At 41.8% G+C, this 143061-nt stretch overlaps 9 protein-coding genes and 2 long non-coding RNA genes across 16 annotated transcripts in view; 5 read left to right on the plus strand and 6 right to left on the minus strand.

Moving 5' to 3' along the window:
- Nucleotides 1-200: 200 nt before the first annotated feature.
- Nucleotides 201-24837, minus strand: LOC115011760 (hemicentin-2-like). The gene is made up of 24 exons (XM_029436986.1): nucleotides 24686-24837; nucleotides 23349-23630; nucleotides 22932-23258; nucleotides 22242-22478; nucleotides 21520-21747; nucleotides 21167-21430; nucleotides 18588-18854; nucleotides 18335-18487; nucleotides 17882-18100; nucleotides 17090-17332; nucleotides 16167-16368; nucleotides 14403-14422; nucleotides 13536-13817; nucleotides 13088-13411; nucleotides 12700-12963; nucleotides 12289-12429; nucleotides 9349-9492; nucleotides 8763-9086; nucleotides 8375-8638; nucleotides 8079-8104; nucleotides 1827-2094; nucleotides 1409-1741; nucleotides 813-1067; nucleotides 201-733 (listed from the first exon to the last, which is right to left on the minus strand). Exons 1-24 carry the CDS (start codon nucleotides 24741-24743, stop codon nucleotides 726-728), a joined length of 5133 nt encoding a protein of 1710 aa, XP_029292846.1. The 5' UTR covers nucleotides 24744-24837; the 3' UTR covers nucleotides 201-725.
- LOC115011724 (uncharacterized) lies at nucleotides 6562-8503 on the minus strand. Its single transcript, XR_003832608.1, has 2 exons — nucleotides 8375-8503; nucleotides 6562-8104 (listed from the first exon to the last, which is right to left on the minus strand). It is a non-coding gene; the product is annotated as an uncharacterized LOC115011724 (long non-coding RNA).
- Nucleotides 8501-10227, minus strand: LOC115011723 (uncharacterized). Its single transcript, XR_003832607.1, has 5 exons — nucleotides 10078-10227; nucleotides 9349-9492; nucleotides 9211-9241; nucleotides 8763-9086; nucleotides 8501-8638 (listed from the first exon to the last, which is right to left on the minus strand). It is a non-coding gene; the product is annotated as an uncharacterized LOC115011723 (long non-coding RNA).
- A 25088-nt stretch (nucleotides 24838-49925) lies between the features above and the next one.
- Nucleotides 49926-65295, plus strand: s1pr2 (sphingosine-1-phosphate receptor 2). Its single transcript, XM_029438561.1, has 2 exons — nucleotides 49926-50446; nucleotides 62200-65295. The coding sequence occupies exon 2, from the start codon at nucleotides 62332-62334 to the stop codon at nucleotides 63445-63447; it is 1116 nt and encodes a 371-aa protein (XP_029294421.1). The 5' UTR covers nucleotides 49926-50446; nucleotides 62200-62331; the 3' UTR covers nucleotides 63448-65295.
- A 2005-nt stretch (nucleotides 65296-67300) lies between these two features.
- Nucleotides 67301-79511, plus strand: dnmt1 (DNA (cytosine-5-)-methyltransferase 1). The gene is made up of 34 exons (XM_029438312.1): nucleotides 67301-67476; nucleotides 67915-67951; nucleotides 68523-68630; nucleotides 68724-68964; nucleotides 69045-69117; nucleotides 69235-69319; nucleotides 69414-69454; nucleotides 69536-69590; nucleotides 69687-69770; nucleotides 69968-70077; nucleotides 70215-70333; nucleotides 70439-70531; nucleotides 70612-70763; nucleotides 71224-71411; nucleotides 72676-72859; nucleotides 72971-73068; nucleotides 73318-73462; nucleotides 73568-73683; nucleotides 73757-73958; nucleotides 74043-74176; nucleotides 74273-74452; nucleotides 74547-74771; nucleotides 74862-75054; nucleotides 75431-75521; nucleotides 75602-75733; nucleotides 75869-76151; nucleotides 76242-76383; nucleotides 77440-77606; nucleotides 77723-77900; nucleotides 78043-78238; nucleotides 78319-78482; nucleotides 78598-78714; nucleotides 79063-79156; nucleotides 79232-79511. The coding sequence occupies exons 1-34, from the start codon at nucleotides 67430-67432 to the stop codon at nucleotides 79267-79269; spliced, it is 4512 nt and encodes a 1503-aa protein (XP_029294172.1). The 5' UTR covers nucleotides 67301-67429; the 3' UTR covers nucleotides 79270-79511.
- Nucleotides 79512-80173: 662 nt separating this feature from the next.
- eif3g (eukaryotic translation initiation factor 3, subunit G) lies at nucleotides 80174-83635 on the minus strand. Its single transcript, XM_029437909.1, has 10 exons — nucleotides 83526-83635; nucleotides 83390-83436; nucleotides 82722-82810; nucleotides 81857-81916; nucleotides 81654-81758; nucleotides 81330-81525; nucleotides 81089-81205; nucleotides 80851-80987; nucleotides 80358-80464; nucleotides 80174-80281 (listed from the first exon to the last, which is right to left on the minus strand). Exons 1-10 carry the CDS (start codon nucleotides 83546-83548, stop codon nucleotides 80266-80268), a joined length of 897 nt encoding a protein of 298 aa, XP_029293769.1. The 5' UTR covers nucleotides 83549-83635; the 3' UTR covers nucleotides 80174-80265.
- Nucleotides 83636-84307: 672 nt separating this feature from the next.
- On the minus strand, nucleotides 84308-91220 carry LOC115011761 (suppressor of SWI4 1 homolog). The gene is given in 14 exon segments (XM_029436987.1): nucleotides 84308-85405; nucleotides 87383-87871; nucleotides 87956-88119; nucleotides 88210-88339; nucleotides 88530-88581; nucleotides 88583-88609; nucleotides 88700-88823; nucleotides 88979-89086; nucleotides 89327-89403; nucleotides 89620-89790; nucleotides 89983-90033; nucleotides 90142-90243; nucleotides 90502-90672; nucleotides 90973-91220. Coding segments are annotated over 14 exon segments (2631 nt in total). The 5' UTR covers nucleotides 90988-91220; the 3' UTR covers nucleotides 84308-84455.
- A 4654-nt stretch (nucleotides 91221-95874) lies between these two features.
- angptl6 (angiopoietin-like 6) lies at nucleotides 95875-99256 on the plus strand. The gene is made up of 6 exons (XM_029438218.1): nucleotides 95875-96345; nucleotides 96447-96584; nucleotides 96675-96876; nucleotides 97688-97881; nucleotides 98577-98847; nucleotides 98935-99256. The coding sequence occupies exons 1-6, from the start codon at nucleotides 95875-95877 to the stop codon at nucleotides 99117-99119; spliced, it is 1461 nt and encodes a 486-aa protein (XP_029294078.1). The 3' UTR covers nucleotides 99120-99256.
- A 358-nt stretch (nucleotides 99257-99614) lies between these two features.
- Nucleotides 99615-104398, plus strand: LOC115012460 (cell adhesion molecule 2). Of its 3 annotated transcripts, none has more exons than XM_029438083.1 (8): nucleotides 99615-99786; nucleotides 100911-101192; nucleotides 101281-101598; nucleotides 101680-101979; nucleotides 102084-102344; nucleotides 102906-103232; nucleotides 103355-103618; nucleotides 103788-104398. In XM_029438083.1, the coding sequence occupies exons 1-8, from the start codon at nucleotides 99735-99737 to the stop codon at nucleotides 103979-103981; spliced, it is 1998 nt and encodes a 665-aa protein (XP_029293943.1). In that variant the 5' UTR covers nucleotides 99615-99734; the 3' UTR covers nucleotides 103982-104398. The 3 variants fall into 3 exon arrangements, with proteins under 3 accessions (XP_029293943.1, XP_029293944.1, XP_029293945.1); XM_029438084.1 differs by having other exon boundaries at nucleotides 101281-101520; XM_029438085.1 differs by lacking the exon at nucleotides 102084-102344.
- A 481-nt stretch (nucleotides 104399-104879) lies between these two features.
- Nucleotides 104880-120491, plus strand: trip10a (thyroid hormone receptor interactor 10a). 2 transcript variants are annotated; one of them, XM_029438025.1, is made up of 15 exons: nucleotides 104880-105136; nucleotides 110887-111002; nucleotides 111540-111596; nucleotides 112030-112177; nucleotides 113028-113090; nucleotides 113367-113471; nucleotides 113581-113709; nucleotides 113914-114060; nucleotides 114154-114342; nucleotides 116772-116936; nucleotides 117789-117898; nucleotides 118131-118263; nucleotides 118451-118539; nucleotides 118627-118760; nucleotides 119031-120491. In XM_029438025.1, the coding sequence occupies exons 1-15, from the start codon at nucleotides 105113-105115 to the stop codon at nucleotides 119180-119182; spliced, it is 1761 nt and encodes a 586-aa protein (XP_029293885.1). In that variant the 5' UTR covers nucleotides 104880-105112; the 3' UTR covers nucleotides 119183-120491. The 2 variants fall into 2 exon arrangements, with proteins under 2 accessions (XP_029293885.1, XP_029293886.1); XM_029438026.1 differs by lacking the exon at nucleotides 116772-116936.
- Nucleotides 120492-132494: 12003 nt separating this feature from the next.
- olfm2a (olfactomedin 2a) overlaps nucleotides 132495-143061 on the minus strand; it is a 41323-nt gene continuing 30756 nt past the window's right edge. For all 3 annotated transcript variants that reach the window (XM_029438585.1, XM_029438584.1, XM_029438583.1), the window contains exons 3-6: nucleotides 138249-138404; nucleotides 136424-136643; nucleotides 135317-135423; nucleotides 132495-133480 (exon numbers count right to left, since the gene is read on the minus strand). In XM_029438585.1, the coding sequence (XP_029294445.1) occupies nucleotides 132806-133480; nucleotides 135317-135423; nucleotides 136424-136643; nucleotides 138249-138404 (1158 nt within the window). In that variant the 3' untranslated portion in view covers nucleotides 132495-132805. The remainder of the gene's footprint in view (nucleotides 133481-135316; nucleotides 135424-136423; nucleotides 136644-138248; nucleotides 138405-143061) is intronic.

The raw sequence follows: 143061 nt of genomic DNA on the forward strand, positions 1-143061 counted from the left end.
CAAATTAATAAAAATGTTGCTTTAGTCTTACAGAACTTTTTAAAGGTAGTTTTTAATTCAAAACTTACTGTGTAAGCAACATTTTAGCATTGCAGTGCTCATACTTTTATGACACTTTAAAAATGAATTTAGCCCTCACACCCAGCAGTAACATATTACTAACTATAATACATAATCCAACTATAATAGGTATAATATAAATAAGTGAAAAATAACGTTTTTTCATTTGACTTTTATTCATAAAGATAAGAAAATTAAGAAACCGTTCTTATTTACAGTAATAGACTGCTGATCTTTAACATTCGGTATTAAATTTCCAGCATACATTAATAATAATGTGGTCATCATTGCTATATCAAGAGTAGCTACACATTGGTAATGTTACAAGATCATTTCATTAATACGAAAATAAGTCAGCAAAAATATAAATTAGAGACAGGGTATCACATGGAAAGCATAAAAAGTGAACTATGTCCTAAAACCACCGATCTATCTCACAGAATACATTCATGTTAAAATACTGACAAATTAAACGACAGTTACCAAACATAGTATATTCAAAACAATTTTTATAAATGAGATCTAATTCTGCCTGATAGCAAGATCCTCATAAATATCTGTCGAGTCATGAATGTAATTTCCATCTCCAAACAGCAGCAGTAAAATCCCCATGGTTGGATTCTCCTTGTATGTCCAATGTGGATCCCATCTCAAGATCTCTAGTTTCAAACACCTGAGTGAAAGCAAGAGAAGATGCTGATTAGGACGCCGTGTATAGAGACTGCACATGCACTTCAGTGTCCCCATCATACCTTTGGTCTTGGCCTTGACAATGAACTGCTTGCTCTTCTTCTCCAGCGTATTGGAGGCAGTGCAGGTGTAGGTCCCTGGCAGCAGTGAGGAGGAGGTAAGACCTGCTTCATCCTCCATCCCCTCCTGAATGGGATTGGAGGATTGCCAGCTGTACACCGGTGTGGGGTTTCCTGTGGCACTGCAGTTCAAGGTCATTTCAGCACCCACGATAAGGTCCAAAACCTCTGGTTCTGGACTGAGGAACGTTGGTGGAACTAGAGCAAAGATCACAATAACTTAGGAGTAAGTAGTAATACCACAGTGGAGAAATACTCTGTTAGTCCTGCATTCTAAAATATACTTCAAGTACAAAAAGTAATAGTACTCATTCTGTACAATGGCCCATTTCAGATGTTGTATTATTGAAATATCACTTTAATGTTGCAGCTGGTAAAGGAGGAGTTTGTGCATTTCACCATGGGATCAATAAAGTAATAATATATGATACCTTTTTTGTTAATTATATTTTGCATTATTTATCTGTATCTTCAACGCTGTCAGATAAATGTAGTGGAGTAAAAAGTACAACTTTTTCTAGTTTAGCTTTGTGACTTACAGTACACAGAGGCATTAAGAGGCTCCGAGGTCACAGTAGGAGGTGGTTGTGGTCCCTCTGGTCCGAGCTCCAGCTCTGCTACGCACCTGTACTGCGCTCCATTCTCAGCTTTGGTTGGTGTGACCATGAGGATAGAGGACACTTGGACAGGCGAGGAAGATGTGAGTTCGGAGAAGGAGTGGTTGTACACCTCAGTCTGCCCCTTGTACCACCTCAGGGTGAGGTACTGAACAGGAGCGATATTCTGAACCTCGCAGAGCAGCTGGTACTCTTTCCCTTCCACCATGGAGCCAGAGTGGTTCACAGGCCTGATGGAGACGCTATCTGGGGTTTCTAAATGAATTAAAAAGTTCAAGTCAGACAGGTTTAAGTGAGCTATCAAGTTCTACACTGTGTATTAAAACAAGAGTTGACTCACTGTAGAGGACGAGGTTGAGTTTCTCCTCACACTGTCTGGGAGCTGTGAAAAACACACCATAACAGATAGGCTCCTCTATCCAGTCAATGAGGCTGTCGACCTTCCACTGGACAGACAGGTCCTGTTGAGTGTGTGCAGCACTGATGACCGACTCCCAGCCCAGGACACGTACCGGGCGAGTGGCCTCACAGCGGACTGACAACCGGCTCCCCAAAGCCCACCACGACCCTGGAGGGCTTGAGGACGAGGGAGCAACCTTCACCTGACACTGAGACACACACCGTGGTGGAAGAAGCATTCAGAGACTTCACTTAAACAAAAAGGGGGAAATACCACAGTGTGGAAATACTCTGTAATATGTAATGCATTAAGTATTAGCATCAAAAATTAAAAGTGCCAACAGTTGAAGCATGTATTATGCAGGATAGCCCATTCCAGATTAATATTCCATTATTGAGTATAAATAATATAATATGCATTAATGTGCAGCTGGTAAAGGTAGCTAAACTATAATAATAATAATACATCATAAATTATTAGTTGATTCATATTTTGTATAAATAATCTGAATCTGCAAAGTTACTAATGTTGACAAGCACATGTAGTGGAGTAAAAGGTTCAATATTTCTCTCTGAGATGTAGTGAAGTAGAAAGTAGCAGAACACGGAAATACTCAAGTAAAGTACATGTACCTCAAAGTTGTACTCAAGTACAGTACTTAGTTACTTTCCACCACTTGACACATAGCAGCATCATTGTAGTCAGTGTCATCACCACCTTCTTTCACTTGTAGCACTTTCATATTGTGTGTACAAGCAGGCTTTAGCTATTATATAACGCGGTTACAACACACAGGAAAAGCGACAGCCTCCATCCATTGGCTATTATTTCTAAAATACGCCTGTGTATAATAATTCATGTATAGCTTATCTTGCGCATCATTTATGTATATGCCATGTCAACAAAATGTGTACTTAATAGGCCTACACAGAATTAGATTAATTCCAAAAACCTGCAGCCCGTCATAATTTTAGTTTTGGAATAGTGCACTTACAGATCTATTATGCACGCGATACTAATCACAACGGTATGCTTCCGCGAGGACTGTCTTTAAAAGGGAAAATATAGCAACGCTTTAACGCTTTAACGTTATTACTCTGATGGTCGTTCTTATAATTATATTATCACCGACTAGATAGTTTGCCAGACAATTACCGCACCAAACATCCTCTATAACCCCAACAAGTGAGAAAATAACATGTTGACAACAACATCTTACCTGAGTAAAACATGCAAAGCGTCAGAATCCATTTGAGAAAGTTGTTTCCCATGTTATTTGTTGCACTGAGCCGTCGATTAAGGGGCGAGAGAGAGAGAAAATTCCAACTTGAACAAGCTTGGCAACTCTGCAGGGAACTATGTTGGAACAAAAGGGCCCCCTTCATCCCAGCTGACTTTGGGGGGTGGGGGGGAGTGAAAGGGAAAGAGGGAAATTTAACAGGTGGCAGGCCTCTGAAAAACACAGCCCAATCCTTTGTACTGCACTGATCTTATATAAAATGCATTATAAGCAGGAAATGACAGCCTACAAATACCACAGCAAATGTCCCACCAGCAATAATGCAGACATACAATAACACAGGAGCAGTGTGGGAATAGTGTTGTGCTTAAGATACAAGATGAATACATACATTTTCTATTTTTCAATATCCTCTTTATTATAGTCTAAGCAGAGCAAGATGTGGATGACAAAATAGAAAAGTTGTCATTTTTAAAGTATACCAATACATTTATAAAGATTGAGATGTCTTACAATGTATATCATAGTCAAGTTCAAATGATGAAACTACTTCTGTAACCAAGCTTTACTTTCTTATATAGAAATATAGACATACATCTGAACGTTTTTATATTGAGTCAATTGATGTTTTTATCATTTCTACATTCCTGTCTTAGGTGTGTCCATGTTATGCTTTAAAATCAACGCTTCAATCTGTTGTTTCGTCCGTCATGGCTGTGAACAAAAGCCTGCTTTTAGTTCTGCTTGCATACTTCTGAACTCCATGCTTTGTGAAATCCCAGCAGGCAGCAGTATTGGTACAGCATGTAGCTTGTAAGCCTCACACTGTGATCAGAATGCTACACAGCGTATCCGCTCTGACCGCAACTGCAGTACAAGTGAGCAAGTAATCGGATGCTTTTCGGTGCATTCGTGGAGAGCACAGCTGGGAATCTCAATGTACAGATTAAAGTTCATTCGCTTCACTTTCAATATGCTGCTCTCGCTTCAAGTTCTCTAGAGAATTATGTTAAGCTTGTGTGTCTATAATAAACTTTTTTTACTCCATAACAAATTGAGCAATATCCACTCTGCCAGGTTGTTATAGCAACACAGTCAGAGCATACACAGTGCTTTCTCGCAAAACCCTTTAGTGAGAATGATAGGGACTTAACATAAAGAACATGGCTGCAGAAACAAATAGGTTTGTATTGGCAACCGTAGGCAGGATAACAAATGCTCTCCTTTACATTCACATTGTGCAGTACTAATTAGTATGGCAGCCTCAGCACTGTATAATGTAAGCCAGAGAGAGAGACAGAGACACAGAGAGAGAGAGAGAGAGAGAGAGAGAGAGAGAGAGAGAGAGAGAGAGAGTGAGAGAGACAGAGACACAGAGAGAGTGAGACAGAGCGAGAGAGAGAGAGAGAGAGAGAGAGAGAGAGAGAGAGAGAGAGAGAGAGCGAGAGACAGAGACACAGAGAGAGTGAGACAGAGCGAGAGAGAGAGACAACAGAGAGACAGAGACACAGAGAGAGAGAGAGAGAGAGAGAGAGAGAGAGAGAGAGCGAGAGAGAGACAGAGCAAGAGAGAGACAGAGCGAGAGAGAGACAGAGACACAGAGACAGTGAGACAGAGCGAGAGAGAGAGAGAGAGAGACAGAGACACAGAGAGAGAGAGAGAGAGAGAGAGAGAAGCGAGAGAGACAGAGACACAGAGAGAGTGAGACAGAGCGAGAGAGAGAGAGAGAGAGACAACAGAGAGAGTGAGACAGAGCGAGAGAGAGAGAGAGAGAGACACACAGAGAGTGAGACAGAGCGAGAGAGAGAGAGAGAGAGACACAGAGAGAGAGAAAGAGTGAGAGAGACAGAGACACAGAGAGAGAGAGAGACAGAGAGAGAGAGAGACAGAGCGAGAGAGAGACAGAGCGAGAGAGAGACAGAGCGAGAGAGAGAGAGAGCGAGAGAGAGACAGAGCGAGAGTGAGAGAAAAAGTGAGAGAGAGACACACACAGAGTGAGACAGAGCGAGAGAGAGAGAGAGACAGAGCGAGAGAGAGAGACAGAGCGAGTGAGAGAGAAAGTGAGAGAGAGAGAAAGAGAGACAGACAGATAGAGACAGACAGATAGAGACAGACAGACAGATAGAGACAGACACACAGATAGAGACAGACAGACAGACAGATAAAGACAGACACACAGAGAGAGAGAGAGAGAGAGAGAGAGAGAGACAGAGCAAGAGAGAGACAGAGAGAGAGAGACAGAGAGAGTGAGAGAGCGAGAGAGAGAGAGAGAGAGAGAGACAGAGACACAGAGAGAGAGAGAGAGAGAGAGAGAGAGAGAGAGAGAGCGAGAGAGACAGAGACACAGAGAGAGTGAGACAGAGCGAGAGAGAGAGAGACACAGAGAGAGTGAGACAGAGCGAGAGAGAGAGAGAGAGACACACAGAGAGAGAGACAGAGCGAGAGAGAGAGAGAGAGAGAGACACAGAGAGAGAGAAAGAGTGAGAGAGACAGAGACACAGAGAGAGTGAGACAGAGCGAGAGAGAGACAGAGCGAGAGAGAGAGACAGAGCGAGAGAGAGACAGAGCGAGAGAGAGACAGAGAGAGAGAGAGAGAGAGCGAGAGAGAGACAGAGCGAGAGTGAGAGAAAAAGTGAGAGAGAGAGACACACACAGAGTGAGACAGAGCGAGAGAGAGAGAGAGACAGAGCGAGAGAGAGAGACAGAGCGAGTGAGAGAGAAAGTGAGAGAGAGAGAAAGAGAGACAGACAGATAGAGACAGACAGACAGATAGAGACAGACAGACAGATAGAGACAGACACACAGATAGAGACAGACAGAGACAGACAGATAAAGACAGACACACAGATAGAGACAGACAGACAGAGACAGACAGACAGATAGAGAGACAGACAGACAGACAGAGAGACAGACAGATAGAGACAGACAGACAGATAGAGAGACAGACAGACAGAGAGTGAATAAGATATCCAAGGGGTTGACTGCCAGGTGGCAGTGAAACAGTAATGAAAGACTAAACGCTTTGACTTGACCTCCATCAGAATTCTGCCTACAGGAGAACATTTTAGATGTAATCATCAATATATTGATGTTGTTGATGTGACACTGTGTTTACGTTGTAAGGAAGTCACACCTGGCAGTCAACCGAGGGGTAACATTAGAAAGGATAAGGTGAACGACTGATTGAATCACCCTTGTCATGAGATTAGAATTCTTTAACTGATATTGTATATATATATATTATCTATCTAAGAATACCATATACAGTAGGTCTTCTCTCCACGCTGCATGAAGTGAAGATTCATCATCACTCACTGAGTCTGTCATTTCCCCTTTTCAATTACTTCAGCTTTAATAACAAATTACAATTGAAAGCAGCATTTTGTATTCATTCTTTTACTGGTACATCAGACAAAATGCATGTTTGACACAGGATTTAGTGGTTCATATTCATTTTAATTAAGCAACTGATTGTAAATTGTAGGCACATGACAGAAATGGCACGGTCACTCTTTTCAGTGCAAAAATAACATTACCACGCTGTACCGGGACATATTTAAAAACAGAATCATTTTACAGTACATGAAATCAGCACAATTTATTCATACAATAATAATAATAATAATTAAAAAAACATTGTGCCCCCATTGCAGTGATTAAGACGCTCTTAAGTATCGTAGTGTGTGGAAAGTATGTAGTGATAAATATCAACACATTATACCTGAGTGGAGAAAAACATCATGTGGAGAAAAACCCGGTTTTACCTTAAAATGTGGTCTCGTATGGCTTGTAGAATAAAACAAAAAAAAGGATAAGTAATAAGGCCACAATGGCTGTAATCAGTATAAACATTTATATATCTGTTATGACTTGTCATCAGTTTGCTTAAGTAATAAAAATACTTTTTTCACACCCAAAGCAGCCACATGGAGGCAGGAGAACTCTACAACAAGCTGGAAACCCACCGTCCAGACCCGTTCTGGCATCATTACTATTATTATTATTATGTCTACTGTTTCCAATATATATTCTTCTATCAGTTCTGTGTAAGTAGAAAATTAAGCGTCTTTCCATGTTCAAATTACATCCCCATGTTTTGCATCATATGGTGGGTTTGTCAGAGCTGTTGCAGGAAACACCTTCCTGTTGATACAAGGTTGATGAGAGCAGCTCAGACGGAAACATACGGCAAATGTGCGGGCCACAAAACCAAAACAAGGAGCAAAAAGAAGCTAAAAAAGCGATTTAGAGCTGCAGAGTTGGGGTGTTACTGCTCCTAGGTTAAACAGCCATTTGATTGAGTCAGTGCGTTGGCATGCACCTAAGTACCTCGGCAGAGCGACAGGATGAAAGGGGAGATGTGTAGCGATGACATACAAAATAATTAGATGCAAATTCATACCAAAAGTGAAACTACCAAAACAGCAAGAATGAGCTGGTCAGTTAGAAAGACTTCTAAAATAAGGTCAGGCGTAGTCGAAGGAATCTGATTACTGACCTGCTGCATGTGTACCCAGATTTACAGTAACCAGGTTCCCGGTTGCCTGGTTCCTCCAACTAACCTGATTTCTTGAAGGCATGTACCCTTTGTTAATATAACAATATTGATTAGTTGAGCTCGGAAGACAGCTGATGCAATTATGCATTGTTAAAAAGCAACAGCGGCCAAGCATGAGCAGAAGTCCACAAACTGAGCATGCAAAACTGATCGTGCCTCTAGGCCTTAAAGAGGCATGACACTGTATCACTCCAAGCACCAAGAACATAAAAACAAATACCCATTTTCATTGTAAAAACATGCACATTTTAAAAAGTCGGCCTCACACAGGTCCTGATCAGGCAGGCTTTCCTTTGAGATAGCCGCCTTTGCTGAAAGAAAATGTTCCTTCAGGTGTCAATAAAAGAAGACCGCCAATGAAGAGCACGGCTCCCAGGACCACAAATACTCCAACCAAGACTGCAAAGGTTGTGCGATTCCCTGTGGGAGACGGGAGGTTTCGTTACATTCTCTGTCTAAGCTCATCCGTTCAGACCTTCTGGTCCTGCAACAGATGAGTTTCTCTGTTTGTGATAAACCACACATCCCAAAATAAAAATTAAAACTAAGAACAGAGCCATTAAAATGCCAGCAGTGGTCCCAGGGTGACTACCTGATGAAAAACAATAGCATGAAGGAATTATAGAATAATTACCATAAATGGAGTAGAACAAGCGGAGAAAGGTTATGATGTTTGTAACAATATCTTACTTGTAGCTTCGATGACAGTGAAGTACTTGGTGTTGCTGCCCTGGGTGTTAGACGCTGTGCAGTTGTAGGTCCCCGGAAACCCAAAGGGTGGGGTCAAAATGAGCTGATTGCCATTTTGATTCTTCTTCACCTTTTGGATAAGATGTGGGAAATTCCAGCTGTACACTGGCGTCGGGTTTCCTGTAGCAGTGCAATCTAAAATGGTTTCATTACCAGCTGAGATTTCCAGCGTCTCATTTCCGGGCTTGGTGAAGGTTGGCGAGTCTGAGGAAATCCGTGAATTTAAATTTAAATATAGAAATTCAGAGAAAGGAAAAACAAGCCCAATATTCTCTGACAAATCCAACAACTGTGATGGTTAAATCAAGATGGCAGTACAAAAACTTACACAGTACAATCACTTTAAGTGAGTCTGATAGGATTGATAGATTTGGTACAGGTGGTGAAAAGTCCAGCTGTGCTTCACACCACATCTCAGTTCCATTATCGCCTATTTGGGCGGTCAGATCGAAGACAGAGGACGTGTTGACTGGAGATTCACTGGACTCGTCAAATGTCTGCGTATAGATGATCTTATCTCCTCTGTGCCAGTGCACAGACAGGTTTCTTAGGGGTGCAACATTAACAATGTCACACTGCATGCGATACTTTTCGCCCTCTACCATGGGGCCCATTTGACTTGGCTGAGAGATGGAAATACTGTCCGGCATTTCTGTATTGAAAAAAAAAGTGACAACGTGCCAAATTGTAACAAAAATCATCCAGCATAAGAAGTATTGAATGATCAAAAACTACAAGGGGTCTGCTTGATTTAGACAAAGCTACGGGCTACTTACTGTAAACGGTGACGGGTAGTGTTTCCATACACTGAAACCCATCAAGAAGATTAATGAAGCAGATTGGTTTGATGTTCCAGTTCTTCACGGAGTCTATTTTTAAAGTAATGGAAGAGACCCCATGTTTTAGTCCTGTACCTGTACCGACCATAGCCTCCCAGCCCAAGGACTGTCTCTGGTCGGATGGTGAGCTGCAGTTGACAGAGAAGGGGTCGCCAAATCTCACCAGAACACTTGGAGGGCTCATCTCGACTGGACAGCCTACAGAATGCACAGGCTTCCCTAGAAGTACACAGTGTGTATTATAGCTCACAGAGCAATCAGCCATACACAGAACAAGATTTTGACCCAGCACAGGACACTATGAATGGGTTACAGATTGGTCATCAGTTTAAAAAAAAGCAGTATTTATGATCTAGCAGATATTAATAGATTATATCAAACTAACCGTGGGAACAATTAAAATGCATGTACACTAACAAAACATTTTCCTTCTGGAAAAAGTTTGACTTTTTACAATAAATACAGTAATAATATTCAAAACAAAAAAATAGGTCGTATCTTGTTGACTTCAAATCCATGTCTTGTGTGTTTCTCGTTTCTTGTCCATAAATGGGATTTAGGATAATGATCTAATAGTTTCCACGTAAATTAAAGTTATGTAAATAATTAACAAGTTGCCCAAACACTGGACTAAGAAAACATTGTTGAATGTTGATCCCCGCGGATAAAAAGCAAACAGATATGATCATTATGTGTTAACAGACTGAAACGAACAATGGGCGGAGGTCAGCCTGAGCAGTCGACGCTGTAAAATTCAGGCTATCGAGACACAATGGTACTAGGACCACGACAGAAAATAGTTACCTGTACACAGTATAAAGACGCTTAAAACGAAGAAGAACTTCATGATTAAAAACGAAACAAAAGGGGCCTAGTTGACAAACTTATATCCAAATCCGTGACCCTCGAAGCTACGTGCTGTACTTTCGCTTTCACCTGGAGATCGTCTGAGATCGTCCCAAAGGGTTGTAACTGTGTGATGCATTCATGTACTCCTCGTAAATTCCTCAAGTGAGCCTCAGTTAGTCGAAAGTAGGCAAAACAGTGTGGTAAAGTAGGGACTGAAAGGTTGGATTCAAAGGAATAGTTCGACATTTTGGTAAATGGTGTTACTCCTCTATCGCTCCTCTTTCCCAAGGAAGAAGTAGGTCTTGTAACTTCTGTAATTGTAATATTTCCGACAGCACTGGAAAGCAGCAATCAAGCAGCTTGTGAACCATGCCGGATGCAGGGGTAAAATGTATTTTAGTTCACCCCTCTCCTTTCCTCCACTCTGTATCTGACTGTTTACGTTGTAAGGAAGTCACACCTGGCAGTCAACCGAGGGGTAACATTAGAAGGGATAAGGTGAACGACTGATTGAATCACCCTTGTCATGAGATTAGAATTCTTTAACTGATATTGTATATATATATATATTATCTATCTAAGAATACCATATACAGTAGGTCTTCTCTCCACGCTGCATGAAGTGAAGATTCATCATCACTCACTGAGTCTGTCATTTCCCCTTTTCAATTACTTCAGCTTTAATAACAAATTACAATTGAAAGCAGCATTTTGTATTCATTCTTTTACTGGTACATCAGACAAAATGCATGTTTGACACAGGATTTAGTGGTTCATATTCATTTTAATTAAGCAACTGATTGTAAATTGTAGGCACATGACAGAAATGGCACGGTCACTCTTTTCAGTGCAAAAATAACATTACCACGCTGTACCGGGACATATTTAAAAACAGAATCATTTTACAGTACATGAAATCAGCACAATTTATTCATACAATAATAATAATAATAATTAAAAAAACATTGTGCCCCCATTGCAGTGATTAAGACGCTCTTAAGTATCGTAGTGTGTGGAAAGTATGTAGTGATAAATATCAACACATTATACCTGAGTGGAGAAAAACATCATGTGGAGAAAAACCCGGTTTTACCTTAAAATGTGGTCTCGTATGGCTTGTAGAATAAAACAAAAAAAAGGATAAGTAATAAGGCCACAATGGCTGTAATCAGTATAAACATTTATATATCTGTTATGACTTGTCATCAGTTTGCTTAAGTAATAAAAATACTTTTTTCACACCCAAAGCAGCCACATGGAGGCAGGAGAACTCTACAACAAGCTGGAAACCCACCGTCCAGACCCGTTCTGGCATCATTACTATTATTATTATTATGTCTACTGTTTCCAATATATATTCTTCTATCAGTTCTGTGTAAGTAGAAAATTAAGCGTCTTTCCATGTTCAAATTACATCCCCATGTTTTGCATCATATGGTGGGTTTGTCAGAGCTGTTGCAGGAAACACCTTCCTGTTGATACAAGGTTGATGAGAGCAGCTCAGACGGAAACATACGGCAAATGTGCGGGCCACAAAACCAAAACAAGGAGCAAAAAGAAGCTAAAAAAGCGATTTAGAGCTGCAGAGTTGGGGTGTTACTGCTCCTAGGTTAAACAGCCATTTGATTGAGTCAGTGCGTTGGCATGCACCTAAGTACCTCGGCAGAGCGACAGGATGAAAGGGGAGATGTGTAGCGATGACATACAAAATAATTAGATGCAAATTCATACCAAAAGTGAAACTACCAAAACAGCAAGAATGAGCTGGTCAGTTAGAAAGACTTCTAAAATAAGGTCAGGCGTAGTCGAAGGAATCTGATTACTGACCTGCTGCATGTGTACCCAGATTTACAGTAACCAGGTTCCCGGTTGCCTGGTTTCTCCAACTAACCTGATTTCTTGAAGGCATGTACCCTTTGTTAATATAACAATATTGATTAGTTGAGCTCGGAAGACAGCTGATGCAATTATGCATTGTTAAAAAGCAACAGCGGCCAAGCATGAGCAGAAGTCCACAAACTGAGCATGCAAAACTGATCGTGCCTCTAGGCCTTAAAGAGGCATGACACTGTATCACTCCAAGCACCAAGAACATAAAAACAAATACCCATTTTCATTGTAAAAACATGCACATTTTAAAAAGTCGGCCTCACACAGGTCCTGATCAGGCAGGCTTTCCTTTGAGATAGCCGCCTTTGCTGAAAGAAAATGTTCCTTCAGGTGTCAATAAAAGAAGACCGCCAATGAAGAGCACGGCTCCCAGGACCACAAATACTCCAACCAAGACTGCAAAGGTTGTGCGATTCCCTGTGGGAGACGGGAGGTTTCGTTACATTCTCTGTCTAAGCTCATCCGTTCAGACCTTCTGGTCCTGCAACAGATGAGTTTCTCTGTTTGTGATAAACCACACATCCCAAAATAAAAATTAAAACTAAGAACAGAGCCATTAAAATGCCAGCAGTGGTCCCAGGGTGACTACCTGATGAAAAACAATAGCATGAAGGAATTATAGAATAATTACCATAAATGGAGTAGAACAAGCGGAGAAAGGTTATGATGTTTGTAACAATATCTTACTTGTAGCTTCGATGACAGTGAAGTACTTGGTGTTGCTGCCCTGGGTGTTAGACGCTGTGCAGTTGTAGGTCCCCGGAAACCCAAAGGGTGGGGTCAAAATGAGCTGATTGCCATTTTGATTCTTCTTCATCTTTTGGATAAGATGTGGGAAATTCCAGCTGTACACTGGCGTCGGGTTTCCTGTAGCAGTGCAATCTAAAATGGTTTCATTACCAGCTGAGATTTCCAGCGTCTCATTTCCGGGCTTGGTGAAGGTTGGCGAGTCTGAGGAAATCCGTGAATTTAAATTTAAATATAGAAATTCAGAGAAAGGAAAAACAAGCCCAATATTCTCTGACAAATCCAACAACTGTGATGGTTAAATCAAGATGGCAGTACAAAAACTTACACAGTACAATCACTTTAAGTGAGTCTGATAGGATTGATAGATTTGGTACAGGTGGTGAAAAGTCCAGCTGTGCTTCACACCACATCTCAGTTCCATTATCGCCTATTTGGGCGGTCAGATCGAAGACAGAGGACGTGTTGACTGGAGATTCACTGGACTCGTCAAATGTCTGCGTATAGATGATCTTATCTCCTCTGTGCCAGTGCACAGACAGGTTTCTTAGGGGTGCAACATTAACAATGTCACACTGCATGCGATACTTTTCGCCCTCTACCATGGGGCCCATTTGACTTGGCTGAGAGATGGAAATACTGTCCGGCATTTCTGTATTGAAAAAAAAAGTGACAACGTGCCAAATTGTAACAAAAATCATCCAGCATAAGAAGTATTGAATGATCAAAAACTACAAGGGGTCTGCTTGATTTAGACAAAGCTACGGGCTACTTACTGTAAACGGTGACGGGTAGTGTTTCCATACACTGAAACCCATCAAGAAGATTAATGAAGCAGATTGGTTTGATGTTCCAGTTCTTCACGGAGTCTATTTTTAAAGTAATGGAAGAGACCCCATGTTTTAGTCCTGTACCTGTACCGACCATAGCCTCCCAGCCCAAGGACTGTCTCTGGTCGGATGGTGAGCTGCAGTTGACAGAGAAGGGGTCGCCAAATCTCACCAGAACACTTGGAGGGCTCATCTCGACTGGACAGCCTACAGAATGCACAGGCTTCCCTAGAAGTACACAGTGTGTATTATAGCTCACAGAGCAATCAGCCATACACAGAACAAGATTTTGACCCAGCACAGGACACTATGAATGGGTTACAGATTGGTCATCAGTTTAAAAAAAAGCAGTATTTATGATCTAGCAGATATTAATAGATTATATCAAACTAACCGTGGGAACAATTAAAATGCATGTACACTAACAAAACATTTTCCTTCTGGAAAAAGTTTGACTTTTTACAATAAATACAGTAATAATATTCAAAACAAAAAAATAGGTCGTATCTTGTTGACTTCAAATCCATGTCTTGTGTGTTTCTCGTTTCTTGTCCATAAATGGGATTTAGGATAATGATCTAATAGTTTCCACGTAAATTAAAGTTATGTAAATAATTAACAAGTTGCCCAAACACTGGACTAAGAAAACATTGTTGAATGTTGATCCCCGCGGATAAAAAGCAAACAGATATGATCATTATGTGTTAACAGACTGAAACGAACAATGGGCGGAGGTCAGCCTGAGCAGTCGACGCTGTAAAATTCAGGCTATCGAGACACAATGGTACTAGGACCACGACAGAAAATAGTTACCTGTACACAGTATAAAGACGCTTAAAACGAAGAAGAACTTCATGATTAAAAACGAAACAAAAGGGGCCTAGTTGACAAACTTATATCCAAATCCGTGACCCTCGAAGCTACGTGCTGTACTTTCGCTTTCACCTGGAGATCGTCTGAGATCGTCCCAAAGGGTTGTAACTATGTGATGCATTCATGTACTCCTCGTAAATTCCTCAAGTGAGCCTCAGTTAGTCGAAAGTAGGCAAAACAGTGTGGTAAAGTAGGGACTGAAAGGTTGGATTCAAAGGAATAGTTCGACATTTTGGTAAATGGTGTTACTCCTCTATCGCTCCTCTTTCCCAAGGAAGAAGTAGGTCTTGTAACTTCTGTAATTGTAATATTTCCGACAGCACTGGAAAGCAGCAATCAAGCAGCTTGTGAACCATGCCGGATGCAGGGGTAAAATGTATTTTAGTTCACCCCTCTCCTTTCCTCCACTCTGTATCTGACTAGGTGTGTGTCGCTGCCCTTCGCGAAGTACAGCGGAGGAGGGAATGTGAATGGCAAAGCAAATTCACCCAATATTTTGTATTGCTTTATCTACAAACAATTTTGCGACCCCCTGTTGAAGACCTATGATTTAGATGTTAAACCTGTGATCTCTGGGCTTTGTGAGGGGTCTGTGCTCTCAGGTGGATTTACCAGGCAAGAATAAATTGGTAACTTTTGATTTAAACATCAATATTGCACATTATCAATAGCGAAACAGTATGTTTGAAAAGCTATTTTTATTATTAAAATACAGTTTTACATCAGTCACAAATATTTACAGCTTTATTCACAATTGTGTTACAATGTCTTCATGTCCCTAACATCGCAGATACTTCCACTCTTCTAACACTTACACATCTGTCTGCAGTCCATTTCCAAATCTAAATTGTTCCATCTTTGCTGTTTCTTATAAATAAATATATTTTCATTTACATAAAATATCCTGAATATACAGTTCTGAGAGGCATTATATGCCTGCAGTCATTCATAAAATAGCATACAACTGTGGAACAAGACAACGTGTCCCATAAGACCAGAGGCAGACACAGTAAGGCACAACAAAGCACCAGGCACGGAGAAGGCTACAAACTCAGAGAGAAGGGCAGAGTGGCTGACAAAGACTAGTGAAGAGACAATGGGATCAATGAAAAGGATGCACGAGCAACAGCGTCTACAAATTGAGCAGGGCAGGGCAGGTGTTATGTTTTCACAGACGCAATATCACACCTTCAGAGAGGCCGGACGTGGTGCACTTTCTGTTAGTGTAACTGTCAAAACTACAGCAGTAGTACAGTTTCGTAATAAAAAAATTAAAAAAGCAAGCATTAGTGAAGCCGAGGTGAACAAAAAACACTCATAATCATATTCAATTCAATTTGTGCTGGAGAAAAAACTGTTTCTCTGGCAAGACGGAGCCACATTTTGAGCCCTTGATCCTCTTCTTTCTGTCCAGTGGAAACCAGTCAAACCCAGTAGTAAATATAAAATTGTACATCTCAAGCCAAGGTTGCTAGTTTTTATAATTAGATTGTTTCACAAAAGGGTAAAATACTATTTTATGTGGGAAAATAGATGCGAGGAAGTTTGGAAAGAGATTTCCAAACAGTCCCGTGTGAGCCTGAAGGCTGAGTGGTATTCAGGCTCACACACACACACACACACACACACACACACACTTCGGTTTCTGGTGGCAGAGAGACGCAGCTCACTCAGAGTGGTCAGCCATCTACGCAGATGTACTGCTAAGACAGTTTGGTCATAGGAAACTGCATGTCCCAGCCGTTGTGGGCTACGTTGCTACTGTGGGTGTCCAGTTTGGCATTTTTAAGACTGTAGCGGCGCATCCTGGTGTTCTTGTAGTAGATTGAGTAGATGAAGAGGAAGACGAGGGAGACGGCAACTACTGTGACGGCCACAAATCCAGCTATGAGGGGAAGGTAGTCCTCTGTAATGAAATCAAACAGGCAACATATTAATGTTTAAGAATTTCAAAATAAAGTGTCTCAGTTTCTATCTTTACTACACGCTCACTACATTTGTGAACTTTTATTCTTGGTTGTTTTTTTATACTGCAGGATCGATGCAGATGCACAAATAGAAATTGAAAGCTAATTATCTTACTTACTAATTTAACATGTGACTCATGCTCAGACAGAAAGATAGGCTTATTGTATTTAAATAATGAAAATAAGGAAGCGCTTATGATTATAAAAGCAACTCATTTCATAAAAAGAAACGTAACATTTTCAACAAAACTTACCTAAACCTCCAATCATTCCTCTGGCCTTCTGACTTTTTGTTTGTGTCTTTGTACGCAAAAGGCTCGAAGAAATCACACGCCGCCATTTTTAAATGAATTTATAAGGCTACATAAAATCCTCCTTGAGGCGGCATGTCTTTTGCTACGCCACTTAAGGTTAATTTCGACTCATAAAATTGTAAGTTGCATAAATATAGGCTGTCGGGAACACGAGATATCTATGTTTTGAGCAACTCTTTGTATACAGTTGTTATTTAATGGCTTCAACCCCCTGCAAGATATCTGTTTTCACTACTGGGGCACTTAATGCATTTAGCAAAGAGATCTATTGTACATTTGAATTGGAAGACATGCATATTTTATTCCCAAAAATATAAAATGGAGTTTAGATTAAGAGTGTTGTTACCTTTAAAAATCACTTTGACCTCATGGGAGATGGAATCCACTTCATTGATGGCGCTGCAGCTGTAGACGCCGGCTTCAGACACGGTGAGTGTGGCTCCAGACTCGTGGGGGTCTTTGTCTGAGCTGTAGAGCCACTTGATCTCTGGAGGTGGGTGACCGTCAGCTTCGCATACAAGTTCCTCAGGATAACCCCTGAACACTGGGATCGTGTCCGGAAGCTTTGTGGTATTAATGACGGGCTTAACTGTTGAGATAATGAAGGACAATAGAACAGTATGAATACTTACTTTTACAATTACAATTTACTATTAAATTGAAAAAAGGTATTTGGAAAGCACCTTTTCATACAAGAAATGCAACAAAAAGTGCTTTACAATAAAGGTAAATAAACATAGAATTAATATTTAAAACCGTGATGTTATATGTTATGTTGTTGTTATAATTAATGGAATGTAAAATATATAGTACACTTGATAATAATAATAATAATAATAGTAAAAATTAGATGAAATATATGACATGAGATGGAAAATAAAACTAAAACCTTAAAATCAGTGGCCATATTTGCAGCATGCACATGTACATCAACAAACACTGCAGCAGCAGCATCAACAGATCTGTTACCTTCTTCTCTCTTCTTATATTTTCCTTAAAGACAAAAAACTGGGAAAGTGTTTCGCCACTCTAACAATCTCTCTAAACGAGGGAGAGCACGTGATTGCCATTAAATGTCCATCATCACTTGATGTTACAGTGTTGTCTACTGAGCAGCAAATGTGAAGTGTGATCTCACAGTAGACGGTGAAGTTGAGAGGACTGGACATCATGGTCGGAGGAGGCTGCGGTCCCTCAGGTCCAAGATCCAACTCAGCCCCACATCTGAACTCTGCTGCGTTGTCGTTTCTGTTCAGAGTGATGCTGATGGTGGACGACACGTTCAGCGGGGATCGGACAACACTGATGTTACAGTTTGTGTCGTTGTCAGGCAGGCAGTCTGACACTCGCAGTGAGCCTGAACGTTGGGGGGGGGGGGGGGGGAATATAATGTAAGAAAAGAGTTTCATTTATTCTGCCTAAAGTTTGATTCTCTAATTCTCTATATTCTCTAGATGCACACTTTCAGTAGAAAGACATAGTTCCTATACAAAACTGCTCACAACAAGGCCTGTGGATTATCTTGAGTAACCAGGTCATGATTTCAGGATTTGATTTGGGGTGAACGGTCATTTTAAGAAAGATCCCTCACCTTTTGATAAGGTTTCATTCCCTAGGTACCACTGCACAACGAGGTTCCCTGCAGGAGCAACGTTGGTGATGTCACACTGCAGCTGGAACTCTCTGTCCTCCACCACTGCGCTCAAGTTATTCGCAAGACGGATGGAGACGCTGTCTGGTGTTTCTGAAGAGATGACAACAACAAAAAAGGATAGTTCCAAAAACTTTAGAAAACACGTTTAAAAGTTGAAGACAGTGAAAGTACATAAGTTAGAAACACATACTGTAGAGGGTGAAGTCTAAATGTTTCTGGCATGTTCCTTTGACGTTAAACGACGCAGTGCAAACAGGCCTTGGGTCCCAGTCTTTATTGGTGTCAGCAGACCAACTTGAGCTGTTAGTTATAACGCCCTCGAGAACCTGCCAGTAGATTTCCTTCACATGTACGGAGTCGGCGGATGATGGCTTGCATGTCGCATGCTGGTCACTGCCTTGGTATCGTACTACCATCCTGCCTGGCGTTATTTCGATGGGGCATTCTCCTTTGTCACCTGTGGAACGTAGAGTAGGGGGCGAGAAATGTTATTCCACGTCTACACACACCCATTATCTTAACATAACAGTTCTACATCCAGGGCTGTGGTGAAATGGTGTGGAGCAGACTGTAGAACAAAAGCAACAGGAAAAGGCTCAGGAAAGAAATACACCCTCCCTTAGGAAATGCCTGCACTTGCCTTCCTGCATTCTTTGTGCCGGACTATACTGTATTATCAATATCTCAAGTTAAATGCGTCACATTGCACCCAGCCCATTAACAACTAACCGTAATCCTAACTTGATCAAATGCTATTTTATCAACTAACTTGATAATACACAGTATGCGAGAGGAAGCTTGAAACATTAGATTAGATAGACACACACAAAAACCCGCTCCTTACCAATAATCACACAACCAAAGCAGTTGATTTTCCACTAGCATTCACACACATTAAAAGAAAGTATCATGTGTGCCCATTCAAAGCATATGTAGCTAATACAGTACAACACTTTCTGAATTCCCAGTGTCCTCTGAACTTTTTAAAACTTCACTGTTGCTTTAAATTAGCTCCTCATCACTCAGCACTCTACATAAATAGACCAATACAATCCCGTGTTTTGTTCCTTTTAAATCGATTAGCCCAAACGAGACATTTCAAGCTCGACACAAAAGAAAACATGAGGTCTATAATTTCGCTTTCAACTCACTCGGTCCTGTCCCGTTAGAAAGCGACATCAGCTCTAAAGCCAAAAGGACTGAAAGTAGACGGATAGCGTTGAAAACATCCATTGGAGTAAAGTTTGTCCAGCAGCTGTCGACCCTCTTCTGTTCCACTGAGCGCCTCTGAGGTTTCTCCTGCTTCCCCTCAGCTACATGGGACGAGCCAGCGGCGACTTGTTGACTTTTTGGGAGAAAGCTAAGCTAAGCTATGTCTGCAGACACCGCACAACTTCCAGCTCTACATCACCGTAGAGGAAACTGGGAAGCAGCCCTCCCTCCCCCAACACTGGGCACACACACACACACACACACACACACACGCGCACACACTCCCACTGAGGCTATAAATGTAACTGTGAGTTGTGCCAGTTGGCTACAGTGAGACGTTACGCCAGGGCACCAATGGTTGTAGCATTATGATAAATAAATTGCATATAAATGTATCCAAATAGAGACTTCAGAATTAAACTTCAAAAGGTTAATAAAAACTCAGAAAAAAACCAATAATTGGGTTATTGTGGCGTTAAGTCATACAGAAACAGTAGCTTTAAAATAAGATAGTTAATATTACACCATGAGTGTACATGCTAGCTGCTCTGTGTGGCTGTACTTTAGGCCTACATGCTAATGTGCTGACTTGTTGATAACATTAACGATGCTCACAGTAAACTATTCCAGTGAGTGAGCCAGCATGCACAACACCAGGCCCCCCTAACTGTAACACAACTATCATTAATGTAATTAAATACACCTGTGCTTTTCCTACTATGACATGTCAACATGTGCCAGTGTCGGTTACATGTTACTAACTTAGTTTAGTAGTGTGTGAAAATGCTAAAATTGAAGTGCAAAGATAGAACTGTCATAAATGTTGGTAGTTTAGTTATAATCTAAAGTGTTGAGAACTTTTGAACTGATCAGGGGAGTTAGGGGATCACCAAAGTTCACCGACAATTATCCTCAGCCCAAAGTTCATGGCTTTTCAATACGTCAACAGTGCCTGCATGTGCAAAGGAGCGCTTGCTCAGTTCTCTCTTAGCTCGCTGTGTTCAGTGGAAGATTCAGGAAATAGATTTGTGTTCCCTGCTGTTCTTCTGTATATATTGAGTGCAACACTGTTTCCTTTGTGTGTTCGACACACAGCATGCTGAGCAATACAGCCAGCTTCAGATAGGCAACACGTCCTCCTTGCCTTTGAAAAGTAATGGAGATAGGAGGATAAGCACGGTTGCATTGTGACAGCAGGACAAGCTGATAATGGAGTGCCTTCCTCTGGGGAGTCTGAAGTCTACCTGGGAATGCCCCAATGACTTATGTTCTTTGTTTTGTATACAGTGTTTCCCCTAACATTGTCTTGGCAGGGCGCTGCCTGAAATTCAAGGTGGTTTTCCTTTCTTTTTCGAATAAAAAAAAACAACATCATTTTTTTTTATTCACACACTGACACACACACACATGCGCACCTACAGAGCGGTGTACACACCTAAATAGAAACCGCGCCTCGTGCCCCAAATGTTCTAAAGATCATTATCGTGAATTATTTTGGCCATGATAATCATGTAGGGAAAATCTTACATCGTGACAGCCTAGTAAACATGAGCCTACCTTTTACCGTCACTCTGGCTGTTGTAGACACATTTCCTCTCTCATTCCCGGCGTGACATGTGTAGGAGCCCATGTTGTATCCAGTAGCGTTGTGGATGTGCAGACGGGACACTCCATCTTCATTTATCTCCATCACATTGGCGGTCCGGTAATAATCCCAGAAATACTTTGGTCGCGGGTTGCCCGTTGAGGAGCACTTCAACCACACAGTGGAACCAACGTCAACTTCAGCATCCTCAAGCTCAACTATCTCTGAGGGGGGGTCTACAGACAGCAAGGGAGAATATATAAGTCACAGTAAAAGCAAATCATATTAAGAGTAGATATTGAGGATTGTCATCACATGAACTTACACATGACATTAATGTCCACTGTGAGGTCGACACTTGACAGAGGGCTTGAAGCTGTGATCAGATACTGTCCCGTGTCACTTCTGGTGAGGTTCTCTGGAAGTTCCACCTCGTCTCCATCTTTGAACCAGGTGGTCACAGGTTTAGGAAAGCCCTCCACGGTGCAGGTGAGGTTGTTAGGAGCGCCCTCCACTGCAGTGTAATTGCTTGGACACATCAACTCTGGTCCATCTAGAAGCAAAAACACTTTGTACTTCAGACCTACAGTGGAGTGACGATACATTACCTAATATAACATTATATAAAAAATATTGCTGCTTTGTAAACATTGTTTTTTGAAAAGTGCTATACAAATAAAGGTAATATTATTTGTATTGTTATTATATATATATATATATATATATATATATATATATATATATAAAGTTATTAAAATTAGCTTCACCCCAACCAACTACAACCGTATAACTCTACACATTAATGGATAAGTAATAATAGTTTGTAGTATTTTAATACTTTGATTATATTTTTGCTGAAAATACGTCTGTACTGTAAGACAGGACATTTACTTGAAATGGAGTCATTTTATTTTACTCCTGGTGATATGAAAACAATGAAAAGCATATGCGCAAAGTGTTAGAAATATACAGTAATTCCAAAAACAAAATATTTTACTCTTCATGCTCATGTTGCTTTTTGTTCTGATGGCTGGTTGAGATACTCACACATTACACGAACCCTGAATATCTTTTGGACGGGGAAAACTTTGCCTTCAGCTGTAATGGAGTACCGGCCTTCGTTCTCCCTGCTCAGAGGGGCGGCCGGGTCTGTGGGACGTCCGTCTTTCAGCCACGTCACCGTGGATACAGGATTTCCTGTCACATTACATATTCTCTCCAGTGTTTCTCCTTCCAGTAAATGCACTTCTTCTCCAGAAGAAAAACATTCTAGCTCTGGTCCAACTATACAGAAGCAAACACAGCAACAATTTATAAAAGTTTTACTTTTACTTAATGGATGAAAAGCATGCTGAGACATAAATGAGGCACGAGAACTCATGTTTTTATCCTTTTAGGCGTGTATATGTAGGATAATTAAGAGCTGCACGACCTTAAAAACATCACAGTATAGTGAAAATCCCGATTGGAGAGCGCAGACATCCACCAATGCCATTTAAGTAAGTGAAAAGATATGATAATGTAACGTGTTCATGCGACACCCTTCCACCAAGTTTCATGAAAATCGGGCCGGCAGTTTTTCGTAATCCTGATGAAGTAACCAAAAACATAATCTCTTTGGTGGAGATAAAAATGTAAATCCAAACGCCAACATATCAGATATTAATGACCTAAAGGAATAAAATATGGCTTTAGGGGCATTTCAGATTGGTGAGTGAGTACACACGATATACTTACAGTGAACGCTGACATTAAACTCTTGTGAAGATGCATTAAGTTGTGGACCGTCTGGCCACAGGTCCAAATGTGCCTCGCACCTGATGGTGACTCCGTCGTCCTCTCTGCTCGGTGTAAAGCTGAATACAGACGATCTGTCCACTGGAACCTTACTGGGATCGTCAGAAGTGTCTGTATAGACCACTGCATCTCCTTTGTACCACTTTACAGTGAGATTTTGAACAGGTGCTATATTATTGATGCCACATGTGAAGTTATACATCTCCAGTTCATTCATCACACCGTCTGGGCCACCACTGGAGTTGATACTGATGGTGTCTGGGAATGCTGCGGGGGGGGGGGGGAAGTATAGCGATTACCAGACGCAGTTTTAGAAAGAGTGTCATTCTGAGTGTGTGCAGAATAAGCTAGACTTACTGTAAAGCACAAGTTTTAGTTTCTGCCTGCACTGTTTAAACAGACTGTCCTGGGATGGGTTGATGTAGCACATGGGAGTGCTGGTCCATTCAGTGAGATGCTCCACAGTCCAGACAAGATGGTTGGGCTTCTTCGTACGTTCTTCTATGCCTCCTTGTGAAGCCTCCCAGCCTATGTTATAAAACAGGCTCTCCGATGTGCTGCAGTTGACTGAGACCGAGGCTCCATGTTTCACCACAACACTGGGGGGGCTCAACTCAACGGGACAGGAGGCATGTGCACCTACAGCGTGGGATGTGACATGTAATGTTTGCATAATTGCCACAGGAGAAACATTTAATTGCCTTTTAATGTGTGGTAAGAAAGGAAATGAACTGCCTCCCTATACTTTAGGTTTACATTATAAAATGTATGTTCCTGTCGTGGTTAACTGACCCTGAGCTTTCCCTTAACTGTGTCAGCAAATTAATCCAAATGTTGTTGGATCGTCTAATCAGAAAGGTTATAAGAGGTTGTGTCTCAGCTTGTGTTGTTTGGATTAGATAACTAAGAAGAGGTACACACTTCCGTCTGTGACCTTGTTTCTTCTGTGTAATTGAAGTTGGAAGTAAGTGGTATGAACACACACTTTCACTTTTGATTTGGGAAACATGTGCACAGAAGAAGCCAAAGCTGGTCAGCAAAGAGGAACAGGACTTCATGACCTGCCAAAGAATGCTTTCCCCCCTAACCTTCTCAATTAGCCTTTACAAACGACTTCATCACTTTAACACGCAAGTATATAATTACACTAAAATAACCCCCAAATGTTGGAAGATTAAAAAAAACCATTACATAATAATAATAATAAATAATAATCTTGAAATGACTAAAAACTATTTACTCGAGGGAATGAAGTAAGGGGTCTGATTTAATATTTGTAGTGTAGAAACTTGTTTTTCCCTGCTGGTCAAAGGTTCGTATTGTTCTCTTGAGGTTTGTTACGGGATTATTCTGTGGCTTTATAAAAGAGTTACACATTTTCTAATAACCTTATGTGAAGCTGCTTTGTTTGCACTCGGTGAACAATGAGCTGGCAGTCCGTGTCTTTTCATATCATACCGCTCTCTTCTGGTTAAAGCTCAGTTGTGCACCCATCACTCCCCCCCGACACTTTAACCTGCAGCTGTATATCGTTAATGGCTCTTAAAGCAGAAGCTCATACAACGTTTTCACATTTCAGTGTCGGTCTATTTCATATAGGCTAGAGATCATGGCTTCTCATTAAATATACATTCTGTTAAATAACAAGACACAAATGTAAGCTACCTTATAAAGCTTATTGAGCAAAGACCTACCTGTCGCACTGAGCAGGAACCCCACGAAGAGTCGAACAAATGATGTACTGTCACTCATTGGATTTGAACAACGTCTCTTCTGTCGTTTCTTCCTCTGCTCGGCTTCTCTCCTTACTGCACCGTCCGATGTGTAATGAAGCACTGAAGCACTTCAGAGGAGAAGCGGAGAAACACAGCAGCACACTGGCAGGCTCTGCTCTTCTTCGGAAGCTCTAATCGAGAGAGAGAAGGGTATGAGCGCTGATCTAGAGGAGAGAGTCTTGAGATAATATATCTCTCTCTATGATTCTGGAGGGGAGAGAGCGAGAGAGTGGTCTAGAAAGAGGAGATGGGAGCGAGAGAGAGAGGGGGTATAGGAGAGTAGGAGGAAGAAGGAGAGAGAGAATTAGAGTAGAGATGGATAGATCTAAGATATCTCTCTCTCTGATAGTAGATTAGATATATCTCTCTCTCTCTAGAGATCTCTGGATATATAGATATATATATAGTATAGTCTATATATACTAGAAAGAATCTATCTATATATAGATCTCTATCTCTGTCTATCTCTCTCTCCTATCTATCTCTCTAGTATCTATCTATATCTCTATCTCTATCTCTTCTCTCTATCTCTTCTATCTTTCTCTATCCTCTATTATATCTTCTATCTCTCTCTTTGTATATATCTATATATCTATCTCTCTCTATCTCTATCTTATATAGTCTGTATCTCTCTCTAGGTATCTATCTATATACTCTCATATAGACTCGCTAGAATATAGTTATATAGTGAGAATATAGAATGCGTCTAGATCTCTATCTATCTCTCTCTCTTCTATCTTCTATATATCTCTATGGGTTTATCTATGTCTCTCTGCCTAGATCTATCTCTCCTATATGTCTATCTATTAACATCTCTAAAATCTCCTTCTGTTAATCTCTCTAAGAGCGTCTATCTATCTGTCTATATATAATGTATATATATATCGATCTATCTATCTGTCTCTCTCTATATATATATAGTATATCTATAATCTCTACTATAGCTCTCTCTATCTTCTATATATTATCAATATCTATATATATATATCTATATTATAGAGTATATGATGTATATAGATATAGATTATCTATATATATATATATTAGATGATATAGAGATCTATATAGGATATCTATATATATATATATATATATATAATATATTATATGAGGTTTTTTTGTATATATATTCTATAGTAACACTACCTGTACTATATAGGTATATTGTACTATATAGCTCTCTATATTGTATCTATCTATAGTATTTGTAGATCTATGAATTAGTATATAATATTATATATATTCTATAGTCTATATATAATGCTAAATATAGAGATATATCTATATATATCTATATAAGATCTATAATATATGATATATGTATATATGTTATATCTATATATCTGTATAATATAGTTGGAGATAGTATGTAGTCGAAGATACTATCTGTATGTCTCTTCATTATATTAAAAACGCCACTCTCTCTCTCGCTCTAAATCCTCTCTTCTCGATCTAGTCTATCAGATCTCGTTCTCGAATCCTCTCTCTCTATCTATGTATATCTGTATGTCTATATGTCTTGTCGCTATCTTAGGTCCCTGGTCTCTCTCTCTCTCTCTCTCTCTCTCTCACCTCTCTCTCTCCTCTCTTGTGTGTGGGATTATCTTTCTTATTCATGAAATCAGGCGTTGTTTCAACTGGTAGTTCTCCTGCTGTGATGTTTTTCAATGTAATTCAAAGTGCATGAAACATATTAGGCCACAACAGATATAGATATATTCATTATGCCCACACTTCTTAAGGTCACCAGCGCAGAGATTCACACCCACCCACACATCCACATTCAAGACACATTTGCTCTACCAGTATTGCAACTTCCACTTTCATAGAAAACAAATACAATCTGTGGAATTTCCCCACTACACAGCATGCATGCAGTCACATCCTGGAGTACGGGATGAGTATGAGTTCCTTGAAATGGGGAAAATTTTGCCCCTGACACGCTGATGGGATGAATGAATGATGTATACTGAATACTGAGAATAAACAGCTGCACACAGTGAGACGTCTTTAATCTCGCTAGGGTCAACGCTGGTTTGAGCAGTTCATCCGATGGGAGCAGAAAGGGATGATGGAAGAAGATATTCAACAGGGGAGGCCATGAAAGACAAACAGGAGGCTTCAGTTAAGAAAACAAGCATTGAGATTCCAGTCGAGTAGCTGAAACACTCCCTGATCCCAAAAACTAAACACAGGCATTACATGCACTATTCTGCACTCGCACTCCAGGAGGTTTATGCACTAAACCACACTCACAAAGGTTGGTATTAGAATTTAAACAAATTGTAATTGGACACATGACAATAGTGAGCTTTAATCTCTTGACAAGGGATTGTTGTTTCCCTGTAAGGAACTGAAAACCAAACAAAGAGTGCTGCCAAACAGAACCAACATATTGAAAAGTGTCTTTACCTCTTCTAATAAATGTTATCAAGCCTGAAATGTGATCTCTATCAGTTTCGTGTTCCTGTTCATGTCCGAAGTCGCGCAGGGAGCGACCTCAGAGAGCCTCTGAAGCGTTTGCAGCTCATTTGGATTAACGGTGCTCAGATATTTACAGTGAGTCACACAATAGTTAATGGTGGGAGAAATGGCAGCTCGAGTACAGGATTTGTTTTCTCACGATAAAGGGTTTCTATTTATACGTGGTAATAATGTGACAATGTTTCCAGCCGTGTTTGAGTTGTTTGTACAGCTTTATACAAACACAGATAAATCTAAAAGACGACAGATTGTAAACACATGACTCCATTCACCTTTTATATAAATGTCTCCATCCATTAGATAAAAAAGAAGTTATCATGTTTGTGTTTTGTCTCAAGTCTGTCTTCTTACTACGAAACAGAGAAGTCGCATAAAAAGGGGCATCCCCTGCAAATATGATAAGACAACAGGAAGTAAAGGAATAAAAGGAAGAGGAAAAGAATCACGTGGTTCTCATAAAAGAAAAGACAATTTAATTTAATTTACACTTGGTAAACTGTGTTGGTTACTGATCTAAAGGCTCTTTGTGAACATGCCAAGTGCAATAAGAGTGAGCGGGGGGGGGGAAAGTTAAAGGAATGAGCTGTGAGGATATACAAGCACATTAAATAAAGGATCTAAGGGACTCCAGGAGACAACGTTACCTCTGTACACTTTTTCCTGTGACAAAGAGGAAATAGCTGTAAATATATGACAATGAAAAGGACAAGGAAAGACACTACATGTAAAAGAATGAATGCACATCCACAGACTAATCACTCGTCGGGACACTGATAAGGTAACCTTGTTGGTGACCAGATGCTTTTTTCTCACCCTCTCTTTATCTGTGTTTTTAAACTGAGTAGCTATTTAATATTCAACCAGTAGATTTGTGAAAACAGAGAATAACACCAGAGACATTCACCATGCAACAATATGAGTGTTGTCCATTTACTCACTGCAGCAAAGCTTACTGTAATGTGATCATGGAAAATGCATGAGTCTAACAGAGGTCCCTCTGTCCTCCTCAGATTCCTTGTGTCTCTGCTGGCATTTTGCAGCTATTTTCTTTATCTTGTGCAAGAGAAAGGATGCCAGCGTCAGCGTTGCTGGACACACTGTGGAGACAGGATTTCCTCAAATTACTTTTTTACTCCAGGAAATCCAAGATAATGCTCTGTCCTCCACACAGCGTAATTGTATCTTACCTGCTGGGAAAACTGCATGTTATGTCAAACAGCACAGGATCAGTTTACTCATCCAAAGAACATCTCTCGACTCATCCGATAAAGAAAATACACCTCCCACCTCTGTCAGAAGCTCAAGGGAATTTCCTGCAAATGTTATACCTGATCCAAAACGCTGTTACGCAATTGAAGTAATTTAACATTCAACTTCAGTTCGAATTTAGATTCAACTTGATTTCTGTGCAGACCTCACACTACTTAAATAACAAGACGCAGTTAAGACTCTACATACCACATTGGGTAACATCAATTCCCCTGCCAAGGAATGCATTCTTCCCTTGGTCATTAAACTGAGCAGAGGTCATTTCTGGAATGCATGTGTGCTTTTGGGAAAGGGTCTGCAAACATGTACAGTACAGCTGATCTCATGCAAACTCTCCAGATTCACAGAGGTTGTAAAATATTCCAGATGCGAGCCTCCTTCATCACTCCTATCTGCATTTAAAACTTGATGTGTGAATGTACCATGGGGCTGGTAGCTATATGCATACTTCTCACAGTTGTGTGACAATGTTGGCCTCAGAGAACACTAATAATAATAATAATAATAATAATAATAATAATAATAATAATAATAATAATAATAATAATAATAATAATAATAATAATAATAAGCTTTATTTGTATAGCACCTTTCATACAAGAATTGCACAGCAAAAACATAGTACAAGATTAGACAGAGCATTTACAGTACAATAATCACAGTATTGATTGATTAAAAAAGCAGAATTAAAATAATATAAAAAAGCAGAATTAAAATAGTATAAAATAGCAGAATTAAAATAGTATAAAATAGCAGAATTAAAATAGTATAAAATAGCAGAATTAAAATAGTATAAAATAGCAGAATTAAAATAGTATAAAATAGCAGATTTAAAATAGTATAAAATAGCAGAATTAAAATAGTATAAAATAGCAGATTTAAAATAGTATAAAATAGCATTGGAATCATGCCTAGTTTCCCTATCTGTGCCGTACTTAACGACCCTCCTGCCGGGATATATATTCATCACACCATTGGGGTAAATGTTTTAAACTATCAGAGCCATATTTTGAACGTAATAACAAGAGTCTGCAGCCATGCTAGCACTCAACAAGGCTGTGAAATCATGCTAACATGCTCAAAATGTGATTGCTAACACAGGAACAAATGCAGGTGACAAATTAAAATGTTGACCTGATGATGTGCTACATTGAAAGTCGGGGATCAGCAAAGGGATTATAATTTACTCTGAAGGGGAGATGAATGTTTGTAACTAATTGTAAGGCAATCCATTACATAGTTTCACTCAAAACCACAAATGTAAACCTCATGGCAGCAGTAGAGGGAATGTCAGGAGATAACCAAAGTCACTAAGATTTATAACAAACCCGTTAAGTGCATGCTGAGATATTTCACATGTTATGTAACAACTTTGAGCTACAGGACAAAATCTGTAGGATTCTTAATTGTCGGTACAAGATGTTGTGCCAACAGCAGATTTGCAGGACTCCTACATCAACTTAAATGACTCAGTATGATGTGCTGGCCTTCTCTTGACACATAATTAAATAGTTAGCGGTGGAAATAGAAAGGGTAAGTCTATTGTATGCAGGAACCAGATACAAAGCAGGAAATATCCAATTTACTGCAGACAATTCAAAGGAGTCTGCAAAAGACAGGAAGAGTGTTTAAAATCAGTGTAAGACGTGAAGCCGGAATACTCTCTTCCTGATCTTATTCTTATCAGATGACCTCCTGTTCTGCTTATTCTTCAGATCCTCTGCCACTTCCTGGTTGCATTATATTAATTCACTTAACATAGTCAAACTGTGAGCCTTTCCAGTATTTCACCCTACAGTTTGAGCGTGCACTGAGTAGACTTGGGTCTCTGCCAGCTGATGTGGAGTGAGCTTACAGTTGCAGGTCTAAATGTAATTTTCTCTTATGTACCCCACCTCTTCCTCTCCACAGCGTTACTTTCTGTGCGCTCTTTTCCCCCTGTCTCCTGTTAAATGCAACAGCTCTCTTCAGTTGGAAATGAAGCAGTGTTAGTCTGGATGGCTGTTGGGACTGAAAAGCTCCTTTCATGGTAATTCCATTGTTTCGTTATAATGTTTCATAAAGAGAGGCTCACTCCTGTCCAGCTGAGTCATAGGAGAAGGCCTCTCCAAGAACAATCTGCCCCTTTCCTTCTCAACTGTGTGCTGACAACAATATGATTCACTAACAAACTCCAAGTTGGCGGGGGATGAGGAGTCAGAGGATCTGCCAAGTGGCCCCCTGATTATAACTGTAAAAGAGAAAATAAATCAAAACACATTTTAGATTTGTACAATGCTGCACAGATTCCAGAGTCACCTGATTCATTTGTGTAAGGAAACGATAATTTTTTTCCTCTCTTGGTCCTTTACAGTGATTTCAGAGAAGCTTAAAAAAACACCCGTGAATCTGTCCTGCGGAAGATCACGTCAGCAGGACAGATTCTTGCTGACAGCAGGGTTTCAGGTCCTCTGGCTGAGGGAGGGTCTGACTGTCCAAAGAGGGGATCATTGCTCTGCACCATAAAGCTTGACATCATAGCCATATGGGAATGTTTAGGGGCTGCGTGATGGGGGAACAGACAAAGAGCTCAGACAGAAGCTGGTTCAGTTTCTCTTAACTCATCATTTCTTTTATTTTCAAAGATTACTAATATATATATATATGTATATATATATATATATATATATATATATATATATATATAAATGATGATTTGGATTTTCAACAGCCTCAGTTCTGCTTCATCAGCAGAAAAATGGGTTCACGAGGTGCATGTGCTGAGTAAAAGGACCGTGAACGATGATGTCATGCATTTTGTGAGCCATAAACTGTAAATATTTTTCCAGTTGAACGGCAAAGACCCTCCTAACATCATCTGGGTGAGATTGTTCCGAGGAGTCCTCCGACCCCTTTGCATGATATCCTCCAAACCTACCAACGACATCTGCTCATGACGTTAAATGCTTCCAGAGGGAGGAAGAGAAAACATGAATGTTAAATCTGATAGCTCTTTGTTCTGACCAGGGGGTTACATTTGTACTTACACAGCAGAAGCCACCGCGTGGGCGTCACTGATCTCTGGCTCCACCACGTGTTGGGTCCAACAAAGTGATCCTAAAGTAAATCCCAGTGCACACATGTCTTCACTTTGAGGTAAACATTTAAGAAGTTGTTGTTCTGTCAAGTTAATGCATGCAAAACGAAGAAGTTTTCAAGTTGCAAGAGATTTACAGTGTTTTCTTTTGCAAGCACAAAAGACCAAGGCTGCACCTGATTACTGTCAGTCACCACTAGATGGCAGCATGGTGTCAAATCAAATGTCAAAACTCCCCCACACTCTCTTTAACCTTCATACGAATTTGATCTCCTCTGCCTGTGCACAGATTAGTGGGGCAGACGAGGCTTTTAGTAGAGGTGGAGGAGGGGGGCTGCTGCAAACAGTTGGAAATCATATGGATTTGGGAAACCTCAGCAGTGGCAACCACAGCGACCACATACACTCACACTGAAGCCATAACAAAGCTGCTGGGGAAACCTAATTAGCAAGGTCAAAACCAATGAAGTTGAAAAGTGGGTCTCCTGTTAGCCAGATTTAATTAGAATTAATCATTATTTGTGACGGGTAGGAGAGGCTCAGAGGCCTCCATGTTGTATTTATCTTAAAGCAAAGAGAACGTCCATTTTTCTTTTTGTCAACAAAAACTGCTTAGTTACAGGTCAACCTTTAACCACACATTTGGCAGGAAATGTAACTCAAAGGCTGATTTTATACCGTGTGACGTCTCTAAGTGCATTCAGGTCAAGATTCTGCACTTCTGTAGTTTGACTTCTTGTCTGTCTTGTCTTGTTTTTAAGTACTTTGTTGCACTGAGCGTATTGCCACACGAGTTGTTACGGTAAGTGCTGTTGATCTCACCATAAAGTGTGTTATTAGAATTGGAACACATCACCTTGTAAAATACATTAGAAGTTGAATGTCACACACACACACACACACACACACACACACACAACATGGACAATGGATGGATACAACTTTGCAACAAAAGTTTTACAAAAAACGAAACATAGAAAGTGCTCCGTCAGATATCATGACGTACAGATATGGAACCCCAAACTACAATTTATCAAGATCTCTTTGTCCTTACAAAATGTTAAAAGGACATTGCCATCGGAGGTCTGCCGTATAAACCTGTGGCTTCTTGACATCTCCTGTCACATTTCTCATCTTGTCATTATCTAGATTGTATGCAGTCCTATGTGTGTGCGAATAAAATAAAACAAAAGCGGTTTTATAATGTCACGCATAAAGTCATGCATACCATTGCATTCACTTTAGTGTGGCGATGAGTAATGTTGTTGCTTTAAGGAAGTTATTTAACATCCTACACTATAACTATCCTACAACTAACACAACTCTCTTCATGGCACCTGCAAGAATTATCTTTCAAACCTTTATGTAGGATCTTCATTCATACTGTGTGACCAGCTGTGCCTCAGCCAGTGGTGGAGCTGTCACAGAAAGTATTGGTTGTATTGTGGTGGGATAAACCACAAAACTGACAATTTCAGAGACCTTTGAAATGGTAACACGGTAATCCTCTGTTTGCGAGAACTTTAAACACGGAGATTGGCCGTCTTTCTGTGGTTTAATTTTAACTTGTTTGTTTTGGGCCGTGTCCAACATGTGCTGCAGATGGACACTTTCTCACAGAGCTCTTCAGCCTGCAGCTTTTTCCTCTCTCCAGCTCACTCTCTCTCTCTCCTTTGGCTTTGAGTCTGGGGCTCATGGCCTCAGAGGATCCATTGGCCAGACAAAATGTTATTGTGTTGTTTTGCTTCTTGTCCCGTTGCCCCAGCCATGCTAGTATGTATGTATGCATATGTCGAATATTCTGTCTTCGCTGAGCCAAAAAAACACAAACATTACAGGTCATTTAGCAGACGCTGTTATTCAGAGCAACTTTACAGTGAACTAGCTACAGGGACAGTCCCAGGGTTAAGTACATTGCTCAGGGGCACAATCGGAAGTCGTACCCCTACACCACTAGGCCATCACCACCCCAAAGCCATCTGTGGAATCTGTGCCACTGACGGTTGCATATCATTCCGCCACAAAACTCTTTATAAACTCCAAATAAATAGCCAGATGAGCTCCATCGGCTACTTTAAAGAGGAGATTAGCATTTTTTAAAACATGGCCTGAGGGACTTTGTCTGTTTCAATACTGAGAAACACATATGGCCCTAATGATTGTCCTTTTACACATTAATAGAGCTAAGCCTGGAACATGAACATAAATCTCAGACTGTGACACATGATCATTTGCTGAGGGTCATTAGGAGGGGAGATGGTAACACAAGCTAGCTCTTGAGAGTAGCCATTGATTTCTTTTTACGCTTGAAGCTAATAGGCCTCGACTGAGATAAGGAAATAAGAGAAACGTCGGCAGGATTGTAATAAGTTGACGAGGAGCAGCTGACACATGATACCCAAAGCCCCACCCGTGGATGCAGACAAATGAAACCTAATAGTATTTACCGCCACTACCCATCTGGACAGAGAACAGCTGCAGAGCACTTTGATATCCTGTTTGTAAGCAAACCTTCTTTTCTCAAACCTTACTGGGAACCTTACTTTTCAAACCACACCTAAGTTCCTCATGCATTGAAGCCCCGCTGATCAGCGCAAAGAGAAGATAGATAAGCGATTACCCTGTGAAAGAGAAAGGATGCAGTGGTCCTTTTGTGGGCTCGGTAGGAGCTTGAAAGGTCTTGTGACCCCCCCGCCCCCATACACACACACACACAGACACACACGTACACACACACACACACACACACACACACACACACACACACACACACACACACACACACACCACCCTCCCCCATTCAGACGCCTCCTGGGCACCATTAACACCATGAGAGAGGGGCACTGACTTCCAAGGTTTGGTAGGGCTGGAGAGTACATCAACATCTGGAAGGCATTACACCGCCCAAGGGTGAAACGCAGGGAGACGATGACGGGGGAGTGAGTGTGTTTTGATCAAGCTGTGTGTGTTTTACAGAGAATGACTTAATTGCATTGTTTTGTGAGAGTTAGGGTATGAAACCGTGACCTCTTGAGAAATACTCAGACGTGAATGAGGGTGGTATCGGGAAGTCAAAACAGAGATGAAGGGAGATAGTGAAATACTATTGCTGTGTGTGTTGGAGGGGTGATGTATCGGTGCTCATGCACACAGCCTGTATGGCTCTTTGTTCATGCAACTTGTTTGAAGACTGGGTCTTTCACTGGGAGGCAGGATGTAGAGCTCTGGACCCTCTTGGCAACAGAGCAGCTCCATCTGAGCCTGGCCTAAAACAAGATGGCTTTGTATGTGCGATCACCATCCTCCTCCTCCCTTCCTTCCCCTAACTAACCCCTACCTATAGGGCCGCAGCCTCAGGCACCGTGCACCAGGTGCTCCCCCTCATTAGCCTCACAGCGGCGCAGGTCCTGCAGAAGTTACCTCATGGTAACCTGACCTTCACTTGGACCAAAGGCAGTCCACTCTTTAATCAAAAGAGCTCTGACATCATCGGGGAGCAAGCGAGAGGCAGACCATCTGACAGCAGCATGTGATATACCACATAGATGTTTCCTAATACCGTATATAATGTAACACACTTCCCTTTTTGTGCAATAGTGCTTTGTTGTGACAACATGATAGTTGTAAATGCTCAATCATCTGGTTTGGGCCTCATTTTGTTGGTCATACATGAAGCCAGCCTGAGGGAGCGCTGATCCCGATCTGAACCCACACATTAATACATGAAGTCAGATTGTAGGTCCATGCACTGCCCCGGTATAGCAATTACTGATTAATGAAAAACAGAACGTTTTGTCAGACGGGAACATTCTCAGCCATTTTGTGAGACTTTCCTGGCTGTGTAGCTTTAAACACCCCCACCCCTTTTGTCAATTTTTTTAAAGAGAAAACTGATTCCTCTCTAAAACATGAACACATGCTGTGCTCTGCCAAGTGCCTGAGGCTCACTAGAGACAGTCACTGTGAGGTCTTTTTCACCCTCCTCCGCTCCCACCCCCACATCAACCTGTCATTTACCCCCCCCGATCCCCGCTACACGTCCTTCTCCCGCCGTGCCCTGCTGTCAGTCGTCTGTTATTGAGCATGCATTTCACAGACACTCCCACTGAGACCAGTGACCTCATCAGCAAGCAGGAAGTCAGAGGGTTCAAGTTCCTCCTGTGAGAGTTATCCCACACATCTCTGCGTATTGGATTCAGGAGAGTGTGTGTGTGTGTGGGGGGGGGTACGGGGGTGTGGAGTCCCCACGCTTACGAGTTTCTCACTATCAGACCATGCCACATCATCATTCTCATCACATGACCGTAGACTTTGGCTTAAGCTCATCTGGAAGGAGAACAATCTCAGTGGAAAAGTAGCTGGATCCAGGTGCCTCTACTTTCCCGGCTCCAACGTGGCAGTGGAACAATGTGGAGGAAGAGATCCGATTCGAAAAGAAAGGAGCAAAGAGGAAGGAGCTTTTAACAAATGACGAAAGCCGTTTTGTATGTGTGTGTATATGTGACCATTAATAGACAAAGACTGCTCTGTTCCTCCATGCATCGGGGAATAATCCGTCATTTGAAACATCAGGGACAAACAAACTGATTGGTGGATTTTTCCCTGTGGTGGGTCAATGACCTTGGCTGTTTGTGAATCCCTTCCTGTCAAACGTCTGTTGCCTCAACAAATGACATCAGTGGGAATATAAACCAACCAACTCCTGGCTGGACACACCCACCTGGCCTCATCAAGGCCACTGTACATGTTATTTCTTTGTTATGTTGCAAGGTTTGAGTGTGTTTTGAAGCCACGTTTTTATTACAGTATAATAACATGTGAAGACATATAATCTCAGAGCAGTTGTTCTCAGTAATGTCATCTTTCTGTCAAACTGCTGGATGTTTTGTTCAGGGAGTTGTTTTGTGCTCCAGTATTGATCCACTTCCAATTGCATCCAACTGTGACGTGTGACTACATGTTTGAAATGGATCAATGTAGCACCAGTTATATGTATCCTGGAGCTATGTCACGCAAACACGCAGGCAGACAAACGCACGCTCACTAAAGCACAAGCAGATTATGTATGCAGTGCATAAATCCGCATCTGAGCAAACATTTAAAGTTGTAAACAACACTTTCTGACTCATTTCTTTCACATCCCTAACACACCTCCCACTCCTAACCTCTTTCAGGGAGTGAGTTAAGTGAGTGAGTTGCAACACGTTTGTTACCGGCAGGTCTCCATTTGTGCTGACTCTGCAGTAAAACACTTTAGCTTCAGAGCTCGGCCACTCCCAGCGTGCACGGCACAAAGACACAAGCGAATAGTCCACAGCCAAGTAATACAGGGAACCCCTGAGAAGGACACAAGGCCTGGCAAAAATATAATGTGTGTGTGTGTGTGTTGGGGGGGGGGGGGGGGGGGGCATCACAGATCTTTGCCCACGGGAACATTGACGGGTTTGTGCCCAGATGTGTGGGAGGGAGACATAGCTGAACAGTCAAATACAGTGTTTGTTCCAACTCTTCAGACACGGTCCATTCTCCTCAGCAAATCTGCCGTACTTCCAGGCACTTGGCGTCAGTGATTGGAGCACTGATTCCAGCACGCACAGATAATGAGCTTTTCTGGCCTTGAAAACAGTTTCCGTGCACTTCTCACACACCAGGGTTGTAGAGTAAAAAGAAGAGTAACAGAAGGAAGCGTTAACACGTGTTTTTATTTTTATTATCAGGAAAAAGAATGCAGCGATAAAGTGACGCAATTTAAACAGCAACACATGTCTGTGAGGCCCGCTGTCACCAGGCCGTATCACAATCAGCCCTCTCTGCATCAGACGGGCAGTCAACATGGAGGCTTTGTGTGTTTTAAGAGCCTTTTCTCCCCTTCGCCTGACTCTGTGCCAATATTCATACTTTAGTGAAACAACATTCAGATAGAGACGGCAGTGAGACTGGGAGGACATTCACTGATAAACTCTGAACCCTCACAATGAGAACATTCAGACTTTGTAGCGAGGGATGAGCTGCTCTCTCTCAGTGATCTGCAGCTCCTCGCGATGCCTCCAGGCCTGAAGCACAGATTTAGTCATTTGCTGGAGATCTAATTGTGCTGTGTGGAAAATGTATCTTACTGTCATATAAAACTGGGTGAAAATAGGTTGTAAGTATCGATGTGAGTCAATGGAAAGCTTTGAGTGCCATGTGTGATGTATAGATGAAGGTAAAGTGAGACAGAGAGAGGGAGGAGTGATAGAGAAAGCATGTGAAAGTGAGAGAAAGTGTGGCTGTGGAGATAAGTGCGGGTCGCTGGAGTCTGGCTGCTCGAGGGTCAAGAAGGTCAGCGCTGATGTAGGAACGTCATGAACCGTTGCTGTGTGGGAAAACTGGGGAATATTTTCAGGTCTGTTTGGAATAATTCAAGTGCGTCCTTCAGCTGGAGTGTGTGTGTGTGTCGGCGGAGTGCTGGTCATACAGAGAGGGAGGGGAGAAGAAGAGAGGGGAAAGGGATTTGGTTCGTGAGCAGGTCTGGTTCCCATTAGACCAGAGGCCTGGGGTCGGTTTGTTAGTACAGGCAGAACGTCCCAAAGGAGAACAGCCTGATGTTGCTCCTCCCAACCAGGCCGCCATAGAGGGAGTATCAGCTGCAGTGCTTCACTCTCTCGCCCCTCCTGTCCCCGTCCCCTTTTCTGCGTCCCTTCTTCTTCCCACCCAACCAACCACCCTTCTGGAACAAAGTCCAAACGGGTCTTCTAAACTGTTTACGGATGTTCTCTATTTACGTGCGATTCACGAGAGCTCTTTCGAGAGTTCCTGTCAGAGCCCACGGCCCTACTGTCCCAGAAACCGAGCCATGTGATGGATATGTCTTTTGTGAACCTAACCCTGTGTATTAATCGGCTCGCCTGCGTTTAATGGGCATGCAGAGACAGGTCTACCACTCACATGGGTTGGGCTGCAGCACTGCAGTCGCACGCTCTTTTTAGACATAAGCACAGGCCAATCAATACAACTTTTCCCTGAGTAGTGTAACACAAGAGTGTATTGTGTCATGGAACAATTTCCCATGCACAATTATTGCAGCTCTGTTCATGTAAGTTTTATGTATGACTTTTGCCATGTGAACTTCCCTCCAGCAAATCCCCCAGCAGGGACTGTTTGTTGTTTGTTGCCGCTGTGCTCACTATAAAAGCACAGTTAAGAGACAGGAGTCAGTCAGACCTGACTGGCACCGTTGTAGATTGCTGGCAATAAAGGTCTAACGACACCATGACCACATGCAGAAACACTAACAGGTAAATAAAGCAAGGAGACTGATTGAAGCAACATGACTTCGACGCGGCCGTGGTGTGACAGACGAGGTCGTAAAGATCTGAGCGCAGAGTGAGTGACTCAAAGTGAAACACAGACCTGTTGATGTTGTTAATGTTGAGGAGGTTCTCATCTGCTCCTTTACGCAGCATTAAAAGTCAGAGAAGGGGGGTTTGAGCTGAAGGGGTTCGAGGGAAAAGGAAGGGGATGATGTTTCTCCCTCGGTGCTCCGCGGGGAGCGGCTGGGGAGGGGAGCTGTGATTTATGGAAGCCAGAACTTCACTGCAACTTTTCCTGGAATTTGAGGCTGTTTTGAGGGGGCGGGGGGTCGACTGAGGAAGGGGTTAGGGGGCAAGAGTGGTCCAAGGCCAGGATGAGAGCAATATTTCACTTTCAGCCGTTAAATCAATTCACCTCCAGAAGGAGCCGAGCTGGGGAGCAAAGGAACATTCTGTCTTTTCCTTTCACAAGTTGCTTTGACTTCCAGCCTCTCCAGCTCCCTGGAGGTGGAAGGACTGTTTCTCCAAGTTGCGGAGCGACAATTTAGCCTTGTTATTGAAACTGGTTGAGGTCAGTGGCGCGAGTCATTACGTGACAAGCGTTCACCCCGTGTTGAAGAGGAACTGAAGGAGTTTTCCAAAACAGCATTGAAAGTCCCACAGTTAGTGCAAGGAGTTTCAAATGTGACACTTCTACTATAAATGAAAACACATGTCAGTGTTTTTAAAGGATTATGAATAACAAAATGGACTGGATTAGCGATCCAAAAATATGACAATGATCATGTGGGTGTGTGTGTGTGTGTGTGTGTGTGTGTGTGTGGTTACAACATCAGAGAACAATCTTGGGTCAGGATTAGTAACACCATTCAAATCTACTAAAAACTGTGGTCCTGTTGCAGCGTTACCATAAAGAAGAATGTCTAATTCAATCTGCTTTAGATTAGTGAGATTACTGCCAGTCATAGTACAATTCGTGTGAGCTGTTAATTAAAGCCACGTTTCTTTTTTCTTATCCAGCAGCCATATTCATCAGTTTTATGGAGAATTCTCTGTGGCAGCTGTAACGTTGCCAAATTCTGCATTTTAGTGTAGAACACTTGACACTCAGTCACGCACACATGCACACATACATGCACACCTACATGCACACATACATGCACACCTCTGGCTTTATGTTTCCTCTCCTCAACCCCCAACTGTCTGAAGGAATGATTCCTTATATATTCTTCACACTATCTGCTAGATAATGATGCAGCAGTCTTACTGTTCCACCGTGCAGACTGTTAGCGCTAATGGCGTGACTCACACATCTACAAGCACAACCAACCCAGCAGGCAAGCAGCAGCATGAGCTAACAGTCGTCATCATGTGAAAACCTCACTCGCAGATGTGTGTGTATCCAGGGCCGACAGATCCACTGACGTTAGAGCTCCTCCGAATGCATTCAGCGAGAGATCTAATAGAGGGCGGCACGCTTTAGTCATCGTGGCTCATCGTGGACTCATCGAAGCAGGGAAAAAGTGATGGCTGGATGTCATTAGCAAAGCGTAGCGATTATTTAGTGATTGGGATATTGCATGTGGGTTGCCAGCTCTTGAGCAAGTCTGTGGAATCTGTAGCTGCAGTTAATTATCCTTTAAAGTATTGTTTATATTGTGCTTGTATGGCGGCGCTCTTAATGTGTATAAAAGGATTAACTTGTCATTTGGTTCCTTCTTCATGGTATCTGGGAACTTTTCTTTAATTGTCGAGGTTATTACAGATTTGGCTGTGGGTGATGAACTTGATTGGATGTTGCCAGTGAGGTCATCATGCAAGTAGAGTACAGCTGTATCAATATTAGCAGTCTTTCATGGCCAGGATGTCGTTTTCCTTCTCCACCTTCTGTCCTGACCCCCCCCCCCCCCCCCTTAGAGAAAGCATTGGGAATGTTGCATCTTTTCTTTTGTGACTTGCAATAAAAAGCAGCTTTATAGCGATGTTCAAACCTCGACTGTATGCAGGACTTTTAACTTGACAGGGCCGTTCTGTAACATAGGATTGCTAACGGCTAAAAGAAAAAGCTCAAGGCTTAAAACGTAGAAGAGACGTGAGATGACTCAGATAAAGTGACTGTCAACAAACACATGCCTGTTTGTTTTTGTTCTACTGTACTATTGTTCCTGTAGAGAACCTGTAATAGTGAATGCTTTGATGACGGTGTAAAGCTGCTTTCTTCGCTTTCTCTTTCTTTCTTTCTTTCTTTCTTTCTTTCATTGCACCATGAAATCAACCATGTGATGCATAGATAACTTTAATGTTGTGCCTCGTCACCAGAGGACTCCAGTCAGACTCCAGTCAGACTCCAGTCAGACTCCAGTCACACATTTGATGACTTTAGACTCAACTTTAACGCCAATGACTTCACTTGGACTTGATACCAGAGCCACAAATCAATTAATTCCCAGCAAGTCACAGATCCTAAATCCACTCTGCTCGAAGCAATGTGACAGCATCCAATCAAGTTGCAGTAGCAAAGTCACGACACATTGGGTCTAAAGCTGTGCAGAAACGTTTCTTCATGCTGCTACAATGCTTACTTGAGTTAAAGTCTTAGCACAGAGGTGGGCTGTCCCTGCTTTGTGTAGTGGGATTTTGTCAGCTCCACCTTGGTGGAGTGAGGTCTGAGCGACTGGAAGTGTTCCAGATGCAGCCAATAATAAACACCGGGGAGGGAAGTGAGATGATGAGGGGAAGAATGTGTGCAGTGTGCTGATCAAAGCATCCCTTCCCGGGTGGCGTGTGGAGCTTGACCACAGGGGAGGCAACGACACTGTGCAGTCAATAAAAGTGGACATGTTTGGCTCCAGTTCAAAGGCGATGGAGAGTGAAAGAATTACATACACTATAAAACACAATCAAAATAATACTGGACTTCATTTTTATTATTTTATTTATTAACATAAATATCCTATTTTATCTATCTGTTACACTTTATAATGACCACCATTAATTAATGCTAATGTATAGTTTATTTAAGTTAGTCAATTTAAAAGTGTTTATTAATTGATGGTCATTTTATAATTTATGTTATTTTAACAGTTTATTGTTGCACATATTAGAACATTTAATATGTTATATTACACTTTGTTGTAAAGAATCTATAAACATTATGTAGATAGATGATCAGGTATTTTATTTTACTTCATATTACCTTGTTAAATGTTAAATAAATAAACATTATGTAGATAGATAGTTAATACTTTGTCAATGGTTAATATTTTTTCTGTGTATTTATGGATGATTTACAAACGATTTCTTAAAGGTTTACAAATGATTTGTTAATTATTAACAAATACCTAATATAACATAAAACGCTGTAATGTGTGCAACAATAAATTATTTATAAATAATTTACTTATGTAATCACAATGTAATTGTTATCATCTATTATCAACTATGATACAATATATAATTTATTAACTAATTATCACACAAACAAAATAAATTACAGCACTACTAATTATTAGTAAACATTATTCATTTTAATTTTTAATTCTTTGTTTACAGTAAAAAAAACTCTTAACGTGAGTTTAATAGTTTAATTAACTATAGATTCACCATTTATTAGTGATGGTTATTATAAAGTTTTACCAAATAATCTCATAAAACATCACTGTAATATTTATTTTTGTCATTCTGGCAGGAAATTAAATTAGATTAGCTGATTTCAATAATCATGGTTTGGACCATGTGACTGTCTGGACCACATCCAAACAGACAGACATGCTTCCGGCTGTATCAGGAGAGTGTGAGATTTAGAACCCTGCTGCCTTCCTGCCTTCTCTCCTCACACTCTTTGTCTTGTCTTTTTTTTACTATACTTTTTACCACTTTGACGACATAACTTGGCTCTGTGAACGGTCAGCTTTAACTGAGGGCATGCAGAGCAGAGCGGGTCATGAGAGAGGCCGGTACGAGCAGCTGGATTAAAGTAATGGTCTGACCCTGATCCTTCTTATCTGATGACCCCCAGCATTGACCCCGGCAGTCAAGTGCCAGCTTCCCCTTTGGGACACAGAAGATAAGTTCTGCTCGAGGAGAGAAATGTGCACCTTTTGACGCATGTGTTTGCACAAACACTCTTCTGTAGACACACCTTTGCAAACAAATAATACACGTTCTGCCTCAAGCAAAAATACACAGAGATCAACCCATTGAGCCCGGCTTCCCTGTCTCAGCCGTACAACATGAAAACTTCTCCAGGCAAGACTGCAATAGGTGCACGCTTGACCTGGTTACTGAAAGCTTATTTTACCCTCTATTGACCAACTTCACTTCGCTTCCTTCCCTCCTCTGCTTACACACATTCATCCCTTTTCTATTTCCTTCTTTAACTCCTTTACCACGCCGCTCCGTCGGCTCCTTCTTTCCCCCGTAAAATCTTCAGAAACGTTCCACATGAGTGGACAGAGAAGGACATGTTTGTTTTCTCTGTTGTGCTGAGTGATTACTGAGTAACATCTGCGCACTAAACTTCTCCCTCTTACCTCGACAGGCCTGCTGTAGCGCTGTCGGAAAATCAACAGCACTGAGGTCAAAGAATGAGAGCAGATGTTATATAGCTATTAAAGATGAGAAAGAATAGCAAACAGCATCACATGACCATCTCTGTGTCAATGTAAACTGGAAAAACATGACTGATTATGCACGCACGCACGCACGCACACACGCACACACATACACACATACACTCACACATGTGCACATGCAAACCTATGACTAACCTTTTGAACTTACTTTCTGGTCAATGAATTAGCAAGACATGTGAGGGTTAGGTTTCTTTAACCAATGTGAGAGGAGCCTCTGATGGCTGCCATATGGTTTCAGGTCAAAACAACCGTGCCCTTTGTGATTCCTCTGAAGATTAAATGACAGGGATCTGTAGCTCTGCTAAATGCTGCATTTATTTGCATGTATCTGCACACCTCTCCAAACACCAAATGACTGTTTGACCACAGAGCTGACAGGTGTTGCATCACTTCTCCTGTAACTGCTCCTGCTGCAAAATAAAAGACACGCACACGCGCTCAGTTATAATGTTAATGGAAAATACTCTAATAATGGGTATGTGGATTTGTATGTGTTTTGTTAGGGGTATTTCAGCAAGGCTTTATAAACATTGCCTTAATCTGCAGGAAGCCACACAAGTCATGACTCCCCCCCCCCCACATAACCATGTAGGCCCCCACATACTCTTCTCCTCATTGGACCAGAGGACAGTGAACACAACAGACACCCAATACTAATACTCCAGCATGGTAACCAGTACACAGACCGGTACAGAAGTGGACCATGGGAATGGTCTTTTCAGGCCTGACTGTAAAAATAAGGTAACTCTATACTCCTGTGAGACGCCACAGTGGAGGGGTGGAGCGCTGAAAAATTATAAAAGCACCAAGAAATATATATATGTTTTGTTTCAGGATAAAATGCAACTCCAAAGAACACAAATAATAATATATAAGCTATCATCACTGACACATGAGGCCTATAGTTCCTTTGTGTGAGTCGATAAAGTGACCTGAATGTGGACAGAGATTCAGGATTTATACCTAAACAGTAAGCAGATCAAATGTAAAAAGAATTTCTTTTGTTTTCTTTTGTTTTCTTTTGTGCGGGAATAAAAGGAAGCTGCTAGATGCTCGAGAGATAAGCGGTAAGATAACACTGCAGGTCTCGGGGGAGTGAATGAAGGGTGGACGGATTTCTTCTAAACCTGTGAACAGCAGAGACATGTGGCACAGCCAGCACTTAAGCCCACTGTTTGGAGTGCAGAGAGAGATAAGCCACCCTGACTCCAGGCAGCACTCGAGCAGTTCGCTGTTGAGAGGGGAAACCAAACCTCCACTGCCACCAGCACTGTCTGTGTCTATTAACTGGATGCACAGTGGCCTAGATTAAACATATTAATGATTCTCACAACGCAACGCAGAGCTTTTGTTTTGTCAGCAAAGCAGATCCGGTTTATGAACTACTTTTACTTACTGTTTTACACCTGTTTACATGTATGTATAGTTATGTATGTATGTATGTATGTATGTATGTATGTATGTATGTATGTATGTATGTATGTATGTATGTATGTATGTATGTATGTATGTATGTATGTATGTATGTATGTATGTATGTATGTATGTATGTATGTATGTATGCATGCATGCATGTATGTATGTATGTATGTATGTATGTATGTATGTATGTATGTGTGTATATATGTATGCATGTATGTATGTATGTATGTATGTATGTATGTATGTATGTATGTATGTATGTATGTATGTATGTATGTATGTATGTATGTATGTATGTATGTATGTATGTATGTATGTATGTGTGTATGTATGTATGCATGTATGTATGTATGTATGTATGTATGTATGTATGTGTGTATGTATGTATGCATGTATGTATGTATGTATGTATGCATGTATGTATGTATGTATGTGTGTATGTATGTATGTATGTGTGTATGCATGTATGTATGTATTTCTCATTATGAATATACATTAACTACATGCTTCTTTACATTACAGGTTATTAATTTGCAATTACTGTCTAACACAAACACATATTCTTTTATTTTATATTATATATATTTTTTATTGCTATACTTCTGCACAATTTCAAGTTGCAGATTTTATTTTATTTTTTTACTTGAGTGACTTTCTTTTTATACCTATTTAATGAGCATTGTTGGAGGGAAACTGAGATATAAGATGTGTATTGCCAACGACTACTTCTCTGTAATTTGTTGTGACAATAAGTAACCTCATTAACCCGAGTGTGACAATAAATACCTTGAACTAAAGATGTATTTTCATGACGTGTCGACTAAAGTTCAGATTTACGTGCAAATACAGAAGAGCAAGTGAAGCAGTTCACACCTGGTGCTGGGGTGAGTGTAATTTGTGCAGAGAAGATCTGTTACCCGAATGCATCTGGTCACGTTGCACAGAATAGAGGTGACAACAGCTTCTCACATGCAAACTGGACACATTTCCTTCCCTTTTGATGTGAGATGTAATCCTCCGAGAGTCATGTCACTTTAGTCCTGACAACGTTGATGCACATCACCCGAAGAACATTCTGAGTGCTAAAAATACACTTCTAACTTCATAGCATCTGTGCTGAAAAGAGGAAGACTTTATGTCTGGAAAGCTTTTTTCTTTGGAAGAGGAAGCGATCTTTTTGTTACGGCTCATTTTCTATGTGTAGTTTGAAACAGTTTGTTATCATCAGACTTGTTTTTAAATGTATTACTCATTACATGGAATAGATAACGTGGACACAGTGGCGTGTTTGGGCCTATAGTGATTTCCGGTATTTATGCATGTATATTGACCTATCGCTGCATCTGTGGTTCAGCTTTATGTGTTATAAAAACGTGAATAAACAAGGGATGGAAAGTCCCCCATCCAACACACACCACAGAGCCTGAGAACAGTTTACTGTTAATGATATCCCCAGTGTAATCCTGTATCTAAAAGTAGGAACGTAGAATATTTAGCTGATCTTCTAAGATAACTTTGCCTTTTTTGGGTCTACAGAGATGAGTAATACAAACAATACTGCGTCTTGTCTTTGTAGGTCTGATCTACTTTCTGTTGCTCAATCTCTTCAAACCTGCTTACTGTCCCATTTCCGATAAGTTCAAACCTAGGTCAGGGGACTGCAGCGTGTCTGAATGCTCCAGTAAATGAGGCAGATTTGCAGACTTTCATTTGTAAAGATGATGATGCTAACTGAGAGTTAGATGAAACGCTATCGTGCAACTCTGTCAACCGCAAAGTGAGGACCCAATAGCACGACTCAAGACAAAGAGCAAAAGTTTGCTCTTGACTTTTAATCAGGCAGAGGTTGGTACACGGGTAATTTGTCAGTGAGGCCAAAATATCCAAAATGGTTCAACTGAGAGGCGATAAAACAGATGGATGGTCACGTTTATTTTAAGGATTATTACGAAGAGACAAGAGATAGGACACTGACAGAAACTGACAAGACAAACTGGCACAGACAAAGGGGAGCACAGAGACCAAACACACCAGGGAGGAAGGGTAATGAGGGACAGGTGAAACTAACCAGGGCGGGGCGGGCAGCACACGAGGGCAGTTAGTGGAGAATCTGAAACGTGAGACAAGGTGAGTGCCAAAATAAAACAGGAAATAACAACAGAAACAACTGAGGACAATAAAAACATAACCTGACATGACATGGCAGACACCGCTGTCATGTTTGTATAAATGTAACAGCCGCTTAGCTTAGCTTAGCACTAAGATTGGAAACTTAGGAAACAGCTGGAATTGCTTTTTTCCCATGGTAAACACTCGGCCTACCAGAAACTCTAAATCGTTTTTAATCGATTTAATAAATGCTGATATCACAAAGTCTGCCACAATTTCGATTTAATTCAATTCAGGAGCCTGCGATCAACACAATCAGTTACATTTACATCAACTCACAAAAAGCATCTTAAATAGGATTTGACAATGTTTTTGCTGAGCTCTGTAGTGAGGACGTGCGCTTTGACGGAAATGGTCACACTGATGTGCTATGGGAATTTCAAAATAAAGGCGTATCTTAAAGATGATGATATGTATATGTGTCGCTGATTTCACTTTGCATCGATGATATTGCATCGTTGATCGTTTAATCGACACATCGATCCAGATCAATGGGTCATTACACCCCTAGTTATCTGGCAACCAGTGGAGACCAAGAAATACTACGCCATACACAAAATACTAACAAAATCATTTTCACACAGAATGAACAGATGAGATATAATGTGCTCATCAGAGAGAGGTACCGTATATATAGCATATTTCCCCAAAATGTCTAATTATTGCTTTAACATTGCATCTTGTTGTTGTAAAACTTCTAAATGTAATTTAAAGACTGGCAGGCAGATAAAAATACATTTCTATTTGGTTCATTCCTGTGACAAACACAGCCATGGCTTATGAAACAATACGAGAGTTTATTTTGAGGCGTATTTTGGGGCGCACATCCACCAGCACATGAAGTAATCTTCCTTGGGGGGGTGGGGGGGGTGGGGGGGTAGGCGGGTACAGGAGGTTGCTAATAACAGCTGCCAGATGTGCGGAGTCCCCCGAGCCCATGCACATTCTCACAGACAATGGAATGCTTGTGAGGAGCCCCGACAGGAAGTGAGGTCAGGGCTCTTGACCCCTCCCCTAAAAGCTTAGTGAGAGACACAGCAGTGGGGCAGCTTTTAAAAGTGTCCCATCATAAACCCAGTGAGAGTCCATAAAGCCTTTCTACCAACACATCCATGACACACTGCACATTCAACCTGCCAGCTCTTCAGCAGTGAATACAGAAAGTGAACCACAAAAGCTTTGAAGTTGCGCCGTTAAACTGTTAAAAGTGTCGACATCGCCAACAGAATTATTGCAAAGTTGATCATTTTATCACAAGTTCTTTTTCTTTTTGTTTTTTTTTTCTTTAAAGTGAGAACTTTCCACATACCAGCTGCTGTGTGGGCGGCAGGGATCAGTGCGGTGAGAGTGGATTGCACAATCATGATCGTTTTCCTCCCAGTAAAACATCAGCAGACACTACATGAGTCAAAGTTGTTGAAACTGTACGGTGGAGACCAGACCAAGACTCATTTGCTGTTTTATTTCCATTGGACATGTTTGATTCACCCTCGTAGGTAGACAGTATGATGAGCAGTGAGGTGCTCGCCCTCTGTAATTTCCTCTGATGTCATTCAGCCAAGTCGGCCCGCCATGCGTGAGTCTGAAGAAGTACCACCTGCTTCCTGGTCTTTGAACTGTGGTCACTTTATGAGGAAAAACCTTATGAATAATAAAAGGGGAGACACCTCACGTCAATAGGGTAAAACAAATTACTAGTAGATGTCGTCATGAAACTTCCTCACACCCTAAAAACGAGTGCTTTGACTCAACAAACAAAAACAAAAACAAAAACAGTCTGAATCCATTTTTGAGTTCTAATGAAATTATTATGACTAACAAACTACATTGAGTTAGCGGAATTAGCTTTTCCTCTACAATCAAATGTATTTTAACACAAGTTTTTAAGTTGATTAATACTTCCAACTAGTTTTAACACAATATTTAATAGTAATTTGTAAGTGTTATGTACTTAATTACCATAATTGTGAACACAAGTTTTTAAATTGACTGTTGTTTTGAACTAGCTTCTCAACTAAAGTGTATTATTGTCCTTTTCCATTTGCTTCCTATCTCTCAAGCAGTTACTCTACATTTCTCAAATGTACCTTAATGGTGCACCTACAATACCTGAAGCAAATCCAAATGTCTTCAGCACAGAAGCCGGGGGGCTCACAGATGTTTTGTAAGCTATCTAATAAATTCAATAACCACATTACACAGCTCCGTCTTCTTATCACAGACACATGACATCATAGCCACTTGGGATGACTTTGGCTTTCAGGATAATGACTGTGAAGACATTATTACCTCCTCTGGGGTTGGATAGAGGCTCTTTCACTGGAGCCAGGCAGCACCTGCCCCACTGGGTGTCTATGTGCTGCCCTGATGACTAACAAGAACCTGACTTACCTTCACCTCACCCTCCTCATTACACCTTTACTCAGACCTTAGGGATAAATGTGATAATCATGGCAATGACTCATCAGAAACAACAAATGCATTCGTGCGACAGAAGCAGGTCAACGCTTATTTATTTATTTATTTATTTATCATGCTCCTTTAACACTGGAGAATGTGTTCATTCCATTAAACTGTCAAAGAGTTGTATATGCATTTGCAGCTGGCCAATGCTCTCAGGGGAAACTGAGCCAGGATGAGTTGAAAAGTGTGGGCTTTGGTTCACGCTGGGATCTGCGAGGAGAGAGGAAGTGAAGGGGTGGAACATCTGGACTTCATTATTGTGCTCCAGAGTAGGAAAAGGTCCAGAAATAGGCTTAAAAAGCATTTTCCGTATTAATTGCTGTCCACAAACCATCGTTATATTTCGACATAGAGACTCAAGACTCTTTATGGGCATATGACGTTTCCATACAGTCTCTCGTGTGAGTGTGGGTGTGTGTTTGTGTGTGAGTGAGCGCGTATTGTGCGCGCGCCTCCCTGACGCTTCACAGCCCCGTGGAGCTGTTGTTTCCAGAGAGCAGGAGGACAATCAGACGCTGGACTGCTGGATTAGAGTGACAAAAGAGAAAGTGCTATTTAAAAAAAGGTCTTCTTTGGCTTTCATCGCTCCACGTTTTATTTTTTGGAATCGTTACGCTTTCGAGAGGTCTTTTGTACAGTTTCCGCGGCGGCGCACAGACCGGTATGGATTTACCAAAGACTAGACGAGACACGCCGTCTAGTCCTCCACCAAAGTTTTGATTGTCATCGCCGCCTCTCGATCCCGGAGCTGTGGAAAGCGCTGAACTTTGACGCAGCATTTGTGGAAAGTGGTGACCACATGTGAGGACATTTGGAGACAAATATTTTGTCGGAGCGTCTTTTCGCTGCTCTCTACTATATCTCTCATGGGGTAAGTAAAATATAGTTAGAGTGACAGTCAGTGTGCATGTGCTGCAAAAGCCTAACAAAAGGATCTGATGTGTCTCTCGTAGCCTACTACTGTACAATGCTTTGCTGTTTTACGAAATGAGTTCATTTAAATCCCAAGTAAAGGCAAGTAAACTCCAAGATGTTTTCGTTATTACTTCAACGATCACTCGTGGGCGTTTGTAATGAAGTGAAAGTCTCCTAAAACTCTCAAAGTCTCCAAATGTGTCGTTGACTCCGAAAACCTCGATGACAGCAGAATGTACAACATTAAGCAACACGCCACTTCAAGCATCGCTGCCTGCAGCACACATTGAATATGCGGCTTCAGTCAGTTTGTTAAACACAGTGTGAGATTTAATGAATAACATTGTGTGGTGTAAAATATTAACAGGCAGGGCTACAGCGGTCGATCATACGTAAGGGGGGGTGGGGGGTCAGTGCAGTATGCAGTATGCTGCATCATGTGCTGTCTGTATAGTATAGCTGTTGTTGGAGGCTGAGATGGGCTGCGTGCACCCCGGGCGCGCGTCCTCGCAGGGGCCTCCACACACACATTTCCTTGGAGCCGTTGCGAGCCTGCTGTGCATACCCCCCACCCCCCACCCCCGCTCTGACCCCTCCGATGTTGTTGAGGCTTGTTCATCCGTCACTCTAAAGAAGGCATTGTTTTGAAAGGATGTATTAATAAGACAAAAGCCCCCATTATCCCCATGTACCGGAGTTAATCTCATGGGGCTGGAGATGTGCTCCCCAGAGGAAGGCAGCCCAGAGCTCTAACAAGCAAGCTCTTAACAGACTGCAGTGCATTGTTGAGGGATATTTAAAATGAACAAAAATAAATAAATAAAATGCATTTGTATTATTACAGTGGATTTGAATTGTGTGCCATCTTTTGTAGGCCCTGTGGTTACATCTCCATATCAACACTAAAGGTCGGACTGACCAAACAGAACGTTTCCTTGTGTCCGAAAGAGTAAACCCTGCAGGGAGGGATACATAGGTGTCAGCGGTCCAGCCATGAGGCATCCTGTTGTGGGAGAATCCTCAAATCACAGTGAGATAAGGTGATAAGTAGGAGGAACTAATGTTTATTGCCCAGATAAAAGCCCACATCCATCATCCTTGACCCTGTGGACGGTCTGGTTCAGTCTGCACGGTGTTGTGCTCGTTAGCATGCAGTCTGAAACAAACAATAAGGCTTGTGGCGGCATTATCTTGAGCCCTAGTTGAGGTTACAGTGTGAGAAACCAAAGTCTCTAATGCACAGGGATGCTCCAAAGCCTGTTGAATTAAGACTAGCAAACATCTTACTGTGATAACATCAGGAGTAGGGGGTGAAGAGGAAGCACGCTCAGCAGCATTAGAGAGGACTGTCAAGTGTTGAAGGCCCTGTCAGCAGGTTTATTGATGCTGGTGTTGTGTGTGGGAGCAGCTTGGTTTGTTTGGGGGGTGCACAGCCCCTTATGAACTCAGGTGCTTCTCCCAGCATGCTTTGGACCGGTTGAAGACGGGGCATGATACAGCCGGCCGACCGTCTGTGTTTGGCCAATGTGACCACATGGCTCATTGCACCAGAACAAAACCCGCCACCCCACCAGGCCTGACCGCTGCCAGGCTTCTTCACACACTTCACTATCCTTGGCCTGGACAAGAGTAACCCCAGGGTGCTGTGAGCGGCGTCAACCTATTGACCAGACACTCCACAGCTCCGGGCGCATGCAGCCTTTCACAGACGCGGAGCACACATGGTATTAGTCTTACCAGTCTATACTTTAAAATATTTTATGTTAGAGCGCAGGCAGACTGGCTCAATCCAGCAGCCCATGACATCATGAGTTGTGTGTCGCTGACCCAGCTCACTGTGCTCAGTCGCCCCCTGTTTTCCTCTACAAGATGACGGCTGTAATCGGACCCTTCTCAATGGGGACTGCCTGGGATAGCGTGAGAATTGAAGACAAATAGATGAGTAGAATAAATAAATAGATGTATAAGTTCATGGACGGATAAATAAATGAATGGCAAGTCAGCGGTGGGAACTGGATTTGCAGGACTTTTTTTATTTTCATGGAGCAGGTCACTAGGGGGTTTGAAGGCGGGGATGGGTGGTGGGTGGGTGGTGTCGATGCCTGAAGGATGCTCGGGTTTCAGCTCAGGCCTGAGAGCGGCCCGCTAATAGGAAGCAGCAAGAAGGGTTTTCCTTCGGGAGACTGACTTGTCTTTTGTTGTTTACACTCACTACTTTATTCAGCCAGGTTGGAGAAGTGACAACACTGGGAGATCAGAGGAGCGCCCTGCCGGAGGCACCCTGGCTTTCACCTGTTTAAATGAAACCAGTCAGAGGATACATACTTTTTAAAATTAAAAAAAAAAAAGAATAGGAACCTTGGCAGATCACAGCAGACAATGCATGTGTTTTTATTGCTGTTTGTCTTTTCTCTGTGATAGTAATAGTGTTCTGCAGAGAGCCATCTGGGTTCTGCAGGCTTCAGAGTTCTAGCTGGTACTCCCCCTTTAGCTGGAAAAACACTTTCTTTGGGTGTGGCAGCTGGAGCAAAATAAACGCCTTCTGTTCGCAAGCTGCCGAAGTGCAAGTCACAACACACAGCTGACAGCATGTAGCTTTCACAGCCAAGAGCTGGGAGTGTCACAGATCAGAGAAATAAATATGGCGTCCTCTGCTTTTTACTCATTTTGTAAACACAATTGCGAATAGGACGTCTCTAAAGGTCACTAAACGGTGTGTTTGCACTTCGCTGGCAGGTAGAGAAATACACATGCACACTTACTTGCACTATCCATCTCTCCTTTTCAAAACAACTTTTCTCAGTTGCTGTCAGTGCCGTTCTGATGATCACATAAACATTTACATTAGCTGATACTTGGTGGAGACTATTTTAGCAAGGAGTTTTGCCCAATGAAAGAATCCATTAGCTTTAAAGTCTCCTGTTACATTCCTTTTCCACTTGAAGGACGTTGGACAAACTATGAGACCCCCCATGGCCAGGCGCTGATGCTTGTAGCAGCACGCCAGGATTTCCTGACGCTTCTGGGGTGGGGATAAGTCCGTTCTTCTGAATAATTATTTTTCAGAGCTCTGACAGGCATTTCTCATTGTGCAACATTGCTGTACTGCAGGAACATTATACATCTTTCAGAAACAATGAAAGTAGATTGAAGAAAAGGTTTGTGGGTACTGCCAGGACTTTGGATGGAGTCGGTACCACTTTGCAACCTCCTGTGATTTATGAACTGGATGGTAATGGCTTAATCCGTGTGGTCATGTTGCGGTTTTCCTGCTTTCTGGTCATTCTCAGCGCTCACTCTAGAGCCATCTTGGAGCAGGTACACATGAAGATGCTGTGGTTTGTGGAGACCTCCTCCTCCTCCTCCTCTTTCTTCTTCTCTCTTGGAAGCCTTTGTTATCCAGGCAGCTTTGTTTGTGCAGCTGGAAAACTCAACAGGATTACTTCAACACACCCCACCTCCCCAGATCCAGAAGTAAGCTGGAGACTTGGATTTTGAATTTCCCCATGCAGCCAGTGAGAGCCTGTTTAAGCCATTCAAGTTAACTTGATCACCTCCCGATGAGCTCTTTCAGATATTCAACTGTGAAGGCCTGTTTTGTTAGAAATAGCTATTAAGATTGTTTATCCTGTGAAGGCCTCAGCCTCAGTCTTTCCAGGCTTAAAGACACGATGGAATTAACTTCCAGCCAAACACAAGTCGGGTCATGACAAAGGCCAGACTGCTCCATTGCAACAGACAGATTGAGTGGAAGTGGAATCTGTTTACTTAAAACTAATGTGACAACTCCTCACACATGTCCATTTCAGATGAGTGCTGTCAAAGTCAAGTAGCTGTTGTGTCGCATACACTGAAAAGCTACACCGCAGCAATACTTACTGACCTGTTTGTTATTTTTGCTAAATATCCCTTGGCAAGCCACTCTACCCAAGCCAAGTTATTTACAGTGGGGCCTTTACTTTTAAAATATTTCACTCGTGTAACGTTGCCAGGATGTAAAACAGACATAGTATCCCTCCTTAACTCTGTAAGGTGAAATACCCTCGGGTCTCTTTCCATGCACACATTCACTGGTCTTTAAATGCAAGTTGTATTGGCCCTGCACACTCATTTTAAGATGCAATGTCTTCAGGCCAAGAGAGGCCAATTTATGTAGAGTTTTTCAAGAAATAAATTTGCTCTTGGAAGCAAGACATTCTTAAATTGTATAAAATATCGAGGAACAACTGCGGATGTGTGGACATAACAATGTTCCCTCTCCAGGCAACCATGCTTTTCTCCAAAAACAGAGCTGTGTTTAATGGCTGTGTGTTTGCCAGAGGAGTCTGGAGTTGTTTTTCCTATGCTGGACCATGAGGAGAGATGGAGGGCCTCCATCAATCCATCATCTTATCAGCGGGCACTAGGCAATCAGGGCGGCTTTGTGCCCCTGTGCAGATGGTATCATTTTCCGTTGTGCAGTGCTCAGCTTGGCCTCCAGCATATTCTCTTCTCTCCTCTGCTGAGTCTTTGATTTTAGCAAACTGTCCCGTGACCGTCTGTGATGATGCTCACTGGAACATCAGGGGAACAAACATGAGCGTTACAGTCACGACAAACCCTCCACACATACGTTGTCAAGTGTCATGTTTGTTGGCACGCCATGCAACAAATAATCACAAGCTCTCACACGGCAACCTCGCTGTTTCCCAACGAAGCAACAGAACATGAGAAGGGGTGGAGTTCAAGGTGTAGCGATGGTGTAGAATAGGAGAAGGGAGACGGGACAAAAGGGATCTAAAAGAGGGTTCAAAGTCTTTCATTAGGGGAAACTTCATTGTAGAGACAAGGACATAGGAAGGTGTGGGAGTAACTGAAAGTGTAATCACGCTCGCTCCGTGTCTGTAACAAGGACGCCATGTGGTTAACACCTATCCAACCTATATTAGCACATATTCTCAGCAGAGCGTTTTCATGTGTGGTTTACTGCTGTTCCACGTAAAGCGTTGATTCTGAGAACGGTGCGTTACTCTGGATAGTTTGCACATGCATGCTGCCAAAATGCAATGAGAAGGATGATAATCGTACAATTTAAATTGTTTTCATATTATCAGTAAAGCTACATCACGCACGTTTCTGCCCTGACGACACATCCACAGTTCTGAGAAAACAGTTTCTTGGTGCAGAGCTCCAGAGTTGTTTGAATGGAGAGCTGATTGCACGGTATGTGCTGTAATGAACTCTTTAATAGGGGACTATAAGAACATGTCTGCCCCAGATGTGTGCTAAATAAATCCCTCTTGATGTGCATTTAATCACCTCTTTGTGGCCTTGTCTTTTGATCTCTGTGGTGAAGTTTAAAATATATGAGAGGAGGAAGGGGTGTTGGAGTGAGGATGATGTGGCTCTGCAAATCAGGGAGCAGCATAAAAGGGAAATATGCAAAATAGAGCGATATAAAAATATGAATAATTTTGAAGACGGTGACTTAAGTTGACAGGATTGGTCCGAGGGTGAAGGTATTACAGTAATTGCCTCTCAGGCGCCACCCTTGGAGATCCCCCACCCCCAAATGGAGCAGACTTATGGGGGGGTGGGGGGGGCTGCTGGTCATGCGGGTGATGGCTCCTGAGGGTGTATGATCCCCTTTTTTTTTTACTCGGCTCTTTGTCTCCAGCTCCTCTCATTGCCACTCTAAGAGTCCCAGCACACAAACAGCTGCCATAAATAAAACACTGCGAAGTTGTAAGAGATGAAGTGACTGAGGAGAGGAACAGAAAACAAGTCCATTTGAAACACGCAGAAACAAAAAAGGAAATGCTTTTTGTTCCTGACTGAAATGTGTTGACAGACTGGACCCCTCAGAAGAGGCTGTACCCAAACTGTCACACAGTTTGACGAGCGAAAGGGTAATCCCTAATTAAACGATGTGTCCCCATGTATTGGGGACACCCACTCCCCTAATATCTGGCAGATTATACACAGTTTTAATGACTTGTGTTAGCATAATAACGGACAAAGGGAGAAGAAGGTTTTCTTTAGCAACACCTCGAACACAGAGTGAAAACACAAGAGGGAACTGTTTCATCTACCTTTTAAAAGGGAAGTTTGTGATTTGCCTCTCCTCTTATGACTTGTAATACTTCTCTATGTTTTTTCAGTCATGAAAAAAGAAGTAATTTATGTCTGCTTTGGCATTTACAGACATTTCTTTTCCAAGTTTTTTTTCTCTGTTAAATCTGTTGTTCCCCAGTTGAGTTCCTCTCCATGCTAGATAATGTGAGATAATGCAGGCCCCCCCATCTCATATCTCAGTCTGCTCTTCCTCTAGACCGTGCAAGTTACAGCGCGACACTGAAACATGCTCTCTTCTTTCTTGTTTTTACTTCCCCTTCAAACCCCTAATGTTCATTTGTCTGGTGAGTTCATGAGACGCTGGTGTCTCAAAACAACAGATCCTGCCCGTCATCCTCAGCCCACGCGTTTGTCCCTTGAGTACGAGGTTACGGCGTCAAATCACTGTCAGAATGGGTCAGACTCTCGGTTTCTGGAGATTTCTACAACCTTGATTTCCTGCGTTTATGAAATACGAGTAAGCATCTGTAAATATCCATACAAATATATAAGAAAGTACAGAAGGGGATGCATGCTTAGCCCTCTGAATTTAAATATAAACTGCCAATTGCTCAAGGAGACTGCTGGTAGTGGCATTCAGTCCTGTGGTCTTACAGTGACAGCATTTCTAATTTAGGTAGCAGTTACTTTGTGCCACAGTTGAGGTTGCTGATGTTTTGGTGTTTGACCTCAAACATGTATGTTTTTGAATGTTCTCTCCATGCCAGCTGTGCATCCTCACTTCCCTGTTTTGGGCATCAGTGTTATCAGTGAGCTTGTCGGCAGCGTGGCATGTAACAGAGATAACGGCGCAGCTTAAGATAAGATCAGGCAGAAGGCTTTCAACTAGAAAGGTTCACTGTGTGTGTGACTATTTAGTCTGTGCTGTGACCAAGGTCGTTGGAACAACCAATCATGTCACAGCGGCAAAATGAATCCTCTCTATCTCAGTTAGAGTGATACTGGAAACATTAACGCTTTTTCCTGGAAATTGACTGCAGACAATCAATAGTGTTGCTGTGCTGATGTGTAAAGATTTCACACAAAGAGCCGCGGGGCTCAATGATGGATAGAGCAGCGGAGAGAAGCTGCAGCCACCTGCCATCACAGTCCATCCCTGTGTGTTCTGTGGTCGCACAGCGTTACTGCACATGCAACAACATAAAAATAAAAAGGGAAGGCCTGTCATAACGAGCCCATGTGGCTTGTGACGGCTTAGAGGGGAACCGAGCTGGCAGTGTAACGTGAACGTCATCGCCGATTTTGTTTAATAAACGGAAAAGTGTAGAGAACGACACTTTCAGTTTAGTCATTTCCTTGAAGCTTCTGTGGTAAGCGTTGAAACTTTGTGGTGGTAATGGTTTTCTCCCGTGTGCGTGTGTGTGTGGCATGTCAACACTTATGGAATTTTCCTCCGAGCAGCCACAGCTCTTCTGCTGTACAGTCACATTCACACCTTTTTGATTTACTTCAGTTGAAATACTGGAAAAAGACATCCTGTTTGAGTGTAAAGACTCGAGGGTTTTTCCTTGAAACATGATTTGTTTTAGCAGTTTATCTCCATCGGTCCTGTGTCAAACACCGAGCTGCTGTCCTTTGGTCACTAGGTCGGTAAGAAGATGCTGGACACAAGGAGCAGAGGGGAAAAGAAAGGTGTAGACTAATTCTGCTTACAGTTCTAGCAAAGCACTCTCAGAGATACATATACACCGATACTATCAGCGGCTGTGAAACTGAGCAGAAGAGAACCGATGCTCTCTGTGTACGCATGATGGATCTCCTTGTGACTGTATAGCAGGAGGACAGGAAGTCAATAAATCTCCTTAAAATGGAAAAATGTTCATGATTAACTTTTTCCTTTTATTTTTCCAAACAAAAAACGTTTTTAAAATGTTTATAATCTCATGCTGCTGGCTTTTTAGAGCAGATCCTGTTCAGGCTGGATTGGTGCTAAATTACCACTACGGCGGCTTGTGGGCAGTGAGTTTTGAAGGACAGATGTGTTACAGGATGTTTCAGACCACAAACGGCTCAACAGAGAAACACGCTGAGTGATTCGTCTAGGTAAACAAACAGTCAACACATTTCAGTGCAAACAAGCTAAGCTGTGAATGTAAACTGTCCAAACACAAGATCAGTCACCGCTCTTATGGACATATATATTTATGCTGTGTCAGGGTTAAGGAGCCCCCCCCACCCCTCAGAGAAAGTAGAGCCAGGTTTAAGTAGAGTGTGACAGGTAGCAGGTGGTGTAATGGGGCGGCGTGATCTTGTTTTTTTGTGAGCAGACGCTCTGCTAATTGGGGCTTATCAGGTGTTTCTGGGGAAAACACCTGAGGCTTTTGTGCAGCTGTCAGTCGCTTGATGGAGAGGGGAACTCTGTCTCTTGTTAGGATTAGCAGAAAACAAGAGTCAGCTTTCAGCAGCCTCCTTTTTAAACCATCTTTTGGAAGTTAGAAAACTCTATGCAACTGTTTGCAACTGTGGTTCTGTGGTGCATTAAATACAAGGTTTCATGTATGTGTAGTTGTGAAAAGTAGGCATATCTCTGAAAACCCAAACAGCACTTTGGTAGCGTGTGTTAATGTAAACGTGCAAAACACAAGAGCATTTTTGCATTACTTATTTTTATTTTTATTATTTGGTGATGATAAGGCTCACATAATCTTCCTGATAGGATATCCTGTCTCAAGTGTCAGTCTCTTGTTTGACTTGCTTTGTCTCTCTGGTGCTCGTTATTACCCTCCTCTCTACAGTTGTTTCTTCATCACCTAGTTCTAACCGTGTCTGCGCTTCACTGTGAAAGCCAGACAGGATATAATGCTATTTGTCTTTCTGTAGCCTCTTCACACCTTCACCTACATCATACTACTTTGAGAGTTGTTTATGAAAGCACGGTAACTCAAGATGTTCCATCATATAAGTTCTCATGAAAGAAGTCTACAATTAAAAAGTACTTTACATACATGTACATACTTATTTGTATGCATTACTTTGGAACAACTGAATACAACTTCAGTGTATTTACATTAAGTCATAATGGAAGAATTTGAGAACAAGTTCCAAATTAATTCCACTTTAAGTTGCACTTAAGTACTAAAATGTTACTAAAGTATCAGCTCAAAGAATACTAGGTATATATATAAAAACTTTACTTATTATTCTGTTGATATACTGAAATATAGTTTTTTGGGGTTTGTGCAGCAATTGGTTGAAATGGCGTGACAACGTGTCTATTGTGAAAGTGTGACAGGGATGTCTGGGTCGAAGAAAGGCCACGACTTTGACGACTTGTCAGTCGGGAACGAGGGGTTTACATAGCAGGAAGTTTGCACACCTGTCGACCAATCGCCGTGCAAACCTCTGAATGGCACAGAGAGGGGCGGGGTGGGGCGGTGCTGTGGGCAAACCAGCCTGTCAGGTTTCTCACACACAGTGAAATCCCTCTGATGACAGACGCCAAGCACTGGAGGTGACATGGGGACCCCGGGCTGTCTACGCATCACATGTGAGAACTGTCCAGAGCGAACCTGTCACAGCTGACAGAAAAACCCAAGGTGCGCTTTTGTCTGAGCAGAACGGAGACCGTGGAGACACAGAGCCGGTCTATATCGGCTGGCTTTTCCATTAATAAAATCATTATAGGCTGCAATAATAAAACCCAATGTAATTACACTAGTGCAGCTGGCACATGTGCCCAGCCTCAAGCTTCGTATTTGTGTCAATTTATGGAGCTGAAATGGATGGGGAGGGGGAGCCGAGCTGCACAGCAGTTCTAATAAAGAAGTGCTTTACTGTAAATACATTTCTACTATAATACAGTTGCAGCAGCCAAATGGATGTGTGCTGTCCCATTATTAAGGCTGAAGGGCAATGCGATCCAAACTGAAGGAGACTATAGTTCTTTGTTCCTGCTTTAGGAAACAGTGTGCTGGTTATTACTGGCAACCAATAGCAGCTGTGTGTCAAACTTGCCTGTATGCAGGGCAATGATTTGCTGCACTGCTCTATCACAATTAGCCGTGTGTGTGTGTGTATGTATGTGTGTGTGTGTAGAGAAAGATATCTGCGCACGTGTAGAGCAAAGTTGTGCACGGTGCAACACGTCACATGTATGAGTTTGTGTGTGTGTGTGTGTGTGTGTATGTGTGTGTGTGTGTGTGTGGACGTCACAGTGATGTCTCAGATTCCAGCCTTTGTGTCCAGATGCCGTTCCACATGCATGCTCTCTGTCTGGCTTTGTGTCGCTCCCTCTCCATCTTTCAGTCTCTCGGGTGTTGAATCGAAGGCCAGCAGAACAGAGACGAGGTTCATTCTCAGTTTCCACTAAAAGTTTCCAATTAAGAGCTAGCTGCAGAAGACACCCAGTGGAAGCATCAGTGTAGCATTACCTCTGGAGCTGCTGGCCTGCAGAGGGATCCTGTTGCTTTTGACAGGTTTAAGACCGCAGGTCCACTTCTAATTAGTTTTCCAGAACCTCAAACTTTCCTTTGTTTTCAACCCGGGAGCTGCAGCCCATTTTATTTAGTTTCAGTGGTAGGTTGCAGGTTCTCCGCATTGGTTTCAGACTATAACAACATATGCCAGGAAAGCACCATAAGACTTAACGCCGTAGTGTGAAAATCTTTAGTGTATTGAATAATTAAAATTGTGATCTCCAATATGTCATATGCAAATGGTGTATGGTTTGCTTTTGATGCCCCGCACTCAAGTCTGACCAAGCTTTGTCTCATGAAGTCAGGGAAAGTCCCACCTTTTCTTCTCGGGAATCTATTTGATTTGGTGTTAGCTTGTGTGAACTGGTTGGAAGGGGAGGGTTGGGATGAAGAGGTCTGGCTGATCCACAAGCTATGCTGAAGTTTCAAGAGGTAGCTCACTGGAGTGGAATGGTTCGCGCCGCACAACAATGCCATGTGTTGACAGCAGAGTGCTCGGACAGGGTTAGTGGAATGTCCCCCTATCACACTGCGAGCCCTTTGTCTAAGCACCAGCACTCACAGAGTATTTATTCCTCTACCTGAAGATGCCTGCCTGCACAGGTTCACCAGCCAACAAACGGGAAGATGTGTGTATGTTAATATTCTTTTAGAGTGTGGGAAATCTACGTTTCCCCACAAAGTAATTATTTATGACGAGACACAACTCCCTTGTGAACCACTGGATTATTACTTTCCATTCCTTTTAGACCGCAACTGTTGCCTATGTGGGTACAGTTTGAGATTAAATGAACTCTGTGAGAGCAGTGTGTTCACTTTGTGCCGTTAGTTTGTCGTGTTATTGTTGGTCTTTACTTTAAAAGTAAACGCCAGCTCCCTTATTTTGAATATGTATATCTGTTAGATCCCCTCAGGGATATTTGATATAAGGAGTGTTCAATGTGAAGTACTACTCTAGTGCTGTTTCTCTCCTCTTGGACTTGAAGTGTTTAGTTTCCACTGTGCGGTGTAACAGGTTGTTGCCTGGCTACTTTGTTTTTGCTAGAGGACTTTGACTTTGGCGAGTGCATTGCTTTGCTAAACATATATGTGTTTGCTTTGTCACAGTTTATTTCATGTGTGCAACTGAATTTCCCTCATCAGTAACCCAGGCCTTCTCTGCCTTTCTGTGTGTCTGCAGGTGACCCACATAGAGGTCCTTAGACGTGACGGTGGGTCGGGCGGTCTCCCTCCCAGCCTGGGCCCTCTTCCTGTCCTTTTCTTAAAGGCAATGATTATCGGCTTAGACACTCTGCACCACTCCACTGTGTGAATGAATCTTTGCCGTAAAGCCGCTGTGCTCTGCCACCCTGTCACCATGAAGAGCAAGTATTCCCAATACTACAATCAGAGCCTGATCCACTCCTACTATGCCTTTGCTAAGAACATGACCACCCAGGAGCTAGCAAAACGTATTGAGAATAAAAAGCAGCTCACCAACCTCAACATTGCCATCGTGGTCCTCTGCACCATCATCATCCTGGAGAATCTGCTGGTACTCATTGCCGTCTGCCGCAACAAGAAGTTCCACTCTGCCATGTTTTTCTTCATCGGAAACCTGGCGTTCTCTGACCTGCTGGCAGGCTCGGCCTACATAGCCAACATTTTCCTATCAGGGTCCAGGACCTTTGACCTGATGCCTGTGCAGTGGTTCATCCGGGAGGGTACGGCGTTCATCGCTCTGGCAGCTTCGGTCTTCAGTTTGCTGGCGATAGCTACGGAGCGATATATTGCCATCACCAAGGTCAAGGTGTACGGCTCCAGCAAAACGTGCCGCATGTTCCTCCTGATAGGAGCTTGTTGGGTCACCTCCATCCTGCTCGGAGGACTTCCCATCATCGGCTGGAACTGCATTAACGATCTCCCTGAATGCTCAGCCGTATTGCCTCTCTACTCAAAGAAATACATCCTCTTTGTTGTCACCATTTTCAGCCTCATACTTCTCTCTATTGTCATCCTCTATGTGAGGATCTATTTGATTGTACGCTCCAGCCACCATGAAGCAACCAACTCACCGGCCTATGCCCTTTTGAAAACTGTCACAATAGTGCTGGGTGTCTTCATCATGTGCTGGCTGCCCGCGTTCATCATCCTCCTCCTAGATTCATCCTGCACGATACAATTCTGCCCTATTCTCTCCAAAGCAGACATCTTTTTTGGCTTTGCCACTCTGAACTCAGCGCTTAACCCAGTGATCTACACACTGCGCAGCAAGGACATGAGAAAAGAGTTTCTGCGCGTGTTGTGCTGCTGGGGGGTGCTGCAAAGCGGGCGGCCAGCTGATCGTTGTCTGGTCCCTCTAAAGAGCTCCAGCTCTCTGGAACACTGCACCAACAAACACGAACACCAGACCATAACAATGTTGCAAGATTGTACCACCTGTGTCTGAAACGGTGCTTACATGTCTGAGTGCTTGTGTGAGTGTGAGTGTGAGTGCGAGTGTGAGAAAGCATGTGTGTGTATATGAGATCAAGAGAAGAGGCTGTGATGTGACGAAGAGATGTTAATAAAGAAGTGAGCAAACCCTGTACTGAGATGCCTGGCAAGGCTACAATGCAGACTTTTTCCTTTTACAATCAAAATTGTGTGAAATCACAATCAGCATTCACTCGATTGCAGCAGGTGTAAAAACACAAAGTTTCAAGATGGAAGCAATTTAGCGGTGAGAACTTTCAGAAATGTGAAAATAGCTTTTTTTCTTGGGTACTCTCATTAATTAAAATGGAGTTGCAAACCATGTTCATGTATATTGCCTGTCAACTTGTCGTTGTTTTATTCTAAACATGTAAACCCCTATTAAAAGCCAAAAATAGAAATATAACATGCATAATATCATAGTTATGGTGAGTTGTTTTGGTCCTTTCAAGAAGTGCATGATTACTTCAGAGATTGTCCTTAGTAAGGTTTGACCACGTTACTCTCCTTTACTGATATATGTAAATATTAGGCCCACAGATCCATCACACGTTCTTTACAGAGCAGGAGACGGTGATCAACTTCACTCCACAGAAGCCAAATTACCACCAGTGCTCCCTCAACAAAGCCAGGGCTAAATAATCCCTATATAATCTTGCTTAAAAACATTTCATTAACTACAAAAAACTTACATAATCTGCTTACATTTAATGCATGAAATTCTAACTTATTTGTAAGTGCTAATGTATGTATGATATATGCCAGCTCCAGCTTCCATCACTAACACCCCTTCCCCTCATTTGTCCTCATAATCTGTCCCTTTTGCTTTGACTGTTGTCTTTTGTATCTTAACAGTTTCCGTTGAGGAAGGCCTAATCAGAAAGCACATTTCCTGAAGTGAGTTGGCACTGATGGATTTTACTCAACAACAGCTGTCCAGCAGCTTTGACTAATGGACCGATGTCCTGACAGTGTTGGAGCAACGTAGCAGAAATGTGCCGTCTCTGTTTGTGCCTTCCTCTTAGGGAATTAGGCTGAATGTATGTATGAAGTGTTTGGGGCAGGCGCTCCGTTGTTGACAGTATTATTGATCATTATTTTTTTAATTACCAAGTCATTGACGAGCACAGAGTGAGATGAACAGGGTCGGTCACTCTCACTGTGAGGTCTTTAAATAGCACCATGAACAAAACATTTGTTGTGAACATCCTGGTTTAATTTGCTAGCCATATGCCTTGTGCAGCTAAAGATGTAAACGCGTCTCATCTTTCCAAAGACCCTTCGCCTCCCCTACAAAATAGGAGAAGATCCGGTTTCAAATGCACAGAGGGGGATCTGCCCTCCTGGGAGGTCACCTTCATCCTCATTCTCTGACATCCTACAACATGTAACTTCCTTCAACCACAGGAAGTCCCGTTTTTCATTGTCCGGTTCCTGTTGTTCAGGGTTACACTAACCTTCCTGTAGACACGCATTTAAAACTCTTCTCTCCCTCAGTGTTTTTTATTTTGACTTTTACATTTAGATGACCAAGTAGAAATGGTGAAAAGCACTTTGGCAGCTTCAGTGATGTTTGCTTTCCCCCAGTTTTTTTTCAGATGGAGAGGTTTTTGAATCTGTGTACCTCTGTGTAAGTATGTATGTATTTTTGTACAGTATGTATGATTTGTGTTGTATGAAATGTCTCGTGTGCAATAGCCTTTTGTGTCCAGTAGCACGCTGCCTGTGTTAAATCGGTACAATCTGAAACACTAATGTAGGTACATAAACTTTTTGTTAATTGCATTCCCTTTTTTATAAAATAAATGAAATATTGAAAGAATCCATTTTGTGTGTGTGAGTTTAATTCCGAGCTGTAAACAATTTAATTGCAGCTGTAGCGTTTCTGCAGGTCCTGAGACGCCTCCCTATTGTGCCTTCATCTGAGACTTATTCAAAATACAGCATTTAATCCAAACATGCTCTGACAAGGTCGGAAAAACACTAGCTTCAACATGAAAGCTCGAAATGCTGCTTGGCCATTAATCATGGCTCTCCTACCAAATAAAATGGTTCAATTGCTTAAAGGCTAATGCAAGACAGGGCTACGATGGGAAGCTGTGCAGAGGGCAGGGAGGGTGAAAATGGGGTGTGGTGAAGAAGAATATCTATTTGTAAGATAGGTTGTCTGAGAGAAGCATAAAGAAAGGCCCCGGGAGAGGTTTTCGGGGTAAGGGGGAGACTTTTGGTGAGGGGAGAGGCTGACTTATAGTGGCCTTGGGAGAGTTGCGCTTGTTTCCTGTCAGACGTCCAGGATTCCTGGGTGGGAACTTTGGCTGAATTAGCCCCAGGAGGCTGCACGGCTGGGAAGTCAGCCAAGTCTTTCCAGTGCCCTGCAGGATATGACATCAGACTCAGAAACCTGTACGTGAAGTTGTATACACAAAAACATTTAAGTCAGCAGCACACAAGACAGATGTGGGTTTGTCCGTGCAAAATAGAAAGGTTTGGAATACTTAACATGGACAAAAGAAAACCACACGTATTTATCATCTCCAGTAGATTATGTATATACAGTACACACATGCAACTGCGTGGAAATGAAAATTGAATTTAATTAACATAGGTCTTTAGATTGAATTTATCTAAGAAAACTAAATGTGGCAAGTTTGGTTTGCATGTATAGTATGATAGGGAGAGGATTCACAATGATTTGACAACATGAAAAATAAATCTGACTCCTATTTCCAGACTATCAAGGACATAGTGCCACCTAGTGGTACAATGAGCATACAGCTAGTCATAATGAAGGACATTTTCTCTATTTACTTTTGAACTTCAAGTCTACCTAATAAAATAATAATTCACATCTGTATCTACATATAAAAGAGAGACAACGAGAGCCCCAGCCTGGATCAGAATCATAAACACACATTACAGCAGGAAAGTGATCTTTTTCATATTTATTTTATATAGATAATTTAAACTCATCTATTTCATTATGACATGATTTATATGATCTTTCTTGTGAGTTAATATCATATCCATTGAAGCAAGTGGAGAAATAGTAAGCCCTCCTTTGTTTGGTTTATAAATTATTTCAAATTTAGTTTCTCTTCACTTTAAAAAATGTACTCTAGGAAAATAGCTAAACAGATTTGTGGGAACTATTGATTTCACTTTATTCCCCTTATTTTTGAAGTAATTTCTCCTCTTTTTTTTTGTTCTTATCTATCATAGAATGAAATTCCTGTTTAGTTATATATTTCTGGATATTACTTTATGTAAATACTCCTTGTTTTGTGACGTTTATATGGTATTATATTGTATGTATTATAGGCGAAATCTTGTTCTTTAATATGTGCACAATAAAAAATAAATAAAACATCTACAGCTGTTAACCTGCCTTTAGACGACTACTCTAGCCTATAATTCACTGCATGCACAATGTCATCTTCATTCAAAAGTACAGACACATACTCATCTCAAATGCTCATTATGCATTGCTAATATAGTTCATTCATGGGTGTATAAAGAGAACGAGCTCATTAGTAAACAACATTCAGATTGCTTCCGCAATAGAGGTAAATCGAATTATGTGTTAATCTCAAGACAATTCTATGTTTCATAAATAAAACCACGTGACAATCATAATTGTGTTTTATAAGTTATATTTGATAAGAAAATGTGTTTCTAATTGAAACGATGCATTCAGCAGGGAAATGTTACGTCCCATATTGAAAGTGTTTTACCCATAGACCCTGGCAGTGGTACAGTCCACAATACCCTGGTTTCCCCGCGAAAAGACGGCCCGCGCGCCCGAATTGCTTTATAGCATCCATTGCAAGAGACAGCAAGCGAGAGGCAGTCACTGTGGAGACGCGCTGTAGTTACCAACGGCGGGTTTAAACATTATTTTAACCGATTTTAAAGCAGTTTTATAGTTTTTATCTCACACGTTGAGCTAGCTGTGTACCATGCCATCCAGGACTTCCCTGTCTCTGCCAGAGGATGTCAGGAAAAGGTACGTTAATGTTTGTAACCTCATTGCTAATAATGTCTTGATGATGTAGCATGCATGCAGCTTGTTGTTGTGTCCAAACGCCACGACAACAACAATGAAACCAGTGTAACTAGCTGCTCTGGACTTGCACTCTCTGTTTATGAGCGGGGCTGCTTCTTTACCTTTTTTCTTTTACTACCAGCTGCAGCTAGCGTTAGCTTGTTGTCAATTGACAGTCGCGGCTGATGCCGCATACAGTGTTAGCCTCCTGTTAACGTTAGCAAATTAGCATCTTTAATGGATGAGCAGCGTGTGAGATTTGGCGCCACTCAGGAAGTTTTACTACCTATATTTCTGCTAGCTTGCTGTCACACTGGGTTTATTGCCACAACCATGTCAGTAAATGTGCTTCAAAATGAACTTGACGTAGCTTTGATTTTACATGTTCGTTGTGCACAGGCTGCAGGTCCTGGGCGAGGATGGATCTTCAGACGAGGTGGGTTCAGTCTGTCTAACGTTACTTTATGTTCTTTAAGTGTTACTCTAGCTGCTCACTATTGTTCTTGCTAATGACTGTTCAATTTGGGGCTCCAAAGAAAATTGGAGAAGATTGTAGGTTCACAGTATTCTGTTGCCTGTTTCACTATCTAAACACTACAATATTGTCTAATTCAATTATGTATGAATTTGTACACTTAAAATAAATGAATTGCACAGATAATGCCTTCTAGATGCCCTACATGTTATAAAATGAGTTTAGATTTAATATCTCAAACATCACGCCACAAAGTGTCATGAAGATGTCATCAGTTAGATTCATCACGTTGAGCCTGCGCTGACAGACATCAATAATGCGGTGATTAAGTGATCTAGTAGTATCAAGTAACCCTTTTTAAAAATGTTTTCTTACGGTTTTGTTCCACGATACATTTTAGCATTGGTGTCAGTCAACACACTTAAAAATCAAGCCTCATGAATCTAATTTACTTCAACACTGCATATGTTACACTGTCTTTAAAAATGTTTGTTTTTAAAATCTTTTAATTATTATTATGATCCCATCCCAGGATCATGTTAAAGAGAAACTAAAGTTGGTTCAGGACTTCCTGCATGTCGATGCGCAAGACCAGCTGACCAGTCTGGAGGACCAGATGAAGAAATCAGAGATCTCAATGGTTAGTTTCTCCTAAAGATTTCAGAATCATCACTAATTCACTGCACATTATTTCTTCTGTGACGTGTGATGTATTGCCATGTACCATCCTCAGGAGGTCTACATCTCTAAAGTAAAGGCCTTGCTGGGAAAAGAGCTTCATCTTGAAAATGGCTCTCATACTGATGAGGTGGAGCAGAATGGAAAGGCGAATGGCTTCACAAATGGTTCCCAAAAAGATGAGAACAGTGAAGATGTAACTATGAATGTAAAGGACGAAGAGGAGGCTGTCAAGTCACCAACTGCTTCCAAACGGAAGGGAGGCCAGAAGAGAAAGGCAAATTCTGACACCAAAAGTAAGTGTTTGTATTCTCGTTAATATTTGTCATGCAACGGCTGCGTTTCAAAAAACGTAATCTTGTTTTTTCTTTTAAAGAGTCTCCTGCAAGTTCCAGGGTGACGAGAAACGCTGGAAAACAACCAACCATCATGTCAATGTTCTCTAAAGTGTGCGTTTATGAGTTTTATATTGTGTCTTCATACTTTTTTTCAACAAGTGCAAAAAAAAAAAATAAGTCTTTGATGTCAAAGTAATCTGTTTTTTAAAAAGTAAATGTCTCTTGCAGTCAAAAGCGCAAGTCTGAAGACTTGAATGTAGAAGCTACTAATGGACAAAATGAAGTGACGAATGAGGAAGATGATGTTGAGGAGGTGAAACATTTTTATGTACTTGTGATGTGTCTGCATGCGATTCTGAATGTCGTGTGTGTGTGTATATAACACTGCCCTTACTCATCTGTTGTAGGTTCAGGAGGAGAAGCGTCTCAAAGTAGAATCGGATGAAAAGCAAGTATTTTGCGCTCTAAAACTTAAAGATGGTGACGGACCTCACACAGGTGAAAAATACTAATGCTTTTCTTTATGCAGAGCTGCTCCAGGAAAATCGGCGAGTGAAATTACTAAACCAGTTTCTACTGCAAAGGTAGTTTGCAATTATTCTGCTCAGTCATAACTTACTTTTTTTTGTACGCATTAATCCTTGGGACTAACGCAACATGTGTAATTTTGTTTTTTCCAGACACCACCCCCCAAATGTACAGACTGCAAACAATACCTGGATGACTCTGATCTCAAGTTCTTTCAAGGCGATCCTGATACTGCGGTAAGTCATTCAACCTTTACTGTGTTCTGTGTAAAAACCTCAATACATTTTGAACTAAACATTTTGCATGCCGTTAAAAACATAAATAAGAAACCTAAATGTTCAATAGTTATGTGTTTTTGTAATTATTGTTTTGACATTGAAGTTTTTCTTAGTTTTTAAATTCATCAGAAGAATGTCTGCTCTTTCATCTTCAGCTGGATGAACCAGAAATGTTAACAGATGAACGTCTCTCCCTGTTTGACTCAAATGAGGATGGATTTGAGAGCTATGATGATCTGCCACAGCACAAGATTACCAACTTCAGGTAAGTGATGCTCCTTTAGTCTTTAGTGTTATAGGAACATGCATACTAATTATGTAGGGTTACCAGCTTTTGTTTTGCAGCCTCTGAGTAGGTTGTAGTATAACTTTTACTTTTTTTTATTATTAAATGTCTTTCAGTGTGTATGACAAGCGAGGCCACCTTTGTCCATTTGACTCTGGACTGATTGAGAAGAATATTGAGCTCTACTTCAGCTGTGTTGTCAAACCCATCTATGATGACAACCCTTGCCTGGATGGTATGAAATCCCATATTTCAAGAATGGAAACGTGATCTTGTTTCTTTTTCTCTCCGGTTAACATCTGCTTGTTTATACTGGCTGTATTTTTGTTTGTTTTCTCAGGTGGTGTTCCTGCCAAGAAGCTTGGACCCATCAATGCCTGGTGGATCACTGGTTTTGATGGTGGAGAAAAAGCTTTGATTGGTTTCACTACAGGTACCAAAGTTTCCTGCCCCAACCTTTAATAACTGTAACGCTGTATGACGTACTAATGGTTATCCATCTTAATTATCCAGCTTTTGCTGATTACATCCTGATGCAGTCCAGTGAGGAGTATGCACCCATTTTTGCTGTGATGCAGGAGAAGATCTATATGAGCAAGATTGTGGTTGAATTCCTCCAGAAGAATCCTGATGCTAGTTATGAGGACCTTCTCAACAAGATTGAGGTGAAGACTTATCTACTTTGTTAGTTAATCACAACTGTTTCCTACAAAGTTGTGCATTTGGGAATTAAGAAAAATCTGCCTGCCTATCTGTATAGATGGATGGTCATCACGTGACATCAGGCGCATGTTGGTTAGTTTATTTTATTTAATAAACAGTGTTCAATGTTTCAATTAAATGTGGACCATTTGCTGGTTAGAGCCTCGGACCTGTGAGTGGACAATTTGCAGAGGCTCTGCAAATTGTCCACTATCTCTCATTAACTTTTACACTCAACAGTAATACTCAAACAAAAACTTGTTGCCATATCAGGGCACTATGAATAACATTTCTTAGGTGACAGAAAAACATGATCCCTGGGTGCAGGTCTTTGGTGTGACCCCAAAGAGATGGTGAAGGCAATGTACTGTAGCTATCGTCACTGCCAGAACACCGACCAACTTTGGTTTCTCCTGCCCTCAGACCACCGTGCCTCCTGCAGGACTAAACTTCAACTGTTTCACTGAGGACACACTGCTGCGCCACGCCCAGTTTGTTGTGGAGCAGGTGGAGAGCTACGATGAGGCCGGCGACCAGGATGAGCAGCCCATCATTGTTACTCCCTGCATGAGAGACCTGATCAAGCTCGCAGGAGTCACTCTAGGGAAGAGGTACGGCTGAAAGATTATGATTTGGTTCCTTTTTACTGTACCATTCATAAAAGTAAGCTTTCCGCACTACTTTAGGTCAAAGTGAAAACAAACATGAGCCGTGCACGTGCAACATTTGACTTGTATACAACTCTTCAGCTTTACCCAGTTTCTCTAGCGGAAGATCTTTTGCAACACAAATGCTTCAGGATTTCTTTGATTCTGCTCCTCGCTCCTTGTTATCCCTAATGTCTAACATTCCTTTGACATTTCCTAATGCAGCATGCTGCTGTACTGGTAGGTAGGCCTTCTGAATGCATCTTAGCTTGTATGGTGGTGTGTTAGTGTGACTCATTTAAAAGCTATATGGAAAAACATAACTCCAGAGTTCGCGCTAGAATTTAGTTTTATCTTTTGGCTTCACATTGTGGTTAATTTTTAGTTTAACTGCCATATTTGAATTCTGGCCACATGATCAGTGTCCAGAAGTTATCTTGACTTTGTCCCAACTGATTGTTCTTAAAAGAAAAAATCTGTTTTATACGATTTTGAAGATTTTTTTTGTCTTTTTTAATTGTCATGTAATTTTGTTATAGATAAAAAATATCCAATTGGCTGAGTGCCCATTAAAGTTAATTGTTAGACTATGAAAGTAGTTTCAGTTTAAACTTCTCTTTTTTTAATCGGTCGAAGCCTGGAACTTCAGCGTTCAGGGTTTTTCTCGCTGCCCTTAATCCACACTATTCTTTTACATTTGCAAATTTGAATGAGATGGTTAAAACTCATTAACTCAAACGATGCTGTATGGATGTTTTCCCTAGTTAATGAGTATTCTCTGATTTGCTGACCCTTAACCTTGGGTTTAAGGGATTATGCCCTCGCTTAATTGCAGTAATACAAAATATAAAACAAAGTTAAACTACACCTGGGCTTTCTGTAGGCTAGGGATCGCCTCGGTGTCATTTAGGGAGACCAAACCAAACATTTTGCAGGGATAACATTGGTTGCCAGATGAGATCAAGACGCTCTCTAAACCTTATAATCGTAACGCTTTGTGGTAGTGTTTTCTGTGCAGGCTGAGGCCAGTTGCATCTAACGGGAACTCTGCATTGTACATCTTTTTACTGTGTGGTTTTGTTTGCTTGTTTCTTATGTTGCATGGCCTGATGCTGTGGTGTGTTGACAGCCAGTGGCTCCATAATGCCATTGCTCCACATATCATCAGGTGTTTACGCCAAGCCAAATGGACTTCTTCCTCTGAACACAAACTTTATTCTTTTGACAGGAGAGCTGCCAGAAGACAAGCCATTCGTCACCCAACAAAGATCGAGAAGGACAATAAGGGGCCGACTAAAGCAACCACTACCACGCTGGTGTACCAGATCTTTGATACCTTCTTCTCTGATCAGATAGAGCAGAATGATAAAGACAGTGGTGCGATCAAAAGACAGCGCTGTGGTGTCTGTGAGGTGAGTGTTGGATTAGTGTTTTAACAATGGGCTGTAACCAGTGTCTGATGAGAGCTGTGTCCTCTATAATACTGGACAGTTAAAATTCATACCATTTCTTTTTGACTTCAGGTTTGCCAATCTCCTGATTGTGGGAAGTGTCCAGCTTGCAAGGACATGATCAAATTTGGGGGAAGTGGCAAAAGCAGGCAGGCTTGTAAGCAGAGAAGGTAAGCGTATCTTCTGAGTCGTTTAGTCCATCGATGTCTTAAATCGGCAACCTTCTGAATGTGTTCACTAGCGTTCTTTAGTCCGAGGCTCTACTATAGTTGCTCGATGTGTAATTAACACTGTACCTTGCAAACTCCTTTTTTTTTTTTTTTAAAGATGAAGACACTCGAGAATGCTTTCATGCACTATGACAAGGACATTGTGCACTATAGTCTTTAATTCCTCTTTTTCCGACATCCTTCTGTTAGATGCCCAAACCTCGCAGTAAAGGAGGCTGAAGATGATGAGAACGTTGAAGAGGAAGATGTTCCGGTGAAGCCCAAAAAAGTTTCTAATGCTAAGAGGAAGAAGCAGACTCAGTGCAAACTGACATGGATTGGAGAGAATGTTCAGGTGTTTGTTTCCCCCTCCTTGGTTTTTGCTATGAAGTATCTATTCATGTATAAGGACCCAGAAGTTTGTATTTGTATAAAATGTATTTCTCTCAACCCCCTTCAGACTGAGGGAAAGAAGCGGTACTACAGGAAGGTCTCTGTGAATGATGAAGAGCTGGAAGTGGGCGACTGTGTCTCCGTGTCATCGGAGGATCCAACCATGCCTCTGTATCTGGCAAAGTATGACATTTTTAGACTATGATGACATTTGTCACTGTGGCTTGTATGAATCTAATGACATTGTAATTTTCAGGATCGCATCACTGTGGGAGGACAACAATGGAAAAATGTTCCATGCCCACTGGTTCCTTCGTGGGACTAACACGGTGCTGGGAGAGTCTTCTGACCCTCTGGAGCTCGTCCTAGTGGATGAGTGTGAAGACATGCAGCTCAATTATGTGCAAGGCAAAGTTAACGTCATGTATAAGGCCCCTTCTGACAACTGGTTTATGGAGGCAAGTTAACGTGACAGCAGGAACATTTGTATTTCCTTGTACCTTTTTTCTTTTTTCCTCATGGTTAAATTTTTTTCTTTTTAGGGTGGCATGGACAAGGAAATCAAGGTGATTGAGGACGACGGGAAGAGTTTCTTCTATCAGTTCTGGTATGACACAGACTATGCCCGCTTTGAGACTCCTCCCAAGACCACTCAATCAGAAGACAGCAAGTTCAAGTAAGCAGCAGTCACGCATGTATTTGCACTTGAGATCTTTTCTTTGAGTCTTGTGTTTTTTTTAAACCTTGTTGTGGATAATTCTCTTGCTTTCAGATTCTGTTGCAGTTGTGCTAGAGTTAAAGAGAGAGAGGAACAGGAAACTCCTCGTGTATTTGAACCCCTGCTGGACAAAGACTATGACTCCAAGGCGCTGTATGCTCTGGCCAGCTTTCGGGGGGATCAGTTCAAGGTGGGAAACGGTGTCTACCTGCGTCCTGACTGTTTTAATTTCAGGTGAGTGAAGTGATTTTAAAATGTTTAATTTACTTTAAGTTGTACAATGAGGAACCTGTATATGAGACGTGCTGCGTCTGTTCCTTGCTGTCAGTGTGAAGCCAGCTAGTCCAGTGAAGCGCTCCCATAGGAAAGAGGATGTGGATGAGGACGTGTATCCAGAATATTACAGGAAGTCCTCAGACTACATCAAGGGATCTAACCAGGACGCTCCAGAGCCCTTCCGCATCGGTCGCATCAAGGAGATCCTCTGTCACAGACGTAGCAACGGGAAACCCGACACCTCACAGGTCAAACTGCGACTCTACAAGTTCTACAGGTAAAATAAATGACCATTTTTAAATTGGCTGTCATTCAGGGTTTAGTCTGTAACAAATGATCAAATGAACTGTCTTGTCTGATCTCCCAGGCCTGAGAACACTCACAAAGGTGTCAAAGCCAGTTACCACACAGACGTCAATCAGCTATACTGGAGTGATGAAGAAGTGACCGTCAGTATGACTGAGGTGCTCGGCCGCTGTCAAGTAGAGTATGCAGAAGACCTGAATGAATCTGTCCAGGACTATTCCAGCGGTGGACCTGACCGCTTCTATTTCCTGGAGGTGCAGTTGTTAATACTTTGTATCTGCAGTCATTTCAGATTTGGTAATTAAGAGGACTTAATTTATCCCGAGGGAAATTGTTGTGCAGTTAATTGGCAAAATGATATCTTTAAAGTGCTTTCCCACTGCTAGCATGTTAGTTGTGCGTAACACTGCAAAGGAAGGAAAATAAAGCCACAAAACACAATCGACAGTGCGTGCATTCAGTGTATATGCTACACAACATTTACATGTTGCATGCGAACTGTCAACAAGAGTCTCAAATGTTGAGCTCAACTGGAAAGACTTGAAAAATGATTGAACACAAGTCTAATACTTGAACATATCTTCACTACAATGTGCATGTTTTTTTCTTATACATGTTCCTCTCTCGCAGGCCTATAATGCAAAATCAAAAGGCTTTGAAGACCCACCAAATCATGTTCGCTCTGCTGTCAATAAAGGCAAAGGAAAGGGCAAGGGCAAAGGTGAAAATGCAGACACACAATATACATTTTCCTTGATCTAAAATTGCTTAGAAGTTTACTGATATCCTATTCTCTACAAGGTAAAGGCAAAGGAAAGGCTGCACAGGAACAGCAAGACTCTCAGAATGAACAGACACTTAAAGTGCCCAAATATCGCACACTGGATGTCTTCTCTGGCTGCGGTGGACTCTCTGAAGGCTTCCACCAGGCTGGTAAATGCTTGTTCTGTGCCACTCGTGAATTATGTTCCCAGATCCTCAAGTGTTGACGTGCATAGAATTATGGGAAACTGCAGTTTTACTTTTCAATGTAGTGCTGAAAACATGACTGCTGGTTTCCTTTTTTAGGTATGAATGAGACTCTGTGGGCCATAGAGATGTGGGAGCCTGCAGCACAGGCTTTCAGGCTCAACAACCCTGGCACCACGGTGTTCACTGAGGACTGCAACGTCTTGCTGAAGTTAGTCATGTCTGGAGAGAAAACTAATTCTCTTGGCCAGAAACTGCCTCAGAAGGGTGACGTGGAGATGATGTGTGGAGGTCCTCCCTGCCAAGGGTTCAGTGGGATGAACCGCTTCAACTCTCGCACTTATTCAAAGTTCAAGAACTCCCTCGTGGTCTCCTACCTCAGGTCAGTGTCGGATCAGATTCTCATTAACCTTCCAAGAATTATTGTAAATGGTTGGTAAGTGCACATTTAAAATAAGTTTTCCTCTTGCAGCTACTGTGACTACTACAGACCCAAGTTCTTCCTGCTTGAGAATGTGAGGAACTTCGTCTCATTTAAAAGCTCCATGGTTCTGAAGCTGACTCTACGCTGTCTTGTGCGCATGGGCTACCAGTGTACTTTTGGTGTCCTTCAGGTGGGTCTGACTATAGTGGTGGGCTTTCCATTCTGGGCTTTATGTAGTGGGCAAAATGTGCATCTACCTCTTGGCTTCTGTGGGGAAGTCATTAACCTCTTCATGTGAAACTCTCCTGGTAAAGCTCATCTCAAAGGGAGCTCACATTTGGAGAAGTTCTTCAAATTTGGCACAAACTTCCACTTTGACCACCAAATTATGATCTGTTCATCCTTTTAGATTAACGTCACCATAACCCCACAAAACGTGTCTAACTCAAGAAGTCTTATGACAATTTTACACCAACGTCTATCGGGATAAAATGATGACATTACGTACAGACATGGATGTAAACTGCAACATGACTGCAAGCTGTACTTCTAGTTATTTAGATCATACAATCAAACTTTTGACCCCTATACAACAAACTAATGCAACCCTTTGTCTGAGTTTGTATTTTATCCCCCCAGATTATTTTGGGAAAAGATGATGTGTGTATATATATATATATAATATATATATATAATATATATATATATATATATATATATATATATATATATATATTATATATATATATATATATATATATATATATACTATATATATACACACACACATATACATATATATACACACACACACATATACATATATAGTATACACACACACATATACAGATAATATATACATATATATGTGTGTGTATATATATGTAGATGTGTGTGTGTGTATATATATGTATATGTGTGTGTGTGTATATATCTATGTGTGTATATATATATCTATATCATATATATATCTATCTCTCTATGTGTGTGGTGTGTGTGTGTGTGTATATCTCTGTGTGTGTGTGTGTGTCATCTCTGTCTCTGTCTATGTCTCTACTCATCTCATCTGTGTGTGTGTCTCTCTCTGTCTCTGTGTGTGTGTGTGTCTCTCTGTCTCTCTCTCTCTCTCTCTGTCTCTGTCTCTGTCTCTCTCTCTGTGTCTCTCTCTCTCTCTCTAATGGCAATGTTTTTATGACTGAAGTCAGTTTAGCTTGACCACTAACCTGCTCAATGCTGCCCTCATCAGGCTGGTCAGTACGGTGTTGCCCAGACCCGCCGCAGAGCAATCATCCTGGCTGCTGCTCCTGGAGAGAAGCTGCCTCGCTATCCTGAGCCTCTGCATGTTTTTGCGCCCAGAGCTTGCTCTCTGAGCGTGGCGGTGGACGAAAAGAAATACGTCAGCAATGTCACACGGTAATGTAAACCCCTATTGATCATTTATAGATCACAAACGTGTACAGCTCTTTGAATGGATCAGAGCAATGCCTCAGTGTGACTGTACACTAGATTTAATTTTCTGTCTTCAACAGAGGTAATGGTGGAATCTACAGGACCATCACTGTCCGAGACACCATGTCCGACCTGCCAGAGATTCGCAATGGTGCCGCTTCATTGGAGATTTCCTACAACGGAGAGCCTCAGTCTTGGTTCCAGAGGCAGATCAGAGGCACACAGTATCAGCCAATCCTCAGAGATCATATCTGCAAGGTGAGCGGTCTCACTCTTGCATTTTATATCAATATTAACGTGTTTTCGATGTACTGGCTGTTAATGTAGGATTGTAACGGGATCACTACTTCTGTAAATGATGGTAAAAAGCTGTTTTATAACAAAAGATTTTTGTCCTCAGGACATGAGCGCTCTGGTTGAAGGTCGGATGCGTCGCATCCCCTTGGCTCCAGGCTCCGACTGGAGGGATCTGCCCAACATCGAGGTTCGGCTGAGAGATGGCACCATGACAAAGAAACTGCGTTTCTCACACGCTGATAAAAAGAATGGACGCAGCGGCACCGGTGCACTCAGAGGGGTTTGCACTTGTTCAGCAGGTATGTAGGTCTAGTTTTCTACTTAAACAATGATTACATTTCCAGTGTGGAGGCATCTCTGATTATCATTGTGGTTTTAGGGAACCCCTGCGACCCTGCAGACAGGCAGTTTAACACCCTGGTCCCCTGGTGTCTGCCCCACACTGGGAACCGCCACAATCACTGGGCCGGACTCTACGGCAGATTGGAGTGGGACGGCTTCTTCAGCACAACTGTCACCAACCCTGAACCCATGGGCAAGCAGGTACATCAACCTTTTAGAAATTGGGTTTGATGTTTTATACCACTAGACATCAATACATTCGGTGCCTTTTCAAGGCCTGTAACTGGTTTCCTGCCTTTGAATCTTCACCCATCAGGGCCGTGTTCTGCATCCTGAGCAGCACAGAGTTGTCAGTGTGAGAGAGTGTGCACGCTCTCAGGGATTCCCTGACACCTACCGCTTCTTTGGAAACATCCTGGACAAACACAGACAGGTAAAATCCTGCCTTCATTTAAAGCTTACTTGAAAAGCAAGCAGTGGGGGTGCGTCTTGTTTTATCCTTTGGTTCCAAATAACACTGACAGCGTTGTTGTTTTGTTGGCTGGTTAAAAGAGCGGAAAATATTAATCTGTCCTGTTTTTTCTTAAGTGGCACTAACTGAGATTTTATAACAATTTATCAAATGTAATATGAAAGGAGAAACCACAAAGCGTTATCACCCAACTTCATTTTCCCTCAGGAGTTTGTGTAGACTAAAGGCAGACTTTATTCATTAAGTGGCACAAAAACATTTAAAGTAACTAAATTGTCACAATATGTAATTGATTCTTGTTTCTACCAGGTTGGAAATGCAGTGCCTCCTCCCCTCTCCAGGGCCATCGGCCTGGAGCTTAAGAAGTGTGTCATGCAGCGATTGAAGGAAGAACAAGAATCAGGTGACTCATCTTTCTGATTTCTACTTTTCCTGATTGACCATGCAGAAATCATTATACCCTTTTCCCCCTCCACAGAGACCGTCAAGCAAGAAAAGATGGAGGTCACTGATTAGTCCCTGGTTCACTTCCAAGAAAGAATCTGTTCCACAAATGCCCAACGTCGGGCAATCGTTTCTTTTAAATAAGCTTCAACTGTGTCACTAAGTGGCTGCTATGGACATTCTGTGCAGTGCCATTCCATGTTTGTTTTTAACTGTGCTTTTAATCATCATGTTGAAATGTTCACCTCATGTGGGATAACTTGTATGTAGTTTTTATATGTGTAATATTTCAAATAAAGCTCTTATGAAATCAAGACTGAGCAGTACCCTGAGACCCGTACTCCTACTGTCATTTTTAAAGCTAAGAGTTGAGATGCTGATGTCATGCTAGCATATCGGGAAGGAGGCTAAATAACACTCCAGTTGTTTTCATGAGACGTTAGTCCCATAGCCATTTCATTGTAAATGGTCCCTCTACAATGAAATGGCATCTTTACAACTAGTCTGTAATCATTGCATGGATTTGTTTCTCCAGGTCTTACTATCTTAATGTGGTTTGACCCTTCACTCTAGAGTTTAGAGATTTATGGCAACAATTTATTCATATTCCCAGCTTTCACTTGTGACCTGTTGACCATCTAGCTCGACTTGAAGACCCAAGTGTTCACACCTAAAGTTTTACATAACGTCGTGACTACATATTCATTAGGCTGCTTATCAGTTGCAACTCATACCTTTTCTACAGTGAGATTTTCACTGAGCAAAACATGTTTCTGAATCTCCATTATACAGATTTATAAAGTAGTTGTACTGAGGTGTAAGTACATGCACAATGCAGGCAAAGAAGCATTTGTACACATTTGAGTAATCAGAATTTAGTGAGCCCTTCACTGCTTTTGATCCGTTGGTAGTTTTAAGAAGTGGCGGTTCAGTCAGAATAAAAGCAGCCCAGAAATGTAAAAGAATACAATAACAGTGAGATTGTGATTTTTTTTTTAATTTAGGTAACAGCCGTGTTTTACTACTACAATAAAATCTGGTGTCCTCAAATATTTTCTGATGGATTCCTCAGTTGTTCGAAGGTCTGCAGAGAATTAAATGAGGGTGTCAGCAAGAATAAACACACTAACACTTAATTGACAAAACTGATAATTACTTACTTGGCCCATTCAACATTGAGAATAAGATGATCATATCCAAATCCTGAAACGCCTGCGATGGCTCTCGCTGCATCCTCCCGGCGGTGGAAACTGATGAAGGCAAATCCCTGCAGGCAACACGGTAAGTGTTAATGGATGGTACAACTGTCACCTTGTTGAGTTTCTGGCCATTTGTATTTAATTATTGTACAATGTTAAGGCCATACAATTATGCACAAACATAAGTATAACATTTGACAAAGCTATATACATTAAAGGCTCTTTGAAGTAGTATTTTCAATATAAAAGAGGTTCAGAATTGTCATTGTCTAATGGAAAAAACATTTACAGTCAGTTATCTACAGCTTACTACACTTGTGTAAGAATTACAAATGTTACAATCTATAAACTGAAACACCATATTTAATAATTCCTTCTTTCCTTTGATTTTTTTTAAATACCTTAAATAAACATTAAATCTGGAGGTCTTTGTATTGTTCATTTGAGCACTGACCTTAGACTGTCCAGTATTCTTGTCCTTGGCCAGATAGATCCTCGAGATGGAGCCAAAGGGTCTGAAGAGCTCCTGCAAATCTGTCTCGCGGGTGTCCTCAGACAGATTGGTCACACGAATAGTGGCATTGTCATCAGCTGTCGGGTGCAAAAATACACTGTTAATATTGGGCAACGCTCTTGCTGCTGAACGACTGAAGTGTAATAAAAAATAGAATAGAAAGGGGTGTTTAACTTACATCCACCTCTCCGGTTGGGCTGCATGGACTCCCCTCTTCGCGTGCTTCCATCCCTCAGGCTAGGCGGCACATACTTCCCAGTCTTACTCTGCGCAGGCTGTGCAGGCTCTGGCTCCGCTGTTGAAAGAAGAAAAGCAGGCCACGTCAGTCTTATCTTTAGAAACGGCCATCCAACAAGTCTAAGAGTGGTTTACGAAAAACAAATCAAAATCTGATGATGTGAATAGAGTGTGGGTGGTACCAGAGCCGGCAGGCTTGTCCTTGTCTCCAGTGGAAAGCCCAAGCTGTTCAGCCAGCTCCTTCTGCATGGGGCCCAGAGTGTCCTTGTATGGACAGCGGGTGGTCCAATGGTCGCCTTTGCAAATACGGCAAGACACAATCTTCTGTCCTTTCAGTTTGTTCATGGGATCCTCATCCTGGTCTTGGGCGTTCAAGTCCTGCAACAGTTAAGATGAGGTACTCAGTCACAAGCTAAACCGAGGAAATTGCATTTGCATGTATTATGTGGACTGTTACACATCAGTGAGCAGCAGCACAACATCTCAAAGTCAAAATGGATCCTCACCTCTTTGCTGGAGATGAAAGTCATGAAGACATCATCACTGACTGTGGTGGTGGCAACATTAGGACCTGCTGCATCAAACTCAGAGTTGCCAAATTTCTTCCAGTTCTGAAACGAGAGATCAATATAATACATGACACCCGACTGTACCCCAAATCTTGTTCATTTCAAAAGTGAACGCAACTAAATTCAGTTTAAAACCAAACCTTTCTCCTGGCAACAGCTTTTGAGGCTTTTCTCGTCTCAATCTTGAAGGTCCGCACAATCTGGGGGACAAAAAGGCAGAAAATGCACAACTCATTTATATTTCACAGAAGCAACATCTTACTTCCCGTATGCAAAATGCCCAACACTTACTGTACTGTGCATAATTCAAATGCACTATATTACAGTACCCTAATGTATATAAATAGTTACTATACGAGTTCAAATAACTGGCTATTAATGCCTAATGTAAAAACATAATTATTTCTATATGAAAAGCCCCAAAATTAATGGTTTGCTGACGACTTGATTACTACAGTATGAGCATATTATTTAAACAGCATTTGTATAGGAATGATTCTGTCCATAGCTTTTTTTTTATTCATATAAAAGCAGTTGGTCTCTGTAACTGTTCACTATAAGCGGTTCCCACTGTACAGAACATTTATCATATCTGCCATGAAGCTTACACGTTTAGTCAAAGATCTAGTGAGTGTTGGTGCCGCGACCTTTCTTAGCATTAAAGTTGTCAAGGACAATTAAGTTCAAGAGTAGCAGAGAACCTATGATATACATACCAATGAATGACCTGTGTTGCTTCTGCAGTTTTACAAGCCGAGTGACCAAAAAAAGGACTACTACTACTACTACTACTACTACTACTACAGTCCACGTTTGAAAGATGAACACATGAATGGCCCCTGTACCATAATGTTGATCTTAAAGCAAAGGTTATAATACACTAAATATGCAAGATCATTTCTAAGCCTGTGAAAGAGCTGCCTCCATGAAATGCAGCCATATACAAAGCAGCACTGTCAACAATCTTGACAGATTCAACATACACTTTTGTAAAGCTCAACTTACCTTGAACTTCTTTCCATCATCATCTATTTTATATTCCGTGATAGTTTTTATATTTCCTTTGAGGGTTTCCTTGGGAGGTGGTAGTGTGCCTGAAAATGAAAATGCAGACAAGTCAGAGCGGAACATACCTTTTCTTGCCCCCTTGTTAGAGGCTTTTGGTTGTGTTGGTCTGATACATATCACTATCCTATGCTGTCAACATCTCTTGATCACATCTCCAGTTCTGAATTCATACATGGCTTCACTTAACACCCAAATGAAAATGTGTACATTTGTAAAGACATATTCAATTTCTGACTTATTTCATAGTTAGCCACCGATTACTTTTACGTCCAACTAAAGGAAGTAACGTAGCTAGCTTGCTAACTTTTAGCTATCTTACCGTCACCAGTGAATGACACTGCCTACGCCACTGTCCACAGCATATGTCGACTAGCCACATATTTAATCAATAAATCGTTACTTTATGTCAGTGAGACACACGTATTACCAAGCCGTTTGCACATTAGATATCCAAACAAAACACAGGTAAGTATATGTATCTCCAGTATAACGCCCGACAACCACGTGTAAGTGGAAGCCGCCTTGCCGGCCTCCTCCTCCGGACACCAGACTACAAGAGATGTGCTAGCATTAGCTAACTACGCTAACAAACGTTAGCTCTTTACCTTCATCTACTTCCTCCTCGACTTGGTCTGCCCAGCTGGGCTTGGAGCTGGAAGGGGAAGATTTATGAGCAATATTAGAAGGATAAAATACCTCTATCATAAGCAGAAAGTATTAAATGTTTACAACAAAACTCACTCGTCGTATTCAATCGACGGCATCCTTTTAGCTAGCTTAGCTTCGGGACCGTAAAGATCGGAGGAGCGCGAGCCGAGTCGAGTCGCCAATGTACACACTTCCGGTAATTTCACTTCGCAATAAAAGTACCACGTTTGTTTAACTTGAAGTTTCACAATAAGAGTCGTCTATTCTGTTTTTACCATTGATATCAAACTAAATAGTACTGGTGGCAAGGTGAAATTAAAGATTAAAATGTTCGACATTGTAAAGATGTTTGTAAGGACGATAGAGAGGAAAAGTGACAGGGGGGGGGGGGGGGGGTAAAAATAATAAAAAATAAATGTACTTTTCAGGGAGATAAAGACTATTTTAGCTGCACACAGTTGTTTTATTTTCTTGTCTTTCAGTAATTTATGTTTTTGTTGTTGTGGATAGCTGAATACTTTCAACATTCATCTTTCATTTAAATCTTTAAAAAAATGAGAATTGCTCATGTCCGCACACAATCTTTGATTAGGATATCATAAGTCAACATTGCTTCATTTAAAATCTGGAAAACCACTTACTCATAATGAAAACTGTATCTTTTTTTAAATTAAAAATGTCACTGTTCAATCATGTAAGAGTGAGCAGTTTGTCTATTCCTCTGCAATGAGGCCAACTGCTGACAACAATGTTGGGGTGGAGTTGAGATCATAATCAGAACTTGCTCAGCGGATATTTCCATCCTGATATCAGGCGGACTGGTTAAAAAGTTAATCAGAAGGATGAATCAAATTCTTTAAATAAAAACAGGCACGTCAGAGCAACAAATAAATCTTTATTACAGATGGTTGTGTTTCAAAGTTAGTAGAACAATAACTTTCAGCAATACCAAGTCAAGATATATTATTACAGCATGAAATTATATAAACTGATAAAACACAGAAAATCTGTCAAACATCAGCTCTACTTCCTCCTCATCTCCAGGCTGTCGTCGTCTGGGCTCTTCCCACAACAAACTACTCTTATACTGTCAAACAAAGCCATGTAAAGGATTGGATGGAGACACATGTTCAGAGTTGCCAGTCCCTTGGTCAGCTGATACGTTTTGTAGACCCAACCACCAGAAGGGTTGAACTTATGGCTTTTCTGATAGAAGTGATAGAGCTGGAAGACATGGTAAGGCACAAAGGAAATGGCATACAGCACAATCACAGCTGTGATCAACAGGCCTACTTTGCGTTTCTCCAGTTTGGTTATACTGACATTTTTCCACACCACCGATATCACCAAACAGTAGGAAGTGACAGTAACAATGAAGGGAACAAGACACCCAAACACAGAAAGGAAGATCGTGTAATTGAAGTGAGGGCTTGCATCCATCTTCTCTTTGTTACAGTAGGACACACACTGTGTATTGTTATTGTATGCATTATGGCAGACTGAGGAAAATGTCAACGCAGGGAAGGAAAAGACTCCTACAACGATCCAGATGATGACGCTGATGGCTTTTGCGTGGAAAGGCTCTACATAGGATCGGCTGAAGAAGGGACACACGAGGGCCACGCATCGGTTCACACTTATCGCCATGATGAAGAAGATGCTCACATACAGGTTGCAGGTGAAAAGAAACCTCTCGATTTTACACACAGCATTACTAAACACCCAGTGTTTTTCCAGGGCGTAGTAGACTATCAGCAAAGGCAAGGTCAAGACATACAGCAGGTCACTGATCACCAGGTTACACGACAGCACAACTCCAGTGTGCCAGTTCCTTCTCTCTCGGACCACCAGCAGCCACAGGGCAAACAGGTTTCCTGTCAGGGCCACCACGAACTCAACCCCGTACATTGAGGGCAGCAGGGCTATTTGAAACTTGTCATAGTTAATTAAGTTTTGCTCCATCTTGATTTCAGCTGACGGTTATTTTGCTATCAAGCTTCTTTCACACAGTTGGTACCATCCAATATCTGTAAATTAAAGTATGTTAACTCATTGTAATAAAAGTCATATTAACTTCATATTTGCATTCTGTAGTTAGGAAACCTATTCACATAGAACAACCAATGCAGTTTACAGTATTAAAAGTTAGAAAATGTTACATTTAAACAGACTTGATGTGATACTAGGAAGAGCAGATATGTAAACGTTAACTTCCACTTACCGAAAGCCGGTTTTTAGCGTGCACTGTGCTGCGAAGTGAGTTACAACCTGAGAAATCATTTCCTGTGTAGAAGCGAGATAAAGCCTGAAACCATTATGATCTTAGACAAGAAATGTGAGCGAGACATGAGGGATAGTACAAACCTTAAGGCCACTTCCTCTCCCCCTCTGTCTGAGTCATTACGCAATTTGAAGCAAAACTATGATGACACTCCTGACATGCATATGCAAAACAAATTGGCCATAAATAGCCTGCAGTTTTAATGTTAGTCAGAGAAGTAATTAAGTGCTTCTTTATCAAGCAGGTTCATATTTTACACATCATATCAAGACTTCTGGAGCTGCGAGGGTCTGAGGACAGTAAAGCCCACCGAGACTAATGAGTCATTTGTGATACTGGGCTATATCAATACATTTGATTTGATTCGCCTGAAGCTTATTAATATTATTATTATTACGTTCTTTCAGTCACTGATATTCAAACGTACTCTTGAAAATCAATTCACTATGTAATACAAACCTGTGAAACAGCACTCCTAGAGAGAAACCATGGAAAGACGAGGGGCAATTGTAACAATTAAGTTTGACGTCTTTACGAAACAATCTCCAACTATTAGGATATTTAATGTAACTTTTAGGTAGCTAACTTCTTTCTGAGTTCTACTTGCAAAACCGTCAAAAGTCACAATATTGGTTGAAACACTAGAAGTCAAATGTTTTACTACAAGTCTCCCTTTGTGTGTGTTTGTAACAGTTTCATTATTTGTGCTGCAGCCCGTCTTGGTCAGGTCTCCTTTGAAGAAGAGAAAGTTAAAATTGAGCTCTCAAAAAAAGTATTGGCAGAAAAACCGACAGTCAAAAACCACAAACATTTGCACGAGTGTCACGGTTGTATCTCATGCAGTTTGAGATGTTCTAACTTTAATCTCATCTGTTCCTCAACCACATTTTATGCTTCCGGCTTTTGGCCATTTCCCCAAAACGTAGCAGATCTTTCTGTCTGACATCCTGATTGAATACTAACCCGTACATGCATTTGTTCTGTAAATACTAGAACGTTTACTCAAAATTTGTGCAAAATAAAGTTACAGGTCAGATCACATTTCGGGGTTTGATTATAGACTTTGATTTTGGTCAAACTGACATTTTGCATGCAGACAAAACACAAACTGCTTAATATGCCCGTGGCATTTAATGCATGAATGATCCCCGTAGAAACTAACTACACCAGAGCAATTACAAAAAGATCGACACCTGGAGTATTTGCATTTTTCAATACAGTCACCCAATACATAATCCGACATCATACTTGGAGCTACTTACAATCAATCCTTCCTTGAAGACATGGTGGAACAGCTCAGGAGCATCAGCAAGTTAAATTAAATGCCATTGTCCCAACTAAATCAATTGTGCAGTGCTAATCACGCCGACTGAGCACATTAACATTCTCAAACGTGTTTCTACAATGAACTTCAGTTTAATTAGAAAAAACAAAACGTCAGGAATGTGTGTGTTCCTGTTAAATTACAAATAGACGAGTTACAGAAATGAAAAACACTTAACACTTTATTGAACAAGTACAATTTCGATTCATATAGTGTGGAAAATATAGCACTTCTCTCTTCTGTCCTGCTGATTTTCAGCAATAAACAAGTGTGACAACCATCAGTCAGCGCCACCTGGTGGTCATAACAAAACATTCAATGTCCAGAAAGAAGAGGAAGAGAATCAGCCTTTTCCCTTCCTCTGTTTAAAGCCTTGCTTTGCTCCTGCGCCCTTCTTCTTGAAGGCGGTGCCTTTTGGACCTTTAGACTTGAATGATTTGTCTTTGTTTCCACCAAATGTTTTGTTTCCCTCAAAGTTCTTCTTCCCACCAAATTTCTTCTCCCTATCGCCAGGTTTCTTTGCTCCGAAGGCCTTTCCTCCGAAGGCCTTACCTCCAGGCTTCATTTTCCTTCCAAATGGTTTCTCCCCGTCATTCTTCCATCCTTTCCCGTCTCTTTGATATCCTCCTGGACCGTTTCTCCTGGGAGATTTAGAATCTCTGTCTTTTCTGAACGGTTTACCGGGAGATGTAGAACCTCTGTCTTTTCTGAACGGTTTACCGGGAGATGTAGAATCTCTGTCTTTTCTGAACGGTTTACCGGGTGACTTTTTCCACTTCTTGGCAGGTGCTTGCGTCCTCTCTGAGCCATACTTCTTGTTACTGGGGAACATGTCTGCACAGAAAAAAGTCTTGGTCAATAAATGAATTAAAAACAAGACTCAAAAGCCAAGTGGTTTAAAGGACTAGTTATATTCACCTTCATCCGGCTCCTGTCCTACTGCCTGCCTGTAGTACTCCACCTCATCATCAGATTCAACAGGAGCTGGCCGATCGTCCTGCCTCCCAGGATCCTCCACCTCACTGTCCACTTCGGCCTCCTCTTCAGCGCGTTTCCTCTTGATGCCTGCCAGGCTCTTTTTCCTTAGACGGGAAACAAATCCATTTAACACTTAAAACTAGTTGATACGGCAGAAGGGACACATTTTATACATCTAAAAAAATGTTAATTACTTGTTGTCTTCTCGCATCTCTGCCTTCTGAGCAACATCGTGCTCCTGCTTTTTCCGGCGACGCGCCTTCTCTTTAAGCTGGGCCTCCTTCCTGTTCAGGATCTCCTGTATTTCCTCTTCCGTCTTGGAGACTTGCAAACAAAGTACATAACCACTTCAAATTAGAAGACAATTAATACCAGGTTTACATAATACTCTGTAATCTTTAGGTGCATCAGTAAGCGTTTACTTTTAGAGAAATCATAGAACTCATAATGATTTTGTCATCATGTACACCAGAATACATCAAGCAGCAAGATAAATGAACAGGAGTGCACTCACTCATGGTGTGATAGAGGACATTCCCATCTCCCATGCCTTCTTCTATCTTCGCCTAGCTGCAGAGTCATGCGAGGACCAATCTGAGGACAACCCAGTGCAACAATTTAGGCGACATCCAAGCAGCAGCAGCATATTGATGTTAGCAGCTTTACTCTCTTCAGCAGACTCACCTCGGTCAGACGGACAGCACTTTGCTGGGACGCCATGTTGCCTCGGCCAGAGTAGATCTGTGGTAGTTCAGTTATGTTGTGGTCCCCGTCTTGCTCTGCCTCACTTTCTGAAAGGTTTGCCCCCCTGAGAATTGTAGGAGTTAGACAGATTAAAGCAAAACTAAATTCAATGGGCAGAAGTACAACTTCAATCTGTTTTAGAACAACAGCTACAGGTCGCCATCAAGCTAAGCACTCTTTGCCCTCAGGAATAAAAATGTAAATTCACAAAAATCTTACTTCATCATCAGCTCACTGATATCCTCAAACTTGCTCATGTTGGGGAACCTCTCCTGCATCAGCTTCTTGACTCCACGGCTCATGCCCACAGGGACGACCTTCAAGCTACTGCAGGTTGGAAACATGATCATGTGGGTCAGTGGGACAATTAATACATAAAAGAAAGCTGGTTACTGTGTGGTGGCCCATCAGTGCGTTTACTTTGAATATACATCACTGAACAGTCAAATCACAATCTGTCATCATCCGAGCCTAACATCTGTTCTGTCAACAAAGAGCAGCTAGACCCACGTACAGGTATGCAGCGGTCAAGCTCTTTGCCAACTGAGAAAACAAAAGAGTACTTACTAATGACGAAACTCTATTTCCTGGGTCTCTGGGTTGTAATTCAGCAGCACACACCTCTTGATATTGTTGAGGCTCACCTGGAAAACAACAATACTCTTGTTTTTTTTTGTTGCAAAAAGTCAGGGCCAAACATTTCCAATGCTGAATGACTCAAAGATTTAGCAATCAGAAAGCGTTTACTTTTAATGCATCTTCAAAGGAAATCTCAGAAGACTATACGATCATCATACCAACAGGGCTTTAAATCTTGAGTCAACCACAACAAAGCGATGTTTTTGCAAGAAGAAACATACCTTGTGCACATTGATGGACGGAAACATGTTCTGAAACATGGTGGACATGAGTTTGACATGCATGCCATCAGATCCAAAGTTATTGAGGATTAAGAGCGGATGATGTGTGAACTGCTGCTCGTGCATCCTGTGCTTCTTCAGAGATGAAACCACATCTTTGACAAGAGAATACTGAAAAAACAAAGTTCAAAGGAGCTCTTATAAGCTTAGGAAAAAAATGTAAGAGTTAAAAAATGACTGGCAGTTTGGGCACATCAGTGCGTTTACTTTGAAAACATCACAAACAATCAATTTTTAAAGAGTCATCATTTGAGCCCATCAATCTACTGTACTCGTGTTTTAATCATGAGCTCATATATTTACCTTGAGCACCCTGAAGTGAAGCATGGGACCTTTCGGAAGTCGAGCAAGTCTCTGAAAGAGCAAGAAATGGTTGGACAGTGGGTACGGACTTATCAAGGCAAAACTGGAAGGTCATCCAGTACTCAAGAGCAGTTTGCTTATGAAGAGATGTGATCTTACCATGTTGATACAGGTGGGAGTTTTGCTAAAGATCATGAAGTGCGTCACTCCCAGTGGTCCTGCGATGGCCACAAAATCTTTTAGCACGTTCTTTTTCCTAACCTGGTACATGAAAAGAAGAAGCACAAATCGGTCAGGTATAGTGGATATGAAAAGATATATGTTAAAATGGCCCAGGAAAAACTCAAATTGACTAAGTTCAAAGAAAACCCACACTTAAATGTACACGTGTGATGCCATTTAAAGCAAACCAAAGGAGTTCACACAGCACATGGCCTCATCCAGCAGTGTGTCCAGTCACATCTGAGCTAAATACAGCTGCTAATGGTTTTAGTTTTACAGTTTTATAGTTTGACAGACCTTCAGAGACTCTGCAGTGTATGGCTCCATGACTCTCCGCACGTCCTCGATGAGCTGACCCACGTTTTTCCCAATCTGTCCCCGATGAAACACGAAGGAGTGGGGAATGGCTCCGTAAATCTCCTCGGCCACATGGTTAGCAGTTGCTCGGGATTTCTTCTGGTTCTTGGTCTGAAAGCACAATATCCATTAATTAATTATCATGGCATTTATTTTGAATTACATAAAACAGATTACTGCGTAATTTTTCTAAGAATTACGATTACAGCGCAAAACTAATTTAGCTAGAAATACAAGCTAACATACAGGATCAACAGCTAAAGTTACCATACATTCACCACCAAGTGCTATAGTACTATAGCTGTCTCATTTAATGTCGTGTACATGTTGAATGATTAGATAACCTCTTGAATAAAAGCCACGCTAACAATCTTCAATAAGGCTAACTTGCTACAACAGGCCGTTACTTACCTTTGATTTCCCCATTATTCAACGAGATTAAGAGCAGGTGAATTTAGTCAACATTAATAACATTAGTTGTTGCTACAATATAATTATGCTAACAAGAAAAAGTACGTTCATTGCGACCGTACAATATAATCTACAACAATTTCAACTCCGAAGTTAAACGCGACGCCTTGCACATGGTTCTGTCCATGTGTGTCACACACTGAAATGTCCGTGGTGCACACTTGTCTCTCCAAATAGTTCCTAGCAAAAGTGATCCGGGTCACTCAGCGTAATCAACGAGTTTACAAATAAATTAATATAACCCAGACAATTTACACACATTAAATTACATTGATATGAAACTTTCAAATGTGCTTCATAGGCTTGAAAATAATCATATAGTCTGATAATGAAATGAAATTCCCACCCGGGGATTAATAAAGTTATTATTCTGATGAAGTACAGTGTGCCACAGTGTATACTGTTATGTACGACACAGAATATATATTTTTAATTTTTTTAAATAGTATAATGAAAACAAAAAGACAGTTGAAAATGATAATTATCTATGCTTTTGTCCTTTTTTGGAGTAAACCTACTGTAATATGTTTTGATAGCTGTATTTAAAACATGTGAAGCTGTAGATTTTAAGCACCACAGAACAATGCATAGGATATTATCATTTGATGATCCTTTCTGTTTAGTCATGATTGTTTGTACTTTATTTTGAACATTTTATTTACAGAAGTGTTACAAGGTTGCAGTTCATCATTGTGATCACTAGAGGGACTCCGGCACACCTTCATGCTTTATCTCCAACTAGCGTTGAGGAAGGCAAAGGTAGTACTTCCTGATGTCTCCAAAGAACATTAAGAGTCAGTGAATGTTGTAACATCAAAATTGAGAAAATATTTCTGCAATGCTGAATCCGGTCGCACTTCGCAACCGATGTTGGTAACTACATAGAGTACATTGCAGGGTGTAAACTAATTGCTAAGGAGCAATCTGTTTCCCGGCTTTGAACTAACCTAAACAGGCCTATTGAAAACACACATATTATTATTAAAAGATATTTTACAGTATAATACATCAATAAAATAAAAATAAGCAGATGAATACAAAAATAAATAAGTAGAGAAGGAAAGAATACATACACAAAAACCTAATATAGTGTATTTATTTATTCGGTCATTTATATATGTATATTCTTTGCACATTTATTACTATATTATTATTACACATATAACAGGACCAATATTACTTTTAGCAGTCAACATAGCTGAAAAATCATATCTTTATTTTAAATCCTACATTCTAAAACAGCAGGACAATACAAAACCATTATTCTACAAGATAAACATTTATCTATATGAAATGTGGCAGTTTTAATTATTACATTTTTAAAAATTGTATTTACGAGGTCTAGTTAATGAGAGGAAAAGAGAGTTGTCTGTAAAAACTTTAGTCAAGAGTGGCAACAGAGAGCAGGGAGAGAACTGTAACACAAAACTGAAACATATGTTTTATAACAGGAGGAATTGAAATCGCAAGATGTAATTAGTTCTAAAAGATGGCAGCGAGGCAACACTGCCAGCTGCTGTGAAACCACAAACAATATAATTTCAGGTTTCACACTTCCACCCCATCATTGAAGGATCTTTGACAGGTAGTTCTGTCAGTGCTGCAAATATTACAGCTTACAATACTGCTGCAATATCAAAGATAGCAAAGTGTTTACTGATAACACTGCTGGCCACAGAACCTGGCGTAGCACCAGCTTCACATGCAAACGGCGAAGATGATATAATTTCAACAGTAGCGGATGCTGAAGTTATTTTTTTTGCTCTCTGATTACATGATGTGTCCCCACCCAAAACCGTATGCACCTTAACCCAGGGGTCACCAACCTTTTTGATACTGAGAGCTACTTCATCATTAATAATAATAATAATAATAATAATAACTATTCATATATGTGAAGAGACTGTCTGATCACATATTAATGTTAATTATTCGTCACAATAATTATTAACAATGATTTACCATGGTAGGAAACAGATATATTTAAACATGCAACACTATTTATTTACGTTCTCAATCTATTTCAACATTTGAAAGTCAGAGTTATCACATCTCTGACATTTTTGAAATTATCTTTATTGACAGTTTTGTATGAATCAGCACATTTGTAGCATTTTGTTCAAAATCACACCAGTTCTATTTTATTTTATCACTTCTGTAAAAAAAAAAAACAGGAAATCATTAACTGTCACATCATCAGATCATATCCTGTTTGCACAAACACGAACTTTGTAACATCAGAGAGAGGAGGTCACATCAGAACCTTTCTTCTCGTCTTTGAACACTGTTTTCAATAACATCATTGCACCTTTCAAGACCTCTCCGTCCGAAAAGGCTTTCTTGTTCTTTATTAAAAATGTGCTGAATAAATGAATTAAATAAATGAAGCTTCCGATGCTTTGTGTGACTTGTTCACCGGCCTCGTGAGAAGAGATGCTGCTGCCCAAAGCTGCTTTAACTCCCGGCTTGTTCTGCCCGCAGTGCTGCAGGTGGGAGTTAGTTAGTTAGCATGGTAGTTAGCATGGTAGTTAGCATGGTAGCTTTGTGACATGTACCGAAGTGTCTCCACAATGTGCCGCAAATGAGACGTACACACTTTCCTTTCACTGTTGTAAAAAATGATTCTTCTTCCCAATCATTGTGAAAATAGTTCGTTATATTTCGCTTTTCTGCCATGTTTAGCGTAAAAAACGCACCTCGCGCCCCACCGTAGCTGCTCCCGCTAGCTTGTCTCAGCGAAAAGGGAATTGGTGATTTAGCTTGCATCCCTACAGGGTCAGAGTTCATATATACATAAAACATTTTTGTTTTTTAAATTCTATATTCAATATTGTCATTTTAAAATAAAGAATAATTCAAGTGTTATTGATTTTTTTTTTAAACAGCGAAACAATTAAATACACATTTTAGACGGAGCTCCATGGTGACTAATGCTCTGCGGGCGACTCACGTGGTCCCTGCGGGCGACCAAGCGCCCGCGGGCACCGCGTTGGCTACCCCTGCAAACGTGTGCAGACTTGTCTGATGCTCAACTTGTCATACTTTACTTTTCATTTTGATTAAGAAATTTGAATTTGAACTATCTATGCCTAGTGGTGGAAGGTGCAAGCACAATTCCGAAGTACATTTACTTGAGTATTTACATTTGATGATACTTTGTACTTCTACTTCACTACAATTTGGAGGCAAATATTCTACTTTTTACTTCCTTACTTTTATTTGAGAGCAACAGTCACTTTACAAATTTAGTTCACACATCTGAAACATATCAGTTTATAAAATATGATGTATTGTTCTGGATTAAAGTACTAAAAGCCAGTAGAAAATATTTATATTATATTATATTTTCCACTAGTAGTATTTCCACTTTTACTTAAAGTTTAGAAAAAAGTACTTCTTCCACCACTGCCTACGGCAAACTTTCGTCAGATAAGGGATAAAGCCTTTTACATGTGTTGGCAAGAAGACACAGCAGAATATGAACCCTCGGGATCTAAAGCTGATGTACTTTTGTTTGCAACGTGTCTTTGTTTCAGGATAGCAAGCGCTCTATTTAAGTGTCCGCCCCAGATTGGAATAACTCACAATAGCAAGAACCAAGAATACGCCAGAATACGAAGATCATGAATTAAACCAAAGATGTTTCAGTGATGAGGTAAGAGCACAAACTAGAGCTGAACTAATTGATTCATTAGTCAATTAGTTAAAAAACAGAACATTATTTGCAACTATTTTGATAATTGCATTTACTGTTTTTAGCTTCTCAAATGTAAGAATTTTATACTTTTCTTTGTCATTTATGAAGATCCTTTTTGAATGTCGGACACAACAAGACATTTGAAGACTTCTTCTTGGGCTCTGGGCATTTTTCATTATTTTCTGACATTTTACAGGCACATCAATTAACAAAAGCATTAATGAAGAATCATTTGATGCAGCCCTGGTTTAAACCCCTGCATTTAAATACCACACTAGTTCAGCTCCTTATGGGATCGACTGTGGCAGCATAGCAGGTTGATGGCTGAGGGAGGAGACTTCCAGCTAAACAGCAGGTACTGGGAGGCGGTGTCATTTGGATAGTTTGTAATTAGTTGTCTCCCTCTCCAGAGATCCAGAGACAGGACATCCAGAGAGGAAGAGATAGTCTAGCTGCTGACAAAACTTGGGTGTCATTCTTGTTCTTTTCTTTAGATTCATCTGTCACCCTTCACGTCTACCTTCACAGAGGACCCCTGTTTATGTGCCTCTTCCTGACCCTTGAACATGTGATTTTTTGAAAATGTGTTAGCCTCTATTTTACATCTGTTCGTCCTGGGAGCTGGAGCAGAACAAAGACGTCCTGAAACCTTTTTAACTGCTACGGTAAGTCAATGTAATCCACTTGAATGTACTGGTTATGCATTGGCATCCAAAGTTGCACTTGGTCAACTAACCCATTAGCTTGTTAAATCATACCAAAGAAAAGTTACCAAAATATACGTTTGGTGCCAGTGAGAAAGTTATACGGGAGATTCTTTTGTCTGATGTCCATATTGACCTATTTGTGTTTATGGTGTTGACCGTGGTTGTAGTGGCTGGATGTGGAGCTCACTCTTCTGTTGACCGTGAGATGGAGGTGTGTTGACTCTGGCTGGTTGATGTTGACTGTTGTCCCTTCACTGTTGACCTGCTAATAAATTCCAGCCAGGGGGAAATGTGTGCACTCTCGCTTTGTAAGGAAACATCTGGTGAACAGCACACTGTTTTCTTAAATACAAAGTGTATGTGTTGTTATTGCTGTGTCAATTCTAATCATGTCTTCTCCTCTGCTTACCAGGGTGTGTTCAGAAGTTCAACACATTCATGGAGAAGACACTGACAATAGGTCTGACTCTTTTCTTAACACTATGTGTGGACATACCAGGAGCCGGAGGACGGAAGGAGGGGGCTCAAGGCGAGAGCACTCAGAAACGCTCATCGCCATCTTCAGACACAAAAGGAGGCCGTTGCTCCTACACTTTCATTGTTCCACAGCAAAAACTGACAGGTGCGCTGTGTTTGAACACGCAGTCTGCTTCTACCAACCAGTCGGAGGTGGCAGCGCTGCGGGGGGAGCTCAGGCGGCAGCAGGAGCAGCTGGAGAAGCTCCGGGGCCAACTGGAGCAGGAGGGATCCCTCGCCATGGAGGTAAGAGCCCTGCGCAAAGAGAGTAGCAGCATGAATTCACGCATTTCGCAGCTCTATGCCCAGCTGCTACATGAAGTCATACACAAGAAAGACCAGGCTTTGGAGCAGCAAAGAGTGGAGAACCTCCTGCTAAATGCTACAACACAGGTGAGCAGAGAACTGCGGTCCTTGTCACACCAATGTTACGTGTCATCCTAGTAGTTATCAAACTCATCCTTATGTCTGCTCTGGGTGGTGCAACAAATAAGGCGCTGCAGGTGTCCGGTAACTACAGGGAGCTGGAGAAGAAATACGGCGCCCTCACCTCCATGATGAGCTCCCAGAACCTGTTTATTGCTCGTCTGGAGAAGCAGTGCCAGCGCAGGGACCCCACACAGGCCCCTCTGGTAGGGAACAAACTGTTTTTTTGCACATTTATACTGGATTTTTACACTATAACTAAAAATGGAGCGTTGTTTTTGTGTTGGTCTGGACAGGTGACGACCGAACCACCAAAAAGCCAGTCTAATGTGCCTCGTAATCACAGCTCTGAAGCCAACGAGATGACCAATGATGTTCAAAGGGACCAAAGTGCTCTTCCATCACAGCAGGAAAAAACGGTCCTCTCCCTCCCCACCATGACAGCCAACACTCCAACAGACTCTCCATTCAGCAGTTTCCCCGTCACAAAGACACCAGGTACATCAATGTAAATGTCTTAGACATACGTATCAATCTTCTGTTAGAGTTATTTAGCTGTTCAGATAAGAAGACGCTGAAGGAGTCAGTGACCTGCTGGTAGGAGGCCTATCTCTCTGGGAATGCCTAAACAATGTCAAAAACAGCCAGCAGCTCTTATCAGTAGAGAGAGGACTTTATAATGAAGACACACTCATGAACCAGAGCACTCGTTGGCGCTTTAAATGACACGGCTACTGTATACTTGCACAACTGGAATGTTTAAAATGACAAAGTAGAGGACTTCTAATAAGCCAACAGAACCAAAGTGACTCCACCATGTGTGTGTGTGTGTGTGTGTGTGTGTGTGTGTGTGTGTGTGTGTGTGTGTGTGACTCCATTCTTGCTGAAAGGTCTGATGAAAGGCAATGCAATGCCAAATCCTGTCGTGTGTGTGAACGAGTATGGACTACAAATGCTTGTCGGGGATTAGCCATTTGCGTGGGAGACTTTTCTCCATGTATACATTTTCTCCATCTTATCTCTGGGACATGAGACCCTGAACATTGGGGGGGGGGGGGAATTCCTCGGCTCTAAAAAGATGGCAGGAGGCTGGAGTTGCCATGTATCTGCAATCTTCCTGACGCTAAACCAAACACAATTCCCAAACCATCTGTAATCCTCAGAAGCCAATCACTCCATTTCACAGGTCTACTTTGAAAAGGAACAATGACAGGTTGACAAGATCCATTATGTCCATTATAAAGAATTTAAAAAAAGTTACATACATTACGGCTCCAACACCCTCACTTATACTTTTCTCCCATGTCAGGGCCGTGGCGGGACTGCCAGCATGTGATGGAATCAGGTGAGACCACCAGCGGGATCTACCTGCTCCGTCCACAGAGTGCCAACCGCCTCCTGCAGGCCTGGTGTGAGCAGAGTCGAGCTCAGGGAGGGTGGACGGTCATCCAGAGGAGACAGGATGGGTCGGTGAACTTCTTCAGGAATTGGGAGCAGTACAAGGTGATTCTTAGTTAAGTGTGTTAGCATGCTGACGTTTGATAATTAGCAACAACCACTAAGTAGAGCAGAGGCTCAGGGGAATGCCTTTAGTTTAGCAAGGGGGGGGGGGGGGGGACATGAATGTGTGGACCAAACGTCTTGGGAATCCATCCAATTGTTGTTGAGATGCCTGCAGCCATTTTTGTTCCAATCCATCCAGTAGATGTTAAAATAATTTGCACTATAAATGAAAGCTTTGAGCTGCTGCACTAGAGTCAGTGGAAGAAGAACGACACAGGATTAATACCTCAGATTCACCTATTGGTTTGTGGACTATGGTTTTGAAGCCTCAAGTTTGGGATTCTGTCGGTCGCCATGTTGTTTTTTTGGAACCCAAAGTCACAAGTCGAGCTGAGTACCCTGAACAAGACATGAGGCGATCAAAGTGTAACGATGGACTTTTCTGAACTACACACTGTGAAAAGGTTCAAGTTCAACCTGTCAATCACAAGGTAGCCACGCCCTAAACCATGCGCTTCTTTTTCCATCTATTTTACTGTAAATGGCAGCAAAATTAACAAAATGAACATCATGATGTATTACAGAAGACTTAACACGTTTGTATAGAGAATGAAGTCGAGGCACTTCTGCTCTGGCTTCACTTTTCAGACCCGGAGGTTTCCGCTTGAATAAAGCGGTGTGTTGGTGTATTACAGCAAGGCTTTGGGAACCTAGACGGAGAGTACTGGCTCGGCCTGGAACACCTCTACTGGCTGACTAAACAGGCCCAATATAAGCTACGTGTGGCTCTGGAGGACTGGCAAGGCCGGCAGGTTTTTGCTGAGTATGACAGCTTCCACCTGGAACCAGAGAGCGATTGGTACCGACTGCGGTTAGGACAATACCACGGCAACGCAGGGGACTCCCTCTCATGGCATAACAATAAGGCCTTCACCACTCTGGATCGAGACAAGGACAGCTATACAGGTCTGCTCTCCATCTCCAGTTGTCAGCTCTCTGTTGGTGCTTTGACTTTTGTCTGTTTATAAGCCTCTTCCTCTGTTGTGCCCCCAGGTAACTGCGCTCATTACCAAAAAGGAGGCTGGTGGTACCACATGTGCGCGCACTCCAATCTGAATGGTGTGTGGTACCGGGGCGGACACTATCGCAGTCGCTACCAGGATGGGGTCTACTGGGCAGAGTTCCACGGAGGGGCCTACTCACTCAAACGAGTTTCCATGATGATCAAACCCACATAACGTGGCTGCATTATGGACATGGATAAGAAACGTAATGATGAACTGATGCAGACAGATGCAGAGGGGCTTAAAGAATATGTTTCAGTGTTATTCCTGTACAGCGTTGAGCCAGTGTGTCTGTTGACTTTACATGTTGATTAGAGGCAAGAATCATTGGATAATGACACACATGTCCACATGTCCACATGTCCTGTGTTGAAATATTGTTCCTGTTTCACAATGACACGATTTGAAGCTTTAATTTTGCAATGTACTTTTCAATAAAATTAAACCAAATTATTAACTGAATGATTATTCCCTGACTGAATATAAAATATACAGTTAATGATGCACAAAATATGGAGGGAGAGGAGTATATCATTTACAGTTATTCTTCTAGGAATAGCAAACTGGTATCAGTGTCATATTTCTGTATTGCAGGCAGTTTCCTGTACACCAAGGCGTTTCCCCCCGAGTATACTTTCTTTTAATCTCCCTACGTGTGCACAACTGTCAGCAGCAGGTTGTCACCATCAGGGTCAGCTCTGAGCCAGGATTCATGTCATCCAGTTACTGAAGCTGGACATCCGCTGGACCATCCTGAAACACACATTACCTCGTCCATCCACCTCCTGCATGCTGCCCCTCAGGATGTTGGGCCTCCTCATGCTCATGTTTTCACTGTGTGGTGAGTGATAATGATGTTCTACAGGAGCTCTGTGTGGGTCTTAAATGTTATACCCTTTGTGCTGGAGGTGGGGATGGGTAGGTAGGGTGGTGAATAGAGAAATAAACAGAACATTGTAAATTAGATACACTGAAAAAAGAAAATTGTTAACCGGCTTACTTACTTAAATAATTAAATTTCAATTATCAACTCAATCTCAAAGATCGCGTGTTCATCTAACTTGTTAACTTATTTTAGCGCCTTGAGATTGCTTTTAGCTTTGAAAGGTGCTTTATAAATACAATTTATTATTATTATTATCATTATTATTATTATTATATTATTATTATTATTATTATTATTTTATTATTTTATTATTATTATTTTATTATTATTATTATTATTATACTAATTGAAGTAATTATTTCAAGTCAAAATCTTTTTAATGTAATAATATTTTATACAATCATTGATTTCCTTTTCCTGAGGTGCTGTTAATCATCTAAAGAAAGTCAAGACAATTGGAAAATGTCATGTTTGACTTTTTAAAATAATAAAATGAAACATAACAACTATAATGTAATTAAAACTTTGAGATTTCAGGTGGAAGAGCTAGACGTAATTGTTTTATAAAAACCTCCACTATACTATGTGTGACAGTTGACTGAACTGCAATGGGTGTGGTGGATGGAGAATCTATTTGGAAAAAAAGGTATTAATAACATTTTGACACTATAGAGCATATAAATATATTATATTTCTACATAATGGAAGGCGCTGTACTTTTTAAAATCCTAAAACAAGATGTGTATTTCAAAAGCCTATCCCACTACATTAAAGCACACAACGTTATCCTATTTGTGAGCGTGACTATTATAAAGGGAAGATCATACTGATTGTTTTTAATCTTGCTGTTTATCTGTGTATAAGGACCTACATGTGTCAGTGCAGATATTTTAAAGTTTTTATTACGACATCACAGGTCTGTGATTCAGCAACGTTATTACTGAAAACGTGACAGAGTACTGTGAGAAATCAGCCCCGCACAGTTGGAAGTATAATTGGCATGCATTACCTTTCTGAGCCACCAGAGTGCAGCAAAGTCCACTTTCTAAATCCATTAAAAGCCATTTGTCTATCAACAGATGCAGACAGCTGCTGCCCCCCTGACACCAACCCTCTCACCCTGGATGTGCCCAAGGTTATAAAAAAATATGGAGAGTCAGTGTTCATAAACTGCTCCAGCACAGAAGAATATCATAATGGGATGTACTGGAGAGTAGGAAACAAAGACTATGCAATGGAATTAGACTATAGTTATATCTCCTGGTCAGTGTCATTGTCAGCCTGGAATGTGACAGCAGAGTGCAGAATAAAGCTGGACGACGGTCAAGAATGCAGCAAAGAGCTTGAAATCTCCCTGTACCGTAAGTATCATTTCAAATGAATATTACATCATTCAAAAAAATAGCAAAAACAATAAAGTAACTTCCTTATCTAATTTGGTTGTGACAGAGGTGCCAGAGGTCGATGTGTATCCTTTAAAGTATGCCGCTGCGGTGGAAGGGAGGCTGTACGAGCTGCAGTGTGATATTGCGGGCGCCGCACCGGTTCAAAACCTCGTCGTGAGGTGGTACAAAGACAATCGAACAATCAAGAAGGACACTTTCACCAACACAACCAAAACACCAGTGTTTGAGTCTTCTACTCTGACAGTCAACATCAGCAGAGGAGAACATGGAGCTCAGTTTAGATGTGAGGCTCAGCTGGACTTTGGGCCACATGGACCACAACTTTTTGAGGTTTCTCAAACACACACTGTTTCTGTGGACTGTGAGTAAACAGAATAATATTTTTCTCTATGTCATAATGTAAATATTTAAATACATATAAAACCTTCATTTGCCTCTTCAGATGCTCCTGACTTCGAGAACAACACAGAATATGTCTCTGTGCACGAGGGTCATGACGTCACCCTGAACTGTGAAGCTGAGGGGAAACCTCCTCCTGTCAGTCAATGGACACTTGATGGGGGGATGTTAATTAAAAAGCAGAATCTTATCATCACTCGAGTAAACACCAGCGAAACGTACAACTGCTCAGCTAGCAATTATCTGGGAAACATAACTAAGCAAATCCATGTTCATGTGATAAAAATGATCCCGCCAACAACCAGTGCAGACCAAACGACCAATGAGCCATCAACACCAACAGGTAGGCTACATCCTTACATGTGGAATATGTATCAACTTGTGAATACTTCTGATTGTGCACCAAAATGAAGTGCTCATTGAATATGCTTACCCTTCGAATGGCAGGTTGCCCCTTAGTGTTGACGCCTGCTGAACTAGTGGTGAGATTTGGAGATCCAGCTTCCGTTAACTGCAGTACGTCAGCCGCAGGTGTTCTAGGGATGGGCTGGGAGGGCAGATATGGAGCCACAACGTCTAAAGGTCCTGCTAGCACCTGGGCAGTTGAAGAAGTGGATGACTGGAGCACAAAACCTGCGTGCTTCATTAATCTGAAAGAGAACGGCTCGTATCACGAGTGTTCTGTGTGGTTAGCCATCACTCTTTATAGTGAGTACAAGTCGACAGACTATATATTATCTTCTGTCTTCGCCTCCAGGGGATTGTCCTAGAAAATGTTTGATGTAAAGTAACGCTTACATAAGCTCTTTATAGTACATTTACAGTGGCAGTTTAAAAGTAAAGTAAATATGGAAGATATTATGGCATATTTCTTGTCTTTTTATTTTTTCTTTCCGTGTCATGCCAAACATTTGGCCCATGGCATGGGATAACAAGACACCACTGTTTTCCATATATCCTCTGGTCTAGCATATGCAAATCATGTGGAAAAGGGATAAAAAGAAGCACAAACAGAAGCAACATCAGTATCCCAAACGAGCTGCTCTCATTTTCTTTTTTGAAATGATTAAATATCTACAGATTATCTCTGAAAAGAGCTGCCTTCTCCAGATAACATGCACATCCACCTTTCATATATGAACAGCCATCGCAGTCTTTGTGCATCATGCTACAAAATAGACATCATATACGTACATATATGTACAATTGGGATTGCAATTTTAGGGGTATCATTATGTTGTTTTTTTCCCCCCTTGCTTTATTTTACAGAGACTCCAGACACTGTGTCAGTCTCTGCGATGGCTCCTGGGCCGATGATAGAGGGCTCAGAGTACCGGCTGAAATGTCATGTCGCTAACGTGACTCCTTTGGAGAAGCTCAAAGTGACGTGGTACCGCGGCAATGAAACTGTGCACACACAAATGTTTGATAACACTAGTAAGACCCCAGTAAGCGCGTGGTCTAACTTGACAGTCACTGCTAAGAGACAATACAACGGAGCTCTTTTCAGTTGCAAGGCTGAGCTGCACCTAGGACCCAATGGACCAGAGCGGGTCCCTACTGTAACCTCAGCCCCGTACATGGCTGCTGTGCACTGTGAGTTGTCCTGTGTATTATTGCATTTCTTCCTTAACACAACCCACTAATATAAAGTTGTGATTAACTGGATTATAAATGATATTATTTCTTCTTCTCAATTCTCACCATTCTCTCCACAGACGCCCCTGAGTTCAAGGAGGGAAGTTACATTAAGGTGGTGGACCTGGGTGTAAATGTGACCTTAAACTGCAGTGCTGAGGGCAACCCTCCCCCTGAGATCTACTGGAAATATACCTCTGCAGTGAACGTGAGGGAGACCACCAGAGGGCGCCAGAAGAGCATCAGCGTCACAGGAGCCACGTCTACCAATGCTCATGTTTACGTCTGTGTTGCCACGAATATAGTTGGGAGGGTGACAAGATCCGTCACACTGATGATGACAGGTATGATTATTGACTATGCACAGAACACATGTAAATGTGACCACAGTAAGGTAGTAGCTGATGTTGAAGCTATACACATGTGGCAGGAGGTTAAAACTATTTATGGCATTAAGAAGTGAAAAATACTTTCAATTGATGTTGTTGTTTTTTTATCTTGTTTGTCTTGCAGGTAAAACCAGTGCACTCCAATTTACAACCATTTTGTGGTTCCTGATTCTATTAGTCGTCATCTTCATTTCCATCCTCATGATCATTGTCTACAAATGCTATAAAAAAAATAGACAATATACTTTTGTCCCTAACAAAGCCAAGGATTGTTCAGAAATCCCCATGACTCCCCAGTCTAACGGGGATCAAGTTTAGGATGTACAGTACTTACTGGAGGGGTAAGATTAAATCAGCCTGGGGACTCAAAACTTAACCATATATATCATTTGTCTTGCATTTGCATATCATTTATCAGTTTTAACTTTGGTATGGTACGATTCTAGGTAAATACAAATGTAAAAATAAATAATAAGGAGCATTAGTTTGCCAAGAAGTGCTACCGACAAACCAGGTGTCTTATAACAGTTATTTTTATTTGTAAAGTCTAACTTCACTTTTATATTAATTTTATTCTTAATAAAGTTACACAATAGCCAGTGTTGATATGTTGTGTGTGTATTTGGAAACTTAAATGCTTACTCTATAGTGTACTTTACAATGTTCATCTTTATGGTTTCACAATGTATATTTGATTATTGTCTTCTTGAAATGTTGATTAAACATTAAAAAGTATTGTCCTTTAATAACATCATTGTACAGTTGCATAAAAAACATGAAGAAAAAACACAGGGCAGGAGCGACTGCCAGGAATACAAATGATATTGTACAAGTAGCCGATAAATAAATAATAAATAAATAAATAATTCAGGATTCAAGAAGTCAATCCGAATTGATTGTTAGTACAGAAGAAAGTCTCCAGCTCGTAACAGAGTCTGATTTAAAGAACTGAATGTGCCAGCATCAGTCAGTGAGTGAGAGCATCGTCTGTTGAGGATGTAATGTGTGATAATGAATTTTAGGATGCTCTGTCTCAATGCCTTGCTCAGGGACACAGGTTTAAACTAAAACTATCATTTGAAACAACACGAAGTGGCAGGATGCTGCACAGTCCTCTGCCCAGTGAAGCTTGTGGTTCAGTACACTGGCCCTTTAAGATTTAGGATTTGGGAGTGACGCGGATATGAAAGCTAGTTTATCTCTCTTTCCTTCGCTATGAAAAATATTTGGACAATCTAGACTAACGACTGCCAGCCCTAGTTAATTAGCTCATTATGATACTGGTTTACATTATTTGTTGACGGAATCGAAACCAGAGTGCATAGTGGTTACGACTGATTTATCACCTCGGGATTATTCTTGCCAGGGCCGTCCTCCGAGCTCCTGGGATAACTTTGGAGAAGTTCTTTGTATTCAGGACAGTCAGACAGCTTGGTCGACAAGCTGAACATGGACTGGGGCACAGAGCTGTGGGTGAGTCCATCATCTGGCTTGGTTTGGTAGTAATAGTTCTCAACTTGGAGATAATGAGATTTCTTAGATAGACTTTGTTAAGAAAGTCGGGTAACGCCAAACGCCTGTTGAGGGATACATGTCTGAAGCAGCGATGGAACGCTGCAAAACGGTGCATTCACGAACACGGTTCCATTTTCGGACAGTTTTCTTTAGCGTTAAGTAGTTGAAACAAAGCGTGAGTTTAGCTGGAGCACACTACTGTTGCTCTTGCGAAGTGAAGCAGTTAATCTTGGATCCACGTTTGCACATCGATTGGATGTCTGGTTTTTGATTGGATCTTTGTTTTTTTTTTTAACTGTGTTTTTTATTTATTTATTTTATAGTGGGATAGCTGCAGTGCACGAGGCAAACCGCTCTAAAGTTACTCAAATGCAACAACGTATTATTGCATTGTAAAGAAAACTTATGTCTAACTGCAGACATGAATCACGTTGAAAAAGCAACTTTAACACCAAATCCAATCGTCCCGCATGACTGAGAATATTCATGGCCATGCTATTAACAATGTAAACTATGACTTTTAATACATGGCTGAAAATCGTGTCCAAATACTATTTATTCTGCACATACAAATGTGTTTTACGTGTGTTGAGGTGGGTTGTACCAACTAGGATGTCTCACTGTTTACAGTCTGGCACTCCTTGCTTCCTTAGCGATGGAATCAGATGCTGTCATTTGCCTTGACAACAAGCTTCGTCACTCATGAAGTACCATCACGTGTGCACCTGAGTGCCATGATTATTTACTCAACAAACAAAACAAAAAGGTGCACTGATTTCAAGAGATCTTGATTTTACAATAAAGTGTGATTTGTTGGATTGAGTGCTTTTATATAATTAGATTCCGTAAACTTTAAAAAAAATGTTTTATTGGACTGACCCATGTAGTAATTAACATACACTGAAGGCTGTTTTCTAGGTCAAAACAAATCAGGGTGCTCCAGTCTGTACACTAATAAACTGTGAGCTATTTCCTGGAAGTGACACTATCCAGAATCCAAACAAACCCTGTCCCACCATATAACATATTACCCCGATGGCTGCCACAGTTTACGTGCCAGCAGCACTGTACCATGGCAATAAAGCCACACATTTGCAAACATTGATTCATACTCGGGGAACCTGAATGTGTAAAATGGAGCATTGCAAAGACGAGGAGGTTGTGACCTCATTACAGAGTCTCCCCCTAGGCCTCTTCCCCTGTCCCATCCTACATGCTGGTGCAACAGCCTAATTAGTTTTGCCCTACTTTGATTGAGTCAGAGAAACATCCGCACCCCAGTATTCATCAGAGGCTCTCGGTATAGGAGGCTTTCCTGTTCATCTCATGAAGTGTACTGGAACCTTTCCACACTGAAGCCAGCATTCTTTCTTCAGTCAACGTGAAATACAGATGAATAATTAGTTGTTTTATTTACAGTAAGTTCATTTGGCTATTTTCTCACCTGCCTGGTTAGATAAAGCCCCGCGGGCATAATTGTGTTAATGTTGAAGAGTCATCCCTTGGGCCAAGGCAGCTCAATGGCATCTGTCCCCCCTGATTGTTGTTAATCCAGTGGCTATTTTAAGGCACATGTTAGCAGAGCGCAAGATCAGTGTCTAAGCTTTTAGCTGTGATATTGAGTGCTTCCAGGCCAACCCTGAGATCTACACTGGGCCATGTCTGGTCGGGCCAGGCCTCTCATTTTCTAGAAGACGGGGGGGGGGGGGGGGGGCAGGCATTTACTTGATGCCAGTGTCCTGGAGTATAAAGGACACGTTGGATGCTTGCTAGTTTTAGATAAGAACTTTAAGACCTCAGTTTTAATGTACATTTAGTAATGAAATCGGCAGGATTTTGTTTTTACCAGAAACATAATATTTGCTGTTCAATCACCGGCAGGACCATTTGAAAATTGTCAGGAGCAGTTTCATACACAACACCGTTGTGATTTATGAAAATCACTTCAGTACAAACCCAATCTAAGGGGACCTCTAAAGATAATTCTGACTGCGGCTTGGGACGGTTATGAATCACAGTGTTGTGACAGCCACTGGTGCTTGACGGGACAATGATTAAATCCTTGAAGGCTATCTCGGTGTGTTTTTAAGACAGTTTAATGAGGTGGCTTTTCTCTAATTGGAGAACTCCTTGTTTTGAATCACAGTAAATGTATAGAGAGCATCAGCTGCTACTGTTTCTGCCATTTATAAATCAGCACGTAGTTATGACTTCATCCAAGGCTGCTTCTTTTCCAGAAATGCTGCACTCAACCCGAGAAGCATATGATACACGTACATAGAGGAAACAGTCTTTTTGTGGCAGGTCAGTTTCTCAATTCATGTTAAACAAACTGATGCTGATTGGGTTTAGGGTTACTTCCTGTTTTGAATTCCTGTTGGGGTGACGTGTGTGATTCACTAATGTGTCGGTTAACAACATCCTTGTATAATCAATGTAAAGTTTGATCACACACAAACAAGATATTTTATTGTAGGCTCCTTTCACTCGGATACTTCCATCTTCTGTAATCCTCTGATATTTAACTATTTTTTATTTTATTTGACTATTGGAACAAGAAGAATAGGAACACGATCCAGTAAAATGTGTTATTTTTTCCCTGGCGTGAAAACTGTAGACTCAACAAAGGGTGAAGCGCAGTTTGTTTTTGGGACAGAACTTCCTCTCAATATTCCTGACAGACTTTACCTGACACTCCCAAAAAGATCTATTTATTACAGCTATGATGATTCAACATTATGTCCTGATCAGGTATGCCAGGTGGTATATACCTCGTAAAGACTGGTGAAGGATGGCAAATCATTACAGGACAGCTGTGATGCAGGATGTTTTATTCTAATGCAGAAGTGGTCAGTTGTCTCTTATTGAATTATTATAGAAAGAAAAAAAGTTGACTTTAAATGAATATTTTTCTCTAAAAACATCTGTGCCACAATTATTGGCACCCCTTTATTTAATATTTTGTGCAGCCTCCTTTTGCCAGGATTACAGCTCTGAGTCTTCTCCTGTATAATGCCTGATGAGGTTGGTGAACACATGGCACGGGATCTGAGACACTTCTTCCACACACGATCCTTCAGATTCAGAGGTTGACGCTTGTGGACTCTCCTCTTCAGCTCATCCCACACATTTTCTATAGGAGTTAGGTTCCGGGGACTGTGATGGCCGTGGCACAACCTTTATTCTGTGGTCAGTAAACCATTGTTGTGTAGATTGTGAGGTGTGCTTTGGATCATTGTCCTGCTGGAAGGTCCAACCACGACCCATTTTAAGCTTCCAGGCAAAGGCTGTTAGGTTTTCATTTAATATCTTCTGGTATTTGATAGAGTCCATGATACCATGTATCCTAACAAGATGTCCAGGGCCTTTGGAAGAAAAACCGCCCGACAACATCAAAGATCCACCACCAGTACTTCACTCCACTTTTCTGTATGGCTATCTTTCTGTCTACGCCAAACCCACCTTTGAAGTTTGTTGCCAAAAAGCTCTATTTTGGTCTCATCTGACCTTATAACCCTGTCCCAATCAAAGCCCCAGTAACGTTTGGGAAACTGTAGGCGCTTTAGTTTGTTGTTAATTGACAGCAATGGCTTTTTTTTTTCTGGCAACAACTTGTGGCGATGTCGGCGGCGTCTGATGGTCGCTTTGGAGACTTTCTGACCCCAAGACTCAACTGACCTCTGCAATTCTCCAGCTGTGATCCTTGGACATTCTTTTGCCCGTCAAACCATCCTCCTCACGGTGTGTGGCGTCAATGTACACACACGTCCTCTTCCAGGCTGATTCGTAACATCTCCTGTTGCTTTAAGCTTCTTAATTATTGCCCTGATAGTGGAAATGGGAATTTAACTGTTTCAAGATTTTCTTATATCCATTTCCTAATTTGTGCAGCTCAACAACTTTCTAATCCATTAATCTAGAAAATACTAGGCAGATTAACTGATAATAATGTTGCTATAATAGCCATTCCCTAATATGATGTGTAAACGATCTAAAAACAAGATCTGATGTTTCAGCTTTCCCAGTTACTCTGATGCAAGGTGTGGCTTCGACCTACAGACGATGCACGACCAGCAGTGCTTCTTTCTGCCTCCTCACTTAGATTTTGGTTCCATGCTGCCACTGCTGCTTGGTTATTTTATGCATTTGAGGTAACTGAGTAAAACTGAATAGGCTAGTTTTTGAGGTTAGAGGCACTTTAACTTTTCACCAATTGTGTTTTTATGGTGAGGTTGTTCCGGATCCAGCTCATAAATAAATAAATCGTCACTTTCTACACTTTATGAGGGCTAGATTTAAACAAAGTAGTGCCCTTAAACCCTGCCAGTTGGTTGTTTTACTACTATTCTTTCTCTCTCGCAAATCAAATACAGTGCAATTATTTTCCACATCTAAGAAGAAAATGTGTTGTTAACACAAGCACCTCAGGAAACTCTGGAGTTGTAAGTTGGCTGTATTGACTCTCATTACTTTTCCTCTGTAATTAATGACGCTAAATGAAACCCTATTGGTTAGATGTTATTGTGGTGATGGATCGCAGACCTCTGTCTCAACCTTTTTAACCGTGTTCTGGGATTTTAAACCTTGACTCATTCATTTGGGGTTTTGTCTCTTCTGTTTTACCTGAAGGGCATAAAAAACATGGCTCGACTCGTCAGGAATCCTCTTTCAATATGTCACCTCCTCAATACTAAAGTCAGTAGCACAGAAGGCTTGGGGGAATTGTTCTGAGTGTAGAGTGAGAAAAGATTGGGATTAGATATCGTCTCTCACTCGTAACAGACTTGTCTGAGCTTGAAGGTGTCATAAAGTTCTCTCCCAAACAAGAGGAAGACAAACACACTAAATCTCCGTCGTACTGTAAATATGAAAAGTCAGCAAACACGGTTGTTCTGTGTTCTATGTATTTGAAACTGGTCATGACATGTCAAAGAGCTACATTAATAAGGACTCTAAAGCTCATTTGATGTATTTACTATTACCTCCGCCAATGAGGTGATGCTTTGAGCTCAGTTTGCAGGATTACAGAAGAACTCCTCGTCCGATTTTCATGAAACTTTGTAGAAGTGTTAAGAATGGGCCGAGGAAGAACCCATTATATTTTGGAGCGGATCCAAATCACAGGCCGGATGCACAAATGATTTTTCACTTTCGTTAACGTGGCGATTTTTTTGTGCTGCGTTCATGTGGCGTCAGAATAATCGGAACAATTATTTCCCCGACACTCAAGTTGGAACAACAACTCTGCTATTGACCTTTGTGGTTGAAACTGTCTGAGCAATAAAATACATCTTCTTTATAGCATCCATGTGTTTTTCCTCATTACGACTAGTTCAGAGTATGTGACATTGCTCTCAGGTATGTGTAAGTAATACCACCTTGTTTCTGCCTGTGACCCCTGCTGTGACCCTGTGTCCTTCCACTGCGCTCTCTCTCTCTTTAACAACGTTGGGTGCCAGGGAACATAAAGCTAGGCGGAGGTTTAGAGGTCATATTGTGTGCACATGTGGAGAGCGTCAGAGGAATCCAACAAGCAGCAACAAACGCCAACGTGTTTAGTTTATTACCCTCCATTCAAGATTCGTCTCGATGACTTCGACCAAGAGGAACATCCCAGTTATTACCCAGAAGTTGACACATGTTCCAAATTCTGCAGAGTGTGTGCTTCATATCTTTCCCTTATTTGTCTCTCGTGCTTCTTTCTCCAGGACCAATATGACATCATCGAGAAGCACACACAGTCTGGCCTGGAGCTGGTGGAGAAGTATGTGAAATTTGTGAAGGAGAGGACAGAGATTGAGCAAAACTATGCCAAACAACTGAGGTAGGCCTCGCTCATGTCGTCGTTCTGCCTCAAATGCTTTTGTGTTGCTCAATACAGCTTGTGTCAGTGTGTGTGTGTGTGTGTTTGCTTGTGTTCGCATGGGTGCATGTTTAAAAGGCTGTTTATGAAATGTCTGTGGGGTCTTATGACTACTTTGGGACAGAATCTGACTTGTTTCTGAAACACTGGCCTCATTCTCCAGCTGCAGTGTGCTCCCTCTCTCCCTCTTTCTCTCTTCGTCCGTGGTGCTCCCTCTCCCAGCTGTCTCCCAGTCTCCAGACCCACATCTGCTGTAGCGCTGAGAGGAGAGGAAGTGGGAGCCGACTGGCACATGATAGACAGGATGTGGTCAGAGAGAGAGTGAAAGGAGGAAGAAAAGCTATTTTAATATGTTTATAGGCGACTGCTGTTTTTAATCCTATTGTAAAGAACAGCCTGTGGTTTCATAAGAATAGTTACAGTTAGTGAGCTTTCTTCCACTCAATGTGTTCAGCGTTTTCCTATCCATTCGTTGTGATGCACTTTCACTGTCCGCAGGAACCTTTCAAAGAAGTATAACCAGAAACGAAGCGGCAAAGATGAACCGGAGTGCAGGTGAGCTGTCGCAAAGCTTATCTTCGAAGGGAACCTGTAGATGTTTAAACGTTTCTTTTTAAGGAATTACATTTAGCTGTGACGCAATGTCAGCCAGAATTGTGCTTACTGGGTCAATTTGGATTTACACCCTTCCCCTAAAAGCTTAAGCTCTCGGTAAGGGGACGAACAAATGAAACCAGAACTGTCCTGCAAATAATATCACGTTTCATACGTCATTAGTGTCCTTCATGCTGCAGTGTGGGGCTGCTGTTGGAGACATTTAAATGCCCCTAGAAGGAAGCGGGAATAAGGAAGTCATGAGCTTCTTATTATGACTTGGCCCACTGCGGACTTCTCTTTGATCATGTCTTTTTGTATCATCTTATCAGTGGTCCATCCAGGTTCTCATTTCTCCACCCGTTCCTCTCTCCTCCGCCTTATTAAATGGTAGGTTGTCCAGCTACCAGTCTTTCTTGGACATCCTGAATGAGATGAACGACTACGCCGGGCAGAGAGAGCTCATTGCTGAGAACATGATGATGAACATTTGCATCGATCTCACCAAGTACCTGCAAGAGCTCAAGCAGGAACGGAAGACGGTGAGAGGAGCAGGAGTGTTATTGTGTCGAGTTTTACCAAATAAATAGAATTTGGCGTTTTAAAATGGACTTTAAATGTAGCGTTAAACACACTGCAGTCAGGCTCATTTCCCCAAAGCCTTGTTGTTCACCCTCAAATACATTTCCATCTGTCGCTTGCCAACTGTTGTGCTTTACTTTGATACACTGATTTAGTCCCACTGATTGATTCTTCTTCTGCAGATTATTACACATATTGTTCTTCCTTTAAAACATTAGAACACAAACCCAACAATATATAACTAACATAACTTGGATGATTAGTCGATCATCAAAGTAGATGTGGATTAATCTTCTCTTGATCGACTAATCACTGCAGCTCTACAGTGTATTCACTTGTAGGTGCCTGCAGCACTTTATTCAACAGCAGCCTGAAGAAATGCCAAATGAGATTTTCAATTGGAGTGTACGGCACACACTGAGGAGGAGTTTCAAGGGTGGGAGGGGGAATGAAGTTATTTAAAGTGGAGACGTGGAGATCTCACTGTTGTGGCAGGAAGGAAGCCTTACTTATTGTGTCCGGGGAGTGGGGGGGAGTGGAGGGGGGGGAGGCACGGTCTGAGCGCTGGCGTTTCTCCATGAGGAATGCATTGGCTCCGTCCCGTTAGATTGCAGAACACTGCAGCCGTGTACGAGCTCTCGCTGCAGACGTGATGTCTCAAGAGACGCGCTGGTATTTGTTATGTTGTGTTGCTTTTTGGAGGTCATTGTTTATTCAGTGTCTGCCCCGGCACATGGCTGTCTCTACCTCTGTCACCCCCCCTCCCCCCTCTCCTCCTCTCACTCAGTCTATTTTTATGAATGTCTGCAGTATCTGATGGAGGCCAAGAAGGCCCAGCAGAGTTTGGAGAGCACCTACAAACAGCTCGACGGTGTAAGTCTAGACACAGATCTTTAACATTTCCTCACGTCCAATGTGGCTACTGTATGTTTGTCTATAGTAAAAACAGGTGTTATACTCCTGCCGTCAATCCAAGACCTATTAAGTTGGAGATGTTCCCTCCCTCATCCGTCTTTTTTTTTTTTAGAGAAATGCTTTGCTCCAAATTGTAGAAGCTCCTCATATTTCATTTGGGCAACGGCCTCACTTAGCGGACTGAAGTGAACACGGCCTTTCTCCTTTCTCTCCATCTGTCTTTCTGCACACCAGAGTAAAAAGCGCTTTGAAAGGGAATGGAGAGAAGCAGAGCGTGCAGCGCAGTACGCAGAGAAGACTGATCAAGACATCAATGCCACAAAGGCGGACGTCGAAAAAGTAAAGGGGTGGGGGGGGTGGAATCTTAATTTTAAAGACTTATTTAACTTGATTTAAAAGTGGAATGTGATGCATGTGTTTGACCTGTTTGCTGTACGTGTGGTTTCAGGCCAAACAGCAGGCTCATATGAGAGCTCATGTAGCGGAGGAGTGTAAGAACGACTACGCTGCTCAGCTTCAGAAGTACAACAAGGAGCAGAACCAGTTCTATTTTAATGATATGCCACTCATTTTCAATGTAAGTGAATGACATATTGCTGCCCTCTACGTTTATTTGAGTTGTTAGCATAGCATTAGTTTGCCATAATATTGCTAAACTGGTTTATTGTATTTGCATTAAGTAACCGTTGGACTTTACATTTTGATGCTGCGCTCTGAGTATGTTCAGTACTTTACATTTTACACTGCACAATGGAAACAACTGTTGTTTTGTGTGCACTAGAAATTGCAGGATCTGGATGAGAGGCGAGTACGGAAGGTGGCTCAAGGCTACATCTTGTTCTCAGACACAGAGAAACATGTGATGCCTATCATTGGAAAGTGCCTGGAAGGCATTACTAAGGCCGGCACTAATGTTAATGAGAGGAATGTGAGTTGGGTCAAAAAAAGAAAACAATGCTTAATGGATTTTAATGTGCAGCACATTTAGTTTAAACTGTGCACCTGTTTGCATCTAATGTAGGACTCCATGGTTGTAATAGAGCAGAACAAGTCGGGCTTTGAACGTCCTGCAGACGTGGACTTTGAGGACTACAGTCAGGGCATCAACCGAGCCTCGTCTGACAGCAGCCTGGGCACGCCTAAAGGCCCCATGGAACTGCTGGGAAAGAACAGGAACAAAAACTTTTGGCTTTTCAGCAAAAAGAGTAAGGTAGGACAATCCACAATGTGCCTCTCCTCAGAACGTTTTTATTCATTTTCTTTTTAAATTTGCATTGTGGTTCCCGAGCAACTCCCTCCATCAATGATCAACAGCAGCAGATTTGAATACCTGCAGGTGGTCAGTCAGTGAGATTAGTGGGTGACTCCCTGCACGTCAATGTTAGTGTTTGAGCCACAGAGCCAGCAGGAAGAAGCCAGGAAATCCCCTCTGCAGAGAGCAAAACACGATGGACCTGTGGTCGTGGCCACACGCACGTATACACAACCTTATCAACCCAGGATGATAATGCATGAACCTCTTTCATTATATTGTGAATCGCACACACCCCAACACTTCTAGAACAGGTCGTTTGCATGACTCTGTCCCTGACTGTGAGTGAATAACCCCCCCCCCCCCCCCCCCCCATACACACTGCAGCGTGGTTTCCAATAGGTCAACTGGCAGTCAGAATTCTGCTGTGCTTGTGCTTTCATCAGCATGGGGCCAAACAACATTGAATTTTCCTCTACAGGCATCCACAAACACACTGCTTCTATTATGCTGCCCAGAAGCTGGCCTTATGTCTCTCATCACAATAAAATGTTTTGTAACTACAATGACGGGACGACACCAGGTTTGCCAGGTCAGAAAGATTGGCTCGGATCCAACCACACATATGGATGTCTGTTTGTATTGAGCCGTGAGAATCTATTTGGGTCAAGAGAGCCTCACTACATTGCAAATCATGGATCTTATCTCAAAGAAGCACTCTTGCTGAGGTCTACAAATTGAACTGGTGATATGAGTAGCTGACCACTAACCAGCTCACAGCCCCCCCCCCCCCCCCCCCCCCTCCTCCTGCCTCAGCACTAAAGGATCCTTTCTTTCTTCCCTGCAGTGTTTGCTTGTTCAGCGCCTCTCTTCTCACTGCATGTCTTAATGGCTGTGCTCTGCTGTGCTGTGTATGTGTGTGGCACACTGCTCTGTGTCATCAGTCATGCTCTCCCAATTAGGCCTGTAGAGCAGTATGAACAGGATTCTGAGTGAGCTTTTGGTTTATGTCTGGCCCCTAAAACATCGACTCTTAGCTGCTCTCCTGTACTTAGATTCCCTTAAGCAAAGTATATGCTCACATAATGATACTGCTGTACTCAGTATTTACACAAACGACCTTGTTTTAGGGCTGTTTTTAGAGCTTCACTATTGAAGACTAGAAGACATCAGCCTCCTGTGTAATTTAGCTAATAGATCCGACCCCCACCTTCCCACAGAGACATCCAGCTGACGGAATTCACTCCTGGCATGCTTTTCAAGTGAACTTCTTTCCAAGAGGTCACACGGGGCATTCAATCAAGTCCAGAACAATGTAATATGCACTGATGACACTGTGGTAATTAAGATATTTGATCTACACAGGCCAGACTCAAAGGAATCTTATTACTACCACATCAGAGCAAAGCAAACACAACGAGCAGTCAGTATTTACATAAACCAAGTTTTACCCATTTGGGGAATAAAATAAATCCCAGAGAAGAGATTTACAGCAGAGAGAGAGACGTATAATAACCCAGGATGTGAATACTATGAGAATAAGAGCCAGGCTGATGCAGCTCCTCTCCGAGGCTCACTGCATCCTTCAAACATGGCTGGAGTTTGACCTCGGGGCTGGGTGCTGTGACGATGGTAGTACCAGGACCCTTAAAGTGATACCGATAGAGTGCTTCACATCGTGTGAATTGAATCATTCCGTTGTCGCTTCCACTCCCCCCCCCCCCCCCCCCCCCCATCCAAACGATTTCTACATGAAATACATGTTTGAAATCGTTCAAACGATTTTAAAACATTTATTTATACCACGCTCGACTCGCACGCTGATCACACGTCTCATCGACTCAGAGAACACTTGCGGTGAATGGCTGCGGGATGAAGCCGCACAAATGGTACGCTGTTGCTGCTGTTGCTGCTGCTGTTGTTGTTGTTTTGACTACAAGTCTCAACGCCACTTGGCGCTGAGTTATTTCGGTCGGCGTCGAGCGTGGATACCCAGCCCGAGTTTGACTGTAGGTGTTGGGAGCTGTGGTTGGCTGCTCGCTGTCCTCATCTTGTACTTCATGTATTTGTTGTATTCCATGTGTGTTGATGGGAGCCAAAGAGACGGATGTGTGTTTGTGCTTTGGTGCTCTCTGGGCTCGTGTGCTGGGTTTGCTCCAGCGTTGTCTTCCTGCCTTATGTGGTGTTGATGGTGTCTTTTTTCTTTCCCTTGTCACCCTTGTTGTTTTTTTGTCTTCCCTCTTTTTCTATCCTTCCATCCCCCCTCTCCCCCCTCTCCCCCATCCTGCACACCGCCTGCATACCTCATGCTCGGGTGCTGGTACTTCTGGTCTCTCTCCCCCCCCTCCTCCTCCTCCTCCTCCTCCTCCTCCTCCTCCTCACCACAGCTCTCTCCCTCCACGCTCCCACCTTTCTCAACACCCCCCGCCCCCTCGCCCGCTAACGGACCCCCCTCCCCCAAGTTTGGCCGGGACCCCCTGTCGTACTGTTTGAAGGAGATCAATAAGACAGTCAAACCCAGAATCTCGTCCTTCCGGACACTCAGGAGATCGGTGAGTCATCAGAGGAGAAGGTTTCTCAGGAGACCTCCACTCACCAGGGCTCGCACATGTTCCTGTGTTCCTGCATTTACAAGCATGAATGAATTCCTTAGATGAACAAGACTATTAACGTTTCCAAAACCTTGACGTGATCTTATATCTCACACGGGTTGTTTTGCTGTTCTCTATAATTACACATGAACCACAGAAATTAATAAATACATTAAAGTTAAAGTGAGTTTCTTTCTATACACATACTGTTTCTTCACGGTGATATGCACGACACAGCTGGTGGGGGGGTCTCGGTTGTTGTTGTGACACTTAAAGATGGCCTCCTTTCCATTTCAACAGCTCATGTCATTTTAATAGTTTTCACAAAAACTGCAAGAGCGTCTGCGTTCAAACGACTAAACATGCAGCAGACACGATCATGTTCTGTAGCACAAGGCTTGTCCTCGTGAGTTTGCATTGAAGAGGGGGCCACCTAGTGGTGGAACAAGGGAGGAACGCTTGATAGCACAGGAGGACACTCCTTTCAAAGTAGCGTTAATTGTCTCCACACTTTGTTAGCTCACCTTTTCCACCCAGGATTACATTTTTACAACTTGTAGTTTAAAGAAATCTGCCAACATGAAGTTATGAGTGTGTTACATCATATGTGTCAGTCTATGGGTGGTGGGTTTTGGTTAATAAGCCTAACACATTTGTAACCAGGAGATTTGTTTGTCTGCTAAACATTGCCCTTTGAGCTGAACTCTAACCACAGGATGTGTTCCTCCTGAGGTGTCTGTTTCCTTTACCGTTGTTGTGAAACTGTGACACTAAGTTCAGTGTTAACACGGCTCTTCCTCTTAACTCATGCAGCCTACGGTGACAGAGGACTTCGCCCATCTTCCTCCAGAGCAGCGCAGGAAGAAGTTGCAACAGAAACTAGAGGAAATTTGCAAAGAGCTGCAAAAGGAAGTAGATCAGAGGTGTGTGTGGGTTTGTGTGTGTGTGTGTGTATGTGGGTATCCTGCTGCGTATTAATAACCACCTCTGTCAGAACTCCGCTGGTGGAAGTGTGGATGTAATATTCATGCCGTGCACATCGGTGTGTATAACTCTGTGAGTGTTGGAATTGTTTACTCAGCCCTGAGCTTTCTACTGAAAGTCACCCCCCCCCTCTCTCGCTCCCTTGTTCCTCTCTCGCTCTCCTCTCTTCAGTGAGGCTCTGGGGAAAATGAAAGATGTTTATGAGAAAAATCCTCAAATGGGAGACCCCGCTAGTCTGGCATCCCAAATCAACCAGACGTCCCAGAATATCGAGCGGCTCAGAGGAGAGCTCAACAAGTACGAGGTAATCTGGACCTCTGTTTATTCATTTCATGACGTCATTGTTTACCATTTTATGAGGTGAGCCCATTTCAGTGTGATATTGAGCTATACAAATGAACCTGACTTGATGTTTCTACCATTCAACGCATCTTCAATGCATCACAATCAACAGTACGTTCTCTCCTTTCCACTTTGGCTCTCCTGTGTAGACTTGGCTGGCTGAGGCAGGAGGTCGGGGGGACACGTTGCGCTATAAAAGTCACACATTCAACAACAACGGAGCTCACGACGTACTCAGGTAACACTAAGTTCTACGAATGCACAGTGTGTCGAGCACAGTGATGTGTCGTCCGCTCTGTACAGGACACCTGTTTTATCTCTGCAGCCCTGATGGAGCTCACTCGGATGAAAGCACTCCTGATCCCTCCCAGGCCATCTACGCAGAGTTTGATGATGACTTTGAGGATGATGAACTAACGGCTCCTATTGGGAAATGCACAGCCATGTACAGCTTCCCTGGTATGGTGTGTGTGTGTGTGTGTGTGTGTGTGTGTGTGTGTGTGTGTGTGTGTGTGTGTGTGTGTGTGTGTGTGTGTGTGTGTGTGTGTGTGTGTGTGTGTGTGTGTGTGTGTGTGTGTGTGTGTGTGTGTGTGTGTGTGTGTGTGTGTGGGGAGTAAAAGATTTGTGGAACCTACATAAGGAGCGAAGTCACAACCATATCACGAGTCACCATGTGTGCATAAACTAGTACAAGGATCTTTGCTACCATGTAGTTTGTCTCTCCTCCAGGGGCCAGTGAAGGGACCATCTCGATGCAGGAGGGGGAGGTGCTGGCCGTGGTAGAGGAGGACAAAGGGGACGGCTGGACCCGAGTCCGTAGGAACAATGGGGATGAAGGCTATATACCTACATCGTACGTCACCATCAGCATAAACAAATGACAGACGTATGAGCAACAAGAGAGGAGGAGTTGATCGATTCACAAAACTGTATGCAGGGGGTTCCCATGGGACCAATCGTAAAGAGGCCACGGCACTATGGGCCGGCCCACTGGTGTATCCAGAAGGGGGTCCAAATAAGGTGCTTTGATTTCTTGAGAGAGGTGCCCCAAACCGGGCAGAGGAACGGCGCCGACGGTACGTTCCTCGCTTGTAAGCCCAGTTACCTAAACCTCCAAGGTTATTTTACTTTTTGATATCACGTCACAATCATTTTTTGGTTTTGGTTTAAAAAAACAAAAAAAAACAAACATGTTGCATGGATCTGTGGCACCATCGCGGTACGAGAGCTCGCCTCGTTCCAAAGCCTATTAGGGCGTCGGCTTCTGAATGTGAGAGGAAGATGAGTGCTGCTGCCGCCATCTTTACACCGAGTGTTGAGACCAGTAGGAGGAAGATGCCTCACACGTTTACGTTCTTCAGTTTACCTGCCGCTCTCATTTGTGTCACGCGTGCCACTTTCTAGCTTTGCGAAGATGTAATGGCGCCGTCGCCTCGCTCATGGTTGGACTTTAGATCTTGAGTGAGGTGTGGAGGAGACGGCCTTTTTTGGTTTTCAGCAATGTTGCGAGACCAAATCCGTAAATCCCCCGCGCACAGCGATACAGACAATCACAGCCATATCATCACGTAACTCCATTCTCAACCCATAGCAACAACAAGACCTTTCTGTTTTCTAATAGTTACAACCGGAAAATTGTACTAAAAATAATTTATTACAAATGTGTATGTTCTATGAATAAAAGCTTCAGTTTGACAGAAGTTTTACTTTGTATTAAGGATGTTCTCACATTGTTCTTTGGCCCTTGCACACATAGTGGACAGTCTGTAGCCACAAAAGGGAGTAAATAATGCACACATAAAATGTGCTACATTAAGCCTATTGTATTTATGTAATAAATAATATATATTTTAGTTATCACAACACCACTATTGTCTTATTAGCTTTTTTTAACCATTCAAATAAAGATTGTTACATCTTGAGAGAAAACTAAAAAAAGTCTCTAATTATGTTGTTAATAATGTTTTGTTTGGATTTACTTCACATCTTAAAGTTGTTTTACGTTGTAGATGCAGTAAATGTGCCTTTCTGGTTAAAAGCATTGTGTGTGTGTGTGTGTGTGTGTGTGTGTGTGTGTGTGTGTGTGTGTGTGTGTGTGTGTGTGTGTGTGTGTGTGTGTGTGTATATACAATTTTTTTGCATATAAAACATTTTGTTTTCTTAATAAATGTTGAGCACATTTCGAAGTTAGAAGTGGTTATGTCATTTCTGGACATGGAAAATAAATATTTGAAGCAAACATGACGTCTGTGAATGTGAGGTGAGGTGAGGTTTGTCCTCCAGAACAACTCCAAAGTCGATACCTTGCTCTGCTCCCCAGGACAGTGTAGTCGATACGTGTGAACATGCATCACTTCAGCTCAAGCGTGGAACTAATTGATGCTTTGACTTGGATGAAAACGTGGATTCATATTCTATAAAAAGAGCGAAGCAGAGGGAGGATGGAAGAGGTTTACTGTTTCACCCTGATGAATCTTTATAGCCAAATCATCTCTTTACGATTTCTCTTATTCTTTCATAACACAATCCTGTAAGTTTACTAACGCTGACTGAGCAGAAATAACATGACTATCAAAAGCTTTTACTGCACGACGTGGATACAGCTTTAGATGTTAACACCCAGGTAACTCTTATCACAAGACCTATGAAACATTCTGTTTAATAAAAGATTACGAACTCCACAGTTTACAGCAACAACCCCTAGTCACGAGTGAGCCGAGAGCTACGTAACAAAATCAATAATTGTATTTTTAAAGTCTTTAAAAATAATCTTGAAAATCCAGTATGTGGCTGTTGAGAATCAGTCAGTGTGGAACGAGGAAGCTGCACCAGTGATCACCTGCATTTGTATTAATCAGTGTTTTGTCCCTTGCATTGCCTTGTTGCTTCATTTTCTTAAAGCTGCCATTGTTTCAGGGGAGAAAGGTCGTGACGGCAGCAGCTGGAGACAAAATCTCAGAATCTTTATTTAATAAAAAGAGGAACATAACGCATTTCTTCCTGAGAGCATACAATTCAATTCTGCGCCTGTGACCATCAACTGATCACAGTAGATGTTAGTCATCCTCAGTAGGTGGCACTGTTGCATCATTTCTTAGGGAAGTGGCGTAGATCTGCATAATTATGTTTTCAATATAGGCCATGCATTTGCATACCTGATTAAATTGCACAGGCTTCAAAACCATACTGTTTATAATATTAATCAAATAACCACAAATTGGCAAGTGCCCCACTTTCACACTCACCTTTTATGAAGAGATAGACAATGGAAGTGAACTCAAGGTTTAAGCTGAATTATTCTGCCATATTTCCAATAGAACTTGAGTCACTGGGGAGAAATGATGGAGCTCTGCTGAGCTAAGGGAGTATCTGTGCTGTGGCATTGACTGACTGCTCAAATGACTGATCATCATTTGTATGCAAAACCTTTAGTCTCAAGATGCGGCAAAGGTCAGCGTTTCAATAAGGCGACCGGACCCAGCCAACATCCTGCGCCTGCCTACAGCTGCGAGACAAAACTGCATCCTAAGATCAGCCTGATGAGGACATTATCCCCGCTCCATAGTATATGATAGACAATAAAAGCGCTGCTGTAGTACCTGCTGCGGGTGCATGTCGCACACCCTGATCAGCTGAGATAAAAAAACAAAACTCAGTAACTCAAATAAAAGCGCCATGTTGTGTGTTAGAGTTACAGAACTAATGTCGTGTACATGCATGACAGACTGAGTTGGCTAACTGCCAGGCAGAGAGCCACCAAAGAGATTATGTGAAAGGTTATATCAATTATTAAAGGAATTCAATCTGGGAAAGGAGCACGATAGATATATTTTAAGGTCAATTAGACAAGTACTTGATTGTGAATTCAATGAGACGAGCTGCTGTGTTTGTGTAGCTTTAGATTGTGCACGTGTGTGTTGACTGTCTTTGTGTGGACCCCAGGAAGAATAGCTAATGCTTAGTGCTAATGGGGTTTAGAATAAAGACATAAAGAAACAACACCACCAAGACTGAGAGGTGGACAGAAAAGCAACATGTTTGAACCCACACAGACACAACAGCAGTTCTCTGCCCTTTGTGAGTCATTAAAGATTTACCCTTTTACAACAGACTACAGAGATAATTGGGTTATTTCACCTCAGCAGTCACAGTTTACTATACGTTTCAGCAACATCTATTATCTCGCACCTAACGACAGGATTAGACTGGAGCTGCTCCAGTGGTTTGGAACGTACATCCTGCACAAAGATCTGGGAAGATGCTTTGGCAAGAAGATGTACGTCCCATAGTCGTACAAGATGACATCTCTATTACAGTATCTCATATCTTTTCTCCACTTCTTACAAGGTATTAAGTACTATTGTTGTTTCACTAATCTACCTGACTGTAGTCCATGAAGGCGCTCCTAAAAGACACTTGACTTTCCAAAAGAATAAACATTTCAAACAGTAATGGATGTGCTTGTGTTAAAAGAAAAGAAGAGTTAACGTTGTCTGTGACTTTGTATAAAACAGTTAGATCACGTAGCACTGCAGAGTCAGAGGTTGAGCATGACGTCACTATAGGAATGTAAGGCTGCATTATGGGACTGTTCCAGGAGAGCATGTGGGGATGTTATGTGTTTGCTGGAGGATGAACTGTGTTTTGAAAGATTAAACCTGCGATGTTGGACCTCAGAGGTTGTTGATGTGGTATTTCCTTTTTTGTTGCAGAAAGCCAACGGGGCTCACCTTCCTCTTCACTGACCTCATTTCAATGCAAGTTGTCATGGCTGATCTGCTAATGAGCACCAACCTGATGATCATTAGCAATCCTTTTATGTCAGTTGAATATTACGGTAGTATTGGCATACAAGCTGCACTGGAAACAATCATCTTCTGGCAAGACTTCTGTATTCTGCGTCCATAAGAGTGTAAATGATGTATTATACCTTTTTTTTTTATTGTGGTGGGTGCTGCTGTTACAAAATAAGCGTTTATTTCTCTCCTTACTGCACCACAGGTGATTAAAGATTTAAGAGCTCGATCTTCCAGCAGTTTGCTGCAGGAAAAAAGACAGAGATGGAAGGAAACCTTTAAGCTTTTCAGCAGCTCTGTGTGCTCTAATAGTATATCATCTCCCTGTACCATTAAGCCATTCAAAAAGACAAGATACGAGATTAGTAGGACACTCACTTAATAAGGAATATTTCAGCTTCAGAGTTGTGATTTGTGGAATGAAATGCACAGCTTTGTAGTATCTTAATGTAACTTGATTGTGGATTTATAAATAAAAGTCGCTCAGATATCTCATGTCCATTCCTGCGGCACAGCTTGAGGCCAATTTTGAGTCTGTTTACTACTTCTGTCTTCTTGCATTCTGCTGCACACATGCAGAATGCCACCAATGTGGATGCATGTGTGAATCCAAAGAGCCTTTGATAAGCTTCACCCATGAAACTTATTTTAATTCCACCATTAAGCCCGTACTCAGCTGAGAAGAGATGCAACACGGCTACAGACTCTGCCGTCGGCTTCATCACTCAGAGTAAATCCTGAATAAGCAGTAAATTAAGATCAATGTAATAATGAGTCATCCAATTGTCTAACTGAGACTTCACAAAACCCCAAATCAAATGTTCTTATTATAGTCAAATTGAACAAATCCCAACAGAGGCGATTATCTCTCTTTATAAGCATCGCATTCACATCAGTGGGCTGCAGGCCTTCACAGCAACAATCCTCAGCTCAGTGGATATTTGGCTTCACAGGCAGAAAAGTGAAGAAAACGTCTTCACTTTTCTCTTTGTGAAACAGAAAACTGCAAGAAAACGTCTTCACTTTTCTCTTTGTGAAACAGAAAACTGCAAGAAAACAAATGCACCTGTTTTTGTTTTCAAATCGGTCAAATGGACTGCAAGGCCCAAACATCTGTTTAGGGTTAGACAAGAGTTTCATAAAGAGAAGAAGAAAACAGAAGCACTAGTGTTAGGCAAAGTGCTTTACTTTTATTCATCATAAAGTTAAAATCATTATGTTTAACTCGAGGTTATGATGGTCGTAGGAGTAGGGTTGCAGTTGCATGTGGTTGAGGTTAAGGCAAGTATCTGGACACAGAAAAAAAGACAGAGCAATAAAACTGACAGAACTACTTTTTCTTCTGTTATTTGCAAGAAGATAATTATTTTTAGGACATAGGAAAAAGTAGTCATCCCATATCGCATCTCTGTGTAATGGACGAGATTCAGTTTAATAGCTCCTCGGTCAAATTGCCACGTACTTAATGGATAAGTGTGTACAGACACCAGATATTTCATGCTAATAAGAGTGATTAACTGAGGGAGGCAATTTTGCTGCCAAGACATTTGAATGAAGACTGAAACACTTATTTCTAAACTGAACGGATCAACAGTCAAACGTAAAAAAAGGGGGCAGACACGTTTAACAACACAATTAAGCTCATTTTCAATTTGGCTTTCACATTTCTGTCATCGTGAAAACGAATTGTGTTTAAAGTTTTGTCATCGGTTTTGGTCTGTAAAATATCACAAGACCAATATCCACAACCAAAACCTCTCAGTACTGTGGGTTAGCCTCCTTTTTACTTTGCAAAGCAGGGAAGTCAAAGTCTGGAGCAGCAGGGATTTCTGACCCTCAGGATATTGTACACACTTTGCACTTGCACTCATTAGAGTATATTTTGATGATATCTAGCGTTGTAGCTGCAGATAAAGGAAGGAAACATTCTCATTTAGAGACAATGTTTCTGTCCTGAATTGATCCCCTCGCGTAGCCAGGCCTCCCGGCTCTGCAGTGCCCCCTAAAAAAAGCTCAACTAATTAAGTGGCTATATTTGATTTAGGTTTGAGATGGTCAGGGTTATGGCTATGGTTAGTGTTTGGGTGTCCCGCTCCTGGTGAAGGAGGTGGATTTGTATTCAGCATGAGAGGAAGTTCTGTCTGGGAAGCTCAATTGAGGGCAAGAGAAGCTAATGAGCTCTTTCACCGCAGGCTGACAAAATGTTTTCCTTTCCTCTAGATTCCATAAAGTTTGGTCTATGATGAAATGCTTTTTGTGGGCTCGGGGAAATTCTGAAAGAGATACTGTACAAGATTGTGAGGAAGAAGACGTACGGTATGTCATAAGGGTCAATCTGATGCAATTATTCTGTGTGTTGTAATTGTGACAGATGCCTTCCACTGCTGCGTGCGGAAGAGAAAGCAACAATGCCAAAGGGCAGCTTAGAGGAAAAAGGTAAATCAGGGCAGATGTGCAGTTTGTCTTCTCTCTACTCAGCGTGCTTCCCGCCGTCGGGGATGAATGGGCTTCTTTAAATAGCTCTGATTAATTAGAGCTTTTAATTGAACGGGTGTCGGTGGCAGCCGCTCTCTGTCTCCTCTCACCAGTCGTTTAGGGGAGTGTCAAAAGGGCACCTGGCACTGGCCGACTCAACGCCATCAGCCACTGTGCTCAGCCTCGACAGGTCAAACGCTGCATCCTCTTTGTGTAGGTGTCAGTGACATGCAACAGTTTTTGCTGTAGGTACATGCACACTAGCTTTTTTCCCCTCTTTTTCCTCTTTCAACTCTGTTGCATCACCACTCCTTTCCCTCAGTAGCGTGAGCGACAAACGCCTCCTACATTCCCACCTCTCTTGGGTCTCTTGCATTGTTCCTTGCTTTGCTTTGCGTCACCGTGGCGCCCCGCTTACAGTCTCTCTCTGTTATTACAATTCATGAATGATTTTCTGTTTCCTCCTCAATAATATTACGTTTGTGATTGACATGATTTGAGAGGCTTTCTGGAAAACTTAGAGAGATTTGCGTCTGTGCATCTCTACCTGAGCCAACATGCATTTTCTATCACAACCCCTGTTGTTAGTCATGAGTGCTGTGTTGTTGATCCTGCTCATTACACATTCATTTGAAACAATCCGTCATGAACAATGATTTTCCTTACTTGAAAACACAATATTAAATCTCAATGAGTTTTCCACTAATATATTTTGGTTGATTCCTACAGTGTGTATGTGCATTATGTTTTCCCTAAAAGTTCACACAGTATATTTATTTCTTGACTGATACATGTACAAATACAGAAGTTTTATTGTATTGTCAATTTACTGACTGCAACGTAGACTGCAAGTGCCTACTTGGCCTATTGAGTGACATTGTGTGGCCTTTCCCACCTCCTGCAGCCTGCTTGGGTATGCACAGTAGCCCACGGTGATTGATGAGTGGGCACGGGGAGAGGAAATCTTTCCGCAGGTTACAGCACGGCTCTGGTGATGGATGGCCCCTTGGAGGTCTGAGCAGAACTGATGGGTCATGGGCCTCGGAGAGCCCCGAGCTGGGAGTAAGAAGACAGATCAGGGGGCAAGGATGAGGACGCAGAGAGAGAGAGACAGAGGTGGGAGTATGGGAAAAGGCAAAATGTATGATACAATCTGTGTATTTTTGTGAAATAAACCCTTTTTGCTCTCCTCAAGATGAGAATAACTTTGAATTTATAAGGTTTACGGTTTGCTCCACATACAGTAGCAACACAATCCAGGAATAGATAGTTTCTTATGCACAGGAGACTTCAATTCTCAGAGTTGAGTCTTCCAGGCAAAACTTTCTCAACAATAAACCTTTTAAATAAATTATTAGATGAACATAACCCCTGACCACTTTATCATTTACAGGTATATCCTTGATTGGTGGAGATTAGTGGGCACAGTACGCAGATTGAGACAAAGAGAGGCTCAACTCAAAGGTACAAATATTACTTGAAATATGTAACATACAATACCTGGTACCTCCTCATTGTTTTGCATCCTTACATCATTGAAAATAAAGTATTTTTTCAGTGGGCGACAGCTTAAATGTCAACATCAACCTAAACATGGTTGTGTATGGGAGACAGAATGCTTCTCTTGTAATCTGTTGTTGTACTATCTTTCTGGGACACATATTTGATCATCCTCCTGCAGTGACTTAACTGAAAATCAATCACGATGATGCACAGGGAGCGTGGAGAAACTGACAGAAAATAATATAATCTGTGTTTTTATTATCACAGGAGATGAGGAGGTGCTCCCAAAGGCTGCCGATGATTTGGGGAAAATATCATGTCTGACAGATTTAGCCTTGTGAACGTAGACAGCTCCTATTAGGCTCGGCTTCTTCATGCAAACTTATTTTTTTTTTATAGACAAGTGAATACTTCTACAGTGGCCTTATGCACTTAAAACAAAAGTGATCATTAACTATTCTCTCAAAAACTTAGTAATGCTTTTTTCCCTCCCCAGGCTATTGAAGAGATTTGTGACTATATCTCTGCGCAACAGCAAAGTTGGCCAGCTTCCATGCAGCTATAAAAGGTTGGAACAACGGCTTCCTTAATGGGCATCCTCTATTTTTTATTCAAATACGAACAAGCCCATCTCACACCCCTATGCAACATATGCCCCCCCCCCCCCCCCCCCCCCCTCATGCACTCGCACAAAAGGAAATAGAAGGAAAAACACCTGTCATCTGCTTTATGTCTGCGCCAGGGGTCCAGCCTGCGGCAATATGCCACCCAGTAGTATCCACTGGGGTGCGCTGCAGTGGTGATAAATTGGCATGGATTAAATGTCAAGTCTGGAGCAGATTCACCCTCACCGGAGCTGCACTGAATCTTTTCATATGAGAATAGGTCAGACAAATTAGTGCAGGGTCCATCTTCAGCACATAATCTTTACGTGTGGGAAGACAGACTGATTGACGGAGGCACAAGTCAGATATGATGACACATAGATGGACACAAAGTGGGACTGGCTCTTTCAGCCGAGACCAGCTCTGCTGTTCATGTTTTAAAAGCATCTCATGCAGTGCCGGCGGGTACCGAGTGTTGCCTCGGATCCTTAAAGTAGACGCATCACTGAAAATGATACTAAACTTTCTATTTACTAACACAACCCCACTTGGGATTGTTCCTGTTGCAACACAAAGAGACATGGAGCTCCAGAGAAAACAAGCGCAGTCTGCATTCAAGCACAACAGTTTGGTAAATACGATTTAGGCCACTGCTGTCAGCCCCTCGTTTTCACTTAATCCAGGCCTGCGTCTGGATTTCAATATGCAGATTCACTGGTTTAGATCTTCACCTTTGTTTTTCTTTTTATCATCTCCAACGTAGCCGTCTTTCTCCAGTCTCACACTATCTCGATCATGTCCAAACACTGCAGTGCGGCACTGCTATTCAGAAATAAAGGACAATTAGGTTAAACACTGTTTGGAATACAGGAATTAAATTCCTCTCGGGGTATGTTTCAACCAAATCCCAAAGCTGAATGAGAGCTGGAAAGCTCACCAGTATAAGATGGGTGTGAATGTGTGTGTGTGTGTGTGTGTGTGTGTGCGCAGAAATTTTCGAGAGCACTGTTCCTGCTCATTCGCCCAAGGGCTGTGTGATTTCCCATGCGAACGGCAATTAAACAAAAGTCTCTAGTGAAGGAATCAGATCAAACTCAAAAGTGAGAACCTAAATCGTGCCATGCTTTTATAACTTTAGGCTAGCGTTGCAGAAGTCTCTCGAGGAGGACTCGGTCTTCCCCTTCCTGTTATGCATTTTTTATATTGGTTCTTTGCACCTTGTCTTCTATCTGATTGCTTACATTGTCTGCAATTTCATTTACAAGCACTCTGGCACCCTTTTGGCAAGTTTGCATTTGTATTTTAATTCAACAGAGACCTTTGTACCTTACTGGTTACTGGCAACTGCTGAAATTGCTAATTGGCCTCTCTTTTAGTGTGTACTATGCTCTCCCAGCTGTAGTCAGACCATGCTGCTATACCATGATCACGCACATGCATGGCTGTGAAGCGACGCATGATACATGTGTGGCTGCCCAGAGGCCCGAAAACCATTACTGCTCTGTTCGCAAAAGAAACATTGAAACCAACTTAGCATAAATGTGTGAGCGGTGAGCCATCAATCATTTAACTCCCCACACAGTTCCAACTGCCTCATACATTACAGATCTGTTATATCTTCAACCTCTCTTTTTTTGCCCAGCTTCATCAAAGGTTCTGGCAGTGACAAAATTGCCTGATGCAGATTTAGCTTGCAGTTGTGATGAAATGGGAAACAGGGAGCAGCCACCAGACTTTCTTAATCGCTGAAGAGGACAGACCAGCACATGTCTCGGGATTGCTGGTCTCGCTGGCAGGCAACCAAAGAAGAGATGAGGGCTTGAGATGTAGTGAGCTGGACAAGATGGCTGCACTCTCTCTCTTTCTGCACCACTGAGAGCTCTCATGTCATTTTGTCTACTAATGATCCTTTTCACACATCCTGAGACATGTTCCATACGTTTCATCAGTACAGGTCTGGCTGCAAATCTTCATTCACTTTGACTAATTTATTCCAGTATAGCTCTGCTCCCAGTAAACTACACATAACCAAGACTCACAATTCATTCATGTGCAATATCACCAATTAGGTGCAACATCATAACCTGTGCAATCACTTGAATTCAATTTTGTCTAATGTTTGTTTTTGAACTACTTTTAGACTTTCAGAGAGTCTCAAACTGGAGAAAGTGAAGTAGAAAAGTCACTTTCCTACTTCACTTTCTCCCGTTCAGAATCATCCTATTGGGTTGGAACATAAATCGGGCGCTAGGTGGCACAAAACCAATAACTAATCATTGCTATCTTACGCTGGCAATTTTTTAGTTGCATCATATTGAGTTTTTTGCCACACGTTGCATTTGTCCACTCAGTTGACAGTGCTGATATTACTCACTCATATTAAATAGCTCCTTTGTAGTTTTTTTTGGTCATTTTGGGTCAATGTCTCCATACAGCGCTGTGCGATATTTTCATTTTGTGGCCTTGCATCCATACAACCTTATGCCTAAGAGCTTTGTTGCACAGTTTGTTTCACTGGTCAACTTTGCAGATGCATCTCCGCTACGTGTGAATCTCAGCTTTGATAGATATTCACACTGTGTCAACCAGCTTAGTGGTTTTAAGCCCGCTGAATCACAACCTTTGCCATTTTCAATCCACTTTTTTTTCTTACCCTCGGGATGATCTTGAGCAAAGAGGACACGTAAGTGCTGTTGCTCCACAGCAAAGGGTTGTGCACTGACAAGCAGGCCGTAACCAGAGATGATCTATCCTGACACAGCTACGATGATACAATACTCAAATGGGGCCACCCGTAATGATTTGATGCTGTTCGTCATGCCCCTGATCTTTATTATCACTGCACTTACTGGCCCTTGGGTCTGAGCATTAGTTGGCACAATAGTGCACTCACTGGTGCTCACGGAGCTAATGCTTTGCCTCACAAGTGCTGGAGGTGATGGTTACACTGCTGGCGGCAAACACTTGCAGGAATAGATTTCTTGATGCTCTACCTAGCATTATTTCCCCATGTCTCTCTCAGCAACATATGAATTTGTAAGAGAAATGTACCGAGCGGAAGAGTGGCATTAACTTTTTTTATTCTAACTAAAAGGTTTCTTATAACTTATAACTTGAACTTATAAGTTCAATAAATAAAAAGAAATGTAATAGTTTTATTTGTGTCTATTGTGGAGCCCATGTAGTTGCAGGTTGGCAGATGTTTCTATCATATTTCTCACATGAATACCTCTTTCTGGTCTGCTGACTTTATTTTTCAATTTGTTAGATCACAGACATTGCATTATCTGTGTGCAATTCACTTTTCCTTCCCTTGCTCTTTGTTAAGGGGGAAAAGTGTTTCGCCTGGAAAGTGGCGGTCCATTTTAATCAACCGTGCCATCTCTTTGTGAACTGGTGAAACTTTCAGCTCCAGACTTTATTAAAAGATGAACTGAGAAACGAACACTTCTTTTAACACTAAATAACCTTCCGCCCTGTTTTATAATTGCCTGCACAATCAGGCAGTGGGAGCGCAGAGAGAGGATGCTGTGGTGGATCTTATCTCAAGACAGCAAGAGCAACAGTCCTCCACTCTTATTATGTTCACGTGTAACTGCAGTTTAATAATTACTAACCATTTATCAGTTTCTTTGGCGACCGATCACATCTGTATCAACATTTCTGTATCACTGTAACTTTTATTTTCGACTTCATGCTGCACTCTTTCTCGCTGATGTATGTGCTGCATTGTTGTGTTTTTGTGCTGGGCTTTAAATGTCAGCCACTCCTGTGTATGAACTCATCAAGGTTCCCTTCAGCACAGCACTTTATAGATATAAAGGTCATTCGGGTTGAATGGTATCGCCATGGTAACGCATGGTCCTATTTTATTGTATGTTTCCTGTGTCTACCACCGAGAATGGACGCACCCTCACAAGTCTTATAAATGAAAGGATTAAAATGACAGCACAGTGGGTTGTTGTCCTTTTCGCCAAAGTGCCCTCTGTACGGCGAATGATGCCAGTGTGGCTTCAGAATGACTTTCAGTAGCAAATAATAACAGAGATGCAATGAAATGTTTGCAGTTTGAGACTTTCATGTGATCAGCGTCCCACGATATGCCCATCTGTTTGAACGTTTCTCTGCAGAAAGCACCTGCGGGGGAGCTGCGCGACTAACACGATTAAAACAGATTGGAGCTTGACATGCAACAGTTATTGTAACTGTTCAACTCAAATATAAATGCTCTTAGAGTTCCTTTTTTACATTTAAAATCCCTGTTTGTCCTTCGCACCTGCTCCTTCTACCAGATGTTTTGTTCTTTCACCTTGAAACATAAAATGTAAGACGTGGCTGTAGCAGTTGAATTGGACATTGATTGAATATATGGAAGCAAACTGTGTTATAACAAAGCACTGGTTTACCAATTCTGCTTGGAAAGCATTGGATAAAATGTTAGTGATACGGTTTAATGCAGCAGTGGATCGACTTGTCAGTATTCACACGCTGTCACCTCATTATTGTGTGATTCAGCTGCGGCAGTAATAGCCACTCAGTATCAGCGAGATAAACAGAATTATTCCATTTCTTTATTTTCGAAATTATGCCGTTTAACATATTTTAAATGTTTAAGTATTTTAGATTTTGAATGGAATAAATACTCCACAAAGAAATAAGAGAAACATATACCCTAACTGTAAAAATAAATGTTGCACCCACTGTAGGAATACACACATCCGAGTTTGAAGCCATGTCTTAACAACAAGACTTTCTTCTTTGTTGTTACGCTGAAGTTCTGCTTGGGATGACAGTGATAATGAAATACGAAGTCATAAATGGTAAAGATTGATATTTATTTCTCATCACAAATAAAAAGAACCATGCTTACTCATCACAGAAAGAAAAATAAGAGAAGCGCTCAGTCTTTTTATTCTTTACCGACCTTGCTGCCGGAGTGTTTTTTTAAGAATGTGAATAATAGCACTCTATGTAGATTGAAATTCTTAAAAAAAAATCCAAGCCTATGCCCATACACTGAAACCACCAACCCCCGACCACCCACAACCCAGCCCGCCTCCACCCAGCTCATTTGCCACCAGAACAAAGATCACAGCATTATTTGAGAGGGTCAGTCTGAGGGCTCTCAGTCCCCAGAAGTCTTAATAACCTGGAATAGTGTGACATTGTAGAGCACCTGGTGTCCGTTGTTCCAGGTGTACAGGACCCTCTCCCTGGGGTTGTAGTCCATCATGGAGATGTGGGAGTATTGATTGTGGAAGGGGATGTCTGTGTACTCATAGCTTGATGTGTTGGTGTAGTAGGCAAAGTAGATCTTGGCACCAGCCAGGTGGGAGTTGGTGACATAAAGTGTACCACAGATCATGAAAGACTCTCCAGCACTGCGCTTGGGAAAGCCCGTGTCCCAAGTTTGCAGCACCTCCAGACTCTGCGGCTCCAGGCGGCTGATGACAATGTTCCCAGCATTGGGGATGGTGGTGTAAACGGCCCACAGGCCATTCTCATCCACCATCAGGTCGATGTCAGAGGAGCCACCCCAGGAGTAGGGAAAGGTGTTGTTATAGCCGGCCCCACTCAGGCTGCGCTGCACCAGCACACTTCGAGAACGGAAGTGGTACTTGATGATGATGTTGCTCTGGTACTTGTTGTAGTACAGTGATCCGTTGAAGACCACGTGACCAGTGCCTGCCCAGGGGTGAGGCAGCAAGTGCTGCACAAAGTTCTGGCCCTTCATGAAATCATTCATAGTGCGGTATTCCAGGACACGCCGTCCCTTGAAGTAACCATCCATGGACCACACCTGCGAAGAGAGGAACACTTTATCCCATCGGCAAGAGGACATAGAGCTGCAACGACTAGACAAATAATAATCTGCAATTATTTTGATCATTTATTAATTGATTTAGCGTCATTTTTCATTCATTTTTTCAACCTCTCAAATATTATCTGTCTATTTCATATCTTATTTAAACTACATATCTTTGGGTTCTGGACTGACAAAACAAGACATTTAAAGACATCACCACCTATAAACTTAAAGGAGATAATGAGAAGATCTTGAGGTGGCAGGAGAATATTGTTCTGACACACATCTCTGCAAAAACACAGTGAGCAATGTTTCACAATGTTTGGCGATGCCCTGTTGTGTGTATGTGGTGAAGAGAGTGTGCGCCTTCATGTGCATACTGTACTTGAATACGTGCGCAGAACTATTGATCTCTCCCACGTGTACAACTGAAGATGTTGCCTGCGCTTTGCAGTCAACCAATGCTCGTGCTCCCTGGCCTTTCCAGTCCACATATCTAGAAAATCAATCCATTTAGCAGCTCTAACTTTTTCCTCAAGCACTCTCAGCGGATCTCTCCACTGACATGGCCCCTCTCTGGCTGCATCTCCCATTTCATTCCCTCAATGCTTCCGCCGAGGCACAGTTCAGCTTTTAATTGATTCAATTAAACTGCAGTTAGCTTAGATATTTATTTTCTCCTTAACATATCAAGCAGAGCTTTGCTAAGATGCAGCTCTCGCTCCTCTGATGGTCCACCCATCGTTTCTTCTCCTCTTTCTCTGTTTTCCTGCTCTCGCCTGCTTCCCAGGTGTAGAATAGGCACTTTTCTCCAATAACAATTCCAGTGGGTAGGTGATGCACAGCAGCTGAATTATGGAGAAGGGGAGATTATAGAGCATTAAGCATTGTGTCTCCTCTACCTGCTAAAAGAGTCCCTAGAGCTGAGCCAGGCCCAAACTCTAGAACATTTAGACCAAGCTTTTTTGGCTCCTCAACGACGTTTCCCCAAATACGATCATCATGACTGGTCAGAGTGTTGTTGTGATATTTCTGATGTATCTGGCTATTAATACTAATCAGTGATTGATCTTAAGAGTCTAATGTGATCTCAGCAAGCAAGGTGATTAAAGACAAAGATCAGGGCGTTCAATCACACAAATTGACCTTCTCTGTTGGCAATATCTATTTAGCCTGATTCAGGGCGGGGATGAAAAAAGGCCATCGTCATCTCTCCTCTCAAACTTCATCAGTTTCCAATCTTCCCTTACAAATGGCTAATAATCCACTCTTGCACTTCTTCACCACTTCCCCCATTCACAAGGCCCCACAATTCCTCTTCGTTTTCTCCCTCACTTGTGTCATTTTCCTCATTCTTCTAACCATGTATCCAGTAGCCCAAATGAAACCACATGTCATCTCTAATCATCTTAAGCCATTATAATATCATCTGGGTCCAGAGCATCTCAGTACGTTGTTGGTAATTACTTAGGTGATTTAGAAAGCTCTGGCCCAAACAACTCATTCATTTCTCCGTTGATGAAGAAGTGATTAATCAGCTGGAGTTGCAGAGACAGAGGTACACAGGGAGAAGGAAAAGGGATGCTATCAATCAGTGGCCTCAGCTTTGCATCCCCATATCTCTCTTTGACACTCCTCCTCCAGAACTCACGAGAAGTCCTGCTCAGGCAAAACAGTCAATCAGTCACTGAAGTAGCATGACAGTGTTGCTGTGACAGAGATTTTTGACAATGACTTTGGTTTTACTTCGTCCTCTATGTTTGTTGAAGTAGGTAGCGGGGGATTAAATGGTTGTAGTTCAGGGGTGAGCGTAGAAACAGAGGGACTCACTCGGTTGTCTGAGCTGGGGATCATGGTATCGGTCATCCAGGAGCCAAACCTTGAGCCTGATGCACGTACTGTGATGGGATTACTGACGCCAGTCAGCTTCCCACAGCCTGCAGGTCAAAGAAGAGAAAGAGGTAAGACGCCATACAAATGTATGTGTGTATTTATGTAGACATAAACATGTACACACTGCAGCACAATGTACACACAAAACACACGTGGTGTTCCTCTTGGCTGTGTTTAAGGCCCCATATCATTTTGTCAATTTAGGGGTTTCAAATGGTCCAAATCTGTAAAAACATCATCATTTCTTTTCTTCACTTTTTGCAAATGACACATACTGTAGGTCCTATATCTCCACAGTCACAAATAATGCCTTTAAAAATACATCAAAGGATTTATTGATGGACATCATAATTATGCATCAATATTACGTATTGAATCCACTACATATCAGAGGAAAATAAAATGCGGTTGGGATTAAGAATTCATTTGTGATATGCAAAAATGCAAAGATTGATTTAATGATGAATTGTTTTTCTAAACAAAAATCCTAATATTTTTTGCATGCACTTTTCTAAGATTTTTGTTTCCATTATTGTCTTAGTATCCTTTTCTCTGCATATATATATATACAAGTAAGTAATTATTATATCTTATTATCTCATGAATAATATCATATAATGCATGAAGTCATTTCACTTTATGCAAACGCTTAAAGCCAATAGAAGACAATAACAAAACACTAATGACCTAAAGGCTAAACTTTTATTGCAGTCTTTTCCTGTTAAGTCATCAGTTTATATATATATGGGATTTTGTAAAATCATCAGTTTATGCTAACACCTTACATGAGAACAATCAATTATTAATTCAGGCTTTCTAGGCCAATCTTTCTTAATTTATGCGGACAAGTCGAACACAGAGGAGAGTGGAATTGTTGCCATTTGAAAACAGACTTTTGACCATTCCTGCGCTTTAATTTCATCATTAATTCCTTTCTGTATCGCTGTGGTCCAAACTCTAATAGTTTAAGTGCTATGATATTTGAGAAAGAATTTAAAATTAGACATTCAACGACTCACACACATACACTTATATATCTTATACCTAGCTTCTGCATGCAGGAGTGGAGCCTGGTCTCCAGCAGAAGGACTCTCTGGCGCAGCTCCTCATAATCATAGGCCCCCATCTCCTCCTGGATGGCCATCAGCACCAAGGACAGATTCCTCACCTCCTCCCGAAGACGCAGGATCATCTTGGCATCCGTCTTGTACTGCTCCAGCACTGGCAGCAGGGGTAGCAGCTCGGTCACCTTGTCTTTCAATTCCTGAGATAGCAATCACAGAGAAAGACACATGGAAAAGACAAAAAAGAAAAAAGGGTGGAGAAGATTAAACCCTGGGAGAATATAGGACAGTGGATGAGGTCAACTAGTCAGTACAGGGGATTGTGTGCAAGAGAGCCCTTCAATCTTCAGTTGTTTCTCAATCTGAAGCTCATATTGGAGCTGGAGCGTGTTCATCTGTTTGACTTCTTAGCGCCTGGATTCATCACGAGATTCACAGTGGATTTCATGCATAACTGACACTTCTGGTACACACATGGACATGGCTGTATCTTAGACTACTGTACACATTACTTCCTCTCAACATTTACACTAAGTATATTTAATTACATTCACAATCCGTTGTGTGGATTAGAAAATTAGGCCAAATGCACTTCTGTTTTCTGTCTCAGTTGGTTCTGGTGATTTTCACCTACAGTGCTATAAGAGGAATGGTGCTGCTGGGTGTAAACTTGGTCTGTGACTCATGTGTTTAGGAGTGAAGAGAACAATGCGTCCTCAGATAAGAGTGCAGGAAGCAGCAGGAGAGTCAGTCTGCCTGCTTGGAAGTTAGAAGGCTCAAGAGAGAAATTGGTGTATCAATAAAGTGTGGCCGCCACAGGAGGGGCTGTTTCCTCCTTGTTAAGGTTTATCGTAAATCTGGTGATGGAGCAGCTCTCAGCCCCGTGGCGCCACATCATAAATCTCATTTTCCCCTTTTCATGCCGAGAAAATTCAGTCTCGTTAATCTCCAACGCTCCGCCATTGGCAACTTTGAGCTGCGGGCATTCATCAGCCAACCTGCTCAGGTCAAGTCCTGCTTTTTCAAATACCTTTTTTCTCCTCTTTATTGGATTGCGGATTTGCATTCAGACAAGTCCTGGAATATAATGCTTACTATTCTGCATCTTTTAGTCATCTCAGGCTTTACTGAGGAATCGACTCATTTCACAAGCATCTTCATTACCTACATTGGACTCGCTTTCAAACACATTGAAAGCCAAACACAGACTTTCATGCTTGTCGCAGCACTGAGGCAGAGTCCCAGTGGTAAAGCAACACTTAGCATTTATCAAAGTATCTTTTAATCAAACTATTTTATGGTCCATCTAATATCTGTAAGGGTGTGAGAAATGTGGAGAAAGCCTGGGCAAGACAGCATGCTGACAGGAAGACAAAAAGGCCCCGCTGATAATGGTAGCTGAGCCTTAGCTTGTAGAGAGATAACGTAGAGATAAATGTGAATATATATATGCCTGTTATCTCACTGCAGACACAAGAATGTTAAGTATATAGAGGAAGAGGGACTGAGCGAGGAGAGAGAGGGAAGGATGTAGAGAAAGAAAACACTTCTCTTCTAGGTCCAGGAGTTTATTTATTCAGGAGTATGTGAGTTTGCTCTGCGCATGACTCAAAGATAGTTGTATTTGTGTCCCTATGTGGCAGTCTATCGAGAGCCACAACATTTTATTGCCTGTGAAGAGCGAAAGAGATTGCAATGCACCTGGCAAAGTTTGTGTGCACATGGAGAGCAATGCCACATCTAACAGTATCTGCATTCACTTGAGAATGATACACACGTGCATCACTGTACAGACAGCCAATTACCTGAAAGCCCTTTGGATTGAGACTTCGGGGATTGTCAGAGGCCACCTTCAGCTTTCCATCCACCACTTTCATTAGGCTCTCGGTGTTCCTTACATACTGTAGATCTCTGTACGTCCGCAGGTCCAGCACCTCCATTGACTGGCTAATGTTCTGAACCTGTCACACACACACACACACACACACACACACACACACACACACACACACACACACACACACACACACACACACACACACACACACAGACATTACAATCATTTCTTTAGTTATTTTAATTCAATAACAATTTCTTACACAATCATCCACTCCTCATCCGACGTGCAGCTCTAGCTTGCAATTAGAGCTGAACTGATTAGTGCATTTGCTTATTAGTTGAACGGCTATTTTGATTAGCGATTAATGTGAATATTTCCCACATAAAGCAAACTGAATATCTTTGTTGGGATTGTTGGAGGGACATAACAAGACATCACCTCGGGCTTGAAACTGAGATGAAACACTCGTTTGCTTTTCGACAGTCTGCAGACGATGAATTGAGAAAAGAATTGGTACATTAATAGATAATGAGGGACAACTCTTCAAATCTCATTTAACGTACAATTACACTCCATGGATCATCAGAAACGTAACCTGATGCTTTGCAGCTTATTATAATATCAGTGTTGGGTTCTCCCATGCATTTATAAAGAGAGGGTTTCCCAACTGGGTCGCAGTTAGTATACAATGAAGGATCATGTCGTTACGGGGTATGGTTATGGTTAGCATTATTGTACCTCAGAATAGTAAAAAAAGAAAAGAAAACCACTAATAATAAATCACTGATTTAATGCACCAAACGGCACCCGATAACAGGTGCATGCTGGGTGTAGCTAAATGTTACATGCTAAATTGCTCATGGCGGATCCTTGTTTTTAAATTTGTATTAATTTTTTTGCAATAATACGATGTGAATGCAGAGCGTCATTCAGATAAAGTGTTTTTGAAATCACTGAAGATCGCAGTGGAACAAGAGAGACTGTGTGGACTGGTTATGCTTTGCAACAGCAATAAACGAGGGAATACATCGAACCCGGAGCAGACTGAGGAGGACTTCGCGACGCACAGGACTCTCAGAATGTAACCTGATTGTAACTCAAACTCACATAGCGTTGCGTGCGCGCGCATCACATGTGAAAATGTGGCAAGCTGTTTCCTTTACGTGGCTTATTAATGTCTGTCGTTTGTGTTTAATAGTCTGAGTTTTGCCTCTTTTCTGGTGAACTACACAGAAGATGTTGTAGATCACTTGTTGTTGGTTTGCACATTAGGGCTAAGTGTTGTTTCACCAGTGTATACATTGACATTCAATGCAAAATAACTAGGAGCAACATTTACTCCTACTACATTTTTACTCACCAGTACAATTTCTTTAAAGTAACAGTACTTTACGTGAGCACTCTTCCCATCCCTGCATGCTGGTTGGTTGAAAACAGTGGTTGTTGTCTCAGTCTGCCAACCCCTCTAAGATGTTTCCATATCTGATGTTTTGCCCAAATAAATTTCCCTCAAGGCATCCATTGCCATATGTCATCTGTATGTTCCAGTTCATATGATACCAAATGTAATATCTACCCGACCTCACTATAAATAGACTGGTGTAGCATCATGTTAGCTGTCGTGTTGCACTGAGTGACGAGGGCGGTCCCCAAGTACTTGCATTGAACTGTAAATGAAAAGCTTGAGTATAAAGAGATGGATGAGTGTGACAATTAAACCCAACTACAGTATGTACTATAGCACAGAAGCAATTTGTTAAAAAAACCAAAACTAAATATATAGAAAAACAGAATAAACAGGCGTCAAATAATTAGCAAAGAATTAGACAGATGAAAGTTTTATCAAGATAACACATACAGATACACGACATTCATAAATTATGCAATAAAATTCAACAGGTGATCTCTGATATCAATATCCAATCTCCCACAGCTATCGAAACAGAAGGGTAGCAGACTTACAGTACCACTATGACAGCGTGCACAAGTTAATGAACACATACAAACTAAACAGAACAAATCTCACGGAGGAGCAAACATGCTGTCAAGTAGGTGTTTATCTCAGTTCTCACTTTTCGCACTATGTTTAATTTTTTACTAAGTACTCCGCTTGCTCACGCTGTGACAGCCCACTTTGTTGCTGCATAACCGGCCTACTGTTTCATACGCCCCCTCATCTCCTGCACGTTGCACTGAACTGGCCAGCAAATCATCTGACAAATGTTGCAGGGCTGTGTGGTGCATATAGGCGGCTCACGTGTACATATGTCCAACTACCCACACAAACAGACACCCACCGAAACTGACTCGCACCACTGAGACTCATAGATCTCAGAAGATATAAATTTAAATCACTCATAACAAAAACAAACAGTCCCAACTCTCAAAGTCACTCAGACTGACGTAAAGTCTGTTTCAGCACCGAATGCGTTGCTTGCCTACACTTTGACAGCCCACTCATTTACTTTGTGTCCAGCCTACTGTTTTGTACACTCAACTCATCTCCCACATGCTTCATGAACTGGCCGGGGGAATATTTGGTTTGACTATGTATTATTTTTTTTTATCCAATTAAAAACTAGTTTGACGGCACTACAGATGGACAGTAAACTGTTCCACCAGCCTGGAGTCCAAACACATACTCCTGGGCTGCGGTGGCATTTGGAGGTTCTCCAACCTCTGAGCTGTTATAACTTACACACACCTCCATGCTGCTCAGAATACAATCAGTCGCAGGTGTCCAGTGTAATGACTCGCTCTGTACCAAAACCATAGTGTGTTTCTTGTGTATGCATACCTGACTGTGCCCTCCTATCTCATTCCTATCTCATCTCAAGTCGAAGTCAAAAGGGGGATGAGGTGTCCTAATGTCTGTGAGCCTTCTCACACCACCGCCCTTCAGAGATAACTCTGCTCTGGATGGTATTCTGTCTGCCTTTACAGAAAGCTGAATAGAGGCTTTTCCACAAGGCTACTTTACATTCTTTGAACAAAAGGACGGGTTCTGACATTGTTAGTGCAACCTTGGCTTTCCGTGTCAGGGAGAGCCTTTGTGGATCTGGTCTGCTCAAATAATTCCCACACATGCTTTGGGTTGAAATGAGGATGTCTAAGTGGGCACGGGGCTATCATGTGCACAGACACGCAGAAACATGGTATTGTAACTTGTGGCTTGTGTGCAGCTCAAATGGTGCTGACTCCAGGTGTCCTCATTAGGCTGGGCTGTGGACTGTATTTAATGGGAACGCTTGGCTCTGATGACTGCCGTTTTACAAGCAGCGTGCGTGTACAGAGGGGAGACGCGGCAACATAAACACCCACGCTGTGTAATTCAATACCCAATACAACAATACACAATACATTTGCAAATGTTAGAATATTCAGAGACTGTGTCAGAGAGGCGAGGATTTCACTCTGTGGTAATTTCTGAAGCCTTGTTTTGTATAATCTATTGTATTTTATTGACAATGCAGTAACACATCTACACCCTCTGAGTGTTTTTATGTCTTCAGCTGTCTATAAGTTATGCTTCTCTCTACATACAGTAAACAAGATCACTTCGAAATGTTGACAGCTCAGAAATTCTTTCCTCTGGCAGAGAGTGAAAAGAAATACGAGCAGAAAATACAAATGAGCAGCTGATTACATCGCTTGAAATATGTAGATTATTATTGAGAAGGCCACTGTATTAATCTAAGAATGAGGACAAGCATGTGGGAAGACACACACACACACACACACACACACACACACACACACACACAGCTCATACTGTACTGTATAGTACTCTATAGACTTGTAGGGAATTAAACCTGCATTTAATCTACACACACACACTCGCTATGAGCAAAGACAAGAACATAAAAGCATTTACAAACATAACATACTGCTTCTACTGTATTTGGATTCTGCATACTTAATTATAGGGATGACAAGCAGGACAGGGTTCTGTCTGCATAATAATATCGGAGAATAATCATAAATAAATGTTGGTTAAAAAGAATTATGAGTAGTGTTTTATGTGCAGGATTTTCTTCCTTCATTCATTCATTCAGCTTTACTGTTCAACTCCTGCATGTCTCCACCCAACAACTCACCTGCTTCATCACGTGGTTATTTCATAAAGACTATTTACATATTAGATTACCAGAGAAAATGCTATATCGTCATATTTATTGTAACCGAAATAGGAAATAACCCATATTGGGATAGAAGGTTTTGGCCATATTGCCCAGCCCTACATTACGGTATTCTTTACAAATGTACATACAATATAAAGATATACAGTGCATCTAAATTCACATATCTAGGTGAACACAGCCACTTTCTCAGAAACAATACGCCTTCTGAACGTATGCTTAAAACAACAGCAGATTTACTGTCGGAGCAAACTTCAATGAGAATGAATGCAATATGTGAATTCAGGTGTCTCATTGATCCATCAGGACCTCAGGGCCTATTCAGCGTCTCAATTTACCTCCGTCTCTCCTCGCAAGACCACATCAATGTCAGCCCCTCCTGTCTAAACCTTCTCTGTTCTACCTCTTGCAGGCTTTCACTCGCTCTGTCGATCCACACTGCTCTTTTACATCATTCGCTGGTTTTGAGGGTCCACAAAAAAAAAACATACTCTGCTGTGAATGAGCTGCCACGGCCCATCAAGCAAGGGAAAGCTGTCAGACATTATTCCTCAGGTTTTTATTAGTGTGCGTGTGCGTGCGCGTGTGCGCTTGTCATACATGACACGAGTATTCACAAAAAAAAAACTGTGTTGACTT

The sequence above is a fragment of the Cottoperca gobio genome, chromosome 8 (genome assembly GCF_900634415.1).
Source record: "Cottoperca gobio chromosome 8, fCotGob3.1, whole genome shotgun sequence".
Lineage (NCBI taxonomy): Eukaryota > Metazoa > Chordata > Actinopteri > Perciformes > Bovichtidae > Cottoperca > Cottoperca gobio.

Excerpts from the sequence above, each read along its gene's own strand:
- LOC115012460 (XM_029438083.1), top strand. The coding sequence starts at position 99,735 with ATGCTGCCCCTCAGGATGTTGGGCCTCCTCATGCTCATGTTTTCACTG. Across the intron at positions 102,345-102,905 it reads GTTAGCCATCACTCTTTATA|AGACTCCAGACACTGTGTCA; the intron begins GTGAGTACAAGT and ends TTTATTTTACAG. Across the intron at positions 103,233-103,354 it reads GTACATGGCTGCTGTGCACT|ACGCCCCTGAGTTCAAGGAG; the intron begins GTGAGTTGTCCT and ends TTCTCTCCACAG.
- s1pr2 (XM_029438561.1), top strand. The coding sequence starts at position 62,332 with ATGAATCTTTGCCGTAAAGCCGCTGTGCTCTGCCACCCTGTCACCATG.
- LOC115011760 (XM_029436986.1), bottom strand. The coding sequence starts at position 24,743 with ATGAGTGACAGTACATCATTTGTTCGACTCTTCGTGGGGTTCCTGCTC. Across the intron at positions 13,412-13,535 it reads ACTACCCGTCACCGTTTACA|AAATGCCGGACAGTATTTCC; the intron begins GTAAGTAGCCCG and ends TTTTCAATACAG. Across the intron at positions 9,087-9,348 it reads GGAGGCTATGGTCGGTACAG|AAATGCCGGACAGTATTTCC; the intron begins GTACAGGACTAA and ends TTTTCAATACAG.
- trip10a (XM_029438025.1), top strand. The coding sequence starts at position 105,113 with ATGGACTGGGGCACAGAGCTGTGG. Across the intron at positions 111,597-112,029 it reads AAAGATGAACCGGAGTGCAG|GTTGTCCAGCTACCAGTCTT; the intron begins GTGAGCTGTCGC and ends ATTAAATGGTAG. Across the intron at positions 118,540-118,626 it reads GGAGCTCACGACGTACTCAG|CCCTGATGGAGCTCACTCGG; the intron begins GTAACACTAAGT and ends TTATCTCTGCAG.
- angptl6 (XM_029438218.1), top strand. The coding sequence starts at position 95,875 with ATGGAGAAGACACTGACAATAGGTCTGACTCTTTTCTTAACACTATGT. Across the intron at positions 96,346-96,446 it reads TGCTAAATGCTACAACACAG|GCGCTGCAGGTGTCCGGTAA; the intron begins GTGAGCAGAGAA and ends GCAACAAATAAG. Across the intron at positions 98,848-98,934 it reads AGACAAGGACAGCTATACAG|GTAACTGCGCTCATTACCAA; the intron begins GTCTGCTCTCCA and ends TTGTGCCCCCAG.
- dnmt1 (XM_029438312.1), top strand. The coding sequence starts at position 67,430 with ATGCCATCCAGGACTTCCCTGTCTCTGCCAGAGGATGTCAGGAAAAG. Across the intron at positions 68,631-68,723 it reads AGAAATCAGAGATCTCAATG|GAGGTCTACATCTCTAAAGT; the intron begins GTTAGTTTCTCC and ends TACCATCCTCAG. Across the intron at positions 69,591-69,686 it reads AACCAGTTTCTACTGCAAAG|ACACCACCCCCCAAATGTAC; the intron begins GTAGTTTGCAAT and ends TGTTTTTTCCAG.
- eif3g (XM_029437909.1), bottom strand. The coding sequence starts at position 83,548 with ATGCCGTCGATTGAATACGACGA. Across the intron at positions 83,437-83,525 it reads CCGTCGATTGAATACGACGA|CTCCAAGCCCAGCTGGGCAG; the intron begins GTGAGTTTTGTT and ends TTCCCCTTCCAG. Across the intron at positions 80,465-80,850 it reads AGAATACTGGACAGTCTAAG|GGATTTGCCTTCATCAGTTT; the intron begins GTCAGTGCTCAA and ends TGTTGCCTGCAG.